At 43.7% G+C, this 143,627-nt stretch overlaps 3 protein-coding genes across 3 annotated transcripts in view; all 3 read right to left on the reverse strand.

Annotated features, from left to right (window-relative positions):
- Positions 1 to 16,195: 16,195 nt before the first annotated feature.
- LOC138083623 (myosin-13) lies at positions 16,196 to 63,815 on the reverse strand. The gene is made up of 38 exons (XM_068977456.1): positions 63,612 to 63,815; positions 61,566 to 61,709; positions 61,304 to 61,460; positions 60,367 to 60,394; positions 59,769 to 59,880; positions 58,688 to 58,780; positions 56,758 to 56,821; positions 56,575 to 56,673; positions 56,367 to 56,470; positions 50,315 to 50,453; positions 48,560 to 48,678; positions 47,736 to 47,885; positions 47,447 to 47,617; positions 45,195 to 45,504; positions 44,171 to 44,244; positions 43,988 to 44,075; positions 41,543 to 41,660; positions 40,274 to 40,397; positions 38,693 to 38,829; positions 37,249 to 37,504; positions 35,293 to 35,535; positions 33,501 to 33,677; positions 32,080 to 32,225; positions 31,885 to 31,975; positions 30,035 to 30,424; positions 29,113 to 29,239; positions 28,908 to 29,026; positions 26,678 to 26,874; positions 26,126 to 26,309; positions 25,577 to 25,742; positions 24,954 to 25,078; positions 23,841 to 24,149; positions 23,556 to 23,759; positions 21,437 to 21,562; positions 21,008 to 21,178; positions 18,193 to 18,297; positions 18,000 to 18,095; positions 16,196 to 16,363 (listed from the first exon to the last, which is right to left on the reverse strand). Exons 1-38 carry the CDS (start codon positions 63,813 to 63,815, stop codon positions 16,196 to 16,198), a joined length of 5,835 nt encoding a protein of 1,944 aa, XP_068833557.1.
- Positions 63,816 to 89,791: 25,976 nt separating this feature from the next.
- On the reverse strand, positions 89,792 to 116,695 carry LOC138084410 (myosin-8). Its single transcript, XM_068978692.1, has 38 exons — positions 116,486 to 116,695; positions 115,664 to 115,807; positions 115,422 to 115,578; positions 113,302 to 113,329; positions 113,094 to 113,202; positions 112,909 to 113,001; positions 112,715 to 112,778; positions 111,702 to 111,800; positions 111,508 to 111,611; positions 111,213 to 111,351; positions 109,986 to 110,104; positions 109,759 to 109,908; positions 108,245 to 108,415; positions 107,064 to 107,373; positions 106,889 to 106,956; positions 105,216 to 105,303; positions 105,012 to 105,129; positions 104,535 to 104,658; positions 104,301 to 104,437; positions 102,165 to 102,420; positions 100,204 to 100,446; positions 99,937 to 100,113; positions 99,714 to 99,859; positions 99,540 to 99,630; positions 99,067 to 99,456; positions 98,277 to 98,403; positions 97,830 to 97,948; positions 97,509 to 97,705; positions 96,196 to 96,379; positions 95,944 to 96,109; positions 95,732 to 95,856; positions 94,536 to 94,844; positions 93,705 to 93,908; positions 92,422 to 92,547; positions 92,168 to 92,338; positions 91,881 to 91,985; positions 91,264 to 91,359; positions 89,792 to 89,941 (listed from the first exon to the last, which is right to left on the reverse strand). The coding sequence occupies exons 1-38, from the start codon at positions 116,693 to 116,695 to the stop codon at positions 89,792 to 89,794; spliced, it is 5,814 nt and encodes a 1,937-aa protein (XP_068834793.1).
- Positions 116,696 to 137,327: 20,632 nt separating this feature from the next.
- LOC138084711 (myosin-4-like) overlaps positions 137,328 to 143,627 on the reverse strand; it is a 21,983-nt gene continuing 15,683 nt past the window's right edge. Inside the window, 10 exon segments of the mRNA XM_068979074.1 lie at positions 137,328 to 137,480; positions 138,476 to 138,571; positions 138,676 to 138,780; positions 138,856 to 139,026; positions 139,107 to 139,232; positions 140,453 to 140,656; positions 141,291 to 141,599; positions 141,865 to 141,989; positions 142,091 to 142,256; positions 142,343 to 142,526. Of these exon segments, the coding sequence (XP_068835175.1) occupies positions 137,328 to 137,480; positions 138,476 to 138,571; positions 138,676 to 138,780; positions 138,856 to 139,026; positions 139,107 to 139,232; positions 140,453 to 140,656; positions 141,291 to 141,599; positions 141,865 to 141,989; positions 142,091 to 142,256; positions 142,343 to 142,526 (1,639 nt within the window).

The raw sequence follows: 143,627 nt of genomic DNA on the forward strand, positions 1-143,627 counted from the left end.
ATAAATGAGACACTTGGACCCATAATAACGGTGGTAGCAAGTGTTTACATAACTTGGGTAAAGGATAGAGTTCAGCTTGTTTGGGAAAAGGATATTCTTGATGGGAAGGTAGACTGGGTCCCTTAGTTCTATCCTTACTCCTGGTGTAATCACATCCAAGGTTGATGGGCTTATGTGATTAACTTGAGAGGAGAATTGCCCCCTAGCTTTTGATCCCTAACTACTGATGAAGCCACATTATTAGCATAATGTGGCCACATTTCTGCCTGCTCCACAGTCTAACCCATCATCTGGGTTCCTGGTATGGAATTTCTGGCTGCACACCAGAGCCAAGGGCCATGCATTTGAACACGGGGGCTTTTCCTCCAGCAGAGGTGCTTTCCAGCCGGGGGTTTTTCCTAGGAGAGGTCTAGCTCCAGTCTAAGTCAGAATGTTTGGACTCAGTCTGAAGTGTGCCTTTCTTCTCAGTTTTAAAAAATTTCCCAGCCTGAGATGGCTTGAGCAGCCTTCATTCAGATGTCTTGTGGTTTCTCTGTGAAGGCTTTTCTGGAAGACACTGTTGTTTAACCACACAAGTCATTTCTGGTGCCTTTTTTTCCCTCCAGCTGCCTGCAATTACAGAAGCTGGAAAACCAAGTACAGAATTTCCCACATGTGGCCATGTAATCTGATTTGGGCCAGTGAGAAGAAGAGGAAGTCTAGCTGGGGCTCCTGGGAAAATTTTTCTTCCTTATAGGAGAGACAAGCTGAGATGCTCTGGGATGTCACCTTTCCCTCCTTTTCCCCATCTCGAATGCATTTATGTTGAGATATGACTTGCACAGTTAAGGAGGTTGGATTGGTGGGCTGAACAAGTTTTGCAGATACTTACTGAACCTCCACTGTGTGCCTGACTGGTGGCTCAGTGGTAAAGAATCTGCTTGCCAATGCAGGAGACACAGGTTTGATCCCTGGGTCAGGAAGATCCCTTGGAGAAGGGAATGGCTACCCACTCCAGTATTCTTGCCTGGAGAATCCCATGGACAGAGGAGCCTGGTGGGCTACAGTCCATGGGGTCTTAAAAGAGTTCAACACGACTGATTGACTGAGCACCGTTTGCCTGATGCTATCCCAGGTCCCAGGGATGTAGTTTCAAACATGAAACGGTGGGTGCCTGTCCTTACAAGCTTGACAGCCTGGTCCCAGGGAGGGTAAAATCAACAAAGAAGAACAGAAATGGAGGGGCCAGTATTGACGGAAAATGAGCAGGCCCAGCGAATCAGAAAAGAACTTTCCATGTCTGAGGAGGGAGAAGGGGTAGGTCCTCCTATAGGTGCTCTTGTTAAAATACCGCAGACGAGGCAGGCTGAAGATGAAAGAGCTGTAGCATGGAGCTTCACAGCACCTACAGGGCAGAGATCAATCTTCACCATGAAAGGGGGAACGAAAGAGGGAGAGCAAAGCGGAGAAACCATGGGGGTCTGAGGGGCACGCATCCAGCTGCAGGCAGAGAAGAGTGTGGTTAAAGAAAACCCTTGAAACTGTCAGGGCAGACAGAGGAGTAATGAAAGGGATTCTCATAAGCGCCCGGAAATAGGCTGACGAGGATTGTACAGATGACGGCTTAAAAAGGTTTTGTTCTTCTGTGGGACAAGGAATACTATTGTGGTTCATAGGAAGTGAGGTGCTCTGGTGTGTGTGTGGCTGAGATGGGGGGTTGAGGGGCAATCTCTAACCCCAAATGCACAGTGACTGTCAGTGTCTATTTGGTATCTTACACCTGCCTGAGCAGAGGGCTAGAACGGTCCCCATGGAGATGCAGTGAAGTCAGGCCCTGGGGTAGGAAGACAGAGATGTCGCTGTGTGTCCGAGTCAGAGCACATGACTTTCTACGAATCAGCATGACTCTGCTGCGTGAGCATCGGAGGGAGTGGCTGCAGCCGGGAGAGTTGGGGACTGACTGCAGCCCCGAGAACCTGCCCCAAGGGCCTCTAGAGAACCCGTGAATGCAGGATCACAGCTGCCCTCGAAGGAGCCCCCACTGTGACCCCAAGGGTTAGGTGGGTCCTATCGTCTGGCTCAGAGTCTGCCTCACACTGAATCTGGAGAGTGACCAGAGGCCTGCAGAGGACACCAGGCTGGAATTTCCTGCCTTCCTTATATCAGAGGAGCCATGCACTGAGATGTAGGAGCGGGTGGGCTCCGGGGTCACCCTCAGGATTAAATCCCGGCTCCAGAGTGGCTTTGGGCAAATTTTAACCTGTTCTTGCATCTACAAAATGGGCACAGTGGTTCCTCCCTCTTGGGGCTAAAGGGGAGTGAAAGCTTAGAAAGTGTGTAGGACATAGTAGGCACTCACACTGTGCTCAGTCCCTCAGTCGTGTCCGACTCTTTGTGACCCATGGACTGTAGCCCGCCAGGCTCCTCTGTCCACGGGATTTCCTGGGCAAGAATACTGGAGTGGGTTTCCACTTCCTTCTCCAGGGGCTCTTCCTACCTCAGGAACTGAACACCTCCTGCCTTGGCAGGTGGATTCTTTACCACTGCGCCACCTGGAAAGCCCCTAGTAGGCACTCTATAAATAATTGCTGCTGTTGTTGTTATTATTACCTTTGGGAGTTTGGCAAGGGAAAGGCACATACTTTTTGGAATATACCATTTCTCCTTGGTTCTTAGCTTCAAGGGCAACCAACATTTTTCAGTCCAGGGTGGAGTCTAAAGACAAACTTTAAACGAAGTCCCAGACCCCTTAGCAGTTACTTCTCTCCTTTGCCCAGAGCAGTAGGCAGAGGTGACGAAGGCTTTCAGGGTGGTGTAACCTTGGCTTAAGAACAGCCGGAAAGCCAGCCTGGAAACACACACACAAGCCCAGTCATCACTCCTCCCCAGAAGTTCTGATAGCTGATGATAGGAGCCGAACGATCTGAACCTCAGCTTCCCCCTGCCACCCAAGGTTGTACTTTCTTAAGGAGACATTGTGATTGTTCTGGGGCCCCTGCCCCCACCACACGGCCTTCTATTAATAGATGGCCCTGCCAGGGCAGCCCTCACCTCTTTTTCTGGCTCTCTGCTTAAGTTTCTCCTTGACCCTGGGGGAGGATGATTTGCATAACATTTGAAAACAGAATTGTGGCAGCTTTTGTTAGATGCCAGGGGTCCTGTGAAGGGCACAGAGGCTAAAGAGGAAAAAACAAAAGGAAACATTCTGGGAATTCCCAGTTAGTTCTTGGCATCAGTAGGAATCTTAGTTCTCCGGGAAGTATTTCTGGCACCTTAGTACCCCCTCCCCCTCTTCCTCCTAACACTTTCAGGAGCTTTGTGAGTAAGTGCCAGGGGGCTGATTGAAGGCTGAAATGTCTTTTTTTGAGAGGTCCCAGGTGGTACCTGTGGGTTCACCACAGGTGAACACTGGAGATACCATGTGTTGGGCAGATGTGCTCAGATGGGCAGCTCGGTGTGTGTCCAGATCTCTTGGAGCTGTGTTGGTAGCCAGAGCCCTCTGGGGACCAGGGCGTTCGTTAAGGTCCCCTGCTGTGGCCTTGTCCTCATTGGTATTCCTAATGATGGTACTTGGGGTAAGGACAGTAATCACCTCTTTGAACTATTGTGTGTATTGAGTGTGTATATATACAAAAAAGGCCTAGAATAGCGCCTGGCACAGAGGAGTCCTCAAATCTTCAGCTATTTTCTGTAGCATGCATGCATGCTATGCTGTCTCTTCAGTCGTGTCTGACTCTGTGCGACTCCATAGGGCAGCCCACCAGGCTCCTCTGTCCACAGGATTCTCTAGGCAAGAATACTGGAGTGGGTTGCCATTTCCTTCTCCAACAGTCAAGCTGGCTACCTTTAAAGGTGCGGCCTCACACACGCAAGCCCACACGTGCACACACGCACACATATGCTCGCTCACCGCCAAGGCTGGGGGAGAGCCCCCCATGGTGGCTTCTCCGGCTCAAGGCCAGAGTTCTTGCTAAGCTCCTGGAAGAAGAGCAGCAGCTGGAGGCTGTGCAGGCTCTTCAGGCCCTGGGGGGACAAAGGCTGCCCCCTATCCTCCTCCCCAACCCCCTCCCTGTCATCGTTGTCATTGTTGTTAGGGGGCTGCGGGGAGTTCCTGGAGATGTAGCCCCGGTCCGACTGCACAGACCGCTGCTGCTCCTTCTTGGGAGGCGTGAGCACGCCCTGGAGGCTCCGGCTCTGCTGCGGGGGCTGCAGCCACCCCACGGGGAGGAAGAGGATGCTGCTCCACGGGGGACCCTGGCCACCCAGCAGCGGGTAGGCCTCTTCTCCCTCCACCAGGGCCAGCCGGCCAGTTCCTCTCCCCACCTCCTGTGGGACGGGCTCCACTACCTGAGTCCGAGGGGCCCTGTCCACCAGGACCACCACGGTCTGGAGCGTTGGGGCTGCCAGCTGCCCCGGTATTTGTTAAAAGCAAATTGATTCTTTTAAAAATAAGCCACCCTTTTCTTTTTAATTTTTTCTATTTTTTGAATTATGAATGTATGATATTAACATTTACAGGAGACTTGGAAAATACAGAACAAAGTTAAATATAGTTCTACTCTATATTACAGTTATTTTTAAGTAGCTAAATTAAGATTTTAAACTGGAGTTTTAATACCAAGCTCTCAAACATTAATAGAATGAATAGACAGGAAATACTAATCCATCCTTTTCTATGCCCCAGGGGTCCTTTTTGGTAGAGCAAGCAAGTCTTTGGGGCTTCCGAGGTGGCGCTAGTGGTAAAGAATCCACCTGCCAGTGGAGGTAGACGTAAGAGACGCAGGCTCGATCCCTGGGTTGGGAAGATCCCTTGCAGTAGGAAATGGCAACCCACTCCAGTATTCTTGCCTGGAAAACTGCATGGACAGAGAAGCCTAGCTGGCTATAGTACATGACACCACAGAGGGCTGGACATGACCGAGCGACTGAACACACAAGCAAATCTTTCCACCTTGTTTTTCTTTTTTAAAACCACTTTTTTTTCTCTCTCCTTCTTCCCACCTTGTTTTTCTTCTTCAAGAATGCTGTAGTGACGCTTCATCTTTTGCATTTTCTTATAAAATGTGGGATTAACTTGTTAACTTTTGCCAAAAGAAAGAAAGAGAGAAAAAGGGAGAGAGGGGAGGGGTGTGAAGGGGAAGGAAGATAGGAGACTACAGAAATGTTTGATCTGGATTGTACTGAGTCTGTAAACAGATTTGGGAAGAAACCATGCCTTTATTTTGCAAAGTCGTCTAGCAATTCACATGCTGTATCTTTGTTTTATGAAAATTTTTTTTAGTAGTTCTTAAGGATCTAAAATTTAATAGTTCTGTAATTTTCTCTAGAGGTCTTGTATATGCTTTATTCGCTGTTAGGAAATTGATTTTAAAAAATTCAATTATAAGCAGCATAATTTAAAAAATCATTTTCTACCTGTTCGGTGCTGGAATAAACAAGTATAGTTTATTTTTGCATTCTGATTTTTAAATTTTTATAAATAAACTTTAAATTTAGGATTGATTTTAGATTTATAGGAAGGTTGCAAAGAGAGTACAGAGTTCCAGTACACCCCTCATGCAGTTTTCCCTAAAGTTGTTTTTTATTTTTGGCCATGCCACAGAGCTTGTGGGATCTTAATTCCCTGACCAAGGATCCAACTCAGGTCCCGGCAGGAAGAACAGCAAATCCTAGGCACTGGACCACCAGGGAATTCCCCAGTTCTCCCTAATGTTTATGTCTTACATAACCATGGCACGCTTATCAAAACTAAAACCAACATTGTGCATTACTAGTTAAACTCCACACTGTATTTACATCTAATAGTGTCCTTTTTTGGTTCCAGAATCCAATCCAGGATGTTTGCTGTGGTCGTTTAGTCACTAAGTTGCATCCAACTCTTTGTGACCCCATGGATTGTAGCCTGCCAGCCTTCTCTGTCCATGGGATTCTTCAGGCAAGAATACTGGAGTGGGGTGCCAGGCCCTTATCCAGGGGATCTTCCTGACCCAGGGATCGAACCCACATCTCTTGAATCTTATGCACTGGCAGACGGATTCTTTACCACTGCACCGTATGGCTGTAAAAGCTTCCAAACACTCTCAGTGTCTGTACTTATCTGCGGGAGACCATTAACAAGCCATTCAGAGATGGGCACTGGCCTCTGAACCACAGTGTGAGTAGCGTCACTCCAGATCTGTGCTTCTTGAACTGGATGTGCTCACAGATGGCCTGGAGATCAGGTTCAGGGCCATGTTTGAATTCGCTGTGTCTGGGAGGGGCCTGGTGTCTGTGTTTCTAAGCACCCGGGGATGCTGCTGTTGCTGCGTCACACTTCAGAGTAGCAAGCCTCTGGACTACAGCATGTTCTGTCTCTTTTGTCATGAGCAGCTACCCAAATATTTGAAACTGACAACTATGCTTCCAGCCCTCAAGCTTCTTCTCTGGACTACAGAGGACCAGTTCCCCCAACTGCCCTTCAGGCAGCAGTTGCCACACCCCTGTACCCCTACCCCTATTCGGGCTGCCCCTGTGGATGGCATCCATCCCCCCGACCCCCACCCCCAGCCCCTGCCTCCTCTTTCCTCTCCCTGTCCTCCTGACATCTTGTGTAGAGCACCTTGTGTTAGTCATTCAGTCGTGTCTGACTTCCTGTGACTCCATGGACTGTAGCCCGCCAGGCTCCTCTGTCCATGGAATTCTCCAGGCAAGAATACTGGAGTGGATAGCCATTCCCTTCTCCAGGAGATCTTCCCAACCCAGGGATCTGACCTGGGTCCCCTGCATTGCAGGCGGATTCTTTACTGTCTGAGCCACCAGGGAAGCTATTTGCTTCAGTCATTCCTAGGTTGGCTCCAGGCCTGGGGGGATTTTTGGATCTCTCATGCTTCTGGGAAGCTCTTCAGGCTGGAGGAAGGAAGTTGCATTAGAGCTGGAAAGTGCAGTGTCCCTCTGCCCCCCTGATTGATGCCCTGGTGAGCCTCCTGACCCCCGGCCTCTCCAGGGTCTCCTGTCTGCCTTCCAGGGTCACTTCAATTCAACACTGGTGACCTGGGCTTTCCTGTCTGCTTTGCCCCTTGAAGCACCCGGTTCACTTAAAGGGCTGAGAGGAGATAACGGGGGGCCTTCCTTTTGCTGGGGACAGGGGGCTCTCTGACCACGCCGAGACACAGGAGCTTCTATGACTACTTTGACACTTTTGTGACCCTCTTTACAAGGATCCCCTATCCCCACCACCCTGAAGCCCCCTCCTCCATTTCTCAGGACTCTCCCAAAGCCAGGCTTCCGTCAAGGCTTTGTTCTGGAAGATCCCTGTAAAATGTGTTTGCTGAGAAGGAGCAGAATTGAGTCAGCCTCAAGTCCTAACATCTCAGCCAGGATTCTTCTATCAAATTAGGAAGTCGTTTACCCAGCCCCCAGGGCATAAATCTTATCTTAAAGTTTAAAGATAACTTTAGAAAATTATGCACAGCTTTATAGAGAAATGAAACCTCAAAGAGATGAGAAACTGTATTTCATCATCCTGATTGTGGGCTTGTCTGACACAGGGCTGTCATCGGCATGTATGTATTAACTTAAGCTTCTTTCATTTAACTTCTTTTAGTAAGTATGTATTGGAGAAGGAAATGGCAACCCACTCCAGTGTTCTTGCCTGGAAAATCCCAGGGACGGCGGAGCCTGGTGGGCTGCCATCTATGGGGTCGCACAGAGTCGGACACGACTGAAGCAACTTAGCAGCAGCAGCAGCAGTAAGTATGTTAATATCTGCATCTTGATGGACTCAAATGTTTTGTGTGCTGTTCTCTCTTAAAAGATACATAACCCTCCGAGTAATCCTAGACTATCATGGTGCTTACAAGCTCGAGCCCTACCATTCACTAGCTGTGTGACATTAAGCAAATGCTTAACCTCTCTGAACCGCACTTGTAAAATGAGGAGAAAATAGGAGCCTACAGTAGAGACGTTTTGTGAATATTAAATGAGATGATGCATGTTACGTTCTTAAAACAGCAGCTAGCACATGAAGAGTGCTCTGTTAACATCAGCTGCTGCTATAACTATGACCTAAGGTATTCAGATAGCCCTCAATTACTAAGCATTTTAGGTTATTTGTGATTGTTTAATTTTAAAAATAGTCATGCAAAAAGATTTTTTAAATTTATTTATTTTATTTTTGGCTGTGCTGGGTCTTTGCTGCTGTGCAGGCTTTTTTCTCCAGTTGTGAGTGGGGGCTACTCTCGAGTTGTAGTGTTCGGGCTTCTCACTGTGGTGGCTTCTCTTGTTGCACAGCACAGGCCCCAGGGTGTGTGGGCTTCAGTAGTTGCGGTTCCTGGGCTCTAGAGCGCAGGCTGTGGCCTGTGGGCTTAGATGCTCTGTGGCATGTGGGATCTTTCTGGATCAGGGTTCAAACCCATGGTTCCTGCATTGGCCGGTGGATTCTTCATCACTGAACCACCAGGGAAGGCCTGCAAATTTTTTTTTTTTTGAGGTATAATGAAAATTAATTTAATAAAGCTTTTATCAGAGAAGACCATAAAAGAACACACGTAATAAAGACAGCAAGAGAATTCTGACAAGCCCTGCAAGTATTTTATTGTTATGAAAATGCTGTTATGAACATTGATCCATTCCGGCAACCTCTGTGGACTGCCTCATCTGCCCTGGAGGATTCTAAGATGATGAAGAGGGTGCTGGCTCTTGAAGAGGTGGCAGTTTAGTGATGGATAGAGACAGGAAATGGGTGATTATGAAAACCCAAGGGCCCTGGAGAGGAACGGGTGAGGGCCGTGAGGCTGCAAACGTTGGGAGGCGCTCAGTGGAGCGGTTGAGGTCTGAGATGAACTTGTATTTCCTCAGAGGGAAAGGCACTTGTAAGCCTTATTATTTATTATCCTAATTTACTCCCGGACCTTATAACAGCTCCCAGTATGTGAGAGTCCCTCCATCCGTCTGTCCAAGGCTGGCTGGAAGCCTCGTCTGCTTGCTCTCTAGAAGGAGTCACGCCCCGGCAGGGCCACCAGCCTGGTCCAGATCCCAGCCGGGTCCTGATCGGGGTCCAGATGTTTTGTCTGGCCCCACCCAGACCTCTCCCTCCTGACTCATGGGACAGGAAGCCCCAGGCCACGGGGCAGTGCCTCTGAGCTACAGTCTCTTCCTCCTCCCAATGGTGGTGAGAGGCCCACCGTGGAATTCAGGTCACTGGCGGGGGAGGAAATGATGTGATGTTATGAGAAGTTACACTCTAAGCAGGAGTGTTGAAGGACGAGGGATGTCTGCTGGGTCTGTGTGCCGGCTGGGTCCAAGAGAGAGCGCCTGTTTAGACTCTGCTGTAGAGAACCTTGTGTCGGCCATGGTGCCTCTTTCGTGGGGACAAGCAAAGAAGAGGCGGACATGCCAACTGGCATTCCAGAAGCCCACTTTGTGCCAGGGGGTTGACCACCGCGTATGGATTTGTCCCCACAGTGACCTTGTGGGAAGGCAGTCCAATTCCAAAATGGACAATCAGACTCAGCAAAGCCCCACGGCCCCTTGCTTGTGAGCCCTGGGCATGAGCAGTAAATTGAGGTGATCTATACTGCTTCTTCTGGGAGTAGGAACTTAACCTTGTAGGAGGAACTTAACCTTGACTTTGGATTTGGGTGTGGCTGTACCATCATGACTTAGGACTGACCAGTCAAAACCCTCCATCCCCCTGTCACCTCCTGACGTCAGGCCTGACCATCCAGGCCAATGAGAGCCAGCCCTTCAGCTTAAAAAAAAGTTATTTGTTTGCTTGCTTTTATTTTTCGGCTGAGCTGTGTCTTCATTGCTGGGCTGGCTTTTTCTCTGGTTGCAGTGAGCGGGCACTATTCTCTAGCTGCGGGGCACTGCTTCTCGTTGCGGTGGCTTCTCCTGTCGTGGAGCACAGGCTGTAGGGCATGAGGGCTTCAGTGGCTGTGGGATGTGGGATCACTAGTTTCGGCTCCCAGGCTCTGGAACACAGACTCAATGGCTGTGGCACACGCGTTTAGTTGCTCCGAGGCATGTCGGATCTTCCGGAGAAGGGATCGAGCCCGTGGCTCTTGCACTGATAGGCGGATTCTTTACCACTGAGCAACCAGGGAAGCCCAGCCCTCCGGCTTTTGCAGGAAAAAAAGATGCTCCTAGGCCACTAGCATAAGATGGGAAGATACAGGATGCAAGCCTGGCCATGCCGTAATCACAAAGGAGCAGGCTTCTGGGGAATGGAGTTAATTTTGAGGAAAGCAGAATGGAGAGATGGAAAGAAAAGGGAAAAGTAAGAAACTGTCTGACACGTCTGAGGGCCCCGTCAGCCTGAAGACTGACTACCCTCGAAACGTTCATTTAGGTGAACCAGTAAATCTCCCTTCTTGCCTAGACGTTGCAGCTGACTCTCCATCACAGATGAATGAGTTCCTACGCCCAGGGGATAGCTGTGGAATTGGGACCAGGATGGCCTGGCCCACATTTCCTGCCTGTCTTGCCCACCTTCCCATACTCTGAAGGAGGAAATCCTTGGCTCTGAGAAGTCCTCTCAATCTGCTGCCTTGAATCAGCTGGCCTGGTAGGACTGGTGGAAACGGGGGGTCGGCTTGACCCACCCAGTACATCCTCCAGTATCTATATACAAATTCCAGGTTTGTCTTTACTTGGGTTCATTGGTTCCACATAGTGGTATGCTGGTAGCCGTTTAACCAGCAAAGAGATAAAAAGTCCTGCACTAAAGTGTTTGCCAGTTTCTGTGGTGTAAATATTTCCACCTCAGCCAGGTTCAGCATCCCCCATGACATTCCTAACTGTGGAGATAGAAAGAGATGTAAGTAGCAAACTGCTGGAGAGTATGTCTATCACGCAGATCTGTTAGTTGTAAATCACAGATCGTAATAAAATGCGATAGGTTAGTTATGTTGTTGTTCAGGCGCTAAACCGTGTCCGACTCTTTGTAACCTCATACACTGCACCACACCAGGCTTCCCTGTCCTTCACTGTCTCCTGGAGTTTGCTCATATTCAGGCCCATTGAGTCAGTGATGAGCATCTCATCCTCTGCCATCCTCTCCTCCTTCAATCTTTCGCAGTTTTATGCATTGATTTTTAATTTTTTTTTTTTGGCTACACTGAGCTTCATGCAGGATCTTAGTTCCCCTACCAGGGATCGAACTCATGCCTCCTACATTGGAAGCACAGAGTCATAACCACTGGACTGCAAGGGAAGTCCCCGTATTGATATTTTATTACCTTTTTTTTTTTTTAATATACAGATACTCCTGGACTTTTGATGGTTCGATTCACAATTTTTCAACTTTAGAAAAGCAATATGCATTTAGTAGAAACAGTGCTCTGAATTTTGCATTTGGATCTTTTCCCTGGCCTAGAGATATGCAGTCTGATCCTCTGTTGATGCTGGGCAGGGCAGCCAGCCACAGCTCCCGTCAGCAATGCAGTCATGAGGGGAAACAACTGATATACTTACAGCCTTTCTGCACCCAGACAGTCATTCTGTTTTTCACTTTCAGTAGCGTATTCAATACATTACACGAGATAGCCAACACTTTACTCTCAAACGGGCTCGGTGTTAGATGATTTTGCCTAGCTGTAGACTAATTTAAGTGTTCTGAGCACATTCAAGGTAGGCTGAACTAAACGATAATGGTTTGGTAGGTTTGATGTATCAAATGCATTTCCAAATAAATGGTATTTTCAATTTATGATGAAAGTCAAGGAAGAGCTGTAATTTATCTCATTGTAAAATTATAAAATTTAAGTTTAATAATAAGTAAATTATAAAATTTAAATTTTAAGAACTGGCTCATAAAATTCCTAAAAGTTTCATAACTGGCTCTTGTGAGCTGGTACGAGCTGTTTCCAGGATACCACTGATGCCACTTAGATCTCAGCAGGAAATGACTGCTTCTTCCTGGGTTCAAGAGCTATTGGTGTGAGCCCAGGTTTAAGTGAAAACAGAGACCTGGATGAGATCCTAAAAGCTTGATCTGGCAGGAGGCCTGTGCCAGAGTTGAAGCGTGCACTGGAACTGAATGGGTCATTAGCGATCAGAATGGGATTTATGGCCTGGAGATGTACACATGGCGCAGCGAAGCAGCCGTGCTCTGTGTGGTCAGCTGACCCCACTGCATTAGGAGGGCCGTGGAGCAGGGAGATAGATGTGCAGGGCAGGGTGTGTACCAGCTGGGCTCTGGCTGGAAGCAGATGCCACACCCAGATCAGCACAACGTGCGGGGTGTTTGAGGAAGAGACTCTGCACGGAGATGTAGGCAGGTTCAGGGAGGCCACGGGGATAAGGCAGAGCTCCAGGTACAAACAGGGTGAGGGGACTGCTCAGTGGAGATGGCGACAGAGCAGACTGGGGAGTGGGAGGGTGCAGGGAATAAATGCCCTCTCCCTCCTCTTCCCTCTGCTTTCCTATCTCAGCTCCCTGTTGGCTGGACCCACCCGAAGTCCAGAGGGCAAGGAAAAGCACTGTTTCTTCCACCTCTTTTGGGACAAGATAAAAGTGGGAGGGGTCTGAAGGGTCAGATGGCAAAGGTCTTGACCTGACCATCTCACTGTGGACCTGGGTGTTCCCTTTGTCTGGGGCCTGGGAGAAGGGCCAACAGACTTACCTTTGGAACCCCCACAGGCCACCTTCATCTCAGAGACACCCAGGGTCTGGTCACCCACCCTGTTAAGGGCAGGAGGCTGTTTGTGGAGGCCCACTGCCTTCTACGCTGGGGACCAACCCTTTTTTTCCAGTCTGGCAGTGATTTCTGGGACAAGGGGAGTAAAGTCTGGGAGAAGACCCTTGGCCATGGTTCCACCCTCTGCTGCCAGGGCCATCACTGGGGCCTACTCACAGCCCGGCCAGTCCCAGGCCTCCATCTCAGATTCTGCAGGGTCCTCTTCTGAGGACACTCAGTTGGGGGAGCCCTGGTCTGGGAGCCCTGAGAGTTGGGTGTTTGGCTCTGACACTTCATCTTGTGGGGGTCACCAGATCCCATCACGAATCTGAATTTCTCATCTGCAAAACCAGGGGCCTGGATGGGATGATCCTGTTTCCCAAGGACACCTCTGACTCTGTATGTCTATTGTTAAGACTTGAGGGGTAAGACCTCTGGGTCATTTGCATTATGAAAAGCCTGTCTTTCCACCGCCAGGAGGTGGCAGCAGAGCTCTGCTTTGAAGAGGCCTGTAGGTCAGGGTAGGCTCTGTTGTCCAAAGCCCCCAGAACTTGAAGCCCAGGTTTGGTGGCTAGGTTTCAAACTAATAACAGCATCAGCATCAGCCAACAATGTCATTATTATTATCATTCTTGTTAGTAAAACATCTCCAATTTGGGTGATGCTAGGAAAATCTCTTGTATGCCTCGGGTGTGAATCTTTCAACAGTTCCATCCTGACGTAGGAAATTCCAGGACTTCCTGCTCCACGTTGAGGCTCAGAGACACTCCCTGACTTTCCCAAGGCCTTCGGGAAAGTGTGACGTGCTAGAGATCTGGGGGACCAGGGTGAGGTGAATGCAGAGATGATAGGCAGCTCTAGGTGAACTGGGGAGTGTTGGAGCAGATGGAATTCATATCTGCTTTTTTTGGAATGTCAGAAAGAAGTGATTCCACAGGAAATTTTCTTGATGCCCCTCAAGTGCATGGTATATTAGCTCCTTAAACCAGAGGAACCCCCATGGAGACACAGCCAAATCCCAGCCCCCTCTGAACCCCTGTCTTACATTCCACCTGCACTCTGAGGCCATGTGTCACCCCTGCCCACTGTGAAGACACATTACCAGAGTACAAACTATGTGTCTGGCTCCAGACTAAGGGCATTTCTTGCATATTCTTAGTTACTTCATAGAATAACCCTCTAAAGCACATCATTACATCCCATCTTACACGTGAGGCAGCAAAGCCTCAAAGTCATGAAGTAACTTGTTCCAAATCGCACAGCTGTGAGTGGTAGGGTGGGACTGGGACCCAGAAGGTCAGCCCCAGGGCTTTCACCACATACACAGGGAAAGGCCACTGTGTGAGACTCTGCTGTATGGTGAGTCTGAAGGGCTTCCAGCTCAGCTCCGTCTCAACATCAGAAAAGCCACAGCCCATCTGCTAGAAAATGGGGGTGTTAATACCTGCCTGAGCTCCCGACAGGATTGTTGGGAGACCCTTGTGGAAAAGACGAAAACGGGGCACGTGGATCCTCAGCATCTGATAGAATAGTTCTGCGTAGCTGAAATTGTATTATCACTCTAATTGGGAGGGTGGTGCGGTGGGGTGGCAGGACTGTAGGACGAGCATCTGGTGTCTGGGGACTTTGAGAATGACCTTGGTTTCCTTGTGCATGAAATTGAGAAGATTGAAGGAGATCATTTTTTTTATGGAGCTTTTCAGTCCTTAAGTTTAGGCATTATGGTGCCAAGGATGGTGATGATAGTGATGATGATGGTGATGATGGTAAGGATGGTGAGGATGGTGATGGTGGGGATGGTGATGTCAGACATCTGAGCTCACCTGACCTCAGAATCATTTCCTGCCACCACCACTGCTGCCAATCCCTGTGTCAAAGGCACGAGGGGTGAGCTGGTGATGAGATGCAAAGAGGGATCTAGAGGCCAGAGAGAAGGGACTGTCTAAGATGTCGGAGGAGAGTGCACTGTAGTGCCTGGTACATAGTAAGCCAGAAACTCTGCACCCCTTGCCACCATCCCAACCCTCCATCTGTCCCAGAGAAGCTATGATTTTTATTGTTAGCTCTGCCTTACAGAGGAAAATGAGGTCTAGGGAGTTAGTCTTAAGTTGCTCAAGGCAACACAGTTGGTATGTGATAATATTGGGATTCCATCCAGGTTTTGATGGAACCCAAAGTCCATGCCCCTGATCACACAACTCAGTCTGACCATTGAGGCAACTCAGGTTCAGAGAATGTACATGGCCAGCCCGGGCCACACAGCTATTGCTACTAAGTGCTCCGTCTGAGGCTCGGATTTAGTCTTGCCTCCTGATCCTGTCCTTGTTCATGCTGTTGCATTTCTACCCTTTCAGGGCAAGAAATCCAGCTTAATCAGAGTCAGGGGGCTCTGGGAGCGACCATAAGACTAGTCACACTCTTAAACCTTGGCCAGAGCACCGTGGAGAGGACCCGTGCACATGGAGGAAAATGGGAAGGAGGAACAAGCAGGGCTTGCAGACCAGCTTATGAGCAGTCCTTCGCGAAGGAACTGTCCTGCTAGGAAGGAATCCTGTGTTCAGGAGCGCCTACTACCTCTGAAGATGTTCTGGGAGCTGCGGGTGGTGTGAGAGGAGTGGAGACACTGCCCCAGGAGAGATGGGATGGAAAAGCAGAGGTGCTTGGGAGAAGAGCCCTGGGATCTTGCGGGGGGGGTCTAGCCAGGGGGGTCTGGGATCTTGGGGGTCTGGGCTCCTCCAACCTGGATAGCTACAGAGTGCTTAATCCATCTGGGTCCAGTTTCCCTGTGGTAAGTTCAGGGGAACTGAGCTGGAAAAAATAATGAATTCCTAGTAGAGAATGGCCCACAGGTATCTGAAAGTTATTTTTAACTGCTGGGGAGCTGGTGGTCTATCTTGCAGTGAGCTGATTTTCCTTCTTTCCTACTCAGGGCCAGGAGGGTCCACTTTCACATCTCTTTCTTTATGGTTTATACAATAGACCTGGCAAGAATCTGAGAACCACCCCACGGAGGAAGAACGGACAGTGATAATAAACATAGCAGAGCTGGAGATCTGAGTTGCCAGGAGAATTTATTTCTCAGGACACCTTCCCTCTGCTTTCCCAAGGTGTCCCATGGCAACAGGCATCGGGAGGGGCTCATTCTTCCATCTTCTGGGGGAGAAAAAGAATCGTACACAGGAAATGAGTCAGAAAATGAGTCAAAGCAAAGGTGAGGCCAGGCCTCGTGTTCAAGTGGGGCAACTGGAGAGGCTGGAGTCTCAGGAAAACATTAAGACGTGGCTTTGTCTCCGTTTGTACATTGTAAAAGCAGACCAGTTGAGCCCCTGGAGATGGGGAGAATCCCCCCCAAAGCAGGGGGTTCTTGGGCACCGCCTTTTGCAACAGGAGGGAGGGGCAGGGATAGTAGGGCATCTGGCTCCTGGCCCCTCACTGCTCCTGTGAGCCTGGAACACCGGGGACCTGGCTAAAGCAGTACATCAGTGAAGGCACGGCCGGCAGCCAGACAGGGACACGGACAAGCACCCTCTGAGCTCTGCAGCTGCTGCCTGGTCCTGAGTCTCAGGGTGTCTGGAGCGGGGAGTCTGCTCTCACCTGGGCTCCCACATCTCGGCTCTTGGCCCGCAGCTTGTTGACCTGGGACTCGGCGATGTCGGCGCGTTCCTCGGCCTCCTCCAGCTCATGCTGGACCCTCCGGCACCTGGACAGCTGCGTGTTGGCCTGCTCCTCCTGAAGGGAAGGCCGAGGGGGCAGGAGGCTGAGGAAGGCCCTCCCTCTGGCTCTGAGGCCCTGGGTCCCTGACAGCCTCGGTGGGAACGGGGGTACCAGGAGAGCTTGGGCCCCAAGTCCCTGAGGTCAGAGGAGGGAGAGCTGAGCTCTCCAGCAGTGAGGACGATGCCCACGGCTCCTGACCTTGTGCACCGCCCAGTCACCTGGGAGGTCCGCTGCCCCCAGGATAGGGCTTCCTGGGCTTCCCCAGTGGATCAGATGACAAAGAATCCGCCTGCAATGCAGGAGATCCAGGCTCAATCTCTGGGTGGGGAAGATCCCCCGGAGAAGGGAAAGGCAACCCACTCCAGTATTGTTGCCTGGAGAATCCCATGGACAGAGGAGTGGGCTACAGTCCATGGGGTTGCAAAGAGCTGGGCATGACAGAGTGATTAACACGTCACTTTTCCCCTAGGATGCTTGTCTGTTCCCCTGTGCCCCTCCTGTATGCCATCCCCACCCCTCAGAGCTCTTTAGAGGAGACCAAGTCTTCCAAGGCACATGGAGGTGTCAGAGACCCACGGTTCACGGCCCCCTGCCCCGTGCCTGCTCCTGCCCTGTGCCTGCTCCCAATGCCGGCTGCCCGTGGCCAGGCTGGGTCTGGTTGAGGACCATCCAAGGGTTTCTGATGAAGGTGGCCTGCTGGGCCCTGGCCAGTCCTGCTGCAGCTGTGGTAATCCTCCCCCTATTTAACCAGTCCAGACCTGCTTCCCAGAGGTCAGGACGGAAGCCCCAGTCTCTTGAGCAGAGAAGACAAAGGGCAGGGAGAGAAGCCTCATCTTCAGTCATTTATCTGGAGCAGGCTCCCCCAGATTTTGTCTCAGGATGCAAGTCCTGTGAGATGCTCTGTTTACTAAAAAGAGATGCCATGTTCCATCAAGGGTGAGAAATGCTACAATTCAGAACACCTCTTCCACTATGAGGTCCATCCCACGTCATCTGCAAAATCTGAGAAACCCTTAAAGTAAAGCAACCCTCCAACTTTGTGGAACCCAGAGTTTTTCCTAAAGGATTTCTCATCTATCAAAGAGAAAGACCCCACCCTTCTCCTCCCCGCCACCCCCCACCCCAGCTTCCTGCTATTAAAGTCCTTCAGACCTTGGGTCCCCAGAGGGTATTTGGGAAGTGCTCATTTCAGCCCAAACCATTTCCTCCCTGTTGATTCCACTGTTTGCTCAAGGGTAGATCCGAAAGCATGAACTGGGGATGGGAGTTAGGGAGGCCGATGAAGGATGGAGGTGGTGGGGGCCAGGGCTAGGGCTAAGATGGGATGACATGAATTAAGACCAGGTATTTGAGGTCAGCTCACAGGGGCAGGGAGTTCTGAGTGAGTCAGGGGCAGTGCAGTGAGTCAGGGTGGGTGGGATAAAGCCAGGTGGGTCGAGGCAGAGTGGAGGGATGGAGGGGTATGGGCCAGGACTGGTGGGGCCTGGGGGAGGGGGAGGAGACTAGGGAGAGGTGGAGGAGAATACGGGAGGGAGAGGAGATTAGGGGAGGGAGAGGGCAGGTGTCCTGAGCTTGTGTTTATAGCCTGCAAATGAAAACTCCGGCCTCAGCTGCCGTGGACCCTATGAGACCGGATGGACCCCATACTCACAGCCTCCTCTGCCTGCCTCTTGTAAGCCTTCACTTTGGCCTGCAGCTTGTCCACCAAGTCCTGGAGCCTGAGGATGTTCTTGCGGTCCTCCTCTGCCTGCAAACACAAGGTCCATGCCAGACCCATTCTCCGCTGCTTCTGCAGGTGGGATCCAGGGGGTGCCCGTTGGGGTTTCAGGAGGGTTACTGCCTACCTGGTAAGTCATCTCCTTGACCTTTCGCTCGTATCTGTGGGCGCCCTTCAGAGCCTCGGCCCCCCTCTTCTGCTCAGCATCCAGCTCACTTTCTAACTCCCGTACCTGCACCCAGCAGAGAGCACAGGGGTCAGGCCACATCTCCCGGGCTTTTCTCAACACTTGCGTGCTGGTTGTTTTTAGGGTGAACTCAAGATCCTCTAAGTTCATTTTTGCAAAGCTGTCTCCTCCTCAGGCTCAGAACACATTTTATTCTCAAGGCCGTTGCTAGTCCATGCTGTGCTTTTGTGCAAATGACAAGATGCCCTCTTTGGGCAGAAGCAGCCTCAGGTGCACGTGGCTTGGCTAGTGGACAGAGCTTTGCAAAAGATGCCCCTTCCTTGGGGGCCATGCAGCTGGGTGAGGGCTGTCATGGGAGCCTGGATTCCTGATTGAGGAAGGCAGTTGCAGGGGTCACAGAGAGAAAGTGGGCCCGGGAGAACTGAAGGTGTGTTTAAGCCCCAGGTCCAGCTGATGAATCCAAAGGAAGTCAGCTGTCATCACTGAGTATGAGTTTCTGTTTATCTATTTATTTAAAAAAATTTTTTGTCTGCACTGCATGACCTGTGAGATCTTAGTTCCCTATCAAGGATTGAATGCATGCCCCTTACATGGGAAGTGTGGAGTCCTAACCACTGAACTGCTAGGGAAAGTTTTGAATTTCTGTGTATTTAGAATAGCGATAATTCCTGTCAACCTATCTCGAATGTGGGGATCGAACAAGACAAAGTCTATCTTTTGATGATATAGCACTGCTGCTGCTGCTGCTGCTAAGTCGCTTCAGTCGTGTCCGACTCTGTGCGACCCCATAGATGGCAGCCCACCAGGCTCCATCATCCCTGGGATTCTCAAGGCAAGAACACTGGAGTGGGTTGCCATTTCCTTCTCCAGTGCATGAAAGTGAAAAGTGAAAGTGAAGTCACTCAGTCGTGTCCAACTCCTGGCGACCCCATGGACTGCAGCCTCCCAGGCTCCTCTGCCCATGAGATTACACAGGTATTATTGATTTCATAGCTGTGTCTGCCTTTCCTGAAGCTGTGAGGGAGTAGGATAGCCACTGAGAGCGCAGGTCACCACTGTGGCCTGATTCCTCAATCCAGAGGGGGCCCCGTGGTGGTGGTGGCAGCCAGTCCTTGGGAATCCCAGTGGCCACAGAGAGGGCAGCTTTGTGCCTGCAGGCTCCCTGAATCAACCTTGAAATCCACCAGTGGAACCGGCAATTCTGAACACTGGAGAAGAAAAGACCCGCCCCCTCTCCCCACCAGCCCCAGGAAGCTGTCCCCCATCAGGTTCTATGAAACATTTGCTTCCCTAGGAATTCGCTCTGGGTGGCTATAAGCATTGGATTGGAGAACAGGCTAGGTGGCTTACCACGCCATGGGGGGCTGGTGGAGGGTTCCCTGCCAACCCAGAATCAAAGAACCAGGGAGGGTGGCATGGGATCTAATTCCTCCCACCAGGGAGGGGTCCATGGGAAGGCCGAGCCCAAGTTTGTTTTAATAGAAGAAGACTGGGAATACTTAAAAACAAGCATTTCAGAATCCTGGGGGGAACTCTAACTTCCCTGGTGTTTACTTTTGATACTCGTTGTCTGTGTCCTTGTAGTTTTTAGCTAAACTGTGGCTTCACATTTAAACCCTACAAGTGTAGTGACCACATCTTTGGGAGGCTGGCATCAAGAATGCGTTTGGGTCTTTCCTGTGGGAGAAGGGGTTTTCTTCTCTTTGCCACCTCTTCATCCTGTCTGCCTCTTTCATGTCCCTTTTCTCAGGGACAACAGAGACAGTTCCACATTCTTCTCCAAGGCCTCCTCCAAGGCCTCCTCCAAACTGCCAACAGGTAATGCAGCCCGGTTTAAAAAGCAAGTAGAATGAACTATCCCAGGTCGAAAGGGAAAAGGAAACAAAGGGAATCATCAGGAAAGAAACGGAAAACTACAAAATATGCTCCCAGATCAAGACAAAGCAATACTGTTCTGCGTGTGGCTTGCAAGCTGCTGGAGAGTTAGCCTGCGGGAAGCGCCAATCGCCCTGCATTTTGGATGGAGTGAGAAAGATACCAGAATCGCAAGATGTATTTTGACAGTAGGAAATTGACATTAGGAAATCCAGGAAGGGAATGAGACCTGGGAATGGAAGCCAAAGCGGCAGATTTTACGTAGGATGGGCCGTTGTTTATAAAAGTGCTTCTTTTTGTTTAGTCACCAAATCATGTCCAACTCTTTGCGACTCCACGGACTGTAGTCTGCCAGGCTCCTCCGTCCGTGGCATTCTCCAGGCAAGAATACTGGAGTGGGTTGCCATTTCCTTCTGCAGGGGATCTTCCCTACCCAGGGATCTAACCTGAGTCTCCTGCACTGGCAGTTGGATTCTTTACCACTGAGCCACCAGAGAAGCCCCTTATCAAAGTACAGCTTGATGAATTACACCCAAATGTGTAATCTTACAACTGCAAAGTATTTTTCCCCCACCCCCAGTTAATATAGATCTGAATCTAAATAAAGATAGAATGTGAACATGTGGCATGTCGTTACACTATGGGTACTGAGGGATACCCTTTCTGAAGTGGCTCTGTATATGTCTTGGGGGGTAGAGCAGAGAGGGAGGAGAGGGAGGGACATCTGGCTCGCAGGGAGCTTCACACGCGGTCCTCAAACCGTACCTGCAATTGACTCAGTGCCCACTTCCCTGCCATCGAAGTTTCGGGACTGTGGTTCTGCCAGAGGCAGCTGAACCTCTGTCACTCTGGGAATGAGAGTCCCCTCTGGCCCCCCTACCCGATTCTCCAGCTTCTGGATCTGCTTCTTCCCGCCCTTCAGGGCCAGCTGCTCAGCCTCGTCCAGGCGGTGCTGCAGGTCCTTCACCGTCTGCTCCAGGTTCTTCTTCATCCGCTCCAGGTGGGCGCTGGTGTCCTGCTCCTTCTTCAGCTCCTCGGCCATCATGGCCGCCTGTGGTTCACAGGAAGCGTCTGTGGGCCACCCGCCCTCCTCCCCGGGCACATGGAGGATGCTGCGAGGCTGGTCCTCCCTCCCTCAGCTCCCCTCCCACTCGGCCTCTGCTGAGCCTCCCATCTCCTCCATCTCTCCAGGAAACCACCACTGAGTGACTGCAGGGCTGAGGAGAGGAGACCTACTCGCCAGGCCCTGGCTTAGAAGCCCCATTCTTGTCTCCAGACAGCATCTCTGAGAGGAAAGAACGCAGCTCACATCTGTGATGGCTTTCTTGGCCTTCTCCTCCGCATTTTTGGACTCCTGGAGAGAGTTCTCCACCTCTGCCTGGATTTGGGCTATATCAGCTTCCAGTTTTTTCTTGGTATTTATCAGGCTTGTGTTCTACAAGAAAAATTAGATACCAGAGGTTCAGGCTGCATATGGACACTTACAGTGATTGGAAGGGAGAGAGTTGGGTGGGGAAGGAAGTCTAATGCTGAGGATGTTCCGGTTCTGCTTTTTCACGTGGGTGAAAAATATTAAAAAAGATTCTCATTCTTGATCAGACAGAAAGTCCCAAATCAGATTCAAGAATTGTAGGTAAAATAACTGAATAAACAATGAAGGTAGGTTTTCAAATATTTGAGGAAGGATAGATTATTTAATTAATGGTGTTGGAACAAGGAAATGGTTGATTTCACTATATGAAATGAAAAATAATTCTGATGATCCAAACATTATACATAGGGTTGTAAATGTGATGACAAATGAGAAAGCATTTGCAGTGTGCATTGCTGAAAAAATATTTCCTTCCTTAATATGTAAAAAAGGTAAACCATTAAGAAAAAAGGGGCAAAAGTACAAATAGCTAAGACACACCAGACGAAATACAAATAACCAATAAATATGACAAAATGTTCTACCTCATTAGTAATCAAAGAAATATGAAATTTTAAAGTGAGGCATTTTCAAGCATAAATGTTAGTGAAGATTAAAACAAATAATTGCTAAGCACTCTCACATATTTTCCCAATGGGAATAAAAATTGGGACAACTTTGTTAAAGAGCAGTTTATAGCATATAAATGCTTTTACTGTTTTGACCGTGAAATTGGGCTTCCAGGAGTTTATTTACTTCTAGGAATATTAAGGAAATAGTAATCATGGATGTATATGAAGAAGTTTGTCATAGCAATCTTCTAATCATAAACATTTTTATTGAGAGCAATCTAAAAATACCAAAGCATAGAAGATGATTATATAAAAGTGTCACAATACACAACTAAAATGGACTACTTTTCTGCCATTAAAAAACTGTATCATGGAAAATTATTTTAAAATATAAAAATGTGCTTATGACATTGTTAAATGAAAAAAAGTTGCAAAAAGACTGATGACATTTACTAAAAAAATCATATTTATGTATAGAAACAAGAGTCTAGAATAAAGGATCCCCAAATGCTAACAATATGGTTGGTAGTTTTCTGTTTTTTTGGCTTGTATTCTCTAGTTTTTAAAGCAAGGAATTTCTTTTGGAATTCCCTGATGGTCCAATGATTAGGGCTTTGAGCTTCCACTGCAGGGGGCAAGCGTTTGATCCCTGGTTGGGGTTTCTCTGGTGGCTTAACTGGTAAAGAATCTGCCTGCCATGTGTGAGACCTGGGTTCCATCCCTGGGTTGGGAAGATCCCCTGGAGAAGGGAACGGCTACCCACTCCAGTATTATGGCCTGGAGAATTCCATGGACTGCACAGTCCATTGGGTGGCGAAGAGTCGGAGACAACCGAGTGACTTTCACTTTCACTTTCTTGGGGAACTAAGAACCCACATGCCATGTGGGATGGCCAAAAATAAATAAATAAAACAAGGAATTTTGTAACTTTCTTAAAAATAATCATTTCAAAAGACGATCCTAATTATCTAAGTGTGTGTATGTGTTAGTTGCTTAGTCATGTCCGACTCTTTGTAATTCCATGAACTGTAGCCCACCAGGCTCCCCTGTCCATTGACTTCTCCAGGCAAGAATACTGGAGTGGGTTGCCATTCTCTTCTCCGGGGGATCTTCCTGACCGAGGGATGGAACCCAGGTCTCCTGCATTGCAGGCAGATATTTTACTGTCTGAGCCACACGGAAGCCCTAATTATGTAAGCTTGCAGCTGAAATGTTACTGCATCCGTGCAGCCTTCTCCAGCCCCTTTATGCAATAATTTGTCCTTCTTTATCTTCGGATAAAAGAAAGCTCAGCCATCTTCCATCTTGAGGCAATGTTCTCCCAAGAACTAAGCCAAATGAAAGTTGGTCTTGATCACTAGCCTGGGAGGAGTGGTGGAAACTCCATTCCACAGAGCCTGGATCCCCCCTAGGGTGGACCCCGAGTGCAGCAAGAACGGACTCACCTGGGAGTGAAGAAGCTGCACGCGGTCACTGGCGTCCAGCAGCTCCTGCTCCGACAGCTTGCGGGTCCGCTCTGTCTGCTCCAAGGCCACCTTCATCTCCTCCAGCTCCTCCTGCAAGAGGCCATTCCTGCGCTCCACTATGGCCAGCTGCTCCTTGAGATCCTTGTTGCTCCTCAGGGCATCATCCAGGTGCAGCTGGGAGTCCTTCACAGGGAAGCCAGGGGTGAGACGGGAGCCCAGGGCAGGCTGAGGTCCCGCCAGTTCCCCCATGGGCCGCCCACTCACCTTGAGCTGGCCCTGGACTAACCGCAGGTGTTTCTGGGTCTCGGCCATCTGGCGGTTGGAATGGCCCAGCTGAATCTCCATCTCATTGAGGTCTCCCTCCATCTTCTTCTTCAGCCTCAGAGCATCATTCCTGCTCCGGATCTCAGCATCCAGTATGCTCTGCGTGGCCTCTGCTGCCCGCTGACTGCTTCTTTTCAGCTGCTCGATTTCTTCGTCCTTCTCAGTGAGCCTGCGGTCGAGTTCAGATTTCACCTGGTTCAGCTCTAGCTGGACACGCAAAATCTTGCTCTCTTCATGCTCCAAGGAACCCTGATAAAAGCAAAAGACAGACTGGGAGTGCTGGGGCAGCCACCTTCTGGAATGAGGTTTTTCATCCCCATCGTGATAAAATGGGTGCTGTTACACTCGTTTTACAAATGACTAGAACAATGCTCAAAGAGGTCAAACGGTTCGCTCCCAAATTGTGACTAGTGCTGAAACTAGAACTGAAACTTTGTTATAAACAAACAGCCTTATGTCTTGAGGACAGAGCATCGCTTTGAATTAGTAAAAATTTGATTACTGTGTCTTTGTAAAAAAAAAATAGTGACCATAAATCAGGAGCCTACCTCCTCTCTTAAAAGACAGAGAAAGAGAAATTGCTCTCCTGTTAACCCTGAGTCGTGGAAATTTCCCTGGAAACGTCTCAACCGTCTGGTCTGCACTGGCCACTGTGGATGATTAAATCAGGACATTGCACTCTTTGGGCCACATGGAATTCCCAGTGGCCAAATATGACTGTGCATAGCTCTTTGCTGAAGCTAAGGCATTCGGACCTGGCTTTCAGGATATTTGGTGATGGAGTTCTTGCTTTCTGAGATGTTGAGGGCATAAAGACAGGTTTATTTATGCAATAGGGAAAATATTATACGATGGACTGGAGGACTTGGAGGAGACGAAGCAGCAGGACACAGCTGCCCTCCCTACCCCCACTGTGGGGTGCGGGCAGCTGAATGTTCTTTCCAGCAAAGCTTCCTGACAGGTGGGCTCCTGGCAGGAAGGGCACCCAGGGAGCATGGTCTAGTTCCCCTTCCGCGGTGCTCTGTGCTTCTCCATCACATCCCAGGCACTTACCTCCACCTCTTCCAGGGCAGCCTGGAGGTCTGACTTCTCTTGCTCCACCTGCTTCTTGGTCTTCTCCACTTCCTGAAGATTCTTGTTTGTTTCCACAATCTGCATGGTTAAGTCGGAAATCTCTTCTGCAAAGGACAGGCTTGATTTAGGCTATTTCCACAGGTTCTATTTGATCGATGGAGAGGACCAGGGAGGAAATCATGGAGAGTGTGCATAGAATCACAGTCTTGGAAATAGAAGGGGCATTTGGGGGCACTGGGTCTGGTCTAGTTTTGTAGATCAGGAGTCTGAGACCCTAAGGGATTTAGTGTCAGAACCGAGGACACAAAGCCACGCAGAGACAGAATCCACAGAAGATCTGTTCTCTAGCAGTGTAGGGAGTTTGGCAGCCCACAGGCCATCTGTTCTTGAGAACGAGGCTTGGCTGCCACTATGCCTTCCATTGGTGGAGTTTGGGTCTTGGGGTCACTGAGTAGACGTGAGGATTTTGTGGGGCAGTGAGAAGGAAGCAGCTGTGGCTAAATGGGGGAGAGGTGGCTGGAAGAGAAGGGGGGACTGTCACACCCCTGTGAGTTGGGGGAGAGAGCTGGGGGCTTCTTACCCCTGCAATGGGCAGTGCCCACCTTGCAGGTTTTTATTCTCCCGTCTCAGTGTCTCTAACTGATCCACCACCTCCTCGTAGGCATTGCGCATCTTGAAGACTTCAGTGCTATGAGACCTGGACTCTTTCTGAGCTGCTTCCAACTCAGCTTGACTCTCATCCAGTTTTTGTTTCCACTCTGAGAAGACCTAGGAGGTGACAGCGGGACCCGTGAGGAGCCGAGAAGGCTAGAAGCTGAGTCATGTTAACAGTGAGTCATATCAGCAATGCCAAAGTGGGACCCTCCCACCTTTAGAGACCAAAGAAACAGGAGGATTCCCCAAACTCAGGGGTTCCAAACTCTGATATCTCTACAGAAATCTGCTGTATCCTGAAAGATATGGTGGTCTCAAAGTAATCTGAATTAACTTTGATGAAAAATAAAATTCCTTTCAGAGGGACTGTCACAAAAATCAAGAGACAGTGCAAAGCCCCAAAGTCTCCACTCCGGACTTGATGCTCTGTGCACCTCCCCCTACCCCAAAGGATGTATGCATTCACACATCTCTTGCATCGAGTCATGGGGAAGGACCTTATCGAAGTTCCTCTGCTTCTTGTCCAGGCAGGCGCAGGCAGCGTTGGCCCGCTCCAAATCCAGCATCAGATCATCCACCTCTCCCTGGAGTCTCTGCTTGGTTTTCTCCAAGGACGCGCACTTGGAGCTCACAGCCTCTGTGTTTTCCTCTGCTTCCTGGAGCCTCTGGGCCAGTTTCTTCCTAAGAGGATCAGACCTACTGTTGCTGGGAAAGGTGGACTCTTTCAGAAGTAACTGTCAGATCAGGAGGGAATGGAGCCATCTAAAAAGGACTGGAATTTGATAAGACCAAGGCCTTAGAGTTTGATGATTGGATAGGATCTAAGTATCACCTGAAGAATCCCAAAATGTGTGGTGGCAAAGCAGTCGCCTAGGAGTTGCCAAGGGGACCAGGTGGAATGAATGGACAGGACCCAGGGGGAAGGGCATGGAGACCCAGTCTGTGTGCTTAGGAAAACTTGAAGGCCTAGGGAGGAAGACAGGGCCTGTCCCCTGTCTCTTCCTTGTGTCTTAAGGTCATCTCTCCTAGCGTAACCTGGGAGCCCCTACTTGGCCTCCTCCAGCTCCTCCGTGCGCTGGATGGCGTCCGTCTCGTACTTGGTCCTCCACTGGGCCACCTCGCTGTTGGCCTTGGACAGCGCCCTCTGCAGCTCGGCCTTGCCCTCCTGCTCCTCCTCGTACTGTTCCCGCAGCAGGTCGCAGTCGTGGCGGGCGGACTGCAGGGCGTGGGCCAGGGCGCTCTTGGCCTGCGGCATCACCGTGGTGACAAATTGCAAAACCGTTTGGTCATTTTCCAGGGTAAGAAATTTTGTTTCAACCAGTGTTTCCCAACTTGAGTCATTCACTTGCTGCCTTCACAAACTTAGCTGGGGCAGTATAGCTCCTGTTTTATTTACTTCACTTTTTAAAAAGTAGACTATCATATTTAAGTGGAAAATCACTAACGCTTGCCGTAAACAGAAGGTAACCGAATAAATGCAATGGAGGTAAGACAATGTTACCTCCTTCTAGCTAAGTGATTTGCAGCTGTGACCCTGTGTCCTAGTCCTATTCTCTTGTGTTTTGATGAGGAGGATGCGGCAGTGTTAGAGAGATGGTATTCAAATTGAGGGGCTTCCCTTGTAGTTCAGTGGTAAAGAACCCGCCTGCCAATGCAGGAGACTTGGGTTTGATCCCTGAGTTGGGAAGGTTCCCTGGAAGAGGAAATGGCAACCCCCTCCAGTATTCTTGCCTGGGAAATCCCACGGACTAAGCAGCCTGGTGGGGTCACATGAGGTCACAAAATAGTCAGACACGACTCGGTGACTAAACAACAACATCCAAATTGAGACCTTTTACTTATTTAATCAGAATAATTGGAAGAGAATCAGAAAGGGATTAATCTTCTCACTACTTAAGGCAGTGTTTCGGAATACTGTGACCATGAAAACCCCAAACGTATATTCTGGTGTCATCAGGGGGCTGTGTCCCCACCCGGGAATTCTGACATGAGCTGTGCAGTTTCCATGGCTCTGCCACCGCTTCCCAAGCAGAAGGGGGACATGTCTGAGGCCTCCATCACTCACTTCCGCCTGGTCGGGAGGACATTGGTGCTCTCATCATGACGGTCACAGACCACTTTCTGGTTGGCCCAGTGCAGTAACTCATGTATTTGCATCCTTTTAAAGGCACAGATTGGAGAAGGAAATGGCAACCACTCCAGTATTCTTGCCAGGAGAACCCCATGGACAGTGGAGCCTGATGGACTACAGTCCATGGGGTCTCAGAGAGTAAACATGACTTAGCAGCTGAACAACAACAAAGACACAAATAAACAACAAACTTTTCCCAGGAAGGAAAGCTTAGCTCCTTCTGTATCCTGCCAAAGGACAGCTTTGCTCCAGGAAGGGGCCTGCTCAGGCTCTGATTCTCTCCACTCCCTCTGCCCTGCAAGTCTCCCAGCAACCCCAGCCATATGCCAGAAAGATGGGAGACAAATACAGCACTTTTCCTGTGTTTTAGGCGAGGCAGATGGAGTTTGCTGGAATTCCAGAAGAGTGCCCTGTAAGTTTTAGCTGGCACAGGGCAACCCCAGAACTACATATATGCAGTTTTGGGCACACTTGCTTTTCTGTTTTAGTTCTCGAACACACATCAACAACATTTACTAAGCACCTACTGTGTGCACTGTTCTACTGTGTGCTGTAACTACTCTTAACTACTACAGTGGGGAAAAATAATTCTTGCCCTCTAGGAGTTGACAGATTAGTTGAGGGATGTGAATTATAAATATCTTGATATTGACATCAAGCACATGATAATGGTGTTTGCATTTATGCAAATGTCCCAAGGGTGCCCCCAAACCACCCAGCCCTTTGGAGGAGGGGGTTCTTAAATGTAGGTGTTGTAGCTGCTGATACACAAAGAGTGATGGAGGAGAGAGAGGAGGGCGTTTCAAGGGGGTGGAATGATTGCTGGGCAGAGTGGGAAGATGCACGGAGGCAGAGATGGCCCAGCTAGTACAGTGGTGGGGGAGGGGATGCCCCTGCCCGGGGAGGGGAGTTTATCAGCCCCTCCACTGCGGGGCTCCGAGGATGGAGCACCCTGGTAGAATTTTCTAGCTCTGAAGAAGGAGAGCCAATGCCAAGGTTCTGGAACCTCCAAGAACTTGTTCCTGTCCTACTGCAAGGAAGAGAGGAGCAGCGCCAGACTTCATGACACAGCACTGCCCTCAACCAGCTCCGCGGCTTCTCAGGTCCCACCTGACTCTACCTTTCTAGACGGAGGCATCCATCCGTACCTTGGTTTCTTCCTCCAGCTGCCTCTTAAGATCCTCCAGCTGCTGGGTGAGGACCTGCTTGCCTTTGGTTAGCTGTGAGATCAGAGCGGCCTTCTCTTCCACTTGGTGGCTCAGCTCCCCTGGCAAATAGATGTGGGCCCACGTCAGGGTTTGGACCACCCTCTTCCACCGTGCAGCGGGACCCCAGGGCCCTGCCCATCCTCACCATTTTGGGTCTGCAGCCTTGCCTTCTGCATGTTCAGGTCATGGATTAGCTGTGTCTGTTGGTCACCCTTGGCCTTGAGCTCATTAAACTGGTCTTCCACAGTCCGGCACATCCTTTCCACATTACTCTTGAAAAAAAAAAAAAAAAGCCAACATGAATGGGAAAAATGAATCCTGGGTTCCTAGTATCAAATCACTTGATAGTTTAGCTTCAAAGTGGGGTTGCCACTTTGAAGAATCTGCCTTGCAGTGGAGGGGACTCGGGTTTGATCCCTGGTCTAGGAACTAAGCTCTTTTGTGCTGTGGAGGAATTGAATTAAACCCATGTGCTACAACTAGAGAGTCTGAGCATCACAACAAAAGACTTTGTGTGTCACAGCTAAGACTTGACACAGCCAAATAAATAATAAGCAAATAAATGGGCTTCCCAGGTGGTGCTAGTAGTAAAAAAAAAACAACCCATCTACAGGAGATGTAAGAGACCTGGGTTCGATGCCTGGGCTGAGAAGATCCCCTGGAGGAGGACGTGGCAACCCACTCCAGTATTCTTGCCTGGAGAATCCCATGGACAGAGGAGCCTGGCGGACTACAGTCCATAGGGTCACAAGAGTTAGATGCAACTGAAGCGACTTAGCAGGCATGTACACACAAAGAAAGAAAGAAAGAAAGAAAGAAAGAAAGAAAATGGGAGATGGATTGGAAGCATTTGGGAAAGACTGGATGAATGATGAGATCTTGAGTTATAGCAGATCTTTGGATCAGGGCTCTGGTGACCTGAATGAGTTTGGGGAGCCAGGAGCAGATGGAAGTGGAGAGAGTGTTACTGTTCAGAACATGCAGTGAGTTGCAGGCATGGAACTGTACCCGCTCACCCAGCAGGTGGATGCTGCCTCGCCTTTGCAGAGAGCAAAAGCATCAGGTACCTTTGACTTGGAGACAGTCTCCATGTTGCTGGCCAGGTCGTCGATCTCCATCTTCAGCTCGCTCTTCTCCTTCTCCAGCTTCTGCTTGACCCTCTGCAGGTTGTCGATCTGCTCCCCCAGCTCAGCCACGCTGTCCGCGTGCTTCTTCCTCAGTGTGGCCGCTGTGGCCTCGTGCTGCAGAGTGGCCTCCTCCAGGTCCCTGCGCAGTTTCTGGAACTCAGCCTCCTGCTTCTTGTTCATCTCGATCTGGACCGAAGTGGCCCCACTGGCTTCTTCCAGCCGCTCGCTGATCTCTTCCAGTTCCCGGGAGAGGTCCGCGCGCTGCTTCTCAATCTTGCCTCTGAGCATGTGTTCTGCTTCCACCTCCTCCTCCAGTTCTTCAGTGCGGGCCTGGAAGGGTCACTGGGTCAGCAAGGTCATGGAGGGTTGGGCAACAGCCCCACTTTGGGGAGGACATGGTGGGGAGGATTGGGGGTGGGCTTCATAAGGTCAAGAATACATTCTAACATTAAATCCTTGGAAGAAAACTTGGCCACAATCTAAGTGCCCATCAGTAGGGGAATGGTCAGATCAGCCTGTGGTCCATAGTAAGATGTCCACTCAGGTCTACCATGGACAGCTCTGCAGGATGCATTGCTACATGAAGAGAGCAACTCGCATAATGATAGTCTCTATATAATATTTTAAGTGCGTATATATATATTTGGCCATGCTGCATGGCTTGGATAATCTTAGTTCCCTGACCAGGCATCACACATGGGCCCACAGCAGTAGAAGCACTGACTTCTAACCACTGGACTGCTAGGGAAGTCCCCGTATACATATGTATTATGTAGAAGTTTATATATATACATATTTATTCAATATTCTTGTTCCTTTTAGGAAGATCTCCTGGAGGAGGGCATGGCAATCCATTGCAGATCCATTCCAGTATTCTGCCTGGAGAATCCCATGGATATAGGAACCTGGCAGGCTACAGTCTATGTGGTTGCAAAGAGTCGACATGACTGAAGTGACTTAGCGTGCATGCATGCATCTCCTATATATATATTTTTGTGTCTATGTACATAGATCCATGTGTACAAAAGATCCAGAGGATGCCGTGGATTTCTGAGAAGGTGGAAGGACCCTGGAGTTAGGGGTGGTGCTTAGAGCACCCTTATCAATAACATTTAGTTTATGCTGTTGCTGCTGCTGCTAAGTCGCTTCAGTCCTGTCCGACTCTGTGCAACCCCATAGACGGCAGCCCACCAGGCTCCTCAGTCCCTGGGATTCTCCAGGCAAGAACACTGGAGTGGGTTGCCATTTCCTTCTCCAATGCATGAAAGTGAAAAGTGAAAGTGAAGTCGCTCAGTCTGACTCTTCACGACCCCCTGGACTGCAGCCTGCCAGGCTCCTCTGATCATGGGATTTTCAAGCAAGAGTATTGGAGTGGGTTGCCACTATGGGTAATTTTAATTATCTTCAAGAAAATCTATTTATATGCAACTTAGACAATTTGAATATTAACTTCAAAAAAAGGGAAGGAGATTCTCTCAAGCTCCAACAGGACTAAGACAAAAAAGCAGCAAAAGAAACCTGGGGATGAGACTTCCTTGGTGGTCCAATGGTTAAGAATGTGCCTTGCAATGCAGAGGACTCAGGTTCAATCCCTGGTCCTGGAACTAAGATCCCACATGCTGTGGGGCAACTAAGCCCACACGATGCAATGCAAGATTTCATTTGCTGCAACTAATACCCAGTGCAGCCAAATATATAAATATTTTAAAAAGAGAAACCTAGGGGAAAGAGCAAGGAGGGGTCCCTGATATAGGGATTTCCAGTTGGTGGGAAAGGTGTCCACAGGTTACCTGCAGTTCTTTAATCTTCTTTTGTAACTGCAGACTGTGAACTTGTTCGTCTTCAATTTTGGTCTGTAGCTGACTGATTTCAAACTCCTTCCTGCAAATAGATACATATATATATTTTAAATACCTGAATTATGAGCCCTTCAAAGGCAGAAGTTAGCTTTCGGGCTCAAACACAGGTGAACATGAAAGAGCTACTTCTTCAGTTTCTCCTCCACTTGCTGCTTGTCGTTTTCTAGGTCCATGATCGACTCCTGGCACATCTTCAGGTCTCCTTCCAGCTTCCTCTTTGCTCGCTCCAGGTCAGCCCGCAGTTTCTTCTCCTGCTCTAAGCAGCCCTCCAGCTGGGAAGACACAGTGGGGCAGGGTTGAGAATTGCTGGGGACTGAGCTTGCCTCTTAGCCAAGGGCAGTGTCCCGGGGATCCCGCAGGTGTGACCCCTCACCTCTGCCCCGGGAGGGAGCATGGCCCCCTGCCTCCTCCCTCTTCTCTCCTCTGGCAAAGGCTGGATTCCCCCCGAGGCCTCCCAGTGCCTCTTTCAGCTGATGCCCATTTGGCCTATCCCATGCCCCACGATGCAAACATGGTGCTGGGGGATGCATACTCTTACCCAGACAGAACGGGGCACCTGTGGGAGGGCACTGCCCCAGCTGTGCCTGGGAAGGCCTAGATTATATGCTACCAACCTTCTCCCCTACCTGCACCATGCAGCTGTGGGGAGATTTAGGCAAAGAATGTGTGTGTATGGGGAGGGGAGGTGGGCAGTGAGGGAAAGGAGTTGTTGGGGAGGAGAACACCTGCTTTGGCCTCAGGACGACTGCGGCAATCTGGAAACATTCTAGCCATGATTGGGAGTGAAACCTTAAGCTTCAAACCTGGCTCTTATATCAAGAACAAAAGTGTAACATGACACGGGGGTAGGGAGGGGATGGATGGTAATTTTTCAGGCCACCAAGGGAACTCATTTTTAACAAAGTTAGAACAGGATTGGAGCTGTTGGAACCCAAGGACCTACAAGTGGATGCTAATAATGGATGATAGTGATGCTGCTGCTGATGGTGATGATGCTGGTGATGATGCTGGTGATGACGGTGATGGTGATGGGATAATAGTGGTGATGATGCTGGTGGTGATGGTGATGATGCTGATGGTGGTGATGACAGTGATGGTGATGGTGATGGGATAATAGTGGTGATGGTGGTGATGGTGATGATTGTGGTGATGGTGGTAGCAATGATGGTAGTGATGGTGGCTGGTGATGATGATGGTGATGGTGATGATGCTGGTGATGCTGAGGGTGAGGATGACAGTGATGACGATGGTGGCGGTGATATTTGCAGCTAACATTTTACTGAACACGCTGTGTGTGCTATGCTTTCCATGAAAACTCTTGCAGCTAAAGCTAATTGAATCCCCATTTCACAAGGTGGAAACTGGGGCTTCACGAGTTTCAGTGGCTCACTCAGCATTCCACATTTATTTGGAAGGGGCTGAGATCTGAACTCAAGAGGTTCTGACCCCAGAGTCGGAAGCCTCAACCCTGCGTCCTGTGTAGACCTCATCTTGTCTTTGCTTCTGCAAGTCATCAATGTTAGGGCGTAGTAATGAAATCTCCTCACGTCATCTGTTTGCTGCTCCAGCTTGGTATTTATTTTGATCAGACCATTGACTTTGTCTTCTTCAACCTGCAGATCATCCAGTGTTTGCTGGTGGGCTTCCTGCAGAGATTTCTTCTCTCTGGTCAGTTTGGAAATGTTTTCTTCAAGTGCTGTCATTTCTTCTGAAAGATTCTTTACCTAAGAGAGTATATCACCAGTTGAAACCAGTTCAAACAATTAAGAAGCTTCCAGCAAAGGCTATTGATTTTTTTTTCTTTGACTTTCTCTTTTTTGGTTACTACTTCTTTGCCTCTCCAGCAGGTGCCCATGGTGTTGGCTACATCATCCTGAAATTGACAGCCTCTGGTGTTTTTCAGTCCTCACTGGCCTATCACAGGGCCCTTTAGGATAATTTTTTTTTTAAAGAGGACATCATATGGTACACAGAAGGACATTATTCATGCAAATATGCTGCCTCCAAAAAACAACATATCAACCTGTACTCATCAGATTATATCCATGGGAATTTGTTTATTAGCTGGCCAGGGTTTACAATGAGGCAGGAAGGGGAAGAGGAATAGGCAGGAGGTGCTATGCAAGAAAATCCAGAACGGGGAGTCCCCTGTGTCAGGAAGCAGGGCAAGGGCACCAACCGTGGAGTTTTAAAGCATTAAATTGAGCTTTTCCCATGTGCAACACTCTTCCAGATCAGAGGTCGTTAATTCCTGACCTATGGGGCAAATCTGGCCACATAATAGTTTACAACTTTTGAATAAGTTGTAAACATTGGTGGAAAAAATGAGATTTCACCTAAAATCTGGATGTCTGATTTCTCGAGGAAAATCATAAGCTCTGGCCATGCAGCGTTCACATCCCCCCCGCTGGCAACCACTGGCTGGCACTGGGCCCTGGATGCCACCTGGGGGCAGGACAAGTGCTCTCCAGTTTGCCACAGTCCCCGCCCCTTCTCTGTCACCTCCCTGTCGACACCCAGTTGCCCATTCGACGTTGCCTTGAGCCATCTCCACCTCCCTGGCAGCAAAGATGATGTGAATCACGGACTGTATTTTCCATGCATTTTTGTCAAGTGTTATTTTGTGTGCATGTAATTTTAGTCTGCATAAACGCTTTCATGTTATATGTTTCATTTTCCTCCTTTGTCCCCACACTCAGCACTAGGCCTTTCACACCCATCTCGTTGTCCTGGTGGCTGTGTGTACAGCCTGTTGTGTGTCCTCCACATCTCACTTCTCCATCCCCCCAGGTGGACCCTGATCCTGCCTCCAGCATCCATCCCCCCCCCCACAAGAAATGCTGCCGTGAGCCTCCTCATACATGTCCCCTTATGGACCTGGCAGGAGAACTCCTTGGTCTGTATACCCAGAAGCAGAACCACTGGGTTGAAGGATGCATGGATTCTTAACTCAGCTAAGAATTTCCAGATGGCTTTCCCATAGGCTGCATTAGTCTACCTTTTACCAGTAATGCATGAGGGTCCCTGATCCTCTAACCTCCCTGCCAGTCCTTGGTGTGGTCCAGTTTTCTGCCTCCTTCACCACCTGCCTCCCCGATCATCTGCCTGGCTCTGTGGGCACGTTTCTTGGCTTCCCTGTGCCAAGGGCTTCTCCTGAAGCATCTCTTGCATTGTGGAGGAAGGGTTGGGGCTAGAAGCTTGTGGTGTGACCAGGCAGGTAGCAGGAGCGAGGGAAGAGCCCACGGGTTTAAGAACAGGGCGGAGGTGGTTCATTCCCCTCCCACTTCCGGGCAGTTCCTTCCCCACCTGTCTCCTGGGAGGAGGAGTGGGGATGCCCACCTTGTTCTCCGTGGCATGCTTCTCTTTCTCCACTTTGGTCAGGGTCAGCTCCAGGTCATCGATGTCTCTTTTGAGGGAGGAGCATTTGTCTTCCAGGTTCCTCTTCTTGGCAACCAGTTCAGAATTCATCTCCTCCTCCTCTTCCAGCCTCTCGTTCAGCTCCTTCACTTTGGCCTCCAGCTGAATCTTGCTTTTGATGAGTCCCTCACACCGCTCCTCGGCATCCATCAGGTTTTCTGTTTCCTAAAAACCAGACAGATCATTGTTTTTTCTAATTTATTTTTTGAAGGATGGTTGATTTACAGTGTTGTGTTAGTTCTGCTGTGCAGCCAAGTGATTCATTTATGCACAGACTCACATTCTTTTCCATGTTCTTTTCCGCTATAGTTCATCACAGGGTGTTGAATACAGTTCCTTGTACTATACAATAGGACCGTGTTATTTACAGACTGTTGTCTTTTAATCAGCCTCTTGACCAACCCCAGAGGGAAGGGCTTTACCCTCCAAAAGCCCATTATCTGGACTCAAGTCAAGGAATGGATCATCGCCACACACACACATATACACATGCATATGTGCACATGTGTGCCCACATGCATGCACGTACTCATGTATATCATCCAAATACTTTTTTTTAGCCACTAATGGTGTCATCTACTTAATAGAAATTCTCAAGCAAAGGCACACGTAGCATTCATAAACCCTCTGCAAATTTGTCACATTTGGATGCCCGGCCATCTCCCTCTTCCTCCTACACGAGTTGAAGATCAACTCATCCACTCTGTGCTTTCACACGCTAACTAATATTTCCCAAACTTGATCACCTTTTAAAACTCTCCATAGCAAAGTGCTTCTTATGACTCCTGAGGCCTGCTTCCTTAAGCCACAGAAAAGAAAAACCCCAAATAGAAACAAGTGATTAAATATGTACATTCCCCGGAAGGCTCTACAATGAGTCTCTTGGAGTGACCACGATTAGCTGATTATGTTGTTAAATGTAAACAGATTATATCCTCTCGTACTTCTCAGTGTTGTGAGAACTGGACATGCATTTCAAGGTAATGGATGAAAAGAGTCTGGCAAGAATAGCCTTCTGTGTTTACTGAACATGTCCTGTGTTACATGCATGAACTCATCTGAGCCTCCCAGCTACCCTAAGAGGTGAGAGGCTATTCCTGTGCCCATTTCACAGTTGAGAAAACTAAGGCACAAAGAAGATAAGTCACCTGCCTGAGGTCACACAGCTGCCAAGTGGAGGATCTGGGATGCAAACCCAGATATCTGGTTCCAAAACTTGTTCTTGTGCTCACCGTGCTTGGGAAAGTGAAAGGGGAGGAGGAGGCGCTGTGCACTTAAGCAAAAGGTAAATGTATTGGGAGTTTATTAAAACGAGCAAACACTAAACGTCTTGACTCTGTGAAATGAGACCATTATGCTGCCAGAGTGTTATGGATTAGATATACAGCTTCATTTTCCCTATATCTTTGAAAATATGCATATCTTTAATTTTTTAAAAATGTTTTTTATCTTTAAATTTTTTGGCTGAACCACTCAGCCTACAGGATCTTAGTTCCCTGACCAGGAATTGAACCTAGGGCACGGTAGTGAAAACCTGGAATCCTAACCACTAGGCCACCAGGGAACTGCCAGTAATTTAGTTACATGATTTTTAAAAAGACTTGGTACATCACTGACAGATTTTTTATTATGACAAACACATCCCCCTCATGCCCACAGCAAAAATACATCTGACTCCGCTGTAGAAGACAGGGAGAAATAAAGTCAGCAGAAATTCACTTTGCAGATGTATTTTGCGGTGTATTAAGTCCACAAGCCCGGGCTGGCCTCCTTTTACTGGCAGGGTAGTGATGTAATACCCCACAAGCCCACTGGGTGGCACCACTATCTCTTGCATAAACTCTGACGGATCCTCCTGGCCTCGGGGAGATAACTTACAGACTGGACCTGCAACTGGAGGTCATTCTTTTCCTGCAGCAGGGACACCATTTTCTCCTCCAGCTCCTTTCGGCGAGCCTCAGATCTGGCCAGTTCTTCCTTGGCTCTCTCAAAGTCTTCCTTCATGGTGGCTATCTCCTTCTCAGCCTCCGCACTCTTCAGCAGGGGCTTGATCTTGAAGAACAGGTTCATCCAGGGCCAGTGCTGGACGTTCATAAAAGATCGGATGTTGTACTGGATGCAGAAGATGGAGTCCCTGTGTATTGTTAGGACTGGGGTTAATGGGCCACAGCAAGGTGCAGTCTCCACCCCCCTGCCCTGTGGGCCCCAAGACCTTCACGCTTATCGGTCAGGTGGGAAGGGGGTGCAGCCCCAGAGTCTGTTCTGCAAACGAAGAGGAGAGGAAACAGCATGTGCAAATTTGGGAGGTGAGAGAGGTTCCATCCACCTGGCTTCCACCTCCACCACCCTACTGAAAATGCTCACCCTAAGGTTGTCAGTCTGAGCAAACTCCAGGAGGTAGTGAAGGACGGGGAATACAGGGTATCAGGGGGAAGGGGTCCCAGTGAACCCCCACACAGGACTGGCCCACGGTGCTGCTGCTCCTCCTGTTGAATTACTGAAGGACGAAGGCCCTTCCAGCTTCATCCAGCCCCTTCCGTCCTCTCTCCCCCATCATCTGTGTCCTAATCGGGTCCTGTCATCTTCTGTTTGGACTTCTCTACAGCCTGGCCTTGGCCCCTCTTGTGCCTTCAGGCCTGCTCTTCTTGCGGCTGCCAGTGACCTCTTTGAGCATGTGTGCGTTTTGTTTTATGGCCACGCCGTGCGGCAAGTGGGATCTTACTTCCTGGAACAGGGATCAAACCTGTGCCTCCTGCAGTGGAAGCGTGGAGTCTTAACCACTGGCTTGCCAGGAAAGTCCCCCAGGTGACCTGTCTGAGCTATTGAAACAAATCCGATCCTCTCACTCGCCTCCTCCATGGCTCCCCATCAAGTGGGAGATTTAACCTGGGCTCTTCAAGATGGCAGGTGGGGACCTCCACTGCCAGCCTCTCCTCGCTCCAGTCAAGTGACCTGCTTTTGCTCCCCACAACCTGCAGGCCACCCTTCCTCCAGCCATGCAAAGCCTCCTTTGGAAAGCTCTTTCTTTTTTGCTGCCCTTTCATGCCAACCCCAGCCCCCAATCTGTCCACCTGGCCCTGAATACAACTGACACTACGCTTGTCACAGGCGTGAAAACTAGCTGAGCAGGTGTCTGCTTCCCACTCCTCTGTGGGCTCCTGGAGGCCAGGGCTCATTTCTGCATCCCCAGTGTCAAGCAGAGGCCCCAGCACAGAACCGTGGCTCAGTAAATGTGGGACAAATAAGTGAACATCTTAAGACTAAAGCACGAAGTGAAGGTCAGCTCCAGGGAGGAGGGCAGGGAGGCGACGCCTTGCATCACCTTCTCTCCATCATCTTCTTGAACTCCACCCGCATCAGGTAGCCCCGGCATAAGGCCTGCGTGCGTGTCATCAGGGTCACCAGCTTCTCATCCCTCATCTCCTCCAAGAGGCCCAGGAGCCCAGCTTTGAAGAATACCTGTGTGAAAGGAGAGACAGGCCCTACTTCATCCTCAGCCTGTGCGCCCAAGGCGGGCTATCTCTGTCTAGCCCCCGCCCTCGCCTTTGGAGCCCTGACTTGGGACCAGCAGCCGTCTGGCTCGCTGGACTCAGTTTTTGGAGGCTGTGTTCTCTGCAGGAGCCCCTCTGTGTCCTGTTCCAAGGTACATTCCAGGCCCCGCTGGCCCAGGCAGACAGATTCTGCTGGAGTTCACATGCAGGAAGCAAGGATAGGGCAGAAATGTAATCACACATGCCGACCAGGAGGGACTCACAGATGCCTCTGCCTCCCCATCCTCATCCTCCAATCTCTCCGCCCAGCTGAGGAGGTGGGTCCCACCCTTGGGGCCCCTCCCTGCACTGCCCACACATGTAGGGCTTCCTCTGCCCCTGTGATGTTCCCGGGAAGCAGGGCACCCGTGGGGGCTCCAGGCTTTTCCCTAATGGGGTTGATGGTCCCCTGGCCCCTTTTAGGACACGGAGCTTTGGAGTCAGGCCAGGATTTGCAGCTGGCCTTTGTCACCCACTCTCCATGCGACCTTGAACAAGTCTCTTGTCCTCTGGGAGCCTCCCAATAACCCCATGAGTTAAGTACCACCCTTATCACCATCAGATGATCTGAAAGATTCGGTAAAATGTGTATAGAAGGTATGTCACAGGTCTCAGTGCACACGTGCTCAATAATGGTGATCATTTTTATTGGTGATAATTCTTCTCAGGACCTCACGGTCCCTGGAATTCTGTGTTCTCTGATCTCTTGGGCTCCCTTTCCCCTTTAGGGGCACTCACTCTCTGCTCCTGTTGATTTCTTCTAGGGCTGGGGCTGGAATTTCCAATTAAGCCTCTAGACACTTAAAGTCAGCATAGAGATAGCTACCTATTCCTGGACAGAGTTCTCTTGGCCTGGGCTTCTGGGCAAGGGACCGTCAGGCTTCCCGGAACAGGAAAGAGACACCTTTCCTCCCATCAGCTCACAAGCAGCCCAGTTCAGTTCAGCTGCTCAGTTGTGTCTGATTCTTTGCAATTCCATGGACTGCAGGACGCCAGGCCTTCCTGTCCATCACCAACTCCTGGAGCTTGCTCAAACTCATGTCCATCGAGTCGGTGATGCCAACTAACCATCTCATCCTCTGTCATCCCCTTCTCCTCCTGCCTTCAATCTTTCCCAGCATCAGGGTCTCTTCCAATGAGTTAGTTCTTTGCATCGAGTGCCAAAGTATTGGAGCTTCAGCTTTAGCATCAGTCCTTCCAATGAATATTTAGGACTGATTTCTTTTATAATTGACTGGTAGGATCTCCTTGCAGTCCAAGGCACTCTCAAGAGTCTTCTCTAACACCACAGTTCAAAAGAGGGTTTGGGGGTTAACCCCACTGACCTGGGGGTTACCTGGGGTGGGGGTCGTCCCTGCCCCACCTGTGCTCACCTTGGTGTGGCCGAACCTATACTGCTCCCGGTCCACGTCGATGGAGTTCAGAAGCTTCTCGGAAGCATTTTTGCTGTCAATGAACTGCCCCTCTGGGATGGCACTGGCATTGAGGATCCGGTACCTGACGAGGGAGGGGGAGGGGTCAGCCTGGGGCCTGGGTGTGAGTGGTCTGGAGAAGAGCCTCTGGTGACACAGCCCTGGGTGCAGCCAGGAGGGTGCTGGGCCCGCTGCTTCCTGAGGGCTGCTGTTTCCTGCTCCGCCCCGCTGAGGTCCTGGGGCCACAGAGCCCAGCAGGGTCCCAGCCCGGTTTCTCTGGGACAGAAGGAGGTGGTGTCCCTTGTACCCAGGGTGGAATCTGGGAGGTAGAATCCAGGGAGCCACTGCGGCTGAGGGGACAAGGCCATCAGCAGCGGGCCCAGCACATGGGAGCCGAGGAGACGCCTCACCTGCACTGCAGGCCAGGTCAGGACTGGCACCTACCTACATCCCCCCACCAACTGGGCAGTTCTGGGGAGGGTGGAGCTTTCAGTCGAGGGGCAAAATTTCCCAATGGAATCAACCCCTGCGAAAGGATCTGTGCCTGAGACTAGGCCTTCCAGAACCTTCTCCTGCTCCAGCCATGGAAATGGAATATTATACAGTGACTAGTCTGTTAGAGGGGAATCTAGGAGTTGATTTTAGGCAAGCGGGTTGTGGCAGGAGGGAGAGAAACATATGGAAGCAAGGCCAGCTGAGTGCATGGCTGGGATGGTGCTTTCAGAGGAGATGACTCTTATCTGACTTAAAAGAGCCTTGAAATCAGCTGTGACCTGCAGGCTAGTGGTCATTCTAGAGTGTCCTCTTCTCACCTGTCCCCATGGGTAAGGCCGGGACTTGTGGGCCCAGATGGCAGTCGGGAGGAGAGTGTTGGTCTAGGGCAGGGAATCTCAACTGGGGAACATTGGGCGATATCTGAGATTGAAGCGGTGTGGGTCGAGGCCAGGGGTGCTGCTAAAATCATCTAACACACAGGACAGTCCTCACGATAAAGGATTGTCTAGCCCCAAATGTCCACAGTGCAGGGGTTGAGAAACTCTGTTCTGGAGTCCTAGTCAGTCTTGAGTGGTCTGGGCTCTGATTTTGGGATTACTTTGGGCTGGTTCAGCCCTTGCTCTGTGCAAAGGCTCGTCGCCTCAGCAGAAACCTTGGGAGCTCATGCAACACCCAGCTGCAGGGATGCAGAACGGTACCCTCCAAAGGAGAGAGCAGCAAAGGCAGGCGACATACCGCTGTTTGAAGTCGGCATAGAGGATCCGGCTGGGGAACCCCTTCCTGCAGATGCGGATGCCCTCCAGGACCCCGTTACAGCGCAGCTGGTGCAGGACCAGGTGGTGGTCCATCACGCCTGGGGAGACAGGAGCCCAGGGCCTGTTAGAGGCTTTTACACTGTTTTCTCTGATGGTCTGGATACCATGAGACCCCTGGATACCCAGACTCAAATGGGAAGGTTTGGTGCCAGTAGAAATAATCTCAACATCCTGGGGAGACTCTAGCACCCCACAACCATGGGACTAAAAGCCAAAATATTAATCTTGGCCCTGTTCATTGCTCTTGACTCTGGTGAGGACAGAATGGTTGTCTTGATCTAGAAATGTCTCTCATCATTATTATTCTCATAATAACAACAGTTTTTATTTTTACTAAAATTGACAGCCAGTATTTGCAGTGTTCATAATGTGTTTTGCCCTATATTGTTTTGTTTTTGTTATTTTCCTTGGGGGCCTAATGAATAATCAGGTGTAAGGGTTTCATGAGAATATGCAAAGAAGCCTCCTCTGTCATTACTGTGTTTGATATTTTGGCGAGGTCGACCATATAATTTATTATATTGCATACACTCTTGCATATTTTTGTCTGCCTCATCAATCACAAACTGACAGAGTTTATTTAAATTCACCTACAACTACTGCTGTAGTGCTATCTACTAGCATTTTTTAAAAATTGAGGTATCACTGACACATAACGTTTTATTAGTTCCACGTGTACAACCATATTTGTATATAATTATGAAATGATTGCTGCAAGAAGTCCAGCTAGTCCCCATCACCATACACAGTTACGATTTTTTCTCTTATGACTGGTCCTGTTTTAAGTGCTGTACATGTACTGGCTTATTTAATTCTCACAACAACCCTCTAAGGAGGGTGAAGGGGGTTCATATTTACAAAATAAGTCAACATTTATAAGTGCTCACTAATAGGGTTTCCTGGGTGGCTCATAGAGTAAAGAATTTGCCTGCAATGCAGGAGACCTGGATTTGATCCCTGGATTGGGAAGATCCCCTGGAGAAGGGAATGGCTACCTACTCCAGTATTCTTGAATGGAGAATTCCATGGACGGAGGAGCCTGGCAGGCTATAATAGTCCATGGGACTGTAAAGAGTTGGACACGACTGAGTGACTATCACTTTCACTCGGTAAATAAATGAGTAAATAACCAAGTGAATGAGTCAATAAAATGCCATTCAAGCCTCCTTTTATAGACCAGAAAGTGAAAGGACTTGGCTGCGGGCCCCTGAGCAGTCACAGGTGGAGCTGGGCTGCTTTCCTGCATCATCTGCTTTCCTGTAATGTTGCTGAAGCAGGACTTGATGCCGAAGCCCAGCCTTTGGGATGGAACAGCTTAGCTGATCAGTGGGGCTGCCCCATAGCCACAGTGTATGTGACGGTCTGGTCTTTTCTTTGTGACAAAGAGCCCTGAAACTCAGCCCTACTCCAGGAATATTTGTGAATCCAAGATTGGGGATGGTTAAAGGTCTCCTGTACTGCACGGTATGCTATGTCTATATATCTGGTCTCTGATTCTCGATTTTCTCACTTATGAAATGGAGATAAGCACATTACCTTGCAGTGAACTGTTATAAGCAGTAACATAATAATGTTATAATACATAACATAATAATGAGACTGTAGTGGGCTCAGAAAACAGTTGTTATTGATTCTGCTTTTATTATGGAAGACCTAAGTTGATTATTTGGCAAATATAGTGGCTCTTCATTTTGGGGGGGAGGGAGGAGTTTTTAAGAACCTTATGAGAGTTATGAATATAATGTACCTATCTATGTGCTGCGGTTGATGTTCAGTCACCCAGTCATGTCCAACTCCTTGTGACCCCACAGATTGCAGCACGCCAGACTTCTCTGTCCTTCACTGTCTCCCAGAGTTTACTCAAATTTATGTCCTTTGAGTTGATGATGGGTTGGCCAAAGAGTTCGTATGTAACATCTTATGGAATCCTTGAACAAACTTTCTGGCCAACCCAATACATAATATTTTGGAAATAATTTCTTAGTAGGAATATAGGTGAAATAAATGATACCAAGTTGAACTTGAATTTCAGAGAAACAGTAAAATAATTATTTCAGTGTAAGTATATCCCAAATATTGCATGGGTCATATTTATACTAAGAAACTTTTCACTGTCTCATCTGAAATTTGAATTTAATGGGGAGGGGGTCTCATATTTTTAATTTGTTAAATCTGGGAGCCCTATTTCATAGACCGGAAAGAGATAAAGGCTATCATGACCCCATCCTCAGGGAGGCACACACGCACGTGCACACAGACTCACCGACACACACACACACACACACACACACACACATATGTGCACACCCCCCATGGGATTTTGCTTATGTTTCAGGGAGTCCTGTTCTGGCGGATTCTCACTCACCAGGTGTCTTAGTCTCATTGGGAATCAGACATCGCACAAAGTGAGGGTGAGTGCTCCTTAAATTGGTCATCAATTTGTTTAAATTTTCCTGGGACACAAACCAGAAGAAGCACATTTACCTTTCCAAACGCTGTTTCACTGGGCAGAAAAACAACTGAATGTGGAAGGTGTGAAAAAACCAACCCTGAACACAGCGGACACGGTCTGGAAAGAGGAACCCTTCTTCTTCCCGCCCTTCTTGCTTGCCCCGGAGTCGCCTGGAGACAGACAGACACAGAGGGTGTGTCTGGTGAGTCCTGAGGACACAGTGGTGGCCTTCCTACCCACCCCCCACCCATTTTATTGAGCTGTAACTGACATATAACATTGTATAAATTTAAGGCGTGAATCAAAAGGAATGATTTGATATTCGTATATACTGCAAAATGGTCACTGCTGCTTAACGTCTATCACCTCCATAATTAGTTTTTTTCTTGTGTTAAGTGCTTTTAAAATCTACTCTCTTAGCAGCTTTCAAATATACAATACAGCGTTATTAACTATCGTTGCCACACTGTACATTGCAACCACAGAACTTATTTATGTTATAATTGTAAGTATGCACCTTTTAACCCTCTTCACCCAATTTTTCCCCAGCTCTCACCTCCCACCTCTGGCAACCACAAATCCGACCTCTGTTTCTATGATTTTGGTTTTTTAAGATTCCACAGATCAGTGATATCATACAGTATTTGTCTTTCTCTGTCTGACTTATTTCTCTTAGCATAAGGCCCTCCGACTCCATCCTTGTTGCTGCAATGGCAACGTTTCATTCTTTTCTACGGCTGAGTAATATTCCATTATGTGTGTATGTATACACACACACACAAGACATTCCTATGTCTTCTTTATCTATTTATCTGGTGGTAGACAGAGGTTGCTTCCATACCTTGGCAATTGTAATAATGCTGCTATAAACATTGGGGTGCATATATCTTTTCAAATTAGTGGGGGTTTTTTGGGGGGGATGTATACCCAGGAGTAGAATTGTGGGTCGTATGATTAGAACTAAATCTCTTAAGGAAGAGGAAGAATAGAAGTAGGAGAAAGAAAAACAGGAACAGGCAAATCAAAGTCATCCTGGAGCTCATGTCCAATTATTGGTTCTTCATGAGCTGTGAGTGATTACATAGTTTCCACCAAGGGGGATTTTAAAACAGGATGTCACCTGCTTCTGCACCAGCATAGTTGGAAAAAAGAAAGGACAGCAGCTTCAGCGAAGACTTCTGGTACAGCCCGACCACCGTCTCATTCAGGGGGTCCTTGTTCTTGTCCAGCCAGCCGGCAATGTTGTAGTCCACAGTGCCCGCGTAGTGCACCAGGGAGAAGTGGGCCTCAGCCTTGCCCTTGGCAGGTTTGGGCTTCTGGAAGTTGTTGGACTTGCCCAGGTGCTGGTCATACAGCTTGTTCTTGAAGGAGGTGTCCGTGGCCTTGGGGAACATGCACTCCTCTTCCAGGATGGAGAAGATGCCCATAGGCTGGAGGGAGGATAACAGACGATCCTCAGTGTCCACTAGTACATCCCCAGTGACTCCATCTTCGGTAGGAGCCAAGGGCGACTTCTTTGGTGCTGTCACTGTTACTAGGAACACTGGGATGTCCGTGCTGCGAGAACAAGGCTGTCGGTCTGCTTGGTGCTGTGACAGAATAGTGCTCGACATTGAGCACAGCAGCATAGTAGGTGCTTATTTAATGTTTGCTGAACAAAAAAGCATGGAATGAAATTGCACGTATGTAAGTACAGCTCTTTGTGAGATAATAGAAAATATATATACTGGTCTCTGTCCCTGCTTCCTGGCAAAGAGCTTCTAAAGGCTTTGTAAAATGTCCTAGTGATAAGAGTACTGGAGCATCTATCGTTTTCTCGAGGTGACTCTGGGGTGGGGGCCCCTGGCTGAGGGCTGGTCACCAGAAAGGCCAAGCCATGATGAGAAGCTTGGGATTTTCATCCCCTCCCCCATCCACCAGAGAGGGGAGAGGGGCTGGAAATGCAGCTAATGACTGATTGTGCCCACATGAGGAGGCCTCCATAAAATTCTAGTTGTAGGTGATTCTGAGAACTTCCAGGTTGGCAAACATGTCCACACTGGGAGGGTGACACAATCCAACCTTTGGGGACAGAAGCACTTGCATCCCTCCCAGATCCCGTCCCATATGTCTCTTCATCTGGCTGTTCATCTGAATCCTTTAAAAATTTTTTAAAATTATTTACTTTTAATTTTATTCTTTTTGGCCACAATATGTGGCATGTGGGATCTTGGTTCCCCAACCAGGGATCAAACCCGGGTACCCAGGCTTGGAAGCACAGAGTCTTAACCTCTGGGCCACCAGGGAAGTCCCTCATCTGTTTTTTTTTTTTGTCAAATCCTTTAATAAGCTGGTAAATGTAGCTGTTTTCCGGAGCTCTGTGAACCCCTCTAGTAAATTAATTAAACCTGAGGACAGGGTTGTGAGAAACTTTGATTTATAGCCAACGAGGTGAGACGTTATAGGACACCTGGGGATCTACTGCTTGAACTTGGCGTCTCTGGGTAGAGAGTGCCAGAACTGAGTTAAACTGTAGGATGCCCGGTTAATGTTGCAGAGGATTGCTTGCTGTCATGAGGGAGAACCTCCATATGTTTGGTGGCCAGAAATATAAAGAACGAAGTGCTCTGTGCGAGGAGTAAAGCAAATTCATAGAAGAGAAACACACAGTAGGGAAGAACCAAGTTTTTCCCTATATAGGAAGGGGGGAAAAAAGCTATATTTCCCCAACTTACTCCCTTTCGTGAACAAATTTACAAAAAATGTAAAGTTGCATGAGTGAGTGAGTGACAGTCGCTGAGTTGTGTCCGACTCTTTGCGACCCCATGGACTGTAGCCTGCCAGGTTCCTTTGTCCATGGACTTCTCCAGGCAAGACTATTGGAGTGGGTTGCCATTTCCTTCCATACATAGACATAAAAATCATAAGAGTAATATTTTAAGCAATAAAATCTGGGTTTTTCAGTAGCCACCTTAGGAAGACAAGCTTCCAGCACAACCAGTGCTCAAAATGTGATGGGAATTCCTTTTTAAAAAGTTGATATCATCCTGTTTTCATAGTAACATTCCTCCAGGAAGCCCACTGCTTCATGGTCCCTCCTCCTTGGACAATTCAAGTATGTGTGAAATGCCGAGTCACCTATGGGCTTCATTCACATTCTTGGGGATCACTGAGCCCTTGGATCTTGGTCACTCACATACCTCTTTAATTGTCTGAACAGATTCTGGGAGCTTTCCAAACATTTACCCTTTCTGCACTGGGAATTTGGCTCTCGGAAGGTTCAGAGCCTGGGGACATAGGTTTAGGGAGCCAGTCTGTTAGCAGAGAAGAGTTAGAGCAAAGAAGGGGTGGCCCAGCTGATGAGGAGCTGCCCTGGGGAGCAGTGTTTCTTACCTTCTCGATGAGCTCGATGCAGGCGGCCAGGTCCATCCCGAAGTCGATGAACGTCCACTCGATGCCTTCCTTCTTGTACTCCTCCTGCTCCAGCACGAACATGTGGTGGTTGAAAAACTGTTGCAGTTTCTCGTTGGTGAAGTTGATGCACAGCTGCTCCAGGCTGTTGAACTGGATGTTTTAGATGCCAAATAATTTAAGTGAGTCTGGAAAGTCCAGGGGTGATTCAACAGAGCAGACACAAAGCAGAAGGGCCCTTTGAGGTCTATCATTTATCCAAACAACTCACATCAAAGATCTCAAAGCCAGCGATGTCCAAGACCCCGATGAAGTACTGCCTGGGCTGCTTGGTGTCCAGCTGCTGGTTGATGCGGGTGACCATCCACAGGAACAACCTCTCATAGACGGCTTTGGCCAGAGCACCCACCGAATTGGTCACCTTGAAAAAGGGTCATCCACTCAACCCTCAAATTAGTATTTTTATGAAACCTACAAAGTGGATGCCTTGAAAGTCAAAGGCAGCAGGATACTGGCTATTTCATACAGTTTAACCTAACACTAAATCTATCTCAAGACATTTTCTCAGTTCGTGAGGTCAATTCCATTTACAAAGCTTGTTTTCTACCAAGCATGGGTATAACATATGACTCTAGCCCTGGCCACACATAATTGAACCAGATGTGGTCATTTGCTCCAAGTTGGGTTAAACAGAGTGTCTCTCCTGAGAATTTGGAACTGGGATCAAAAAGATGCTGGTCTCAGGATGAGGATGGAACCACGAAGATATAAACTTGGGAGCTCTGGGGTGGTCACGGGTAGGGGAGGAAAGGAAGCTCATCCGCCTAGTGAGAACACAAAGCAGGAGAGAGAGGACAGTCTAGAGTCCCTGAGAAGGAGGCTGCCTGGCTCCAGAGGGCTCTTCACTCCCTGGTCCCAGGCCCTCATAGCACCAAGGCTCTCCTTGAGTTACCCTGAGCCTGAAGAATGAATTCCTTTTCCATGCTGTAGCCAGTTGCGTATGTTTTTCTGATCCCTGCAACTGAAAGAACTTCAGGATGAGATTGAAAATAGAAAAACACTCGAGTTGATTGGACTCAGAGCATTTCCACTTACCTGCTGGACGTTTTGCCCTTTCGTGACATATTCGTTCCCAACTTTCACCCTTGGACAGCACAGGCCTTTCAGCATTTCTGCGGAATTCAGACCCATCAGGTACCCAGCCTTGTCAGCCACTGAAGGGAAAGAAGAAGCGGTGTCACACAGCCAGCAGCTGCTAAAACATCCAGTCGGGCCTTGGGTCCTCCAAGAAATATTGTCTATAATCCTTTTGGATGTTTCTATGTTTTCCTACAAGTCCCATAATTCGGGGTCCTGGGTTTTCAAGAACTTTCATTTTGCTTTCTATAATAGATAGTCTTTAGTAATAGGTCAATTTTGACAAACTTGAAATTTAAATTTCAACAAAAAGCATATAGCTACTCAGTACTGTTGGAATCTGATAATACAACATGGTGTATAGGTAAAGGAAGCACCATTTGGACAATTAATATAAGTTGAACATGTTCCTAATTTTTAATAATAGTTAAATAAATAAAAGTGTTACTAATCATCAGTCGTGTCTAACCCTTTACAGCCCCATAGACTATAGCCCATCAGGCTCCTCTGTCCATGGAATTCTCCAGACAAGAATACTGGAGTGGGTTGCCATTCTCTTCTCCAGGGAGTCTTCCTGACCCAGGGATCAAACCCGGGTCTCCTGCATTGCAGGCAGATTCTTCACTGTTTGAGGCACCAGGGAAGCTCAAGGTGCCATGCAAATGCTTGAGAGAGAAGTACGAAACGTTGCCTGCAAGTATTTGGAGATGGTCAAGTTCAGTTGAATACTGGCAGTTTCACAAAGTTCACTAGTTCGGTGGACTTTGGAATGAGCCTAGGCTCTTGCTTTGAGCTCATTGAGAAGTAGAAGCATGCTGGTTCCCAAGCTCCTCCTTGGTTGGGACCATCACCTCATTGCTAGCTGGGGAGTCAAGTTAATAAAAACTCAGGGCAGTGTTTGTTACTAAGAGACCAACTGTGTTTTACTCTTTGCTCAAATTATCCCTTCTTCTATTGCTCATTTACATGGATCCTACCATTATTTTGATTGCTGCTGCTGCTGCTGCTAATTCATGTCAGTCGTGTCCGACTCTGTGCGACCCCATAGACAGCAGCCCACCAGGCTCCGCCGTCCCTGGGATTTTCCAGGCAAAAACACTGGAGTGGGTTGCCATTGCCTTCTCTGATTCTTCTGATTACTTAAACTTAAAAGCTTGGGGTGATACATTATTTTTCTCACTCCTGACATGCTGTGTTGAGACAGGCACCAAGTCCTGCTTGTTTTAACCTTCAAAATGGTTCACATGTCTCATTTCCAAGAGTTGTGGAATAGTTTGGTGGCAAAGAGCCTGGGTTCAAATTTGGGCTTTGCTCCTTCGTGTGCTCATGCTCAGTTGTGTCCGACTCTGAGACTCCATGAACTCTAGCTCTCCAGGCTCCTCCATCCATTGAATTTTCCAGGCAAGAATACTGGAGTGGGTTGCCATGTCCTTCTGCAGGGGATCTCCCCACCCAGGGGTCAAACCTGTGTCTCTTTTGTCTCCTGCGTGGGCAGGTGGATTTTTTTTTTAACCACTGCACCACCTGGGAATCCCCCTTTATGCCTCGTCCTGTCATTTGTCAAGTGGGGGACAGTGACAGTAACCATATGGACAACCCAAACTCAGTTTGTACAGTTTTCCAAGAGCAGCTCTTGACATGAACACCACGTTTATCTCCCATGACCCGGTCCACATGTGAACCAGGTGGAGACTTGAACCTCATGTGTGATACCTTCTGTGCCGTCCGGCTCTGCCTGCTCCTCCCGCTGCTTCTGCTTGAACTTCATGTTCCCGTAGTGCATCACGGCACCCGTCAGCTTGTAGATCCCGACCTTCTCCTCTGAGCTGAAGCCCAAGATGTCGATGGCGTTCTGGGAATTAGAGACAAGGACAGCCATCACAGCAGGCCTCAGGGATCCCAGTGCAGCTCTTTCCTGGCATTTTGTAGAGCACATGAGATGGCATTACCCAAATAAGTGGATGACAGGTGGCGTATGGTAAATTAGGGGCTAAAAACCATTTCTTTCATTGACCGTGTTTGTGTCTGTGGGTGGAGATTATGGGAAGAAAATGTGAATTATCTGTTTGCTTCCATCCAGTGAGCACTGATTTGAGTCCTGTCCCATTGTGCATAGCTTTGGGGCTGTTTTCTGGATGAGGCCATTGGGAACGATTGTGTGATTCTGGGAGGAGGCATGCTCATGGATGCTATCCAAGAGCTTGTGAGCTTGGCGTTGCCATCTAGGAATTCCACTGTTGTTCAGAATAGCAATGACATGGCATCATAGAATATTAGAACTGGAAGGGAAAATGCAATTTTTCAAATGTGAAAGGAGCTAGGGAGGGCACTAGGCACTGATAAATGGAATGTTTCCTGTGGTATCAGTAAGCAAAAGATATCACAGCCCTGATATCAGCGACGGCAGCCCTCCTTCACGAGCCAGTAAGCTCTAAGGAAACTCAGGATGTGAAAATACAGGATACTGGCTCCAGAGAGCTGAGGTGCATATGAAAGGAATGATTTCAGTCCAGACTCTTGCATCTTCCCATACATAGAAAAGCCCTACATTCCTTAAGTTTGGATATCTGCTTTTTAAAAATTAACAATCGTCTTTTCATATTCAGATTACCTGATCTTTGTTGCAAAGCTTCTCTATAACCTGACTTCCCCCCTCAATCTCCCCCATCACCCCTCCCCCCACCATCCACCCTACCCCACCCCCCAGCCTCCTTCGAGCAGTTGTCTCAGGTTATTTGAGATGCTGGCTCCTGGGCTTGAAGTCCTAAAAATTCCTGCCGAATAACTCTCAACATTTTAGACTGTGACTATTTTTTAAAGTGAACAACACCATCCCTATGTTATCTCATTAAGTCCCTATGAAAACCTTATAGATGCACAGATTTTTCCAGATTTCTAGGTGAAGACCCAGTTTCCCCCTGTCTCTCCCATCAGGAAGCTTCCACAAGCCTCTTTTCCTTCTCCATCAGAGGACAGACAGAATGAAAACCACAATCACAGAAAACTAACCAATCTGATCACATGGACCACAGCCTTGTCTAACTCAATGAAACTATGAGCCATGCCATGTATGGGCCACCCAAGACGGACAGGTCATGGTGGGGAGTTTTGACAAAACATGGTCCATTGGAGAAGGGAATGGCAAACCACTTCAGTATTCTTGCCTTGAGAACTCCATGAATAGTAGCCCAATATGCTACTGGAGATCAGCTGAGAAATAACTCCAGAAAGAATGAAGAGATGGACCCAAAGCAAAAACAACACTCATTTGTGGATGTGACTGGTGATGGAAATACAGTCTGATGGTATAAAGAGCAATATTGCAGGAACCTGGAATGTTAGGTCCATGAATCAAGGCAAATTGGAAGTGGTCAAACAGGAGATGGCAAGAGTGAACATCGACATTTTAGGAATCAGCGAATTAAAACAGACTGGAATGGGTGAACTTAACTCAGATGACCATTATATGTACTACTGTGGGCAAGAATCCCTTATAAGAAATGAAGCAGCCCTCATAGTCAACAAAAGAGCCCAAAATGCAGTACTTGGACACAATCTCAAAAATAATAGAATGATCTCTGTTCATTTTCAAGGCAAACCATTCAATATCACAGTAATCTAAGGCTATGCCCTGACCAATAATGCTGAAGAACCTGAAGCTGAATGGTTCTATGAAGACCTACAAGACCTTCTAGAACTAACACTCCAAAAAGATGTCCTTTTCATTATAGGGGACTGGAATGCAAAAGTAGGAAGTCAAGAGATACCTGGAGTAACGGGCAAATTTGGCCTTGGAATACAGAATGAAGCAGGGCAAAGGCTAATAGAGTTTTGCCAACAGAACACACTGGTCATAGTAAACACCCTCTTCCAACAAACTCTACACATGGACATCAACAGATGGTCAACACCAAAATCAGATGGATTATATTCTTTGCAGCCAAAGATGGAGAAACTCTATAGACTCAGCAAAAACAAGACTGGGAGCTGACTGTGGCTCAGATCATGAACTCCTTATTGCCAAATTCAGACTTAAATTGAAGAAAGTAGGGAAAACCATTAGACCACTCAGGTATGACCTAAATCAAATCCCTTATGATTATACAGCAGAAGAGACAAATAGATTAAAGGGATTAGATTTGCTAGACAGAGGGCCTGAATAACTATGGATGGAGATTCGTGACATTGTACAGGAGGCAGTGATCAAGACCATCCCCAAGAAAAAGAAATCCAAAAAGGCAAAATGTTGTCTGAGGAGGCCTTACAAATAGCTGTGAAAAGAAGAGAAGCTAAAGGCAAAGGAGGAAAGGAAAGATATACCCTTTTGAATGCAGAGTTCCAAAGAATAGCAAGATAAGAAAGCCTTCCTCAGGGATCAATGCAAAGAAATAGGGGAAAACAATAGAAAGGGAAAGACTAGAGATCTTTCCAAGAAAATTAGAGATAGCAGGGAACATTTCATGCAAAGATGGGCACAATAAAGGACAGAAATGGTATGGACCTAATAGAAGCAGAAGATATTAAGAAGAGGTGCCAAGAATACACAGAAGAACTATACAAAAAAGATCTGCATGACCCAGATAATCATGATGGTGTGATCACTCACCTAGAGCCAGACATCCTGGAATGTGAAGTCAAGTGGGCCTTAGGAAGCATCACTATGAACAAAGCTAGTGGAGGTGATAGAATTCCAGTTGAGCTATTCCAAATCCTAAAAGATGATGCTGTGAAAGAGCTACACTCAATATGCCAGCAAATTTGGAAAACTCATCAGTGGCTGAGAACAGGACTGGAAAAGGTCAGTTTTCATTCCAATCCCAAAGAAAGGCAATGCCAAAGAATGCTCAAACTACCACACAATTACATTCATCTCACATGCTAGTAAAGTAATGCTCAAAATTCTCCAAGCCAGGCTTCAACAGTATGTGAACCATGAACTTACAAATGTTCAAGCTTGTTTTAGAAAAGGCAGAGGAACCAGAGATCAAATTGCCAACATCCATTGTATCATCAAAAAAGTAAGAGAGTTTCAGAAAACATCTACTTCTGCTTTATTGACTATGCCAAAGCCTTTGACTGTGTGGATCACAACAAACTGTGGAAAATTCTTCAAGAGATGGATATACCAAACCACCTGACCTGCCTCCTGAGAAAACTGTATGCAGGTCAGGAAGCAAGAGTTAGAACTGGACATGGAACAACAGACTGGTTCCAAATAGGGAAAGCAGTACGTCAAGGCTGTATATTGTCACCCTGCTTATTTAACTTATTTGCAGAGTACATCATGAGAAACACTGGGCTGGGTGAAGCACCAGCTGGAATCAAGATTACTGGGAGAAATATCAATAACCTCGGATATGCAAATAACACCACACTTGTGGCAGAAAGTGAAGAAGAACTAAAGAGCCTCTTGAAGAACATGAAAGAGGAGAGTGAAAAAGTTGGCTTAAAGCTCAACATTCAGAAAACTAAGATCATGGCATCTGGTCCCATCACTTTATGGCAAATAGATGGGGAAACGGGAAACAATGACAGACTTATTTTTGGGCACCAAAATCACTGCAGATGGTGAGTGCAGCCATGAAATTAAAAGACAGTTACTCCCTGGAAGAAAAGTTATGACCAACCTAGACAGCATATTAAAAATCAGAGACATTACTTTGCCAACAAAGGTTCATTTAGTCAAAGCTATGGTTTTTCCAGTAGTCATGTATAGATGTGAGAGTTGGACTACAAAGATAGCTGGGTGCTGAAGAATTGATGCTTTTGAACTGTGATGTTGGAGAAGACCCTTGAGAGCCCCTTGGACTACAAGGAGATCCAACCGGTCAATACTAAAGGAAATCAGTTCTGAATGTTCATTGGAAGGACTGATGTTGAAGCTGAAACTCCAATATTGGCCACCTGATGTGAAGAACTGACTCATTTGAAAAGACCCTGATGCTGGGAAAGATTGAAGGCAGGAGGCGAAGGGGACAACAGAGGATGAGATAGCTAGATGGCATCACCGACTCAATGGACATGGGTTTGGGTGGACTCCGGGAGTTGGTGATGGAGTTTGCAGCAATGTGCAGGGATGGATTTGAAACAGGTCTGGATGTGTCTGGGGAGCTGATGGTACAGACCAGGTCTGTGTCAGTAGGATGGTATTGCAGAGGGAGGCGCTCCGGGGTGGCAGCCCCTTGTGAGGGAGGGAGAGCCTGCATCAGAAACGGAGGGAGGGGAGATTCTGAGGCCCTGGAATCCATATCCCACCCCAACTGGTGCATGTCTGTGTCCTAGGAGCGGGTGGCTACAGATAAAGAGAGAAAGAACTCTCGCAAAATGCTAAAAGGGCACCGGTGAAAGCATTACTGGAGAATGCAGTCTTTTGGAGACACCCGTCCCTCTCCATTCTGGCCATAGGTAAACCACTGCCCAGAAGGCTCTCCTTGGGAGGGGGGAGCAACAGGCTGGGGTCGCCTGTGAGGACCTGAGATATTACTTTGGGAATTTTTAGAATTCCTTAGGAGGGCCTTGGCTTCTCTGGTGGCTCAGACGGTAAAGAATCCATCTGCAATGCAGGAGCCCTGGGTTTGATCCCTGGGTCGGGAAGATCACCTGGAAAAGGGAATGGCCAACCACTGCAGGATTCTTGCCTGAAAAATCGTATGGGTAGAAGAGGCTGGCGGGCTACAGTCCATGGAATCACAGAGAGGAGGACATGACTGAGTGGCCAGCACAACAGGAGGGACTTTCGGGAGGTGGCGGGGTGCTGAGAAGCCTTGTGTCAGTCACTAGGCTTCCTCCCCAGGTGCCAAAGGCTGGAGAAACCTGGTGAGGAAACCTGGTTAAAAATGTACAATAGCCAGACTGACGGTGACTGAAGTTTATTTGATCGTGAGCATTTTCTCCTTGCCTTGAAACAATCAGCATCACCTGGAAATGGCAGAAAATGAAGCCCAGGGAGCTGGGCCCTGGACAGGGCCCCTGGGGCATTGGATGAGACCCTTCTCCAAAAGCTCTTACAGCTTCTGAGAAGGTGGAGCCACTCAGGGGTAGAGATGTACTGCACTGAGATGTATTTATTTAAAAATGTAAGTTCAGGGTTGGGCAGATCTGGGTTCAGACTGTTGTTTACAAATTGTCTCTAGGCAAATTGTGAGTTTTTTCCCCCAAGACTCAGTTTCTACCTTTATGAAGTGGGGGCAACAGTGGGGCCAATCCTAGAGGTTTTGTTGATGCTTAAAGGAGATGATGCAGGCAAAGCTCTTTTTTCAGTTCCTAGCACATCTAAGTGCTCAATGCACTTAGTTATATTTGACTCTGGAGGTGTTCCCCAAGGCTAAAGGCCAGAGGCCTGACAGGTGTGCTTCCTGTGAACCCGAGGGCAGGTAGATGGGGGAATGGGGCAGCTACTGCAGAGTGGGGCTGAATTTTCCTGCTTTAGACTTTTCTGTATTTTCTAGATTTTCTTAAAGAACCATGTAGATGGTCTTGTGTCCTGAAGACTTTGATCAATATCTTATCCATTATCCATGCAAACGTTATACTCTGAAAGGCTGCAGAATGGAACTGAAGGCCTGTTTTGGAGAACTTTCTGTTATTCCCATTTCTGGAGTTTTCTGGAGTGGGGGCGGGGTGCCATCTGTACAAATTCTCCAAGATCTTGCGTCTAATCACTGAGCATCCTCCTGTCCCAGCTTCTTTGTGAGACCATGGATACCTCCCAGTTCATAAATTCAACAGTTCCTCACTTAAGTAAATAAACACACAGAATACTTACATCAGTGGCCAACAGCTCCTCACTGTCATCAATACTGGCCACGGTGACCTCTCCCTGGCTCACGAAGGGGAAGTCAAAGGGGTTGGTTGAAATGAGAAGCAGGTCTGTGGAGCAGGAAGATCCCTTTAGCATCTTATGCACAACTGACTCTGGGGTTTTTCCAATAAGACTCATTTGGAAGATGAGAATGGTAACCAAGGAAACTTACCGATGAGTTCTGGCTTCTTGTTGGACATGATTTGGTAAAAAATATGATAGCTTCTCTCACTAGATAATTGAAATGTCACCCTGGATTTTTCTAAGAGATCTAAGGTAACAAAAAGCAATGTGATTTTTATGTTCCCCAGGAGATGACCCTGGGGCCAAATTCAAGGTGTGTGTTCAGACTCACAGGTTTCAATGTCTGCTGACGCCAGCTTTCCTGTAGCTCCAAAGTGAATCCGAATGAACTTGCCCTGTCCAACGACAGATTGACAAACACCATGGTTATTCTGGGCTTCCTTGGTGGCTCAGACAGTGAAGAATCTGAATCTCCCGCAATGAGGGAGACCTGGGTTCGATCCCTGGGTCGGGAAGATCCCTTGTAGAAGGGAAGGGCCACCCACTCCAGTATTCTTGCCTGGAGAATTCCATGGACAGAGAAGCCTGATGGGCTATAGTCCAAGGGGTCGCAAAGAGAACGACTGAGAGACTGACACGTGGATATTCTATTTGCATGGTACTGTTGCAGCCTCTGTTAGGTGTGACTGTGGATACTGGGACATGTAGGCTCAGCAAGGGTGATGCCAGAAGCCCAAGCACTTCCTTCTTTCCATTTGCTTGGCATCTGGTCCCCGCACCAGCTCAGCCGAGCCTCAGATAGCTCTGCCCAAAGCCCATGGCTCTGTCCCTTTAGCTCTGGGGATGCCCGTGAGCTCCCTCTCAACTCTCTCTTGGGACCACCTCTCACCTGACTGCCTCCTTGGTCTCTGTCTTGCTCAAACTCTCCATAACATCTTTGCATTGATAACCTGGTTGGAATAACTGACTTCTTTTTTGCCTCTGGGTGCTACTTCTGAGATTTCTTGCCTCATATCCCCTTACTGTTTACTACAGGCAAACCTGGCTCCAAGGAGGAGCTGGCTCCCTAAAGACCCACTCAGCACCTGGGTTCACTCAGTTTGGGGTAGTCAGAGGTGAAATTACATATAGTATATATATGTGTGTGTGTGCATGTTTGTGTGTGTATGTGCGTGTATATTCCCTCCTTACATTGTTCTTTTAATTGGTCTCTACCATTCCGTGAGTAGATTTGAGGGCAAAATTACTGCCTTGCTTGTTTATCCACAGACGCTGGAATCTACTGTAGTTAGTGACATTCTCAGTATTTTCTGAATGAAGCCTAAAGCAGAGCTAATGAAGGATCAGCCAAGTTTTATGTGAATTATGTGTTGGGTTCTCAGGAGTTTTAGCTCCTTGATGGAAGTGCCTCTGGGCACTTGCTCCTCTGGCCAGTGAAATTCGATAGAAGCCTGGATATCTGTTTATTTGCCAATGTCGGAGGCAAATGCCTCTTCGGTTGAGCTAATCCTAAGTGAAATGTTGAAGGATGGGACACAGCCTTCGATTTAAACTTTTCCGCAATTTTTGAGCTCTGCTGCCTTCACCAGCTTTTTCCTCCTGCTGACTTGGAGGAGGTCAATTCTGCTAACTAACTTCACACTAAGGTTTTCATGGCTAGTAAGTCAGTGGATGTTGCTCAACGGACTTACACATTTTAAAATAATTCCACTCCAAAAGACCAATGTTTGCATAGAGAAATTGCTCTGTACTTGTGGAATTTGAGTCATTGTGACTTCAGGATGTTCTTGTGCGTGTATGTGCGTGCTAAGTAGCTTCAGCTGTGTCTGACTCTTTGTGACCCCCATGGACTGTAGACTGCCATGCTCCTCTGTTCATGGGATTCTCCAGGAAAGCATACTGAAGTGGGCTGCTGTGCCTTCCTCCAGGGGATCTTGCCAATCCAGGGATCGAACCCACTTCTCTTATGTCTCCTGCATTGTCAGGTGGATTCTTTACCACTAGTGCCACCTGGGAAGCCCCGGGATGCTCTAAGGTGATGTTGATTAGTTAGGGAAGGATAGCTAAATCCTCCCTGTGCTGGGAACAAGCCAGCATGTTCTTGGAAGTATATCAGAATATCCCAGTTGGGCAACTTGATCTGAATCACTTGGGGGTAGAAGGCCAAGAATATCCTAGTTTGTGTGGCTATTTTTTCACATCCAGCACTGGAGGATAGGGTTTGGTTTCTGGGGGCTGTTGACAGTTGGAATGAATCTTACAAATCTCGAGGAGTTGTCATTCCTCACAGTCTTGGCATTTCCAAAAGCCTCCAGAAGGGGATTGGCCTGGATGATCTGATCTTCCAGGGTTCCCTAAAAATAAGAGAAGAGGAAAAGGGAGGACTTTGGACATCTTCTGAAGTAATTTCTTGGTGACTCAAAAGTATGCTTGCTCTGGGAAGGGATTAGGGAGAGATGTCACACAGTCCAGGTTGGTGGCCGGTGCAGAATGTGGAAGTACCCAGAAGCCCATCGCTACTCTGCTGAAGGAGGCTTCAAGGTCTCATCCCAGAGAGGGTTTCAGCACAGCATCACAGTGACTCTGGCCACACCAGATTCCTGTTTGGAGTACTATCCACTCCATCTCGATTTCCCAGACTGCCTTTTTTCTCTGACAACATTTCACTGTAAAATACAGATTTTTAGAGTACAGACCTGTGTTGCTGCTTGCACCAGGATCCACTTATATAGATATTTGGGTTCAGAAGTAGAATTTAGACTGTGAGCAACGAAAGTGACCCATAGATAGAAACAGTGGTTCTTGAAAATATTTTTAAGTTGCATAAAATATTTCATGAGAATTATTATTTAAAAGCCCTCTTATGGAAAGCAGAATTTTCACCCTCCCCCTTCCACGCATGATTGCTTATCTTTCTGGCTCTCTGGAAACTATTGCCCAGCCCAGTGGTTCTCAAAGTGTGGTCCCTAGACGAGTGGCATGAACAGTGGGGACGTGAGAGAAATGCAACCTGCCAGGACTGTGAAGGTGAGATAGGATTTTCAAGCAGAAATTCTGGGCCGGGAGCCTAGCAATCCTCTGAGAACCTCTGGCTTAAACCGCTCCTTCTCCAGAGGAGGATGTGGAGATGGTCAAGGTCATTGGGCTGTTGCTGATGGGGCCTGTGCTAGAGCCTGAGTCCACGAGGTGGAGCCATTTCTTATCTTGTCCCCTAAGTACTCCCAGGCAAGACCTCTTACTGTGCATCTCTGCTGAGCACAGAGCCCTGCAAACACCTAGTACTCACCCAAGAGTTAAGTTGTACCTATTCCAGAAGCCTTCCAGGGGCAGGAGGCTGCTCACCTGCATCTTGCCTGGCTGCTGCTCCTTCTTCTTGTCTCCAGTGACTGCAATTGTTGCAAAGTACTGGATGACACGCTTGGTATTCACCGTCTTCCCAGCTCCAGATTCTCCACTGTTGATTTAAAGGTGAGATACGCAGACATAGAGAACAGACCCATGGGTGGAAAGAGGCCCAACAGGAGAGGGGAGATGAAAGATGGATGGACTGGAAGTTCTGGATTAGAAGATGCAAACTATTATATGTGGATGGATAAGCACCTGAGTCCTACTGTATAGCACAGGGAACAATATTCAATATCCTGTGATAAAGCATGATGGAAAAATAAGAAAATATATTGTAGATATACAATTGCATATATAAGAATTGTATATATAAGACTATATACACATATATAGTATACATTCTTACTGTATATATAAGAATATATACACATATATACCTGAACCATTTTGCTGTACAGGAGAAGTTAATACAAGATTGTAAATCAACTATTCTTGAATAAAATATATTTTTTAAAAAAGTAAGTGAGATAAAGGAGAGTGGAAGGGATGGATGGCTCTCTTCCAAGTCATCCTAGAGCAGATATGGGTTACTCACGTGATGAGGATGGACTGGTTGTCTCGATCTAGAAATACAGAGGGAAGCAGAACAGAATCATTGACCAACCAATAGGCAGGATATACAAATAAGGCAACACTGGGTAGGGGTGGGTAGAGCCCCTGAGTTCCAGTTCTGAGTTTGCCATAACTAGTGGTGTGATGATTTGGGTATATCTAATCTTTAGCGCTTCCCTAGAGGCTCAGCAGTAAAGAATCCACCTGCCAAGCAGGAGATGTAGGTTTGACCCTTGGGTTGGCAACCCACTCCAGTATTCTTGCCAGGGAAATCCCATGGACAGAGGAGCCTGGCAAGCCACAGTCCATGGGGTCACAAAAAGTCAGACATCTCTGAGCAACTAAACGTACACAATCTTCTTTGAGACAATTTGTGCAGATTTCCCAAACGTAGGATGTGTAATGTGGGCAGCGTGGGACGTGAACAGTGAGTCCCACGGTGTGAAAGTTCTTCACGTTCACAGATCTTTATCTCCTCACTAGCACTTTCTTATCTCCCTTTTTAACAACAGCAGCAACAAAAACGCAAGTCTCAGACTCAGAACTTGTAAGAAGCCATAGCGTCTATTAATAATTAGACTTATGGATGCTTATTTCTTGTCACTGCATTTTTCTTTTACCTTTCCCTTTTACTTGTGGGCAGTGACAATGGTTTTCCATTTACAATAGGTTGAACTGCGAAATTCACAGGTTGAGGTCCCAACCCTTAATACTTCAAAATGTGACCTTATTTGGAAATGGGGTCATTGCTGATGTCTTTAAAGATGCAATCATACTGGAGTAGGTGAGAAGCCTCCGTCATGAGAAGCCTGAGCACCACAACTAGAGAATGACCCCTGCTCGCAGCAACCAGAAAAGCCAGGGTGCAGCAAGGAAGGCCAGCACAGCCCAAAATAAGTACATAATAAAAAAGAAATTACCAGTCAGCATGAACTGATAGGCATTGTCAGAGATGGAGAAGATGTGGGGCGGGGCCTCCTGGCGCTTTTTGCCCCTGTAGGCCGCCACCACCTCGGGGTTGTACACCGGCAGCCACTTGTAGGGGTTGACGGTGACACAGAAGAGGCCTGAGTAAGTCTGCACCATAAAAAAAAAGGAATGTAATTGTTTCGTGAGGACATTAATACTGGTTTTCAAAATGTTAACCGCCTGCATGAACAGGGGCCACAAGAACAAACTCACGTAGATCATCCAGGCTGCATAGCGCTCTTTGAGGTTGTACAGCACAGCGGGCTCGTGCAGGTGGGTCATCATGGCCATGTCCTCGATCTTGTCAAACTTGGGAGGGTTCATGGGGAACACCTGTTCGCTGTTGAGAGTGAGTGTCTGCATATTGAGAGGAAAGGCAGGTGGTGAGTGGGAGAGCCGATGTTCAGTACCCATGCTGCCAGTGTGGAGAAAGTGGTGAGGTATTGTGGTGTGATGACCCCATTACCATGGATAGCATCATGGACCATATCTGTGCCCAGAGATGGTCGATAAATACTTGTTCTTGTTGAATCTCTCTCTGGTCAAACTGTGTAACCAGCTCTGGTCTGATGCCCCCAAGTCAGTGTGCCATTCTGCTCCAGGAGTGGGTTACACCTGTGCAAAGCTGTAGAGCCCTTAAACCTCAGGGTGGCCAGGGTACTCAGGATGGCCAAGCCCAGAGCAGCTTGTCTCTATGTACCCCATTTGCTGTGAGTGCTACGGTGAGCTCAAGCTTGGAATACTGGAAAGAACTCTTCCAGAATATTTCATAAATCTCCACCTCCATATCTCTATTCACATGGGTCCCTTTGTCTGGAATATCTACACTGAAATTATGTCTAGCTACCTTCAAAGCTCTTCTTAGGTGCTACCTCATCCATGACCTGTCTTCTGCTTTCCCCTGTCTTTTCAAGGCTTTCAGAATTCCTTGCACCTCTGCTCTAATAGTTCAAACATTTGGACTTGGAATATGGTCCATGGCCAAACAATATTTTGAGACTAATACCTAATTTTCCCTTCTCTGTTTTTCCCTCCTTTTAAGCATACAGCTGGCACTCCATTACTCAGGAAAGGTAGAAACTAGTGTGTAAAAGAGAAACAGCCAGTAAGCCTTTCTAGTCTTTGCCATAAGCCTATATCCTTAGAAGAGCTTTGAGGGTTTTACTGAAAAAAGGAGATTTGCTGGTAAAGACCACATCTCTGGAGGAAATTAGGCCCTTCTGCCCCACTGCCCTACACTAAAGAGAGAGACACCCAAAGTAGCACAAGGGAGATGGAAAAATCTGTGAGTCTTGAAGATTCAGGGCTTACTTCTTAGCAGATCCTTTAGGGGGACAGTGAGACCCAATATGGTATTACTGAAAATGTGGCACAACTCTTGGGAGTGTACCCCAATAGTAACTCAAGAAAATTTATTTCTGGCCCTTTTAAAAGAGACTAACATCAGAGGTTAAGTCAAACAACAACAGTAATGACCTGTTTTGTATGCTTGGATTTGTGAACTGCGATTTGTACCCATCATGTACTCTTGATACCTATCCTGGATGATAAACTTTGGGGAAATGGTTACTGAGATTTTCTCATCTTTGCAAAGTGATGGACACTGTGACCTAGATGTGGTAGTTGTCCAGTAAGTACTGAACTGAATAGTGAAAGTGTTAGTCACTCAGTCATGTCTGACTCTGTGTAATCCCATGGACACATGTGCTTGCCAGGCTCCTCTTTATGGAATTCTCCAGGCAAGAAAACTGAGAAGGTAGCCATTCCCTTCTCCAGGGGATCTTCTTAATCCAGGGATCGAACCTGGGTCTCCTGTATTGCAGGCAGACTCTTTACCATTTCAGCCACCTTGAACGGTGCTCTGTAATTCTCTGCAGTAAACTGGGCATTGCCTCCGGAGCTCCCTCTCTAAGTCACACTGCAGCCTAGAGAGTTCTGTGCGGAATATTCACCCATCCAGCAGCAGTCTTCATCCATCTCTCCCTTCAATAGTCCAACCTGTTTCACCACCACCTTCCCCTTTCCCCAGAGCAAACATCACAAAAACTCTCAAAGTTCAAGTCCTTGGAGAAAGGAAGAGACAGGGGCAAAGCTGTGTGTCAAGGCAGTTTTCACCTGCCATGTCACCATAAAGTAGATCAGTGGGAGTCTTGTTCTGTTATCAGGTTGCTGTGGATCAGCATGCAATTTCTCATATTCTACTCCAGAGGATGAAGGAGGATGCCCACGCTAGCAAGAACGTCTGAGATCAGCACTTACCCGGTCATCGAGGGTCTTGACTATGACCTTGTCGTTTTCCCTGGCCTGGATCATACCCTTCACATACAATTCCTTATCATCCACTGCAAAGCAGGCTTTCTTGGAGTCGAAAGGGCGGTTCTGAGCTTCGATTCTTTCCTTCTCCGATTTCCTCAGGTAGGGAGCTGCTTCTCCGAAAATGGCCATCTCCGCATCAGAACTCATGGCTGCAGGGGCTGGGGAGACCAGGGCTGCTGAGGCCGGGGCTGAGGGGCTCTTGACTCAGAGGGGCCCAGCCTATTATCTCTATTCAAACAGGGGCCAGATTCAAAAGCTCCTGGGATTAACCCAGTTCCTGCGGAATCTAGGCCCAGGTTTAGGGACCTAGAGCAGGCAAGTGGGGGTAAGCTAAAGGGGATATTTTACTCCAAGAAAAAATTTTGAGGGGTTGCTTTCAACTCTGAGTGTTGATTTTGGAACAGCTCTAAGTCCAGCTCCAGATGTGGAAGTCTGAACCAATTAGAGGAATCTAAGCTGATCCCAGTAAAAGAGAACTCAGAAAATGCTTCCTTAATTCCATATCATATTTGAGCCTCATGATCTCTGTGTCATTCCCAAATCTTAAAGGTGTCTGAGAAGAATGACTGAATGTTGATAATTCCTAGCAGAAATTATCACAATTATGTAATTTGGAAGAGGAAAGATTATTTTAATGGTCCTTTCAAATGATTGTGGATATTCTGTTTAGATACTGTACCAAAACTTACACATGATAATTTCTGTGGTAGTTCCTTAAAGGCTAGTTGCAGCATAGAATCTGAAACCACATCAACAAACATTTGGTACCTGTTACCTTATAATCTGTTGGTCTGTGTTGAACTTTGAATGAAACTTTTACCTATGTATAAACATCATACATTGATCATTTGAGAAATCTTGTCCACTGAATTCTACAACACTTCCAAATATCAACATATTTCATTACACAATATAAAAAGTCACAGTCATTAATATCAGCACTGATCTTATGAGGAAATTCAAATATTAGGATGTTGTCAAGCTAATGGTGGTAGACACAAGTCTTCCAAAATTTTAATTTTTGCTTGAAAGCTAAACTCTATCATTAGTAACAAATACTGTCACTTGTTTTCCTTGAACTTGGATAAGCACACTTCATTGTGTTTTGAGAAAATGTCTGCCAAATATCCAAGTCTGGGAAACCATAGCTTGTCCACTAGTCATTCTGTCTAGTAAAAACGATGCTTCATGAATCAAGTGGCTGGTTCATCTTGCAACTGAGACAACTGCACATGTGCTTTTCCTCAAGACAACCCTCAGAGTCCAGTGTGCAGCAGGAGAGCCTTTCACGCGGACTTCCCATTCCATTACATAGACTATTATAAAGACGTGGATAAAGTTGAGATGTAACAAAACCAGTGATTTCCACTGCTGCAAAATTTGTCATTTTTTCAGTGAAATTGGCTTTTGAAATAAAAAAATTTTTTTTCAGTGTCGGTATATGGCAGTGAAGATTTCTGTGACTACTAGCCCAGCTTGGTGCCATGTCTTGATTTGTAATAAAGCACTAGAACTTTTATCCATCGTTTCTTTTGCATCATTAAGTCCACACAGTGAAGAAGGCAAATGGTGTCTGGGTATTATATTAAATTTTTTTTGACCTCATGTACCTCTTGAAAAGTTCTTAGGGATCTCTAAGGATCCATGGGTCAATTTTTTTCTTTTTTAAAAATTAATTAATTAATTAACTGGCCATGACGTGTCTTTGCTGCTGTGCAAGTGCTTTTCCCCAGTTGCCACGAGTGGGAGGCTACTCTCCGGTTGTGGAGTACGGGTTTCTCATCGCGGTAGCTTCCCTTGTTGTGGAGCACAGGCTCTGGGCGCTTGGGCTTCAGTAGTTGCAGTGCATGGACCCTAGAGCTTGACTGGGTAGTTGCGGTGCATGGGTTTAGTTGTTCTGCGGTTGTGGGAGTTTCCTGGACCAGGGATCTAACCCCTGTCCACTACATTGGCAGGCAGACTCTTAACCACTGGGCCACCAGGGAAGTCCCCATGGGTAACATTTTGAGAATAGTTGCACCAGAGCATGAAGAAATCTCATAAGGCTGCTTGACTTCAGCCTAGCACCCAAAGTGTTGAAAGTTGATCCATATCAAAATCACCTGCCACAGAATCTCTGTGGTTGAGACTGAGGAAACCGAATTTCTCCCAGGGGCCTCAAACACAGTGATGTTTGGAAACATTATTTTGCTTTTCTAAAACCATGGCATAGTCCTAATCAATGGTCATACACAAAGTGATTTAGGCAACTATTTCTTAATTTTAATAGTGATGTTTATTTTAAAGTTTATTACCTTATTCTATCAAAATCTACAATGCCATGAAAAATTTTACATCCCATAAATATAGGATAAAACCTTGTCTATTATGATACCTTTTTCATTGCTTCTAAGATACATCCCAAGTGTAGAGGTAATATTCTGTGAAAAATGTGAAGAAAATTAGAACTTATAAAATAGGGTCAATCAGTTAGTCAGTCAGCTCAGTCGTGTCTGACTCTTTGCGAACACATGGATTGCAGCTTGCCAGGCTTCCCTGTCCATCACTAACTCCCAGAGCTTGCTCAGACTCATGTCTATCAAGTCAGTGATGCCATCCAACCATCTCACCCTCTGCTGCCCCCTTCTCCCCGCTGCCTTTAATCTTTCCCAGCATCAGGGTCTTTTCCAATGAGTCAGTTCTTTGCATCAGAAGAACTGACTCATTACACGGACCACAGCCTTGTCTAACTCAATGAAACTGTGAGCCATGCTGTGTAGGGCCACCCAAGATGGATGGGTCATGGTGGAGAGTTCTGACAAAATGTGGTCCACTGGAGAAGGGAATGGCAAACCACTTCAGTATTCTTGTCTTGAGAACCCCATGAACAGTATGAAAAGGGAAAAAGATACGACACTGAAGAAAAAACATAGGGTAATATGACTGTGAAGTATCTGCTTATACAGTGATAGAAAGCAGTGTTTCTCTTCTTTGGTGTGTAGGGATCCAACTGGGGAGTCTTGTTGAAATGGATATTGTGATTCAGCAGGTATGGAGTACAGTTTGAGACTGTGAATATCTAAATATCTCAGCTGACACTCATATAGATGGTTCACACTTTCATAGCAAGCATATAAGGTAGCTTTGAAAAACACACCTCAGAAAAAAAAGGAAACGAGTCAAAATACTAAATGAATTGATAGTACTGGTATTGCGTGAATATAGCAAACTTCGTGATGATTGTATAAGAATAAAGTCTGAAGGTGGGTGGTCAAGCTTAGCGTGTGGTCAAGCTGTCTTTAGGCCTCCTAGAAAAACAGGACTTTCCATCTGGGATTCAGGTCATGACCAGTGCTGAGATGGAGATTTCTCTTTTTCCACCCACAACTCCAACTGTGACTGAAAATCCAGTATCTTTTCATTTCACTGCGTAGATGATGCATGAGTTGTCTCAGGGATATTCTAGCAAATGTGTTGTCCAGGCTACTCAAACACCTTCCAGGATGACTGTTTTCCATTTTGGAAAAATTTTGAAAACTTTTGAAAGTCATTTGGGAAAGGTTTCTCAGGTCAAAGATTTTTCTTGCTTTAAACTAAAATCTGGGTTTCTGTGACTTCAGGATGTTCCATCCTCATTCCTGTTCTTGGTAACAACAAAAAGAATTCAAATCGTCTTCCTAGAAGACAACTCTACACCAATTTGCTGGCTGCTCTGGGTTCCCCTTAGCTTTTTCTTTTCCAGGCTAAATAAGCTATCTCCATCTTCTTCTGCTGCTTTGGCACCTCCTTTACAGTCACGGTGAACTCACTCCTGTTAATCTCTTGAGGTGTGGCATCCAGATCACATGTCATTCTCCGTCAGCATGTGCCCTCACCTCTCCTGACCTAGGTGTTATGCCCGAGGTGGTGACTGCCTTCTGGCAGTCTCATCACACTGCTGACTCACTAGTCACTGTCCAGCAAAGCCCCTCAATCCGCTGCCTACGTGTGGTTGCTAAGTCAGATCTTGTCCCCATATTTATACAACTGTACTCTGGGGCCCAGGGCTAAAACCATTTATGCTTGGCTGATAAACTTAGCCTTGTTAGGTCTGATCTGACTCCCTTGGCATGACTTGTGGTGTCCCTGGAGGCTCTACCCCCAGAAAGTTCCCTAATTAGCTTCTCCTCGGTTTTAAGAGCTTGACCTACTTCCAAGCCTACACAGCTGTGTCCCTTCAACCATCCACTCTGTTCCAGCCTTCAGGGTCTTCCAATGGAGATAGTCATTCCGGTCTACCTAACCTCTATCATCACCTTTTTACTGCTCCCCACCCCCTCTTTCTGCTGTCAGTGTACATGACACTGATCTCAACTTACATCCTTCTCCTGGGGATTTCTCGGCTACTGTATCTTGTCAACAGCGGTGTGGTCATGACTTAATTACCCTTTGCTTCCCTTGGTCCTGATTCATCTAGCGTTACCTCCGAAAAAATGCAGATTTTGAAGGGGGAAGTGTTTTTATTACTATAGTGGACATAAGGGTAGCTGAGTGGACTCAGGAGTGTGGACCCTGCTCAAAAAACAGCAAAGTTAGACTTGGGTGAAGACTGAATCTTGAGCCTGTGAACATCATGCTCATGGCCAACTAAGTATATTGGCCTGGAGCTTACATGTCAGAGTTCTGCAGTGTATTTTATTATTCTCAGTGTGATGGGCAAATTTGGGAAGCCATTCGTCCTTAGATACAATTTGCACATTTGTAATCTGCCTTTAGAAATACCTAAGCAACTGATTTTAATTTCACCATTTTTATCTTCTTATGAGTGCGACAAGGATGACAATGTATAAAATGTTTGCTAATTTCAATCAATTACTGTATTCCCAATCGAGATAGTAACTCTTACCTTTTTGGTTCCCAAAGCAACGGTCAGTGTCCTTCAGAAATGAAGTATCTTCTTGGGTGGTGGTTCCAGAAATCAAAACCAAACAAAAACAAAGAAAAATGAACTACAAAGAGTTTAAATAAATCTAGAAACTGTGCTTGTTCTAAGTTTAGCTGCTTTTAAATGGGTACACAGTAGATGGTGTGGGATGGAAATACATTTTCCATTTTCCTTTTGGTTAAGTTCTTTAAATAATTGGTTAAATACAATATCGATTAATAATTCTTTCTGAGTATCTTCTGTGTGTGCCAAGTACCGTGTTAGCTCCTTGGTGGTTTAGTCGCTAAGTCATGTCTGACTCTTGCAAGTCCATGGACTGTAGCCCACCCAGGCTCCTCTGTCCATGGAATTTCCTAGGCAAGAATACTGGAGTAGGTTGCCTTTTCCTTCTCCAGGAGTTAGCGCCTTAAGCAGGTATAAAAAAGGATAAAGACAGTCTCGTCTCTAAAAGAATGCAAAATATAGCAAGGGGTAAGAGAAGTGCTCAAATAAATCCTTAAACAAGGAAGAATAATGCAAATTCTGTAAGAGTCTAAATGAAATGTTAGGGGACTTACAGGGATGATGCTTCTGGCTGAGTGTAGGGGGCTGTGAGGGGTCAGGGAAGAAAGGAAGAGGAAGAATCTTCCAGACTGTTACCTGAATCTTTACATCAGTTAGTTGAGTTCTTTGGCAATGGGAGAAAAGTTGTGAATTATAGATAAGACTTCTTTAAGAGGTCTAGGAAGGGCACTCTCTTAAATATCCTATATTCCGTTGGAGAAGATGAAGGTACGTCAGCTGATAACTTATTTGGGACTAACCTCAGTTCACAAGTTTATAACCTGCATGAAGATTTCGAGGTATCATAAGAGTCTGAATAATTTTCCATATAAAATCTGACTTCAACTTCCCATTTACCATAGAGTATTTCTATAGAATCAGGGAATCATGTCATGAAATACCATTTAGGTAGAAAAAGACATTTCAACACTTGCTTTACGACTTTGGTTGCCTCCTTTTATCTTTTATGAGTCTTTAAAAGATTTCTAGCTATATCCTAGAATTCTCCCACATTTTTCCAGAAACAATTAAATGATTAAGTATTTTATTTTGAACCCTCAGTTCAAAAGAAACCAGACTTGGAGGCCGAACCTTAGGTTTCTAATGCCGGTTATGTAAAGTAGGTGTTGTAATTTCTTTGGGCTTTGGTTCCCTTCTGTCAAATGAGACAGACCAGAAAATCTCAAGATTCCTCTTAGCTCTGTGAATGTATGACAGGAGGCTTTCTGGTGAAGATGGTGGCCAGAAATCAAAGCCTCACAAGTCTCTTCTGAGAGATGCTCCTGCAGGGTCAGACATGACCCAGCCCAAAGTCCACCGGCCACACCATGCAAGAGCAATCTGGAAACCGGTCATTCATAAGCAGACTGAAGATGCATTCTGAGATGGATAAAATGCATGAGAGGATTTCTTCCCACAATTATCTTCCAGAAATCCTGACATAAGAAAAGTGTTTAAATGATCACAAAAATTTCAAATAATAGTTCAAGGCAATTGCAGAAGAGATATCACAAATTAGCAGGTTCATTTGCTGACTGCATGTTATAATATTGACCTAAACAATTAGAGGGGTAAGTATGCATTGTATTCAGCTTCATATCCTGCAAGGTAATTTTTTTGGTCTCATAATTGCTCATATTCTTGTTTTTTTACTCCTTGTAGAAGCTTCTTGAAAGGCTTTGTCATCTTGTCTTCTGTACTGCCCTTAACACATTTCCTTGCACTAGGTCCTCAGCAAAGGCTACTGTATTGCTTTCTCTTCTTCTTTCCACATAACCTAACCAGGAATAGTCAGAGTGACATGGAGCAAAAAACTGGGCACTTGTGAGTACTTACCTCACGATGCTGCGGTCAAAGCGGTTTCAGAAACGTGACCCCTGGGGCTCCCTTTATACCCCCAAATCTGCAAGCCCAGCGCTCTAGCTTGGCTATATTTGGGGATCACCATTTACTTGTTAGATGTAAATGCGTCGTAGCACTGATCTCTCACTCTTGTTAAGTTACTTGGATAAATGACCAGCGGAGGCTGTGTAATGCCAAGTCAGCTGCGTAGGGATTTTGACGTTGGACACAGATCTTTGAGACTTAGAGAGTACTAGGGACTGAGTGGAACTGGGGCAGAGTGTGTTGAGAAGGTCAGTGAAGGGCAGAGACACAGGATGAATTGTCAAGCAATGGGTGATCAATAGCGTGGATACTGACTACGTCTCCTTTACCAAGGACTGTAAACATGAGACAGTGTGTGCCTCTTCTCAGAAATTTCCAGAAAACATAATATTGGCCATTTAACACACCCATTCTTTTTTTTTAACATTAAAAAAATTGAGGTATAGTTGATTTACAATATTGTGTTAGTTTCAGGTATATAACAAAGTGTTTCAGTTATATATATGTATATACACACGTGTATTTATATTTCGGATTTGTTTCCCTTATATTACAAAATACTGAGCATAGCTCCTTGCGCTGTGTACTAGGTCCTTGTTGTTTATCTATTTTCTATATAGTAGTGTGTAGCTGTTAATCCCAGATTCCTAATTTATTCTTTTCTCCCTCCATTTCCCCCTTTGGTAACCATAAATTTGTTTCCTATGTTTGTGGGTCTATTTCTGTTTTGTATATAAGTTCATATGTATCAATTTTTTTTTTTTAGGTTTCATATATATGCCATATCACATGATATTTGTCTGGCTTACTTCAACTTAATATGATGATTTCTGCTGTGTTGTGCTTAGTCTCTCAGTTACATCCAACTTTTTGTGACCCCATGGACGATAGCCCATCAGACTCCTCTGTCCATAGGATTTCCCAGGCAAGCACTCTGGAGTGAGTTGCCATTTCCTTCTTAAGGGGATCTTCCCGACCTAGGAATTGAACCTGCATCTCCTGTGTGTCCCGCATTGGCAGGCGGATTCTTCACCACTGAGCCATCTGGGAAGCCCCATTATAAAATTAAAAGCAGGCTTAAAAAAAAAATGTTGTAAAGTTCTAGAAGTTCTAATGAAAATACATAGTCTGTGTGACAACTCTTATGTTTGCATAGGTTTTGTTTTGGCTGAGACAGAAGTGATGCTTGAATATGTAGGAATAACCATACATATTAGAAGTTAGAGCCATTTACAGTAATACAGTCTGACTTGTTTATGTTGTATATGATCAATGTGTACTGAATTATATTCAATATTTTGTAATAACCTATAATGGAATGTAATCTGAAAAAAAATAACTGAATCACTTTGCCATATAGCCCATACTGACACAAAATTGTAAATTAACTATGCGTGCCTGTGTGCTAAGTTGTGTCTGACTCTTTGCAACCCTGTGAACTGTAGCCCGCCACTCTCCTCTGTCCAGGGGATTCTCCAGGCATGAATATTGGAGTGAATTGCCATGCCCTCCTCCAACCCAGGGATAGAACCTGCATCTCCTGCGACTTCTGCATTGCAGGTGGATTCTTTACTCCTGAGCCACTGGGGAAGCCCAAATCAACTATTCTTGAATTAAAAAAAAAAACCAAAAAACCAAGATTCTCTAGTTTTCCAGTGGGTAGTCTCATGTAAACAAGGCATTTCCAAATGACAGCGTGCATTAGTGAAAATGAAACTGTAGGCAGAGGAAGAAGCAGATAGAAATAAAGCTTCCACAACAGCATTTTCTAAAGCAGATTTGACAGAATGCTGATTCTGAGAGAAACTGTGAAATAAAACGTTCTGTGGTTAAATGAGTTCGGGAAATGTGGCCAACTCTATTCCCTGCTATTGGAAATTCACCATAAATATTAGCATGGTAAGGAATCTGAGAAGCCTACCAGTAAAGAACCATGAAGAACTTTCTTGTAACTAGTGATGTGCTGTTGGAACACCATCTTACTCCCTGCTCAAGAAAACGAGAACAGAAGGCTGAAGACTGCAGTCCATAGACTTGTCTCTGTTTCTTAGCAACATTTGGCCCAGAACAAAGCAACAGAGAGCGATCAGGCAAACACACAGCTGCTGTAATTCAAGGGACAGCCTCTTTTGTATGTAGCAGATGCTCAGTAAATGTTGTTCCTGTGAATAAACCAATCAAGACAATTCATGGGGAATCTGTGTTGAAAGAGGTTTGGAGTGATAAAGTGGAAAAGAATGGAATCAGACTGAGTCTCACTTAAGAGTAAGAGTTTATACTTATTAAGAACTCACCAGGCACCCAGGCTTTATCCATATTGGCTCACTTAGGCTTTGTAATAGTTTTGGGAGGTAGGTGCTAACATCATCCCCATTTTATGGCTGAAGAAATTGGGCCATTGAGAGTTTCAGAAACCTGCCTGAGGCCACGCAACCAGCAAGTGGCAGAAATGGGATTCAAATCCTCTCTGGCTTTAGAGCCAATGCCTATAACCTTTCACTTTTGCAAGCCCAGCACTTTTGAGTGCTGGCATACTGAGGAATGGAGACATGAAATAGGGACTCTGCCTCACAGGAGGTGGTTGGTAATGGACATGGGAAGAGAGTACAGAGACACAAAAAGTACAATTTATTTTTCCAAGGTAAACTTTAGTGCCAAGATGAGTGGGATGCCCAGTGGATTAGGTGATTGGACAAGGTGTTTGAAACCCGTAAGGTGCGTTGTGTATGTAAAATATTATCAGAGTTCTTACTAATGATATGATACCACTTTGGAAGAGAGGAGAGCTCTGAAGGGGCCGATGACTGTGGAGATGATGATAATAATGCTTTTTATAATTCTTTCCAATTTACAGGGGCTTCCCTGGTAACTCAGATGGTAAAGAATCTACCTGTAATGCTGGAGACCCAGGTTCAGTCCTTGGGTCAGGAAGATCTCCTGGAGAAGGGAATGGCTACCCACTCCAGTATTCTTGCCTGGAGAATCCCATGGACAGAGGAACTTGGTGGGCTACAGTCCATAGGGTCACAAATTTTGTATGTTTTATTATGTTTATTTTTCTCTGCAAGCCTTAGGGGGTTATATTACTTATATTATTAAGTACTAATAATAATCATTATTATTTCCGTTGTCCACATGGAAAACTGAGGCCTAAGGGGGTTAAGTGATTGACCAAAGGCCCCACAGCTTGTACACAATGGAGCCAGAAGTGGCATCCCTGGTGTCTGGTTCCAAAGCCTGACTTTTCTTTTCTATCCTCTACTCTCTCTTAGAGGAGGGGGATTTTGAGAGCACAGGGAGGAGGTTTCAGGCTTAGGGACTGTGGGGGATCGCAGGGACTGTGGTTAGAAACAAGATTTCAGGAAGGTGTTTCAGGAAAGTGGACTGGGCAAGCCTAGAGGGAAGGGTTGGGGGCAACACGGAAGTGAGGCTGGAGAAGTGGGCTGGGCTTGTCTCTGGTGGGCTCCTGATGCCCCTGGAAGGAATCAGGACGTTATTCTGAGATGACTGGAGAACGTTTCAAGGTTTTTAAGCAGAAATGTAAATACATACACACACACGTACATACACACACTTAGGCCTGGCAAAAAAAAAAAAAAAAGAGAGAGAGAGAACCCTAGGAGGTGAAAGGAATATGTTTGCCAATATAAGATCTCTCTGAGCTCAAGACTTATTTTTTGAGGCCCTACCCCACATTATATTAATATCTTAAAATCCACTCAATATATTTATTAAATATACATGTGTGTTAAGCCATTTCAGTTGTGTCTGACTCTTTGTGATCCTATGGACAGTAGCCTGCCAGGTTCCCCTGTCCATGGGATTCTCCAGGCAAGAATACTGGAGTGGGTTGCCATTATCTTCTTTAGGGGATCTTCCTGACCCAGGGATTGAACCCATGCCCCTTACGTCTCCTGCATTGGCAGGTGGGTTTTTTATCACTAGTGCCACCTGGGAGGTCCATATTAAACATAAAAGTAATATCTATTTGCCTTGAGAAGGAAATGGCAAACCACTCCAGTATTCTTGCCTGGAGAATCTCATGGACACAGGAGCCTGCGGGGCTACAGTCTATAGGGTTGCAAAGAGTCGAACACAACTGAAGTGGCTTAGCAAGCAAGCAATATCTATTTCCACTGAATATAAAAAAATAATCGTAGTGGAAAAGAAAGAAGGCCTTGATTCAGTAGGACAGAAATGAAATGTAAAAGGAAAGAAAAAACCCAAGGGATACCCTGAAGGAAGGACCAACAGGACTTCGATGACGCTGGGTTTGAGGCGGGAAATGGAATCAGAGAATCCTGCCTTTCATCCAGCCTGCACAGCAGCCTAGAAATCTAGGGGCATGACACCAGCCCAGGGGCAATACTGAAGGGGGAAATATGAATTTATTTTTTAAATTGGAGTAGTCGTCCGTAGCTCACACCCACGGCATCGTTCCATCTCTCCCAACTTCAAGACTCTTCTGTTCATGAGGGTTTTCTCCAGTCTTGTTACAAAATCATTTTGTCAACTCTAAAGTGACGGGGACTTTATTTGTGTCAAAATAACTCAAGGGAAGTGGTGTTTTCAAGAGAGAGGATGTAATAAAAGGCTCTACAGGCAAGAGGGAGAAAAGGAGGGCCATGAAAAGGGCATTGGGTCAGTCACAGAGGTGATCCTGACATGAATGTCAGCAGGATGGCGGGGGTGGAAGCACTGAAGGCGAGGATTAAGGGGTGACAGGTGTCAAGGAGGAGGAAAAAGTTTTCCTGATTTCCCTGGGAGCAGATCTCTCCACCAGTCACTATAGGAGGTGCATTCAGAGGAGATGATTTGGATGGAGAAAGTGGTAGCAGGACCAACTAGACAGGCCCGGAAAGCAAGTGTAATCAAGGTCATTGCTTGGAGGGCTACTTGAGAAGAAAGGGCAATTAATTGTCCTAATAGGAGGATCACCCTCACCCCTCACAACCATCTAAAAGCTTATGTAACAGATGAAATTTCACAAAGCAGTGAGAAGTTCCCCTGCCGCCAGGAACCAAAATTTCTGGGCAAAAGTCACAGGACAGGTACATTGTGAAGGATACAAATTTATATTTAATCACCTAATTAAAAACACTGAGTGAGAATATTAGCTTGCAGAACTAGAATATTGCCTTGAATATTATTGCCTAATTGAACCCTGACATTACAGAATCAGAAATTGAGGTTCCGGACAGGTTACCTAATTAATCTTAGTTAATTAAACAGAACCTTTCCCATTTAACTCTCAGATCCAAGAGTGCCAGTTCAGAACACTTTCAAGTGCAACTCATAATCTTCTGCACTGCTAGCATTTATGCACTTCAATTTTGCAAAGAAAAAGCTGATAGATTATCCAGTGTGTGTGTGTGTGCTCAGTTGTGCCCAACTCTTTGCGACCCCAAGGACTGTAGCCCACCAGGCTCCTCTGTCCATGGAATTTTCCAGGCAAGAATACTCTAGTGGGTTGCCATTTCCTTCTCCAGGGGATCTTCCTGACCCGGGGATCAAGCTCACATCTCTCGAGTCTGCTGCATTGGCAGACAGGTTCTTTACCACTGGTGCCACCTGGGAAGCCCAGTGCAAAAATAACCTTCTGCACTGCTAGCATTTATGCACTTCAATTTTGCAAAACAAAAAGTTGATAGAAGATTATCCAGAGAATTGTTTAAATTGATTTTCCTTTAGTCAATGAGAACATAGATTTATCAGTTCTACAGGTGGGAAAACTGAAGCTTGGCAAGATTAAGTAACTAGTCCTACAGCTAGTAAGTGGCAGAGTGGGAACTAGAACAAGTCCAGTTTGTGTTTTCACTACAAGACAGCTGCTTCTGGCTTTGCAAGATCCTGTAAGGCACTAACGTTCTCAGAATTATACTCACTTCTCAGAATTACACACAAACCAGGCATCCTTCTCCGAAAACATCCTGGAGAGCATGTGTTCATAACCTGGGAACGTTGTGTCCAGAGAAGAAATTCTACCAATGAGTCTGCTCAGTAAACTGAAGACCTCCCTCAATCTGGCCTCAACTTTGACTGATGGCTGTGAAAGTTAAGGTCTCCATCATTTGACCTTTTATGTTGTGCTTTGATTACTTCGGTTGCTTAAAGCCTCATTAGAACAAAGGAAAGCGTGATTGATTACTTTTTAAAGTTTTTATTTAATCGAAATTATACTTGATTTACAGTGTGTTAATTTATGCTGTACAGCAACAGAATTCAGTTATACATACGTTCTTTTTCATGTTCTTTTCTGTTATTTTTATCACAGGATTGAATATAGTTCCCTGTGCTATACAGTAGAACCTTGTTGTTCATGATTAATAACTTATTTCTTAAAATTTCATACCATTTTATTCTATAATAAAAACATTTTTCTAAACCATGATCAAAAACTTTGCTGGGCACAGCCCAAATGTATATTTACATTGTTAAAATCTGCATAATAATTTAGTCACTTAGAGCGGACTTTGAGAATCAGAATGCTGGGGTTCACATCCTGACGTCACCTTTTAAACTATGTGAATTTGGGCAAATTTGGGCAAATAAGACAAAACTTATTCTACTCTTCTGGGCCTCAGTTTCTTTGTCTGTAAAATGGGGCTAATAATAATACCTAACTCATGGGCTTCTTGTGACAGCTGAGTTAATGAATGCATCATAGGCTAGTTTTTAAAAGTGACACAGAGTGGGTGAGACCATGTCAACAGGAAAGCCTGAGACTCAGAAGCCAGGAGCTTTCTCTAGAGAATGTACCAACCACTGCCAGTGCCAGTGGGCTCTGGAAGTCAAGACAACATCTTCTATGTTGTTCTTTCATGTCTTTTTTGTTGTTGTTTGGTAAGGCTCACCAGCTGACCACAGCCTGACTGTTATTCATCCGGTCCTGCCATCCCACCCAATTTCTTGTTCAGATGGCACAAAACATCTTTTTCTTTTTTTTGCTCTTCTGTGCAGCATATAGGATCTTAGTTACCCAAACAAGAATCAAACCCACATCCCCTTCAGTGGAAGTGCAGAATCCTAGCCACTGGACCACCAAGGAATCCCCTCAGAACATTCAAGTTACCCCTTGCCCCTCAACACCACACACAACAATAAATCAAAAGAAGGAAGATGAAGCCTGGATACCTCCAAGCAGGGTGACCCTCTTCCTAATTTGCTTGGATTTGAAGAGATTCCTGAGACTTTCAGTTTTAAAATCAGGACAGTCCTTGGCAAACTCAGATAAATTTATCACCCTACCCAAAAGGTTGTTGAGGGTATGATAGTAAAGATGAGGTTGAATGGAACCAGCTGAGATCTGTCACCAAGCCAGGCTAGTGATAAAAATCACACGTGGAACTGCTAATTTTAAAACTATAGGAGATTCCTTAAAAGACTGGAACTAGAACTGCCTTATGACCCAGCAATCCCACTGCTGGGCAAACACACCGAGGAAACCAGAATTGAAAGAAACACGTGTACCCCAATGTCCATCGCAGCACTATTTATAGTAGCCTGGACATGGAAGCAACCTAGATGTCCACCAGCAGATGAATGGATAAGAAAGCTGTGGTACATATACACAATGGAGTATTACTCAGCCATTAAAAAGAATACATTTGAATCAGTTCTAACGAGGTGGATGAAACTGGAGCCTATTATACACAGTGAAGTAAGCCAGAAAGAAAAACACCAATACAGTATACTAATGCATATATATGGAATTTAGAAAGATGGTAATAATAACCCTGTATGCGAGACAGCAAAAGAGACACAGATGTATAGAATGGACTTTTGGACTCTGTCGGAGAGGGCGAGGGTGGGATGATTTGGGAGAATGGCATTGAAACATGTATAATATCATATATGAAAGGAATTGCCAGTCCAGGTTCAATGCATGGAAAAGGATGCTTGGGGCTGGTGCACTGGGATGACCCAGAGGGATAGTATGGGGAGGAAGATGGGAGGGTGGTTCAGGATGAGGAACACGTGTACACCCGTGGTGGATTCATGTTGATGTATGGCAAAACCAATACAATGTTGTAAAGTAATTAGCCTCCAATTAAAATAAATAAATTTATATTAAAAAATAAAACTATAACACTCATTCAATTGTTTATTCATCAAACAATCACTGAGGACTTACTGCATGCTGAGAAGATTTTAAGTACTAGAGAACAGAACAGGCAAAGTTTGCCTTCCTGGAAATTTTATTCCAGTGTGCGTATGTGGGGACAACAGATATCAAGTGTCAATTAGTGATAAATTCTCTGAAGGAAAGAAAAAGTAGGATAAGGAAACAGTGGCTGTGTGGTGTCTAAATAGATCAATCAGGGAAGGTTTCTCTGAAGATGTGATATTTGAGCAGACATTTATTGAAGGAGCAAGCCAGGAGAATATCAACCAGGCACAGTATTTCAGGCAGAGGAAACAAACTCAAGCTCTTTGGGAGGGGAGCTTGGCTGCACAGGAATAGAATAAAGGCCAGTGGGTAAGGAATGAAAGGAGCCAGAAATACTGTAGTAAGGAATGAAGTGGAAGAAGTGGCCATGGGCCAGATAGAGTCTTGCAAATGCAGCTAAGGATATAGGGTTTTACATGCCAGCTGTTACTATAAAGCTAGCTTTACTCTTCCTATAGGGCTTCCCAAGTGCCTCAGTGGTAAAGAATCCACCTGCCAATGCAGGAGATGTGGGTTCAATCCCTGGGTGGGGAAGACCCCCTGGAGGGGGAAATGGCATCACTCAGGTTTCTTGCCTGGAAGATCCCATGGATCTGTAGCATGGAACTGTAGCATGGAGGGCTACAGTTCATGCAGTGGTAAAGAATGGCACACACTGAGTGATTAAGCATGCACCCATGCGTTCTTCCTTATTCTCTGTTGAGGGCTGGCCCTCTCAGTTCTGTTCAGTTCAGTTGCTCATTTATGTCTGACTCTTTGCGACCCCATGGACTGCAGCACGCCAGGCCTCCCTGTCCATAACCAGCTCCCAGAGTCCACCCAAACCCATGCCCATTGAGTCGGTGATGCCATCCAGCCATCTCATCCTCTGTCGTCCCCTTCCTCTCCTCGCCTCAATCTTTCCCAGCATGAGTCTTTTCTAATGAGTCAGCTCTTTGCATTAGGTGGCCAAAGGATTGGAGTTTCAGCTTCAGCATCAGTCCTTCCAGTGAACATTCAGGACTGATTTCCTTTAGGATGGAGTGGTTGGATCTCCTTGCAGTCCAAGGGACTCTCAAGAGTCTTCTCCAACACCACAGTTCAAAAGCATCAATTCTTCTGCACTCAGCTTTCTTTATAGTCCAACCTACATCCATACATGACTACTGGAAAAATCAGAGCTTTGACTAGATGGAGCTTTGCTGGCAAAGTAATGTCTCTGCTTTATAATAAGCTGTCTAGGTTGGTCACAACTTTTCTTCCAAGAAGCAAGCGTCTTTTAATTTCATGGCTGCAATCACCATCTGCAGTGGTTTTGGAGCCCCCCAAAATAGTCTGTCAGGGTTGCTGTGTCTATTTTCCATGAAGTGATGGAACCAGATGCCATCATCTTAGTTTTCTGAATGTTGAATTTTAAGTCAACTTTTTCACTCTCCTCTTTCACTTTCATCAAGAGGCTCTTTAGTTCTTCTTTGCTTTCTGCCACAAGGGTGCTTTATCTACACATCTGAGGTTATTGATGTTTCTCCCGACAATTTTGATTCCATCTTGTGCTTTATCCAGCCCAGCATTTCTCATGATGTGCTCTGCATATAAGTTAAATAAGCAGGGTGACAACATACAGCCTTGATATACTCCTGTCCCTATTTGGAATCAGTCTGTCGTTCCATGTCCAGTTCTAACTGTTGCTTCCTGACCTGCATATAGGTTTCTCAAGAGGCAGGTTAAGTGGTCTGGTATTCCCATCACTCAGAATTGACCACAGTTTGTTGTGATCCACACAGTCAAAGGCTTTGGCACAGTCAAGAAAGCAGAAATAGATGTTTTTCTGGAAATCTCTTGCTTTTTCCATGATCCAGTGGATGTTGGCAAATTGATCTCTGGTTCCTCTGCCTTTTCGAAAACCAGCTTGAACATCTGGAAGGTCATGGTTCACGTACTGTTGAAGCCTGGCTTGGACAATTTTGAGCATTACTTTGCTAGCATGTGGTGAGATGAGTGCAACTGTGAGGTAGTTTGAGCATTCTTTGGCATTGCCTTTCTTTGGGATTGCCTTTCTTTGGGATTGGAATGAAAACTGACCTTTTCCAGTCCTGTGGCCACTGATGTGTTTTCCAAATTTGCTGGCATATTGAGTGCAGCACTTTCACAGCATCATCTTTTAGGATTTGGAATAGCTCAACTGGAATTCTGTCACCTCCACTAGCTTTGTTTGTAGTGATGCTTCCTAAGGCCCACTTGACTTCACATTCCAGGGTGTCTGGCTCTAGTTGAGTGATCAAACCATCGTGATTATCGGTCATGAAGATCTTTTTTGTATAGTTCTTCTGTGTATTCTTGCCACCTCTTCTTAATATCTTCTGCTTCTGTTAGGTCCATACCATTTCTGTCCTTTATTGAGCCCATTTTTGCATGAAATGTTCCGTTGCTATCTCTAATTTTCTTGGAGAAATCTCTAGTCTTTTCCATTCTGTTGTTTTCCTCTATTTCTTTGCATTGATCACCCAGGAAGGCTTTCCTGTCTCTCCTTGCTATTCTTTGGAACTTTGCATTCAAATGGGTATATCTTTCCTTTTCTTCTTTGCCTTTAGCTTCTCTTCTTTTCACAGCTATTTGTAAGGCCTCCTCAGACAGCCATTTTTGTTTTTTTTGCATTTCTTTTTCTTGGGGATCGTCTTGATCCCTGTCTCCTATACAGTGTCATGAACCTCCATCCATAGTTCATCAGGCACTCTGTCTATCAGATCTAGTCCCTTAAGTCTATTTCTCACTTCCACTGTAAAATCGTAAGGGATTTGATTTAGATCATACCTGAATGATCTAATGGTTTTTCATACTTTCTTCAATTTAGGTCTGAATTTGGCAATAAGGAGTTCATGATCTGAGCCACAGTCAGCTCCCAGTCTTGTTTTTGAGGACTGTATAGAGCTTCTCCATCTTTGGCTGCAAAGAATATAATCAATCTGATTTCGGTGTTGACCGTCTGTTGATGTCCATGTGTAGGGTCTTCTCTTGCGTTGTTGGAAGAGGGTGTTTGCTATGACCAGTGTGTTCTGTTGGCAAAACTCTATTAGCCTTTGCCCTGCTTCATTCTGTATTCCAAGGCCAAATTTGCCTGTTACACCAGGTGTTTCTTGACTTCCTACTTTTGCATTCCAGTCCCCTATAATGAAAAGGACATCCTTTTGGAGTGTTAGTTCTGGAAGGTCTTATAGGTTTTCATAGAACCATTCAGATTCAGCTTCTTCAGCTTCTTCAGCATTACTGGTTGGGGCACAGACTTGGATTACAGTGATATTGAATGGTTTGCCTTGGAAACTAACAGAGATCATTCTGTCACTTTTGAGATTGCATCCAAGTACTGCATTTCAGACTCTTTTGTTGAGTGTGATGGATACTCCATTTCTTCTAAGGGATTCTTGCCACAGTAGTAGATATAATGGTCATCTGAGTTAAATTCCAGCCCATTTTAGTTCGCCGATTCCTAAAATGTTGATGTTCACTCCATTTGCTTTGATTCATGGACCTAATATTCCAGGTTCCTATGCAATATTGCTCTTTACAGCATCGGACCTTGCTGCCATCACCAGTTTCATCCACAGCTGGGTGTTGTTTTTGCTTTGGCTCTGTCTCTTCATTGTTTCTAATCTGCTCTTTTTCTACTCAGCTTTGCTTCATTCTTTCAAACCAATTTAACATCTGCTCTTCATTTAACAAATGGCTTATAAAGACACTGCTCCAGGCATCGGGGATTAGCAGTTGGTTCTCTCAGAAAGCTTAAGAGCTAGTTAGGGATAGGTGAGTGGAACACAACATTTAAAACACATGAAAAAATCAGTAGCCCTGGACTTGGAGAGAAGCTCCCAATAACAAGGGAATAAATCAGGTTTCAATTTCCCAGAGAAGTGAGGAGTTCATTTCCAGCGTGCAAGGGCATTTTGGGAGGAGTGTGCCCAGGGCATCCTGGGAGGAAGGAAAGGCCGAAGTTCAGTTCAGTCGATCATTCGTGTCTGACTCTTTGGGACCCCATGGACTGCATGCCAGGCCTCTCTGTCCATCACCAACTCCCGGAGTTTACTCAAACTCATGTCCATTGAGTTGGTGATGCCATCCAACCATCTTTTAGGATTTGAAATAGCTCAACTAGAATTCCATCACCTCCTCTAGTTTTGTGCGTAGTGATGCTTCCTCAGGCCCACTTGACTTCTTTGCATTCCGTGACGTCTTTTGGAAAGCCCAAAGCAATGCCGCCATTGTTGGAACCAGCCTGGAACCTGTGGTGGAGCTTGGCTGGTGAGTGTTGTGTTTGCGAGTATGTGAGAGAGGAAGGCCTTCATCATTCTCTCTGAGATTCCAGAGAGTAACTGTGTGTGGTAAGAGGAGGGTGTGAAACCAGACGTGTGGAGGGAATTCGAACTCCTGGACCTTGGTGACTGGGCCTCAAGGAAATTTTTGAAAAATTTCAAGTCGTCAAATTCCATTTGAAGCTTTTCAGTGCATTTATAGGCATGTTATTACATTGCTTATCCATATACTTAGGATAAGCTAAATCCATTTTGGGGTATTAAATATTGTGGGTATCAATTGAATTACTTTTCTGAATATGCTAGAAAAAAATTTTTGAGTCTGTTTCTCAGAAGGTACCACCTTTCCCATCCATGCTCTTAATGATATTTTTTATAATTTGATGGCTCCCACTGTGTTGTGCCTCAGTTTCCCTGAGCGAGAGCCGTAAGCCATAGATTCTGTTGAGGAGCTGAGAAAGTAGCCTGGCCTCTTGTGAAGGTCAGGCTACTGTAATTTAAGAAAAGTCACATTTGGGGTGTGTTCCCCAAGGGGGATATTTTTCTTCTTCATCAGCGAAGAGGTTTTCTTTTTCTCTCTGTGGGCTCCGGAAGCAGCATCTTGGTGGGGCTTGGAGCCAGGAGGGAGGAATCAGGCTGGTAAATTCCACCCTTAAGTAAGGTTCTTTCCATCTGCCCACAGCTGATTCTTCTGCTTCCTACTTAGGAAAATGTGACCCACTTAAGTGCGCAGTGAAGGTGCCTGGGGACACTGGTGTGTGTAACATGCACCCAAACCTCTGTCACAGCCAGGAGGTAGAATTTAAGTTTGCTCACTGACAGCTGTTGTGTTAACCCTGGAATGTTAATCCTTAGCGAGAGTGTGGATGAAAGGCAGCAGCTTTTAGCAGTTGTGTTAATGGTCCCATCCATCAAATGACCCACTCCTCTTCACCTTTCTCTTGTCAGTTATACCCATGTCTTTGATGAGAAGTGGATATGAAGACCTCTTGAGAAGCAAGTTCCTTTTATTTACTGTTTTTTTTTAAAGGAACCTTTAAAACAATTTCAAAACTAAGGTACACATTGTAGAAAGATGGAAAAATATAATCAAAGATACGGAAAGAAAAATTTAAATCACTCCTAGATTTTAACATAGAGGTAATCTCTACCTAAATTGGGTGTACATCCTTTTACACATTTTCCCCCTATGTTTGTAAACACATAAACACCTTTTTAATTAAAAAAACATGTTTTTAAACAAATACACAGTTGGGAAATCAGCCTGTAAGCATGGTTTTGTGTTACGCTTTTACAGCTTATTAGATTATGGAAATTCTTATGATATTAACTCTTGCTCTGCATCATAGTATTCTAGTAAACTTGTGCACATGTATTTATGTATATCTTTATGAAATTCATATAATAGGCTTCCGGAGCAAAGGCTATGGATGTTTTCAGGTTTGTTATAGTGCAGTGCCTGTCATTACTGTCTCCACCATAATGATATTGCATAAAAAAACAAAAAGTATTCACTAAAGATTGTCCCAAGTCCAAGCTCATATTACTTGCCACATGACAGGCCCATAAATTGAGAGACAGTTGTTGGGGCAACAAATAGTGACTTTATTCAGAAAGTTAGCAAACTGAGAAGGTGGTGGACTAGTACTGCCAAGAACAATCTTACCTGAGTTAGAATTCAGGCTTCTTTTATACTAAAAGGGAAGGGAGTGTGGTTGGTTGTTGCAAACTTCTTGGTGTTGGACTCCCTTGTTCTTGCAGCTGTCCATGTAGGTCAGGTCATGATGTTCCTGTGAACCTCCAAAAGATAAATGCTACTCTCTGTTTTGCAACTTTTTATCTCTATACAAATGGAAAAGTGTTATACCCTTAAAGGTCAGAGCCTTGAGAGTGGGCTGTCTTATATATTTCAAGCTATAGGAAACATTCTTATCTTGTAGCAAAAGCTATAGAATACACAATGTTAAAGTAAAGAAACAGATTTAATATAGAGTCAGCTTTGTTATTCATTTCTGTGGTATGGGATCATGGTGATCATCAGCTGTTAGAAACATACAATAGTCAATGCGGCATGGTTGCAAAATAAAATGACAAATACTGCAAAACTTACAGAATTTCCTGAAGTTGATGAAAGTGGTATTAGAAATCTGCTTGAATTTTGCAAAACAGTTCCACTGTGTTGCAGCAGCATTGAACTAGTTAATGATTAAAGATCTGAAAATGGACAAAGGTGATGATCCAATAAGTGTTTCAGGAGAGAGTAAGTTTAGGATCAAAGGATTAGGAAGGCAATGAAGGCCTCACAGTTTTCTTCGTTGTTGTTGTTGCTGCACAAGATGTTCTTTATGATGGATTTTGAAAATCAAACATAAAGGGTGCCATATCATGCAAGGTTGTGGGAACTATGTCCCTTTCCTCTCGACTCCAACACCGATTCATTCTTTGTTCTAAGAGTTAGCAGAGATGCAGTTACAGCATATATCCTGTGAAGTACAAGAGCAAATAAATTTATTTCAATCCTTCTGACTTGATTTTTATTATTTATTTTTGGTCTCACTGGGCCTCCATTGCTTTGCTTGGCCTTCTCACCACGATGGCTTTTCTTGTCGTGCTTCAGTAGTTGCGGCGTACAGGCTTAGTTGCTGCGAGGCATGTGTAATCTTCCCAGACCATAGAAGGAACCCATGTCCCCTGCAGTGTCAGGCAGATTCTTATCCTTTGCGCCACCAATGAAGTCTTGTCTTGATTTTAAGATAAAACCCCCTGGAGAAGGAAATGGCAACCCACTCCAGTATTCTTGCCTGGAAAAGTCCATGGACAGAGGAGGCTGGCGGGCTGCAGTCCATGGGGTTACATGACTGAGCATGTGTGCATGAGGGTGGAGGGTGATGGTTTGGTAGCAATAAACTGGTAGAACTGAAAAAAAAAGATAAAACCCCTATCAGACTTTTTCCTCATAATTTACTGTGTAATTTTGGACTTAGTTTTAATTTAGATTCACTTTAAGTGATTGTTTTCTGCGGCACGTGATTGTCTATGTAGAAAATCCCAAAGAACTTCCTTCCTCCCGAACTCAGAACTGTTAAGTGAGTTCAGTAGGGTTTCCAGATATAAGATACACACACAAATATCAGTTTTATTTCTTTAAGCTACCAATAAGCATGTGCACCCCCAAACTGGAAGTACAATACCATTTACAATTGCTTAAAAACAAAAAGTAAAAGAAAAATTTAGAGGTAAATCTAACAAAACATGTACAGGACTTGTATACTGGAAACTATAAAACAAGAAAGAAAAAGAAAGAAATCAAAGAATAAATAAATGGAAAAACATAACTTATTCATGAATTGGCAGAATCAACATAGTAAATAAGTCAGTTTTCCCCAAACTGGTAAATACATGTGATTCCTATCCAAAATTTTAACTCTGGCTTTAAAGTTAGACATACAGTGTCCTAATTATTATTTTTGCAAAGGACTGTAATTGCAGTATTTCCCCAATGAATTTCCTTCTTTTGCTCCCCTCCACCCCTACTCCACATGTTATGGGAGTTTAGTTCCCTGACTAGGGATTAAACCGGAGCCCTCGGCAGTGAGAGAGTGGAGTTCTAACCACTGGATTGCCAGGGAATTCCCCCACAGTGAAAAATTCTAAACACCTTATGGGTATATAACTGATGAATGACAAAGTATATGTATTTAAAGAGTCTTGACATATGTGTACACTGTGACACCATCATATGAATCAAGATGATGGACGTGTGCCTTATCCTCCAAAGTTTTCTCCTGGGCCTTTGCAGCATGTCCTACTGTCCTTCTGTACCTCCCATACCACTTCCCTATCCCTGTCTCTGTACTGGTCAGCTTTCAGCCACTATAGTTTCATTTTTAGCTTCTAGAATTTTGTACGAATGGAGCCTACACTTTGTGCTCTGACTACTTTCACTCACAAAAATTATTTTGAAATCCATCCATGTGTGTGTGGTGTGGTGTGTGCGTGTGTGTGTGTGTTTGTTAATAGTTTATTTTAATATTCCCTGGTAGCTCAGTGGTCAAGAACCCCACCTGTTCTTTAGAACAGGAAGGAAATGGCAACCCACTTCGGTATTTTTGCCTAGGAAATCCCATGGAGAGAAGAGTCTAGCATGCTACAGTCCATGGGAGTCACAGAGTCAGACACAACTTAGCTCCTAAACAAGTATTACATTATATGAATTTACCATGATGTGTTTGCCCATTCACCTGTTGATGCTCATTTGGATTGTTTTCAGTTTGGGGCTGTTACAGATAAATATGCTGTGAATATTTGTGTTCAGGTTTTTGTGTGGACATAGGTCTTCATTTCTTTTGAGTAAATATATCAAAGTGGAATGATTGGAACAAATGGATAATTTCTTAACTTTTTAAGAGACTGGCAAACTCTTTTCCAAAGTGATTGTGCTGTTTTACGTGATCACTAGCAGGTGTGAGAGATCCAGTTCCTCCACCTCTTGGTTAACACTTGGATTTTTATCCATTGTAATAGGTGTGTCAGTGATATCTCATTATGTTATAATTATTATTCTCCTGATGACTGATGATGTTGGGCATTTTTCATATGCCTGTTTGCTCTCTGTATATTTTCTTTGGTGAAATGTTTGTCTTATATTGGTTCTTTAAAAATTGGGTGATTTCTTTTTAGTGAAGATAGATTTCTTTATGTATTCTGGACACAAGTCCTTTATCAGGAATATGATTTTCAGATACTTTTTCTCAGTTGGTGGCTTTCTTTTCATTCTCCTTAATAGAGATTTTCAAGGTGCAGAAACTTTGATGAAATCCAGAGTATCATTTTTTTTCTTTCATGGCTTGTGTTTTTGTGTTGTTATCTAAGAAATCTTTGTGTAAACCAAGGTCACAAAGATTTACTCTTATGTTTAATTCAAAGTTTTTATGATTCTACTTTTGGTTCCTTCTTTGATCCAAAGAGATTTAGGAGAGTATTTAGAAATTTTTTTTCTTTTAAATTGTATTAATTTTAGACATTTATAAAATTGTGGCCTGTTCCTTTTATACTGTAAAGGTGTGGGCTGATAGGGTTGGGAGGCAGGGGAGAGTGGATCGTAGAAGATGAAGAAGAACAGGCATGCATAGGTACAATTTTTGTCTAGATTGCATTTTTGTTTTATTTCCTCCTTATTTTCTAGAGACCAAACACCTCATGTTTATCCTGGACTAAATCTTTTTTGTCTTCAGTTCAGTCTCTCAGTCATGTCCAAATCTTTGCAACCCCACAGACTGCAGCACGCCAGGCTTCCCTGTCCATCACCAACTCCCGGAGCTTACTCAAACTCATGTCCATCGAGTCGGTGATGCCATCCAACCATCTCATCCTCTGTCATCCCCTTCTCCTCTGGCCTTCAGTCTTTCCCAGCATCAGGGTCTTTTCCATGGAGTCAGTTCTTCGCATCAGGTGGCCAAAGAATTGGAGTTTCTGCTTTCTTTCCAATGAATATTCAGGACTGATTTCCTTTAGGATTGACTGATTGGATCTCCTTGTAGTCCAAGGGACTCTCAAGAGCCTTCTCCAAAACCACAGTTCTAAAGCATCAATTCTTTGGCTCTCAGCTTTCTTTATATAGTCTAACTCTCACATCCATACATGACTACTGGAAAAACCTTTATTCAGAAGTTCTCTCTCGTTCTTTCTGACCCATTCATTTTTCCAATCTGTCAGGAAATCCTATGTACACTACACAGTACATCTAGAATCATGTGCTTCGCATCATCTCCTGGTGCTATCTTTCTAGTCTGAGCCACTGTCATTTTTTAATATTTTATTTTGCAGTAGGCTCCTAACTAGTCTCCCCAGTTTCTGCCTCTGCCCCCTTCAGTCTACTCTCAACACAGCAGTCAGAGTGATTCTTTCAAAGGCATGATAATATCACTCCTCTGCTCAAAACCCTCCCAAAATTTCCCATCTCACTCTGAGTAAAGACACATGTCCTCAGGGGGCCCTCAGGCCCTGCATTATCTCTGGGCTCCCAGGTTTCCTCTCTTATGCAGTACCTGTCTTGCTGATTCTCCTCTAGCCCTGCTGGCCGCCTTCCTGTCCCTGGAACCTGCCAAACTGCCTCTGCTTCAGACTTTTGCATATTCTTTTGTTCCTCTGCTGGGAATACTCTTGCTTCCCTTAGGTCTCTGCTCAAATGTGTTCTTATTAAAGAGGCCTTCCTCAACTCCTCTTTACAAAACACTAACTGCCTCCTTATTTTTTTTTTTATTTCTTATCAGCACTTATCTGACACATTACACAGCTTCCTATTTGTTCATCACCTTTCTCTCCTTATAGAATATAAGCTCCTAGAGGGCAAGAACTATGCTTTGTTCATGGCAGGTACCAGAGAACTGAGAGCAAGGCCCTGCACACAGGAGATGTACGGAGTGGGTGCATGAATGGGTCCTGTCTGAAGGAGTAACCTCAGGGAGTGTTTTACATAGTAATTTGGAACAATCTTGAGAGATTTAATAGAATCAAGTCCAGTAGAAGATAATTTTGTGTGTGTGTGTGTCGTGGAGGTGGAGATGGGAAAGGAGATGCTGGGTGGTGAGAAGGGTACAAACACTTAATGTTTCGCAAAGCCTTATATACTGTTTAAAAGATAACAGCTAGGTGAGAACTGTGTTTGAGAATAAGTAATTCTGGAAATAAAAAAATGACACTCTGGTTCAATTTATCAGTTCATTATGGTTTTTATTTATTCAACATTAAGAGAAAAAAACATCACAAAGCAAGTGACCCAGAATAGCACATTTTGTGCATTTCTTCAGGCCCTTGGCAGCACCAGGCAGGTGTGTGTTCACTCCGCACTGACTTTTGTGTGAATCTCCCGGCTCTTCACCCTCAGCTTGTTGACCTGGGACTCGGCAATGTCAGCCCGTTCCTCGGCCTCCTCCAGCTCGTGTTGGAGCTTGCGGAGTTTGGCGAGATTAGTGTTGGATTGTTCCTCCTAAGAATAAAGTTGTGAGAATTAGACTTCGTGGTTCTTATTGCACTTGTCTCGAAACAGGACTATTTCCTCAACACAGATACTTCTTTCTTATGGTCTGTTTGTCATATTTGACTTCAAATCCAGACCGAACTTGTAGCTTCAATTACTTTTTTTATTCTAAAGAATGAAAGAAGGAACAGTTTTGAAACGGAAGAGACAGGCTCATTGTGCCCAACCCATGTATATGTGAAATCAGTTTACCAGGTATGGGTTGTGTGGAAAGGAGGAAGAGACTCCGCTATGGTCACAGAGGTTAGAAAGTAAATGTGAGATCAAATTATTAACTTTGGGAAAATTCCACTTAATTTGTTTTGCCCTATGTTTTGACTCTGGTATACGGAGATGGGAGAAAAATTGGGCTAGGAAGAAAGTAATGCCCTCCGTTGGTTGGACTTATTTCTGTCCTGTCACTCCATTTTGTGTTCGCTTTTCTTATCTCCTACCTACTACGTTGTGTCTGGAAGAACAGGAAACAAACAACCAGGAAAGATGAAGCTGGAGACACTTCCAACACAGCCCAATTTGCTATAGCAACTGTGCAGGGATAAGCCTCTGCTGATGACACTGGTTAGTGAGTGAAGGAGTCAGTTGGGGTAAAAGACTTCTATTTGGCTTTTGGGAATACTTGATTTTGCCCATTTCTAGAGGGAGAGGAATATTTATCATGGTGTTAGATTTTCTACTGGGGATTCTTTGCAGCTGTCAAGTAAGGCGGGTTATTTGGAATTTTCTTTTTCTCCCCCAACCCCTACAAATTGCTTAATAATAAAAATATCTCCTCTTGAAATCTTATTCCATAATTAGAATTTGGGAGTAAATTCAAATTTATATCATCTCTTAAGAATGATATATTCTTACTTGTCTCTTTTTTTTGTCATAAATCCTGGGTTTTTAAAAATTAATTAATTAATTTTAATTTGGAGGCTAATTACTTTACAATATTGTGGTTTTTGCCATATATTCACAAGAATTAGCAATGGGTGTACATGTGTTCCCCATCCTGAACCCCCCCTCCCGCCTCCCTCCCCATTCCATCTCTCAGCGTCATCCCAGTGCACCAGCCCTGAGCACCCTGTCTCATGCATCAAACCTGGACTGGCAATCTATCTCACATATGATTATATACATGTTTCAGTGCTATTCTCTCAAATCATTCCACCCTTGCCTTCTCCCACAGAGTCCAAAAGTCTGTTCTTTACATCTGTGTCTCTTTCTAATTAACACATTCTCTTAATACCACAGAAGTTTTCCTCTTCCCTCAAGGGCTTAAAGATACTTACAGCCTCCTCAGCTTGTCTCTTGTAGGATTTCACCTTCGCTTGTAATTTATCTACCAGGTCCTGCAACCTGAGTACATTCTTGCGGTCTTCCTCAGTCTGGAAGTTTAAAAAAAAAAAAAAAAGGTCTGCATTCAATCCAATAAAATAAACCTACTATAGGTGGTGACATAAATCACTCTGATACGATGGCAGGTGGGCCTGCGGTAAATGTGGTCGACCCTGAGGCTTCCTTCATAGTATTAACAGTAACCACTCTTGATAAGTGTCTACCATGTGCAGGCACTATGTTAGAGAGTTATACAGTTCTTTAATTTACCTCCCTGCTCTGGTGAGTAGAATTTACAGGTGATTAGTGTTAGGTAACCTATCAGAGTTTAAAAAATAAGAGAGGCCAATACCAGTTGACCTGGCCTTGAAACCTACATTCTTTCCTCACTTATGCTATTTTTAAAGGTATTCCTGATTTTTGTGGCTTAGAAGAGTGCCTGTGATAGGTGATTGTGTCATTTCCCCCTTGAATATATCAAGCTAATGTGTAGCTATTTTTGAGTATCACACAGTCAGTAGGTTTTCTTTGGGCAGGAAATCTGGATATTTTAGAAAGCTATTCTCCTTACCTGGTAGGTGAGTTCCTTTACTCTTCTCTCATGTTTCCGTAAACCTTTAATAGCCTCAGCATTACGTTTCTGCTCACTTTCAACCTCTCCTTCGAGTTCCCGTACCTACAATCAAGAAAGATACTTATATAGTCAGTCTTGGGGGATATTAATTGACTCATGACCTACTGATGATACTGGGTGGATGTCCTCAGCCCCAGGGTAAGGATGGGAATCAATATACAAGAAGAGAGAAGGGTGGGGGAGTGACGTTTTCCCTTCCCAGGTGCAGAGATTGAGAGCCCCACCCTGGCCTCCAGCTTCTGGATCTGCTTCTTCCCGCCCTTCAGGGCCAGCTGCTCAGCCTCGTCCAGGCGGTGCTGCAGGTCCTTCACCGTCTGCTCCAGGTTCTTCTTCATCCGCTCCAGGTGGGCGCTGGTGTCCTGCTCCTTCTTCAGCTCCTCGGCCATCATGGCCGCCTAATTAGTAAATAAACCAATACAATAATCCTGGTAATAGCAGGTAACACACAGTGTCATTAAACAAATGCTCATTTGCTCACATCAGTGATTGCCTTCTTGGCCTTCTCTTCCGCATTGCGTGATTCTTGAATTACTTCTTCCACTTCACTCTGGAGTTGTGAAACATCGTTTTCCAGTTTCTTCTTCGTGTTGATCAGGCTGGTGTTCTGTTAAAAGTAGTGGAAATTTATAAGACTAGTAGTTTGAACACTTGGGATTTTATTGATGTCTTACTTGTTGGCTCAAGCAGGGGACCTAATAGTAAGATTTCACTAAAAAAATGTTTGTTCCATGCAATATGGTAATCATTTGCAAGGTTTGTCCCGTCCCCCTGATTGCCCATCTGATTTGTGTGTGAGGATGTGTGAGGTTCAAAAATGCCTATATTAATTAATTTCTCTTTCAATTATATGTCAAACAGACATCACTAGTATTCTATCCTTGAAACGTTTGAAAATAATTGCTTCTTTTTGTGAGAGCCTGGCACTGACAGTTCTTCTATTAGAAGGAATCTATTTTCTGTTAAACTTGAATGTTTTTCTCCCTTTGGGAATATTGAATAGTAATTCAGAAGAGTACATCTGAAAACATTTTCTTAAAATTTCGCCCGGTGGTTCCCTAAGGGAAGCAATACCACCTCAGTGGGTATTTAGAAACTTTTAGAGGTGGATATTTTTGGCTGTCAAAATGACTAGGGTATTTAATGCCTGGGCAGGTCAGCGATGCTGAATGGTGTGCAAGGCAAAGGGATCGTAAGCACTGTAGTGCTGAATGCTGACGTGCTTCTGACGAGAAACATTAAATGGAGCATTTTCAGATTGTGTGGTCAGTGGATAATCTTTATTTAAGCTTATTCCACATCATGGTTTTCAAAATAATCTAAGGACTCAAGCCCTAATTTTAAATGAAAAAAGTAACACCCCTGTCCCTTTTTTGGTAGAAAATCTAAAAAAGAAAAACAGACACTAAAAAATCACCTATAATCTCAACATTCAAGATAACTGCAATTAATATTTTAAAGCATCTCCTCCATCCTCCTGAATATACACATATTTATAAAAATGGAGTGGGGCTTCCCTGGTGGCTCAGTGGTGAAGAATCCACAGGCCAAAGCAGGAGATGTGGGTTCGATCCCTGGGTCGGGAAAATCCCCTGGAGAAGGGAATGGCAACCCACTCCAGTATTCTTGCCTGGAGAATCCCATGGACAGAGGGACCTGGTGGGCTACAGTCCATGGGGTCACAAAGAGTTGGACATGACTTAGCGACTAAACAGAAGCAGCAGCATCAGGGTATACAGCATTTGTTTGATATGAGGGTGTCACCTGGGTGTGCAGGAGCTGGACACGCTCACTGGCATCCAGGAGCTCCTGCTCTGCGATCTTCCTGCTCCTCTCCGTCTGCTCCAGGGTGGCCCGCAGCTCCTCGATCTCAGCCTGCAGCAGGTTGGCTCTGCGCTCCACGATTGCCAGCTGCTCCTTCAGGTCCTCCTGGCCCCGGAGAGCATCATCCAGGTGGAGCTGGGTATCCTGTTAGGTTAATAAAGAGGCCTTAGACACTCTAAAGAAGGTGTGAACATCCTAGGAGATGAACTGGAAGACTGGGCTGGTACCAGGCACAGGCCTGTCATTTGAATGAGCATGAAAATGGTGATGTTACCAGCTAGGGATTCTTGTTGTGTTTTATGCCATCAACTGGTTATTTTTCACGTGCTAGGATCCTTTATGGCACATTTTTTGTATGCTCTACCCATCACTTGACATCTCTTTTCTCACTTGATCCTCAAAAGTAACCCTACGAGGTGGTAGTTTCATTCTTATTTTGTGGAAGAAATAGAAGTTCTGAAAGGTTAAATAATAACTTGCCTAAAATTAGGCAGTTAGTAAGTGACAAAACTAAGACTCAATCCCAGGCCTATTGGTGCCAAACTCTTCTAATTTCTCTCATATCATATCTCTGGGCTTCTGGGTTTTTTCCTTTTTTACATAATATTTCTTTAAAAATATATTCTATGTGTACTTAATTTAGCTCCCTCATACTATGAATTGCTATAATTTGTTAAGGGGAAAAAAATGGGTGGTTTAACAAGCTGTTGTGATGAATGGGAGACAGGTCACATCCCTCACTTATCCAGGCTGTACAGTGGACCCAGCTACCTTCAGGATCCCTTGGGTGTTCCTGTAGTTCCTCAAGCTCTCTGCAGCCAAGCGATTGGCATGGTTCAGCTGGATTTCCATTTCATTGAGGTCTCCTTCCATCTTCTTCTTGACTCTCAGGGCATCATTCCTGCTCCTGATCTCAGCATCCAGTGTGCTCTGCATGGTCTCCACAACTCTGATATGGTTCCTCTTCAGCTGTTCGATTTCCTCATCTTTTTCAGCAATTTTCCTGTCCACTTCAGACTTGACCTGGTTCAACTCCAGCTGGATACGCAGGATCTTTCCCTCTTCATGTTCAAGAGATGCCTTAACAAAACAATGATCCACTAATAATGGGAAATGACTATTTGGAGGATATTCCCTTGTGAGCAAAATCCTTACTAATATCAGTTTGTCTAATTTTACAAAGTACAATACAACAGCTCTAGGACTCTGCTAGGTAAATCATCCTTCTGTTTATTTAGTCGTGGATTTTAGAGGGAAGCCCTGTAATAAGGGTGCTTTGTAAAGTATAAAGTGCTATACTAATTCCTATTGTAGGAATTCTCAGTTTTAAAACATATATATATTTCTGATTACAAAATATATGTTCACTGCATCATGTGGGCACAATTTATAAAAACAGAAAACCTTCCTATCGTGCCTCCACTCAAGAGGCACTATTTTAATGTGGTTCATTTTCTTCTAGTTTTTTTTCCCTGTATATATATACATATTTCAGTTCAGTTCAGTCGCTCAGTTGTGTTCGACTCTTTGAGACTCCATGAACTGCAGCACGCCAGGCCTCCCTGTCCATAACCAATTCCCAGAGTCCACCCAAACCCATGTCCATTTACACATGATAAAATTGTATATGCAGATATATGTCTTGCTTTAAAAATTATCCTCTACCATAAACATTCCCCTGTATTAATTACATTTAAAAGCTGTATAAAATTTCATCATATGGATGTTCCATAGCTTGCATCACTTTAGTTTTGGATTGGATATCTTGTGTTGAAACTTTGCCTCTATTTAGGACAGTCTTAGGGGATAGATTCTTAGAACCGATAGGTCACAGTATTCCATTTTTAAGAATTGTGATAACTGTCATCAAATTGCCCTTCATCAAGGTTATATGAGTTCAAATTTCCACCAGCTCTGTAGTAATGGATCCCTTTCATGGTACCATTGCCCAACATCATAATATGTACCTCTGCTTCCTCTAAAGCAGCCTGAATCTCACATTTCTCTTGTTCCACTTGCTTCTTTATTTTTTCCAGTTCATGGATTTGCTTCCCTCCCTCAGCAATCTGCTCAGTGAGGTCGGAAATCTCCTCTGTGGGTGAACAGAAAGGACAAGAGGTCAGAACATGGACAGGTCCTGCCAAGGCCACATAGGGTAGAGAAGTTCAAGTGCACTCACGCTGCAAGTTCTTGTTTTCTCTCTTTAGGGTTTCAAGTTGGTCCAGGGACTCCTCATAGGCATTCTTGACTTTGAACAGCTCAGTGCTGAGAGAGCGGGACTCCTTCTGGGAGGCCTCAAGCTCAGCCTGAGTTTCCTCATACTTCTGTTTCCATTCTGATAGGACCTGAAAAGCAGTAAATTGTCAGCTGATGGAGAAAGGGAGACTAAGTATTAATAAAACATGGGTGGAGTTTGTATAGGCTGAGCCACCTTGTCAAAGTTCCTCTGCTTCTTATCGAGAGCCGCGCAGGCAGCATTGGACCTCTCCACGTCGAGCATGAGGTCCTCAACCTCATTCTGGAGCCTCTGCTTGGTCTTCTCAAGGGAGGCGCATTTGGCGTTCACCGCTTCTACGTGTTCCTCAGCATCCTGGAGACGCTGGGCCAGCTTCTTCCTGAGAAGTTAGCCAGGCAGTTAAGGGGAGAGGTCGGGAACAGGGGCAAGTGCTGAGCTCTCAGTCCCCTTTCATAATCCTAATTCTGAACTATGGAATAGATGTCAAGTTGCATGGCTTTCAAAACTGTGTTGGCCAGAACTGCTTTCTAGATGGATAAACTATGAAAAGGTCCAAAGTGGTGAACGGTTGAACTCAAGTTTTTTGTTGTTGAATTCTTAGAGGCCATTGTTGGAGCTGATGTTGTATGTATCTTACTGCATACGGTTTGAGGACTTGCAGGCTTCTGATTGAGTATGGTAGGGAGAATGATTAGCAAGGGTAATTCTATTGACTGATGTATATCTCGCCTCATTCCAAAAAGGATTTGAGACTAACTGTTGGGCACAGATATACTGGGCATATTCTTTTGCTTTCTCAAACTTTCCATTTTATTTTATGTACTTTTTCCCTAGAAAAACAGCCGGTTTCTTTTAATCATATATATTTGGAGAGTCTCACCAGGAAAAGAAAGAAATAAATCAGGATAATTCATGCAGTCTAAGAAAAGGGAGGGCTTCCCCCCTACCCTCACTTCTGAATTGTCTACATTCTTGCTTTATTCCCAATTGTGTGCCAAATATACAAGCCTAACGTATGCAAAAACCCTTATCCCTGATGCTCTAGAAGATTTACTGAAGGTCTCCTTTAGTCTGTACACAGACTAAGGCTTTACTTTATTCAGACTAACCCTGGACATTATGCAGTTTGGGTGGCCCCCATTGTGAGTTTTAAGAGATCTGTCTTTGTGCCTCAGTACTTAAAAAGGTGGTCTCTGTCATCAGAATGTCTGATTCTAATCCCAGCTGTACTATTTATTAATCATATGCTCTTGTGTTAGTTGGTTAACTCTCACAGTCTCAATTTCCTCATCTGTAAAATAGGGATACAGATAACAATGCGATGTAATATTGCTATGAAAGCATTTAAATGTTAATATGTAATATATATTAGTATTGGAGACGTGGTATACACTCAGTAAATGTTAGCCTGTGCTATTATTATGTTATTATCATCATCACAGATCTTTCTGGGAGTTGCTCAGCTGGGAAACCAGTCATTTTCCTCTTCTGGAGTTCACAGTACACACTTGGCCTCCTCCAGCTCCTCCGTGCGCTGGATGGCGTCCGTCTCATACTTGGTCCTCCACTGGGCCACCTCACTGTTGGCTTTGGACAGCGCCCTCTGCAGCTCGGCCTTGCCCTCCTGCTCCTCCTCGTACTGTTCCCGCAGCAGGTCGCAGTCGTGCCGGGAGGATTGCAGGGCGTGGGCCAGGGCATTCTTGGCCTGCGGAAGTATGAGTTCACTGACTTGAATTCATTTCTTCAGTGATATTTAATTTATACACTTAAAGTAGACTCTAACTGAACATGTTTAGATTTGATTAACCAAGATCTTTGGTGAAACTCACTTTAGTTTCTTCCTCTAGCTGACGTTTCAGTTCCTCAATCTGCTGAGTAGATGCTTGCTTGGTCCTTGAAAGCTGAGAGACCAAAGCATCTTTCTCATCCAGTTGTCGGGAATATTCACCTAAGAATTATAGAAGTAAAGGAATTTGCTAATGGCATAAAAAAATAAGCCTAAAGGTTTGTATATATATTATACATATAACTGACAGATATATGCTTTAAATATTGTTACAGAATTGGCTAGAAGTAGAGATTAAAAAGCAGCATTGCTATTGGAGTGTAACAAATAAACTAGTCTGCTGATTATTTCTTGCTTTTTTTCCTGACCTTGTCGGCAAATTCTGGTAGTTTGTTTACCCCCCTGTAATATGGGAGTATTGCTATTAACTCAGAATCCCCAGAACTGCTTTTCTCTAGGACATAGTTGTGGGACTGAGGGAAATCTCTACCGGCTTCCGTCTGCAGACGCGCTCTCTGAGCCGTCAGGTCATTGATCAGCCGCTGCTGCTCCTCCTCTTTTGTCTTAAGTTCACTCACTTGATCTTCTAGAGTGCGGCACATCTTTTCAAGGTTTCCCTGCGGGACACGTAGCCACAAAAGATGAGATACTGAATGCAGTAAAAAATAAAATTAATACTTGATTCTTAAAATATTTTTAGAGTGAAGCTATGTCGACATAAAGCTATGTCGAGTGTGAGCAGAAACTTATGGCCAACTCTACGGAACATGTTAGGTTTCAAGCACGATGGGTGCATGACGTCCCTCAAGTGGTCACTGTTGGAGCTCATTCATTTAGCCCAGTGGTACTGGATGCTGACACTTAAAGAAGGTTGTGAAACAATCTCAATCATTTGTTGCTTTAGTCGATCAGTTGTGTCTGATTCTTTTATGACCGTGTAGACTTTAGCCCACCAGGCTCCTCTGTCCGTTGGATTTTTCAGGCAAGAATACTGGGGTGGGTTGCCATTTTCTTCTTCAGGAGATCTTCCTGACCCAGGGATCGAACCCGCATCTCTTGCATTGGCAGGTGGATTCTTTACCACTGAGCCACCAGGGCAGCATATCCAACATTTTAAAAAACGAAATAGAATGGAACGTATCAGAATAGAAAATTTAGATCAGTGCCATAAACAATGTTTAATGCCAGACAGCAGTGAGGGTTCTTACAGATCATCATTAATAATTATCCTCATTTAAAGATAGTTTTGGGAAAATAAAAATAAAGGGAGTATCAGGTACCTTGGCTTTGGCAACGGTCTCTGCGTTACTGCTGAGGTCGTCGATCTCCATCTTCATCTCGCTCTTCTCCTTCTCCAGCTTCTGCTTGACCCTCTGCAGGTTGTCGATCTGCTCCCCCAGCTCGGCCACACTGTCCGCGTGCTTCTTGCGAAGAGCGGCCGCCGTGGCCTCGTGCTGCAGGGTGGCCTCCTCCAGGTCCCTGCGCATCTTCTGGAACTCGGCCTCCCGCTTCTTGTTCATCTCAATCTGGGCGGAAGTGGCCCCGCCGGCTTCTTCCAGCCGCTCGCTGATCTCCTCCAGTTCCCGGGAGAGGTCTGAGCGCTGCTTCTCTGCTTTGGCGCGGGAGGCGCGCTCGGCCTCGATCTCCTCCTCCAGCTCCTCGATGCGGGCCTGGCGGTGACACAGCACGTTAACGATCTCATCTCAATTTCAGGTTTTTGGCTGAAGACACAAACGGAGGTGAGATGACTCACCTGCAACTCTTTGATCTTTTTCTGTAGTTGAATTTCTACTGCCTGCTCATCTTCAATTTTGCTTAGCAGATTGCTGATTTCAAATTCTTTCCTTTAGACAGAAGAACAAGACATATTAGTACTCCTACAAACTGAAAGATGGTGTTGCACAGAATTGTTTTCGGGATTTCCTACTTTTTAAGTTTCTCGTCAAGTTGCTGTTTGTCGTTTTCTATGTCTACTGTGGATTCTTGGGCCAGTTTCAGGTCACCCTCCAGTTTTCTCTTGGCTCTTTCTAGATCCATTCGAAGTTTCTTTTCTTGTTCCAGAGACCCTTCAAGCTAATGCGAAAGTAAATTTCATTAAAAATTAAAGGAAATTAAAAAAACTTCCAAGTGGATATTAAAAACACGCTTACATCATCCACTTGCTGCTCTAGTTTGGCTTTAGCTTTGTTCAGGATGTTGACTTTGTCCTCTTCTGCCTGCAGGTCATCCAGGGTCTGCTGGTGGGCCTCCTGGAGGGCCTTCTTCTCCTTGGTCAGCTTAGCTATGACTTCGTCCAGGCCGGCCATCTCTTCTGTGAGGTTTTTCACCTAGAAGAGTTAAAAGAGAAGTGACCTCTGCAGTGGAGCAGCTTAGATGGATGGCAGTTTCTGCATGGTATAGGGCAATGTGATTCATACCTTATTCTCTGTGGCGTGTTTCTCCTTCTCAACCTTGGCCAGTGTCAGCTCAAGGTCGTCTATGTCTTTCTTCAGTTCCGAACATTCGTCCTCCAGTTTCCTCTTCTTGGCCGTCAGCTCAGCATTCATCTCTTCCTCATCCTCGGCTCTCTCAGTCGCCTCCTTGATCTTAGCCTCCAGCTGGATTTTGTTCTTAATCAGTTGCTCACACCTTTCCTCTGCATCAGCCAAGGCATCAGCTTCCTGAGGGGAGATTTGTTGAACTAATTAGAGAATTTGTTACTTATTTTGAACTTGTTCTTTGCATGAAATAGAAGTGTTTACTGAATGCTAATGAATTTTTCAGTGTAAGTTAGTTGAACATTATTCCATTGTTTGGAGAAATGTAGCTAATTAGATCCTGGACTATAGATTTAGAAACAAATTAGTCTGAAAAATGGCTGAATTGAAGTAACTGACTGTTTTAAAAAGTAGTGTTTAGAAGAGTGAGAGGACCAAAGCCTGAGTTTTTGTCTCAAATTTCCCTTATTCCTCTTATACTGTTATCTCATGTAATTAAGAGGGTTGGAATAGATGATTGTTAAGAGCATTTCAGCTATAATATTCAAAGATTTTGACTTAGTCAAATTGGTTCATTTTGGCTTTGGTCATTCCCCAGTTACTAGATTGAATTCAAAAAAGAAAAAGAACATAATTTTTATGCCTATGAATATATTTCCATGAAACATTTTTATACACTCAAAATCTCCCTGATAGGCCATAACAGTTCTATAATGGTCCAAGGTTTCCTTTTCCATTTTAAGAATTAGTCTCAAAAGTAGTTTAGAGTATATGAGAACTTGTAATTTTGAGAAACTGTATTACTCAATAAGGTTTTTATAAATGACTAAAGGACTCAAAAAAATCAGTTCAGCCACCAACTTATTAGATTACTCTGATCTGGGGAATTTCTTTAACTTCTCAGTGTTTGTTTACATCTTAGGTTTTTAAAATGCTTGAATGAATGATAATGGGGACTTTTCAGGGTTCCTTTGCTTTTAAGTGATACACTCAGTAAATATTTACTCACTAACTAATGATAATACCTATGAACAGAGGTTAAGATGAAGAGGCTGTGATACTGTGCTTTAAGGAAAATGTAACTCTCATATAAGTTAATTTATCAATAGGAAAAGTTGAAAATAGCTTAAAAATTTTAAAGAAAGCTATCCTTTTTATGGATTTCTTCATGACATTGTTGGGCTTGCTTGACTTGGACTAAGGAAATGGGAGATTGTAATTGGCCAGAGTGTTGATGCCAAGCCTGTCCCACTTTGATTTCTGCTTCTTCTTGAATCAATAAACAGAGGAGAGACCTTAAGAACTTGGGATCTGTATCAAAGGAAGAATCACAGGGTTCATTAGCTCTGCCCTTTACCCTGGTAGTTCAGTTCAAATAACTGCTAGTCAGTTTGTTGGGCTAAATCCTTGGGGTTGGGAAAAAGAGTTACAGAGAGAAATAAGAATGACTGTCTTTTTTGAGTTTAAATGCAATCTTATACATGTGTATTCAGAAAATAGGGCTCCACTTTTAAGGCTGGGTTGAAGCAGTTAAAGCAGTCATTTTCTCAGAAAAATGACTGAGATTTGAGGGCTTGCCTTTAAACTGCTTCCTTCATGGCTGTTAAATTTGTGACATTGTTAAATAAATTCTTAAATTTCCCATTTTTAATTTGGAAGTAGTTCTTGCCTTCTTCATAGGAATGTTCAAAGTTAAGTGAAATACTGAAAAAAGCGATTGGAAATATTCTTTTTCAAGAAAAGGCCATTTATAAATCCAAAGTGTTTGTGAAGTCAAGAAAATGGTGCACTGACATGATTTATCATGTATTCCTTGAAGCCGCTCCTCTTATTTAATCACCCCTGAATTACCTGCTCTGTGAAGTCACTGACATGGTGGATTCAGCACAGAGGGTACTCACAGACTGAACCTGGAGCTGTAGGTCATTTTTCTCTTTCAAGAGAGTCACCATTTTTTCCTCCAGTTCCTTCCTTTTGGCCTCTGATTTGGCCAGTTCATCCTTGGTTTTCTGAAACTCTTCCTTTATTGTGGCCATCTCCTTCTCTGTCTCCGCACTCTTGAGGAGGGGCTTGATCTTGAAAAAGAGTTTCATCCAAGGCCAGTGCTTGACGTTCATGAAGGCTCGTACGTTATACTGGATGCAGAAAAGGGCTTCTCTGAAATGACGGGAAAGGATCAGTGTAGGTTGATCCATTAGAGACAACGTTGTTGTTGCTGTTATTTTTTTTAAACATATAAACTCTCCTTTTAATGACCACCCCACATATAAATGATTTGCCAAATTCTGTATATTTTATATGCAGGGGACATAAACACACACTCCCACCGACTCCTACTTAGAGTGGTCCTCAGTATGACCACTTGGCTAATGTGCACTGCTCATACTTAACAATTCTGTGTTCCCACGACCCTGTCACACTAGCAAAGAAGCTGACTTTAGAGGAGGGATACTTTGTATATATGAGCAACACGCACCATTTTAAGAACATCTGAGAAATCACAGTGTTAGTGATTTGGGAGTGGGTATGACTCGATGGACGTGAATCTGAGTGAACTCTGGGAGTTGGTGATGGACAGGGAGGCCTGGCGTGCTGCAGTTCATGGGGTCGCAAAGAGTCGGACACGACTGAGCGACTGAACTGAACTGAACTGATGGCAGTTGTAAGCTGATCATGCAGCTTGGCTGTGGGCACACTGATGAGAACTGTGAAAGGGCATGGCTTGCTTTTCGAATTGCTCCACATTGGAAGGACTGATGCTGAAGCTGAACTCCAATACTTTGGCCACCTCATGCAAAGAGCTGACTCATTGGAAAAGACCCTGATGCTGGGAAAGATTGAGGGAAGGAGGAGAAGGGGTCAACAGAGGATGAGATGGTTGGATGGCTTCACCAACTCAATGGACATGGGTTTCGGTGGACTCTGGGAGTTGGTGATGGACAGGGAGGCCTGGCATGCTGTGATTCATGGGGTCACAAAGAGTCGGATACGATTGAGAGACTGAATTGAACCTACACTGAGCTTATGATTTATCATGTATTTCTTGAAGCCTCTCCTCTTATTTAATCACCCCTGAATTATCTGCTCTGTGAACTTCTTTTGTTAGCTTCTTCACATGATATACTGGCTTTTCTCAAATCCTTTCAAATGCCTCATTCTTACCTGCTCAACTAGATTGTTAATGTCTACAGGGCATTTAGCTTGTATTGAGCTCCAAAATTTGTTTTATTTAAATAACATTTTAAAAATAGTAATAAAAGATATCCCTTCTGCACACTGTAGCAGTAAACTGGCAAAGTTTGACTGCCTTTGAACAGTGTGTTTGCCTCTTCAAGCTTGTTAAAATGGAAATTCTATTTCTATAGGTCCAATTTATAAGAACCGTAACCAAGAAGGCATAAACCATAATGTTGACACATGGAAAGCCTTGGGAAGACTTATGATACAGAAATAAATAAGTGTGCATGAACAGACTGAGTGCAAAACGTGTGTGTAAGGACAGGGAACGCAGTAGCACTAGGTCAGTGGAGTTGGATGAGGTTCATTAGGGGAAGAGGAAATGGAAGTTGTGAGCTGGTGAATCAATAAATTAGGCCAAGAGGAGAGGGCTTGTGCAAACATGAGAATATAAGAGACAGGCAAACTGTTTGCGCTGGCTGGAAAAGACAAGGCAGTTGGAGATGATAGATGAGGTGGGGAATAGAGAGGGCCTTGACAGACACAGAGGCAACGAGGATTTGACAGGGGAGACCGTGGGGAACTGCAACTGAGATATGGCGTGATGAGAACAGTGCTTACTGCACATGATTCCTGCAGCTGTGTGTGAGAGGAATAGAAGGGAGACAGTGAGAGAGAGAGTTTTGATGGGAGTCCAAATGTGAGGGCTTGGGCAAAGTCTGATGTGTTGTAGGAGTGGGTTCTGAACTGGGTGAGAGGTGCATATGAACTGGAAAATGGAAGAGTTAATGAATGAGCAAGACTGATGTACTAAAGTCCCTGAGGGACCTTACAGTCCTGACACTCTGCATAGTCGTTACCTCCTTTGCAGCATTTTCTGATATTCTACCCTCATCAGGAATCCCCTACAGACAGCTTGAGTTCTTGTTATAATCTGGGCCAACTTTTCATCTCTCATTTCTTCCAGAAGACCCAGCAGGCCAGCTTTGAAGAAAACCTGGAAAGAGAGAAAGTCACAAATCATCCCCAGACTACAGGAGAGACAGACACGGCAGATGGTGCTTGGATCAGCTGTAAGTAAATAGTGGCTGTACCTTTGTGTGTCCAAACTTGTACTGGGTGTGATCAATATCAATGGAGGCAAGAAGTTTCTCAGAAGCCTTCTTGCTGTCAATGAACTGACCATCTGGAATAGCACTCGCATTTAAAACTTTGTATCTGTTTCATTGAAGAAAGAATGAATGATTAGGATGGTGTGAACATATATGAAAATCAAACGACACCAAAAAGAAACATCAGTAAAAAGAGAGAAAGCAAAATAGAAAATCCAGTTGTCCATATTGGTGAATCCAATATGATTTTTCCATGAGCTAATGCATGCTTCCTTCCTATTTGTAAGAAATGCCACCTCCTCTAGCCTGTATTCTGTTCTACCACCACAAGACTATATTATTTGACTTACTTCGTAATACCCACTAAACAGGGTACATGGAACACAATGAACAGAGGACAACAGTAAAAATGATTAAACAAGCACAGCATTTAGTGAAATACAACAAAGAGTGACTGGCCTTTGTTTAAAGTCCCCATAGAGGATTCTGCTGGGGAAGCCCTTCCTGCAGATGCGAATGCCCTCCAGCACCCCATTACACCTCAGCTGGTGCAGGACCAGCTCATGCTCCATGGCCCCTAGAAAGAGATCAAAGTGCATACTGCTGGGCAGTTCAGCTGTCACACTTGCGCCTGTTTGATTATTTCGTGCTCTTAGATCTTACCGGGAGTTTTGGTTTCATTGGGAATGATACACCGTACGAAGTGGGGGTGTGTGCTCCTCAGATTGGTCATCAATTTATTTAAATTTTCCTAGGAAACCAGGGAGAAGGGACTTGATGAGAAAGTTCTATTTCAGGTTGCTTTTTTGGGCAATTATATGAAATGAACCTAGGCACTGTCTTAACTATTAAGTCTATGAGGCTTCAGTTGCTCTGTGTTTTAAGGGTCTCAAGAGTTGTAGCCTGCCAAATAACTGAAAGGCCAGAGTGCTAGGTAGAAATATAGCTCTCTGTGGTATTCATTTATGACACCTAGGATCTGTCCTGTAAACAAACTGCCAATTCAAGTAGCATTGAGGCACATGAAGTGTTCTTGAGGAAGAATCAGAAAATAAAAGACTACCGTCTTGCTTTGTCACTAACGAGGTGCTTAAAATCCCTTTTGTCTCTCTGGGTCTCATCTGAAAATGGTTGAGATTACCTCGAAGGTCTCTTTGGCCTCTCTCAGTGCTAATAATTTTCACAGTACTAGTTTACAGTGGTGACCTATGTCAGTCACTGTCCCAGTGCTTGACATTCCTTTCTTGAGTATATTATTCCCTGGGACCTGTAACCTTTTGGGTTTTCTGAAGAGTCTAAAATCATGAGACTATATGACCTTCTATAGGTGGATCTCAGATACCTGAGGATGATCCACAGTCTGAAGCATATGGGGCAGTTATTCCAGAAACAGAATAACTGATTATGATAGACAGTGATTTACACAACTGTAGAAAACTAGCATGTAGATATTTTTCAATATTTCTTAGGTATATTCTTTGAGAAGGCAGAGTTGCTTTATTTTTTTATATCTCAGTTAACTACTAGCATATAAAAAAAGTAATGTGAGTTTCTAATCCTGAAAATATGTGTAAGAGTTTGTTTGGGGAGATAGTGCAAATTGGTAGTGAGAAAAGAACAGGGCCATTTTCTTGTTTAGGTTATATGTTGTATCTGCATTTTAGTTTTAGAAGGAATGAGACTTAGCTATAGAAGTTGATAGAAATCCTGACAAAGCAGCCATTAGATCAGATGCTCCATATGTCCCCTTTTAGAAGAGCCCGTTTTTAAGCCATCCAAGAGAATCACATTATTTGTAGTAATGTTATTATTACTGTTATTTAATTCTTTACAGGTATTTTTCTATCTTAATCATCCATTTAAACCACTAGGTTTGGCTTTAGGTAATTTTCAGCTATCACAAAAAATTAAATCTACCTCAAAAGACAAAGATGCATTTTGGTGGAAAGATGTCCTAAAGCATGTGTCTCAGGCTTATTCTCAAAGAGGGACTCAGGAACGTTCTCAAAGGGCAATATTAGTGGAATAAAGATATGGCTTTCCACAGGGAGATCTTTGAAGTTCAGCTGTGCTTCCTCAAAAATCAGCCTTATTATAGAACCAGAAAACTTCTAAAGGCATTTTGGAATTCCTGAATACATGAGATGAGCATAATAAGGAGTAGTGGGTAAAACATTCAGCCCTACAGAAGTATTGCTTTTGCTGTGCCCTGAACAAGAGGAAATATTTGAAGTAATTCCTATTAACATTCCATTCCCTCCTAATTTATTCTAAATTCTATAATTATGATAAGTCATAGAGACCGCATAGATTTTTGAATTAAATTTGTACTTTACCCTGAAAAGGGCTGACACAGTCTGGAAAGAAGAGCCCTTCTTCTTAGCACTTTTCTTTGCGCTGCTGTCTAAGATTAAAAAGAAAACCCATTAATGAACGTATCCCAGAGGCTAGAATGGTATGTAAACTTTCTGTGGGGATAGGTTAATTTAAATCAGGGGTTACAGAAAGTACCAGCTTCAGCACTAGCATATGTGGAAAAGAGACTGGCCAGAGTCTTCATGGAGGACTTCTGGTACAGCCCAACCACTGTGTCGTTCAGGGGGTCCTTGTTCTTGTCCAGCCAGCCGGCAATGTTGTAGTCCACGGTGCCCGCGTAGTGGATCAGGGAGAAGTGGGCCTCGGCTCTGCCCTTGACCACCTTGGGCTTCTGGAAGTTGGCAGACTTGCCCAGGTGCTGGTCATACAGCTTGTTCTTGAAGGAGGTATCTGTGGCCTTGGGGAACATGCATTCCTCTTCCAGGATGGAGAAGATGCCCAGTGGCTGAATTCAGAAAAGCAGACGTTGGTGTCAGTCTGTCTTGTCTCAAAAGGTATAGTGGCTGTCATTTGATTGAATTATGAGCACTCCTAATTAAATATACTTATAAAGTAAACCAGGATCAAGCTCAAAGTCCTTTTGTTACCACTAGAATGACTTTCCACCATTCCTTCTCACATTCGATCCATAGCATTATTTTTAAGTAAAAGAATAGCTAGATACAAACTCTAGATGTCAGCACAGCATGTGGAGGCAACATTAAAATGTCTGTATCCATCACATTTATCACGTTAACTCACCTACTTGGTGAATTAATGTATGGTCAAAGTTTTATTTTTCTACGAAAAGGACTTAGTGACTTAGAATGTTTACTTTATAGGCAATAGTATAAATAACCCAAACTTTATATAGGACATTTTGTGCACTTAATCTCCTTAAAGATAGATTATGAACAAGCATAAGCAATTTGACTTCTTGACTTCCAAACAGGTTAGCTTTCATATAAGCTCTAGCTGTGTTACCTCGGCATTAATTTTGACTTAGAAAATAGTTATTTCTATTGCTGACGTCTCGGATCATATGGAGATTTAAAACAAATGAGGCAGTTTCTCTGGTGAAGTAGACCATCTCAGTGGAGGTGCTGCTTTCAAATTGGATTTGAGTCAGTGTTAGAACAAAACTGCTCAGGACAAAATGAAACTAAACTCTCTGGTCCTTCTGTAAAAGCTGAAAAGAGGAAATAATTTCTAAAGTAAGTCTCTAACTTGTTCTGATATCAGTCTATTTAAGATTACTGTAATACTTTCTGAAGTTGCTTAAGACACTTGGGAAAGTTATCCTTACAGTTCAGATTTCCTTTAGAAGTCAAACAGACCTTCTCGATGAGCTCGATGCAGGCGGCCAGGTCCATCCCGAAGTCGATGAACTCCCACTCGATGCCTTCCTTCTTGTACTCCTCCTGCTCCAGCACGAACATGTGGTGGTTGAAAAACTGTTGCAGTTTCTCATTGGTGAAATTGATGCACAGCTGCTCCAGGCTGTTGAACTGCACAAAAGCAAATTTCCAATGTTAAATGGATTTTTAAAGTGGTAGAATTCATTACTGAAAAATCTTTTATTGAAAATATGTGAAATTCAGTAATGAAATAAAATTATGAACTAATTATTGTTTATTCAGAAATCTCAGGAAAGAAAGGATCATTTTTGACATGAACTCTTTTTGTGATTTCTGGGCATTGTTTAAAGCTGTCAGCCACACAGGAAGAGTTCTGGTAGAATCGACCTCCTTTCCCTTCTAAGATTGCCTGGGCAATAATGTGTATTAAAAGTACAACACAAGTACAAACCAGTGAGTAATGGGTTCAGATTTAAGGGTGAAAGTAATTTATTGCAAAGCCTCACCTTTTTACCACCCCCACTCTCTAATTCAAGGTGAAGTTCACATTTTCACTTTTGGCTGTCACTTTATTAAGGAAAGCTTTTCTTAAGACCTTTAATTGATGTACAAAGTGAAATTAATAGGTTAATTTATCTTCATATCAAACATTTGGTAAATTCTCATTGTCATATCTGTGAAAGTAGGGACCTCGTGTGGTCTAGCATTGACGATCTGATGAAGTCTTTGTTACTTTATAGACACCTTCATTTTTATAGATGATGAAGCTAATGACCCAGAGGGGAAATGGTGGCTGTCAGATGAACCTGGAAGAGGAAAGACTATGAACTGTCACTGGGCGTCTCCTTTTAGCTCCTTTTTCCTCAGTGGGATGGAAGGAGCCTTGTGTATGGACCAAACACTGCAGATCCAGGTTCCTATCTTGGCTTTGCCTTATGTGGCTGGAGGATCTTTAGCAAGTGTGCTGATTTTTTTGCATCTGTTCCTCCACATTTAATTAGAAGTATGTTAGTTACTCCTTCTTGGGTTATTGTGAAGATTAAATGAGGTAACAATTTGAAGTACTTAGTAGAGTGCCAGAAATATAGACTTCTCAATAGAGTTTGGCCATTATTATTACTACTGCTATTATCCTGTTACTTCCTAGATATTTTGTCCTAGGTACTATGTTGGAGAAAGCGATGTAGACACTACAAACGTAAATGAATAATACCCAGCATGCTGCTGCTGCTCAGTCACTTCACTTATGTCCAACTCTTTGTGACCTCATGGACAATAACCCGCCAGGCTCCTCTGTGCATGGGATTTTCCAAGCAAGAATACTGGAGTGGGTTGCCATGCCCTCCTCCAGGGGATCTTCCTGACCCATGGATTGAACCCACATCTCCTGCATTTCAGGTGAATTCTTTATCGCTGAGCCACTGGGGAATACCTAATATATCAAAACCCAGATTGTCTTTCTCCCACTTTTTATTAATCTGAAGACAACTCACATCAAAGATCTCAAAGCCAGCGATGTCTAAGACCCCGATGAAGTACTGCCTGGGCTGCTTGGTGTCCAGCTGCTGGTTTATGCGGGTGACCATCCACAGGAACATCTTCTCGTAGACGGCTTTGGCCAGAGCGCCCACTGCATTGTACACCTTCATGGACAAAGTAATGTTTGTTGGCACTATTAAAGGCCTGGGAAGTGTGTGACTCATTCAGGTTGTGCACTTACCTGCTGTACCGTCTGGCCTTTGGTGACATACTCATTGCCAACCTTGACCCTGGGGTAGCAGAGAGCTTTGAGCAGGTCAGCAGAGTTAAGACTTTGGAGATAAGCAGCCTTGTCAGCCACTGCAGAGACACAGTTCAAGAAATGTTGTTTAATGGCAGATGTTTCTTTAAGATAGTCTTTCCATTTTCCTCCAATCCATTTTCATTATTATTTAAATGAAAAACTTTAAACAATTCTATAGAAGGTCAGGCAAGGCTTCCTGTACATTAGAGCATGTACTTGCTAATAAATGATCAGTCAGTTACACTGGCCTTTGGTGATTTGTTGCAAGCAGCTTTTGAGTCATTTAGCAAAATCAAATGTAAGTCCAATGTTTGTGGAAATACTTTATGTAAGACAAAAGCCAGAGTCCCTGCTCTTAGGTATGGTTGAAAGGTGACATGAATACACCTTATCTCAATTTTGCTCTTCCCAACTTACTATCAATGACCAGTTTCTTTATCTGAAAATGTGGGAACTAAGTCTCAATGGATGATTCCTACCTCGTCCCCTTCTGAAATGTTGCCAATGACTCTGATGTAAATGAGGGAGAGAGAATGTCAAACTGGGGTGGTCAGGAAAGGCTTCAAAGGAGCAGATAACTGTAGCTTCCATGGTGGTTTCTGTGATTTCCATATTCCTTCCGTAGAGTATAAGACTTTTCTTTCTCAGTTTCTGTTTATCTTACTTGATGCCTAGATTGTCTGCAGGTTTACATGTAGACAACACACACACACACACACACACACTCGTGCACAGATGTCTAGGGATATCCTCCACCCCCAGCTCTGTGTTTGGGCAGACATTGTATCTCCCTGCCAGGTTTACCCAGTTGGCGCTGAAACACACTGAAATGCCAAGTTATCCTGTATACCTTCTTGTCATTTCTAAGGCAAAGTAAGCATATGGTTCTGTCTTATTCTCTCTCTGATCTGGCCCCAGGTTGTGCTTTTTAAATGCATACTTATAAGTGGCTATTAGGGTTCGTTTTCTCTTTTTGGTGTGTGTAGAAATGACGGAGATGTAGAGATGCTAAAAGGGAAAGGGGGCGAGGACAGAGTGCAGTATGTGTACGGTGTGCGTGCCCTTCAGAAATTTAGTTGCAAAGAAGATGTGAGTTTAGAAGAACTTTTCATTGTTTCTTGGTGTATTTTCTGTCTTAAACCCAGTTGGGGGTTCATTTGGTACCTTCAGTGCCATCTGGCTCTGCTTGCTCCTCACGCTGCTTTTGCTTGAATTTCATGTTCCCATAATGCATTACTGCCCCCGTGAGCTTGTAGATGGACACTTTCTCCTCGGGAGTAAAGCCCAGGATGTCTATGGCGCTCTGTCAGGAGAAATGACAGGACAAAGGTTAGGGCAGAAGATATTAACGTATTTTGGTGAATTTACACTATATTCTAAGGTAACCACACTTACAGTATGGTTGCTATTATCATTCCCATGCATAATAGATTTTTTTTAAAGTGAGTGTTTGTCTTACATCAGTGGCCATCAGCTCTTCTTGGTCATCAATGCTAGGGACTGTGATCTCCCCTTGACTGACAAAGGCGTAATCATATGGGTTGGTGGTGATCAGGAGCATTTCTGGGTACACAGAGTTCAGGGTGTATGTTTCACATTAAAAGTAGTTAACAAAAATATTTACTTTGTCTGTGAATTTAGGTTCATTCTTACCAATCAGATCTGGCTTCTTATTGGAAGTGATCTGATAAAAAATATGGTAGCTTCTTTCTGCCTTCAACTGGAAAGTAACTCTCGACTTTTCTAGAAGATCTGGAAAGAGGGGGAAATAGACATTGAATTAGAAAAAATATCAATGTTCCTGAGATAGTAAATGAACCACAATGTCTTTGGCTAAAATTGGGGATATTACAATAGGCTTCATTGAGATTTCAACTTGATGATTGATCCTGTTGGTACTGTATGTAAGAATTCCAAATACATATGGCAATTACCCAAGGTTCTCACCGTTTAAAAGCAAAGAGTGAAGTATGCATGCTCTAGTAACAAATCAGCTTTTCATATGGATGACTTGTGACCTTTGTCTTATAATTGATCTTTAATATCCCCTCCTTCCTCAGCTCAGCTTAGATTCTTTGGCGAGTGATTACCTTGGAAACATCTGCCAAAACTCAGATCAAGAGCAAATCACAGAATGCCTGCCAACCTGGCTCCATCAGTCCTGCACGACCAAATGATGGTTGGCAGGCTCTGCTACCCTGGCCCTCTGCTACCTCTCACCCTGCCATCTGCCAAGGGGTGGGCCCTTTTCTGAGAATTTGACTACCTGTGGAAATGTGACCAGTTAGTGTGAAATGCATGTTTAGCAAATGTTAGATACTCTGTTTGAACCAGTATGTGTGAATCCTTCTGCAAAAAAAAAAAAAAGAGCAAATCACAGAAATGTATTGTAAACCTGTAGATAACATATAGGAACCCGTGAACAGTCCTACTGTTGGTCCTGGAAAAAATGCCATAGTTGCTTCTGAGACTGGAATTCCAAAATGTGCTGCAGAGCCATCAGTCTGACACTGAGGTAAGCAGAGCACACAGACATCGTGGAGAATTACGGCCTTAGGTTGCGAGCGGCACTGGCAGCAGGCTCAGTGCTCACCACGTGTTGACAGTATTCCTGCAAATGACATCCCTGGTTTATCTGTTTGAGTTTCAGTGGTTGTGTTACTCACATGTTTCAATATCAGCAGAAGCCAGTTTCCCTGTGGTCCCGAAGTGGATCCTGATGAATTTACCCTTGCAAGTGAAAAAGACGATGTTATGTACAAAACAGCACATGAGTAAGAAGAGATTGAAATAACGACTGAGAGATGCCTTTGTGGGCATTTAAGACCTGAGAAAACCCTTCTGTGACCCAGAAACTCACAAAGCGAGAGGAATTGTCATTCCTCACGGTCTTGGCGTTGCCAAAGGCCTCCAGCAGGGGATTGGCACTGATGATCTGATCCTCCAGAGTCCCCTGCAGAGAAACACAAGAGCAGAAACACAAGGAAGTCTGTGGCTTCCTGAGTGCCCTGCCCATCATGATTCTCACATGCCCATCAGGCCCACCTGCATTTTGCCAGGTTCCTCCTTCTTCTTCTCCCCAGTGACTGCAATTGTTGCAAAGTACTGGATGACACGCTTCGTGTTCACAGTCTTTCCTGCCCCAGATTCTCCACTGTCAAATAAAAACCAGAGAAGAGATCAGAACTACAGCTCACATTGTCAACATCTAAGACAATCACCACCAATCAGAGAAGAAGGAAAAATCACATACGTGATCAGGATGGACTGGTTCTCACGATCTGTGAAAGAGAAATCAAGACCATCATTTTTTAAAATAGTGCACATTCCCTATGAAGATTATTGACTCCGTTCAGATTAAATACAGTTTATTCTTTTTAACAATTTGAAGATATTGCCTGTGATTTTGGCTTTGTGTGTAGCTCCCAGACAGTACTTGCCTCTTGGAGTAAAATTTGTGAAAATGAGAGGCAAAGAATCATCTGTTTCTTCTGGTATTTTATTAATTTAAAAATGTATGGGCAATTTCAAACCTATACAAAGGTAGAGACAATACTGTTAAAAGCTCCTATGTACCTGTGTATACAGCGTTTCAGTAGTTACTATCTGGCCAACTTTATATAATCTATATTCCCATCCCAAGCTCGGTTATTTTAAAGAAAATTCCAGGCATCACATAATTTCATCTGTAGCTGTTTCAGTAAGAATCAGAAATCTGAAGTTTCATTTAACAGATAAAGGAGGAATAAGTGATTTTTCTGATAGTTACATCACTTGTTAAGATATTTTGGTCTTCTTGACTTCTGGTTTATATACTTTTTGGCTGTCTGGCCTCCTCCCAGTTCTTGATATTAACTTGACTGCTGGTAATACTAAAAAAGGAAGAGATCTGGAATAGTATTAATAACTGTCGCTGTTCATTTCCTTTTATTTCTCTCTTTTATACACATTTTCTAAGTAATGCAAAAACTGTCACTCTATATGACTGATATGTTGGATTTATACCAATTTTCTGATTTGTTAAATTTTTAATTCTGTACTGATTCTAGAGCATTCTCAAATCTAAAAAAAACTATTCAGAGAAATAGATACAAGATGGATGCTATTTAGATGTGCATACAGACTTCAGAGAACTTTAAAGCTCTGTTTAGGGACATAGAGACAGATTTTGAAACATATTCAGATTGATTTCTTTTTCCAATAGAAGAAAAATCATGAAAGATCATGTTGCAGCTAGTGGGAACATAGATAAGAAAACAGTGTTTTAGTCTCTAACCTGGTCAGATGCTACAGTTTTGCATGGTTTTATATCAAAATCATGTTTGGAGATAAGTAATCTTGAATTTGGAGCAGGCCCGAAACCTGGGGAAGTGGGGACCTTGGTACAGGTGGTGGTATACATACCAATATAAATGCAACTGCTGTGTGTTAAAACCTCTGGAATGAGCCTGAATTTGGATAATTTCTGCAAGGTAGCTAGGTTTTGTTGACAACCAAAGAACGGTTTACTAGCATGAAATCCTTATAGAATTGCTGGCCAGTTTGTAATGCAAGATTTGTATTTTATCCCTTTCTCTTCTCCTTTAAAAGACAGTTTAAAAACAGCACAACAAAACAAACAAAAAAGAAACCAAAATGGAACAAAAAATCGTCTCCAGTTTCTAATATCTCATGGAACAACAGGAAACTCAGGAATTCAGGATATTTCCAAAGGCAATACATTTGGTGTATGCCGATAAAAGATTTTAATGCTATATTTGGGCTTGTAATTTGTATCAAAGCTGTTTGTTTATGTTTTGATAAGACAAAACATAAACATTTTAAAACATTTTTAAAACATGTTTTCAAAAAAAGATGGATTTCTATTTTCTTCCATTCTAGTAGGAAAATGCTTCAAAATCTTTGGGAGGGAAGTCACAGTTCTTTCTTTACTCATGTTCTATCTCAAACGCTGGCAGTGTTAGCTGTATCTATTCAAGATAAAGGAATTCACAACGCTTCCCAGCTATGGCTGGTAAGTATTTTCCTTGAATATACTAAAAAATATATTTGAACTTTTTTCCCTCTCCAAATCATAAATTAAAAAATATGGAAAAGAAACATATATGTAGGTCTGCTGATTGTTTCAACTAGGCATCCAGTTTGTAGCTGGGTTAGCTTGGGCAGGTCAGTGAACTCAGTGACTAGCTTCATTTTACTCATCTGTAGAGTGGCTGTGGGGAAGATTATGTGATGTTACAGCACTGAAAGTTTCTTCAAAACAGTGAAGCCCTGTGTGGCTACAATGTATTATTGTAATCAAAGCCCAAAGTCTACTTGTTCATTCAAGATTCCGTTTCCACATTTCTGTAAATAGATGCATCACTCACTCACCAGTCAGCATGAACTGATAGGCGTTGTCAGAGATGGAGAAGATGTGGGGCGGGGCCTCCTGGCGCTTTTTGCCCCTGTAGGCTGCCACCACCTCGGGGTTGTACACCGGCAGCCACTTGTAGGGGTTGACGGTGACACAGAAGAGGCCTGAGTAGGTCTGAGAAAATCAGAACACTCAACATGTGGGATTTGATTCTACTTGGAGAGATAGATGAAATAAAGAGAGGTTGAAGGGTGCTCACGTAGATCATCCAGGCTGCATAGCGCTCTTTGAGGTTGTACAGCACTCCGGGCTCGTGCAGGTGGGTCATCATGGCCATGTCCTCGATCTTGTCATATTTGGGAGGGTTCATGGGGAAGACTTGGTCTTCTCTGACAGTGAGAGTCTGGCAAGTAAAGTGAGAGTCAGGTTTGTATTAATGGTTGGAGGTAGGATTTATGTGTATCTGCTTTGGTTATAAGACTACGATTGTGGGCACTTTCCATTATATTATTCAGTGTCCTTTAAATAAAAGCACAAAAATGTATTCATCTTAGAGTTTGATGGTAAACAAAAAAAATCTGTTTCCTGTGATGAGCTAGAACACATCCTACTCTTTAAAATATACTTTTTTCCTCCCACATTTTCATGTCCCAGGTGTATCAGTTTATATCATTTTACTTCAATGGGTTTAATTTTTTATTTCTCTTTGCCATTTATTATATGAAACTTCAATTTGGGAGGAAGTAATGGGAAGATTAATACATTATTTACCTAAGCAGATAATAATTCTTTTGATAGAAACTAGTTTTTTTTTTTCTCCCAGGTTTGGAGATTTAGACTGGGAAGTGAGCAATTGAAGGGAAATGCTAGAGGCTGACTAGTGGCTTAAAGTTCTTTTGGTGGTTGGGAAAGGGAGAAGTGAGAATTTCTTTTACCTTCCAAATCTGATGTCTGTTAATGGACTGGAAGGGTGTCTGGATTGGCAATAGACTTGGAAATTGTGAGCAAGGAAGGCTTCAACTTGAAGTGAGGAGATGGAGAAATAAAACGGGAAGGGTTTTCTCCTTATGTTTTTACTTACTGCTCCACGTTCTGTCTTTACAGTTACTTTCCCCCCTTCCTTGCTTTGTATGATGCTCTTCACATAGGATTCCTTGGGCTCTGCCACAAAGACTGATGTTTTAGCATCAAAGGGCTTGTTTTGGGCTTCAATCCGCTCCTTTTCTGATTTTCGAAGGTAGGGAGCGGCTTCGCCGAAAACAGCCATCTCAGCGTCCGAACTCGCACTCATGGTTGCGTTTTATTGAGAGAGAATTCTGCCTTGGGGAAAGAATGGGAGAGAGGGAAAAGAGAAACCAGAAGTTATGTACATGTGAGAAAACGATTTGAAATGACAGAAATATTGAGGTTCCATCCCCAGCCTGGACTGTAATTGTTCTTCCACCCTGTGTTGACCAGCGTTCTATTAAGTATTAATAACACTAGCACAGGGCTGGTTTGGAATGAGACTGCAATCTGAGGCTTCATTTTTAGGGCTTTGAAAATTTCCTTCCCAGATGGCATGTCTTGATCCTCAGGGCTAGGGCACCTACAGCTGAGTGAGAATGGAATCTTTGCCTGTTTTAATCTCTAAACTCTAATAATATCTATAGCTAAGACTGTTGTTGATGGATTGTTTTATAGCAACTGTCATTCTTGAATCCTCAGATGCATAATGTTTGCATCTGCCATTTGCTGGGACGATTATAGAGTTAGGAGGGAAAGTTAGTCTTGTGCAAATGAAAGTTGATATCTTCCAAGCTAACCAAAACATTTTTGCCTTTTAGATGGCCCTTTTTTTTTTTTCTCTCTTATAAGCCAAATAATTCTTTTTAACATCCACTTTATGTTAAACATCTCTTGGTGGGTCATTAACCTCATAAGAAATCGTTATCACTCTAGGGTTTGTTTTTTTTTTTTAAATATATCATTTGGCTTGTTACCAAGAAACAGCATTGCCTTAATTTCAAAATCTCTTTTAACGTTCTCCTTTTGGCATGAAGGATTTGAACTGTCAGTTAACAGATCTAAACACAGGGGAATGAGAGCTTCAGCCTGAAGGTGTTTCATCCTGCATAAATTCCACAGGCTTCTTTTCTCTTCATCCAGAAAAAGACAAGACAGAAATGTAAGAGCTTATCACATGCATATGAGCCATTGTCTTCTGTTGATAGATATGTGTCTCAGCATTGGCTCATTACTTTGATTGGGTCTTTTCTTTACTCTCAGGCAGTGAATTACTTGGGGGAAGGACCAGAATCTCTCCTTCTATTTTAAAGTGTGATAGATAGCACTCTGGGGTGTAATTCTTGTGATTTTTTTTAAACAAACAGTAACAAATCTTTCTAAAAACTACAGTGAATCATGAAAAAATAGCTAAAATATTATGGTTTTAAGAAGATGTTCATTTCTGTTCACATATTTTAGATTAAGAATGTTTACAGGTATTTAAAAAATACTGGTAAAACACCCAAGTATTCAGCACTTGTCAGTAGAAGGAGGTTGGCACGGAGTAATCCATTGCCCCTGACAGTTGTTAAGTGCCGCTGAGAACTCACTGTCAAAATTCATTCTTTCCCAAATGGTCCTTTAATCCTAGAACTCAGATGAGGGTGGTCTCTGAGAATAAGACATTTGGAAGAAGTGATTTCCCAGCGTTTATAAGCAGACATTTGGAAGGACAACATATTTACATAACTGCAAAATATAAGGAAATGGTGTACAGTGAAGAGCTGTCCCCAGCTTTGTTAGGCTACATCCCTTCTGTCATCAATAAATGAATAAAGTGGAGTCTTACCTCTGGATTCCAGATGAAGATGCAGGTTCAGGAGCATCTAAAACTGTAAAGCAACGAGTTTCTTTTTAATGAAGGTCTGAAATTCCAGTAAGATAGTTACAGAATTAAAACCTGCCATGGCTTTATGAAAATAAAAGTCAGAGCTGGGAGGAACAATTTCATGCTCAGAGATGGGCTGCAGGGTAAGCTGTTTCTGTCCCCTGGAGCCCTGCAGGTCCCAAGGCCCCCATTCACTTACCTCTGGGTCCTTGGTGGAGATGTAGCAGGAGGGCTCATCGTGCTTATATAGGAGCTGGTGTGCTGATCCTGCAGCTTGCTCCTCTTTGTTAGGGCAAGACATTTGGCAGCGTGAACCCTCAGAATAATTTGTTCTGACATTTGTCATGTTTGGATATAATTAGAAGTATTCATATCATTTTGAGTATGTGGACCAATCTCCTATAAATAATGTGACAGGGACCAGTCTGCTGGCAGAGAATGCTTTCTAGTGTGCTGGGAAGGTAATCTTTGACAGTGCCTGGTGGGGCCTCAAAGTAAGTTCCTAAGAGCTATATTTGATTTGGCAAACTCTCACACATGCCTGTGGTAACCCAATGATCACAGCCTCAGTGAGCATTGCTTTTAGGGCTCTAACCACGTTTTCCTTCTTTGTTACCATAGGAACCCCCACCATCTTCACTACCTTGTGTCACTGCCAAGGCTCACCCTTGGAGTCTGGGCTTGGGCAGCAAGGCCAAGGTGAGAGAAGATTCTATACTGAGTCCCTACCATTAAGTCAGTGCTCATCCATCCAACATTGAAAAAAATATTATTTATTAGAAAATAATATGTATTCTTTGTAGTAAAAATACAGATAAGCAAAGAGAAAAAAATGTCTGTAATCTTATTATGCAGAAGTAAGATAAGTTATAGACATCTAAGTTTGATCATACTATATACACATATATAGCACATATTTGCTTTACAATCTACTTAAAAAATTCTATCATAGATAATTTTCATACCACCAATGAAATTTACACTCTTATTCTTTAAAAAAATTATATTAACATTCTTTTAAAATTAGAATCTTCTTTTTTTAATGGTTAGGGATATTGAAGTATACTTTATATATAGCAAAATTCACTCTTTCTACGTGACAGTTATATGAGGTTTTTCTGCTACTATTTAAAAAAATTTTTTAAACTTTACAATAAAATTCACTTCTTTTGTTCTATGAGTTTTTCATGTGCACTGTTTCTGGTAACCACTACCATAGACAGGATACAGTTTCTACCTTTTTTTCCCCCCAGTTGGAAGATTTATATTTTCCTAGAAGATTGCCCATTCCATGTGAGTTTTTATAGATTTTTTGGACTTTTTTTTGGTGCATATCTTTTTATGGTAAAAAAAACTCTTGTGTAGTCATCTATTCCTTTTTATTTATTTTTTAACATATTTTGATTTTGTTCTTTTTATTTTAAATCATATTTGCCAAAGTTTTGTCTTTGTGTTTGCTCTTTTTCATTTAGATTTACCAAATAAGTTTTCTTCTACTGTATTATTTTCTGCTTTTAATCTTCATTCTTTTAGTTCTTCAGGTTTACTTTGTTTGTGTGTATCTAGCATCTTGAACTGAAAGCTTGCTTCATTTATTTTCATTCTTTCTTGTGATCTTGCTTGTTATTTATGGTTGTAAAATTTTCTTTGGTTACTACTTTGGCTGAATCCCAGGGGTTGATATGTATTATAGTACCCTTGTACAAGTGTAATTTTAAAGTTTCTGTTTCCATTTCAGCTCTCAATTTATCTTAAGTGTGGTTTTCTTTTTTTTTTTTTTTAATTTCCAGATGTATAAATTTGGGCTTTGCGGGGGAGGATTCTCTTTTAGCTGCTGGTTCTTTCTCTTGTGTGCGTACACATGCAGTTTACTTCTTAGTGGATCCAATAGGAATGAGGGACCTTGTGTATCTGTATTTGTGTTTGTGTGTATATGTAATAAAACAGTTCATGTAGCATCCAGATCAGAAATTGTAGGCAAAAACTGATATGCCTTTTGTCTCTATAGTTTTGCCTTTTCTAGAAACTTCATACAAATGGAACCCTCTATTGTGCAGCCTTTCACGTCTGGCTTCTTTTCCTTAGTAAGCTTTTTGAGTTCCTCCAGGTTGTTGCATGTATCAACAGTTTATTCCTTTTTGTTGCTAAGTAGTAGTCTATGGTATAGTGCCACATTTTGTTTATCCATTCAAATTGATGGATATTTGAATTGTTTCTAGTTTTGGCTGTTATGCAAAGAGTTGCTGATAATATTCCATACAAGTCATCATGTGGACATTTGTTTTCATTTCTCTAGGGTAGATAACTAGGAGTTGAGTTGCTAGATTGTATATGGCTAACTTCTTAAGAAATTGCCAAATTCTTTCTGACAGTGGCTGTGCCATTGTATATTTCCACCAATAAGATGAGGCTTCCAGTTTTTTTATATTCTCACCTACACTTGTATTGTCCTTTTTTGCTAAAGCCATCCTAGCGAGTAAAGAATCTCCCTGCAACGCGGGAAACCTGGATTCGATCCCTGAGTTGCTAAGATCCCCTGGAGAAGGAAATGGCTACCTATTCCAGTATTTTTGTGTGGAGAAGTCCATGGACAGAGGAGCCTGACAGCTTATAGTCCTGCGGTTGCAAAGAGTCGGACATAACTGAGTGACGAGCCCTTGCTATATATCCTAGTGAGTGTAGAGTGGTATCTTAATGTGGTTTTAATTTGTATTTCCTTAATGAATTAATGATTTTGGTTACTTTTTATATACTTATTTGCCATTTGTATATTTTCTCTAGGTGAAGAGTCTATCCAATTGTTTAGTTGATTTAAAAAATTGGATAATTTTCATATAATTTGTTAGAGGTCTTTATACCCACATATATAGATATAGATATATGTTTTGATATAAGTCCTTTATCAGATATATGATTAACAAATATTTTCTTGCAGTCTGTGGCTTGTCTTTTCATTTTCTTAATGGTGCCTTTTGAATAGCAAAAGTTTTAAATTTTGATGCAGTCCAGTTCATCAGTATTTTCTTTTATAGATCATGTTTTTACGATTTTTCTTGTTTTAAAATTGAGACTATAATAGTGTGAGAAAGCTGTTGCATTTCCCTCCCAGAGTCAACAACAGTTATCAGATTCCTGTGTGTCCTTAAGAGGTATTTTATGTATGTATAAGCAAATTTAGATATATTTTTTTCCCCCATATGACTCAGTTCTTATGAATTTTTTAGATCAGTGTATTTTAACCTTTTTTTCAATAACTTGCCCACTGAAGAGAGACATTAATCAAATTTAATTCATTAAGTTTAATTTCTTTTTAAGAAATGAATACTCAGCATAAGATTTTAATTAAATGGATTTAAATTTAAACTTGAATTAATTTCTCCATAACAAAAGAGATTAAGCAATAAGGTTTTTTCAGATAAGGTTGAGCTTTTTTTTTTCCCTGGGGGCCATACAGAGGCACAAACTATTATAATGCCTAAGATTTTTTTGCTCTCCTAAGTACTAATTTTTACTTCTTAAGGACTGATGTCACCTCCATTGAAAATGTATGTGTTAGATATTTGAAAAGCATTTATGTTCTCTCATTGTTGGCTACAAAATTTTTTAAAATTTTATCATTCAACTTATTATTTGTGTTTTTCAAATCATCTGTTTTCAGTTTTGTCTATTTGATTTGTGATTTTTCTAATAGATGTAAGTTAAGAGTTCACACTTGTTATTCTCAGATTGTCCAGATTTTTGTTTATGCAATTCAAAGTTAGTTGCTAACTCCATAGAAATTTATGATAGTTTTATCTTTTTTGGTAGATTGTATCTTTTTGAAATGAAATATGAACTATCCCTGCTGCTTTTAGTAGTATTTTGCTTCGAGTTCTTTTTTTGCTAATATTTTGCTATACTGTGTTGCTTTCACTTTTCACTTTTCACTTTCATGCATTGGAGAAGGAAATGGCAACCCACTCCAGTGTTCTTGCCTGGAGAATCCCAGGGACGGGGGAGCCTGGTGGGCTGCCGTATCTGGGGTTGCACAGAGTCGGACATGACTGAAGCGACTTAGCAGCAGCAGCAGCATGTATATGGACTATCTTTTTCCATATCTTTATTTTCATACTTTCTGAGTATTTTATTTTATATCTAGCTTAAAAAATCAATCAAGTAGCTACTTTAAAAATTCATTATATGGACTTCTTTGAATAGGTAAGTTTTAGAGGCTGCAAACTGGCCTGTATTTTATGGTGAACACAGTATAAGGCTTCCCTTGTGGCTCAGCTGGTAAAGAATTCGCCTTCAATGTGGGAGACCTGGGTTTGATCCCTGGGTTGGGAAGAGCCTCTGGAGAAGGAATGGCTACCCACTCCAGTATTCTGGCCTGGAGAACTCCATGGATTGTATTGTCCATGGGGTTGCAAAGAGTTGGACACGACTGAGTGACTTTCACTCACTCACTCACTCACTCAGTGTCTTAAATATCCATGTAACTAGCCAGATGTTATTTTGTATGGTTTTACGCAAGTCACCTAACATCCGTAGGCTTCAGTTTGTTCATCTGTTAAAGGACAATTATAACAATTTTCCACCACCTCACAGGTTTAATGAGAAATAAAATTAATCCTCACAGGATCAGTGAGAAATATGTGTGAAGCAGCTACCATAGTAACTGGCAGTGTAGAAAGTATTTGATAAATATTGGCTATTATCACTCTGTTGAAAACCATGTAAAAGATAGGACTCTATTACCATAGGTCACAGGATATCACTGGAGTCTTTTAAACAAGGAACTGACGTTTTAAGATTTGCATTTTAAACACAGTTATGGTAGCATCATGGAAGATGGATTGGAGAAGTGCAACAGAGATAACCTACTTAAGCAGTTGTTGTGCTATTTTAGGGAAGAGTTGAGAACCTAAACTAATCCAGTAGCTCTTGGAAAAGAAAAGAGGCGGGGGTGTGTGTGGGGTGTGTGGGGGATTGTAGACTTGACTGTGCTTGCTGCTGGTGAAGTATAAATAACTGTAGATGTTTAGGAATCACTTAATTTATTCTACCCCAAGACAATGAAAACTAAATTTCCTGAGATTACGGTAATATTTCTCTATGGAAAGGGAACAGATTTGGAAGTAATAGACAAAAGATAGAGCTGTAATTCAACATCAAATTGCAATATTCAGTTCAGTTCAGTTGCTCAGTCATGTCTGACTCTTTGTGACCCCATGAACCACAGTACACCAGGCCTCCCTGTCCATCACCAACTCTCGAAGTCTAGCCAAACCCATTTCCATCGAGTTGATGATGCCATCCAACCATCTCATCCTCTGTCGTCCCCTTCTCCTCCTTCCCTCAATCTTTCCCAGCATCAGGGTCTTTTCAAATGAGTCAGCTCTTCGCATCAGGTGGCCAAAGTATTGGAGTTTCACCTTCAGCATCAGTCCTTCCAATGAACACCCAGGACTGATCTCCTTTAGGATGGATTGGTTGGATCTCCTTGCAGTCCAAGTGACTCTCAAGAGTCTTCTCCAACACTACTGTTTGTAGTGAAAGAATGCAAGTTTCCAGCAATAATAAATTTTTACTGGCAACAAAGTAACAAGCCCACCCTTGAGTTCAGTTCAGTCACTCAGTTGTGTCCAACTCTTTGCAACCCCGTGGACTGCAGCATGCCAGGCTTCCCTGTCCATCACCAACTCCTGGAGCTTATTCAAACTCATGTCCATTGAGCCAGTCATGCCATTCAACCATCTCATCCTCTGTCGTCCCCTTCTCCCACCTTCAACCTTTCCCGGTGTCAGAGTCTTTTCTAATAAGTCAGTTCTTTGCATCAGGTGGCCAAAGTATTGGAGTTTCAGCATCTGTCCTTCCAATGAATATTCAGGACTGATTTCCTTTAGGATTGACTGGTTGGATCTCCTTGCTGTCCAAGGGACTCTCAAGAGTCTTCTCCAGCATCACAGTTCAAAAGCATCAATTCTTTGGCATTCAGCTTTCCTTATGGTCCAACTCTCACATCCTACATGACTACTGAGAAAACCATAACTTTGAATATACTAACCTTTGTCAGCAAAGTGATATCTCTGCTTTTTAATATGCTCTATGTAGGTCAAGCCCACCCTACCTGACATCAAACATATTTTAGAAATGTAGTGATGGAAATAGTGTGAAGTTAATGTAGGTGAAGGTGAGTAGATTAGTAGAACTACTATTAGTAGTCTAAAAATGGTTTCTGGCATGTACAGATATTTAGTATATCAAAAGATAGCACTTCAGATCACCTGGGGGTGGGGGTGGAGGGAAAGGACAATTAGGTCATTGCCTGACACCATTTATAAAAATAAATGCTAGATGAATTGAAATCTTAAGCATTAAAACAAAGGAAAACTGTAAAAAAAAAAATCAAGAAGAAATGGAGATATGAGTAAATAGAAAAAGTAGCCAAAAGATACAGACAGTTAATGGAAGAGGCAATGCAAGTGGCCAATAAACTTGAAAATACTCAAAGTTCAGGATATTCAAGACCAAATAACAACAGGTATATTTCACCCATCAGGTTGAACAAAACCAAAACCAAAACCTGAACTAAAATTTCAGAAATGAAGACTTGATTGGAATTAAGAGGCATTTATTTTGGCTTTATTCTTTATTAGGACAAGAAGCACTTGAATTGTGTTCTGCTAGACCATCACTTCATGGCAAATAGATGGGGAAACAGTGGAAACAGTGGCTAAGTTTATTTTTCTGGGCTCCAAAATCACTGCAGATGGTGATTGCAGCCATGAAATTAAAAGATGCTTACTCCTTGGAAGGAAAGTTATGACCAATCTAGACAGCATATTAAAAAGCAGAGACTACTTTGTCAACAAAGGTCCATCTAGTCAAGGCTATGGTTTTTCCAGTGGTCATGTATGGATGTGAGAGTTGGATTATAAAGAAAGCTGAGCACAGAAGAATTGATGCTTTTGGACTGTGGTATTGGAGAAGACTCTTGAGAGTCCCTTGGACTGCAAGGAGATCCAACCAGTCAATCCTAAAGGAGATCAGTCCTGGGTGTTCATTGGAAGGACTGATGCTGAAGCTGAAACTCCAGTACTTTGGCCACCTGATGGGAAGAGCTGACTCATTTGAAAAGACTCTGATGCTTGGAAAGGTTGAGGGCACAAAGAGAAGGGGACAACAGAGGATGAGATGGTTGTGTTAGGGGAAGCACACTTATTGAAACTGCCCACCCTGGCCAGGCACCATAGTAACCATTTGCATGAGTTGTTTTATGACAGGAGATCCTGATAAGGAATACGGAACTAATAAGCCACCACCAACTGGAAGAGTTCAGCAAAGGTCTAAAGGAGACACCATGTGTCCATCCACTTCCCAGAATCCCTCTCGCTAGCACCCATCTTGGCTGAGCGATGTGTGCGCCACCAGGAAAGACTCTGAATTAGAATGATTGGCCAAAGACCACCCGGAAACTAATCCCATCACCATAAAACCCAAGACTGTGAGCCACGTGGCAGAGCAGTTCTCCTGGGTTCCCTTACCCTACTGCTCTCCACCCGGGTGCCCTTTCCCAATAAAATCTCTTGCTTTGTCAGCACATATGTCTCCTCGGACAATTCATTTCCAAGTGTTAGACAAGAACCCAGTTTTGGGCCCTGGAAGGGGTCTCTCTTCCTGCAACAGTTGGATGGCATCACCGACTCAATGGACATGGGTTTGGGTGGACTCTGGGATTTGGTGATGGACAGGGAGGCCTGGCATGCTGAAGTTCATGGGGTCCCAAAGAGTCGGACATGACTGAGCAACTGAACTGAACTGAGACTACAAAATGGGAGAGATTTATATAGACAAAACCCCACAAGGTTGCATAAACTGTCAGGAAGTAGGATAGGAACAGGTAAAAAGTGAAGGTGCTTGTTAAGCAAAGATTTGTTGGGGGTCTGTAATGATTATATGGTGGGGAGAGTACTTTAAAACTAAGTTTGTAGAGTTGTAATGTTTTGAAAATGGTTGTTAGAGTCCTTGAGTTTGATACATTTCAGAGAAAATTCAAGTTTTCATGTAGGAATATGTCTTAAACCACATGTAAAATGTCCATCTAGCTCCATTTTGGATGTCTGAACCATAGTTACTCCATTTTGATTTTTTAAATGATCGTAAATATGTCATCAAAATTGATAGTAGCAAATGGTGATGTGGGGGAGTGGATGCTCTCATATGCTATGAATAAGGGTGTAAAATTCCAGGGCAATTTGTTCCATTTTTTGAAATTTAAAATTGCAATAATTGCCCTCTTACTCTTTTCCTATAGAAACATGGGGTGGGGGTGGGGGGGACAAGAGGTGTGCTTAGGCTGTGCATCTAACATTTCTTCTAATAGCCAAACTTTAGAAACAAATGTCCCTTCAGTTACTTTATCTGTGATTAATTAAGTGGCCACCTGTTAAGTAGTGATGCTCTGATTATGTGGTGAGTAGTTGAAACATAACACTCACTTTAATCTGAGATAGGGATCAACATAATGCATTTTCCACTTGTTTTGTTTGAGATGCAACCCTGGAAATGGAAAACCTTATTTAAAATGACAGTAAACAAGCATGTAAAGAGTTTTGATGGCAATGTATAAGAAAACTAAGCTGTGAGCTGTGTTTTGCTAAAACTTATTTATTGGTGTATTCCAACCCTTCTCCAATGCAGATATCTCTTACACAGTTCTTGTGTGACAACTCCTTTCTTTTAACATGGAGCAAAAGTTCTTCCAAGGTCTGGCTTACATCCATTGTCCTTGCTCTTCTCACTGGTATCTGCTTACAATTAAGCCCAGAGCCAGCATTAAGTTACTGTATCTAATGGTCCTTCTACTCTGAGTCCTTGCCAAGAATTAGCTTACAATTCCCAAGGTTCTCTTTGCCCTGAGGATTTTTCTATTTTTTCTCTTGATTGAAGAGAAGCAGAGGAATTACAGCCACTTGAGGCACTTCTATCTTTTCTGATATGAGACTCTAGTTATCTCATCTTCAAGAAAACGAAGTAACTCCTGTCTTTTCATGACTTATGCCAAAGAGGAATGCTGTTTAGATTCATCTATGCTCTTCCATTTCCTTTTATTGGTGAGTAGTAGTCTGTTGTGAGGATATACCATATTTTTTCATCTATTCTCTTGCCAAACCATATTCTTCCCTTTTGTGGGCATATCTTTTATTTCATTTGTTAAAGCTAAGGAGTAGAATAGCTATATCAAAAGGTGTAAAGGTATGTACTTAATTTTTAAGAAATGGTCAGACAGTTAAAACACAATTGAACCATTTTACGTCCTTACTAGTATACATGAAAAATGTAGTTGTCCAGCATCCTTGCCAACACTTGTCATTGTCAGTCTTTATAATTTTAGCCATTCTTATGGACGAATAGTGGAAGCGTCTTGTGATTTTAATCAGTATCCTCTAGACCAGTGATATTGAACATCTTTAAATCGGATTATTGGACCTTCACATATCTTCATTTTGAAAGTGTATGGTAAGTTTTATGTGTACATTTCATGTTTTCATTTCAGTTCCTGTATGCACTGCAATGTGCTCATCACCAGAAGTTTAGTTTCTACCTAATCACCATATAGTTGATCCCCCTTTACCCATTTTTCCCTCCCCCAACTCCCTTTTCCTCTGGTAACCACTGTTCTGCTTTGTTCTCTATCTATGTGTTTGCCTCTGTTTGTTTATTTATCCCACATATGAGTGAAATCATACAGTATTTGTCTTTTTCCATCTGATTTATTTCATTTAGCATAATACCCTCAAGGTCCATCCATGTTGTTGTTTATGACAAGAATTCACCTTTTTATGGCCAAGTAGTATTCTATTCTGTATACATCTTCTTTATCCATTCATCCATCAGTGGGCACTTAGGTTGCTTTTATATCTTGACTGTTGTAATAATGCTGAGAATGAACATAGGAGCGCATATATCTTTTTAATGTTTTCATACTCTCTGAATAAATATCCAGAAGTGGGATAGTTGGATCAAATGGGAGTTCTAGTCTTAATTTTCTGAGGAATCTATGTACTGTTTTCCACAGAGGCTATAACCAATTTACATTCCCATTAGCAGTTCATGATGGTTCTCTTTTCTTCACATCTTTGCCAACACTTGTTATTTCTTTCTTTCTTTTTTTTTTTGATAAAGCTGTTTTAACAGGCTTGAGGTGATGTCTCATTGTGGTTTTGATTTGCATTTTCCTGTAATCAGTAATATTGAACATCTTTTCATGTGCCTCTTGGCCATCTATACCTCTTCTTTGGAAAAATGTTTAACTAACTCCTCTGCCTAGTTTTTAATCAGGTGGTTGTTTTTTGTTTTGTTTTTGGTTGTTGAGTAAATGGTATGCCTGACTGCTTCCAAGATATTTTTCTTTCCCTTTAGGATTCAGACATTTATGATAGAAGTTGTTGTGGATTTAAGTTTATCCTACTTGAATAAACTCCTTATTGAATCTGTAGGTTATGTCTCTTGACAAATTTAGAACTTTTCAGACATTATTTCTTTGAGTACTTTTTCACTCTGTTCCTTCTCTTCATTTCAGGACTCTGACAACATGAATGTTAGATTTGTTTGTTATGGAGCCATGGAGCCCTTAGGCTCTGTACAGTTTCCTGTTCATTTTCTTTCACTTGTTCAGGTTGGGTCATTTCTGTTCCATATTCCAGTTCACTGATTCTCTCCTCTGTCCCCTCCATTTTTCCATCGAGCCTGTTCATTGCATTTTTAAAATTTGTTATTGTATTTTTCACTTCTAAAATTTCCATTTTAGACTTTGAGATCTTCTGTTTCTTTGCTAAGGCTTTATAGTTTTACATTTGTTTCAAGCATGTTCATAATTGCTCCTTGAGGCATTTTTATTGTAGATGCTTTAAAATCTTTGTCAGGTAATTGTAACATCTCTTATCATCTTGATTTTGACTTTTCCCAGCCATTTATCCTTTTTTAATCCAGTATGAGATCTTCTTGAATAATGATTGATCTTCAACTGAAGCCTAGACATTTTTGTATTATGTTCTGTAATTCTGGATCTTATTTAAAGCTTTCATCTAACTTTCTGTGACATTGTTCTGTTAAGGTAAGGGAGTGGTACCACTTTGTTACTGCCAGGTGGAGGTACAAATCCAGGTTTCTTTCTGTTAACACTGGAGAGGGAGGTCTCCTTATTAATTCTGGGTGCAGATGGATGTCTTCCAAGTGGTTGTCTCTGCCCCCACAGTTGGGGGACAGTAGCCTCATTACCATTGTGCAGTTGTGAAAATGCTGACTTCCCATTAGGCCTCCTTTGACAGTGAGAAGAACAAGAGTTATTAGTGGGAGGAGTAGGAGAAAGCAAGTCCACTTCATCTTCCTGGAAACAGAAGTATCTTTACTGATTTTTTTGTTTAATTTCTATTGAATACTGAGAAAGTGGAATTAAAATATCATCTGGCTTGAGATTTATTTTGGGATAATGCATGTAAAATCCCTAACACTGTGCATGGCACACATGAAATTATTACTGGATTATTATTCATCCCACAAATGTTTCTTGAGTACTTGTTACATGCCAGGCCGTGTTCAAGTCATCAGACATTCAACAGTGAACAAAACAAGTCCTACCCTTGTGGCGCTTTTATTTTAGCTGAGGGAGAGAGATATTAATGAGTAAGTTAAAAATCAAGGGGTGATTTATTCCTAAGTATTTTATTTTTTTCATTGCAATGGTGAATGGAATCGTTTCCTTAATTTCTCATTGTTAATGTATAGGAGTGCAAGTGATTTCTGTGTATTAATTTTATATGCTGCAACTTTACTATGTTCATTGATTAGCTCTAATAATTTTCTGGTGGTGTCTTTAGGGTTTTCTATGTAGAGAATCATGTCATCTGCAAACAATGAGAGTTTTAGTTCTTCTTTTACAATCTGGATTCCTTTTATTTCTTTTTCTTCTCTGATTGATGTAGCTAAAACGTCCAAAACTATGTTGAATAGCAGTGGTGAGAGTGGGCACCCTTGTCTTGTTCCTGACTTTAGGGGAAGTGCTTTCAATATTTCACCATTGAGGATAATGTTTACTGTGGGTTTATCATATATGGCTTTTATTATGTTGAGGTATGTTCCTTCTATGCCTGCTTTCTGGAGGGTTTTTTTAAAATCATAAATGGATTTTGAATTTTGTAAAAGTGTATCTCTGCATCTATTGAGATAATCATGTGGTTTTTACTTTCAACTTGTTAATGTGGTGTATCACTTTGATTGACTTGCAAAGATTGAAGAATTCTTGCAACCCTGGGATAAAGCCCACTTGGTCATGATGTATGATCTTTTTAATATGTTGCTGGATTCTGTTTGCTAGAATTTTGTTGAGGATTTTTGCGTCTGTGTTCATCAGTGATATTGGCCTGTAGTTTTTATTTTTTTGTGGCATCTTTGGTTTTGGTATTAAGGTGATAGTGGCCTCATAGAATGAGTTTGGCAGTTTACCTTCCTCTGCTATTTTCTGGAAGAGTTTGAGTAGGATAGGTGCTAGCTCTTCTCTAAATTTTTGGTAGAATTCACCTGTAAAGAAACAAAAGACATATATATAGAAAACTATAAAACACTGATGAAAGAAATCAAAGATAACACAAATAGATGGAGAAATACACCATGTTCATGGATCAGAAGAATCAATATAGTGAAAATGAGTATACTACCCAAAGCAATCTATAGATTCAATGCAATCCTTATCAAGCTACCAACAGTATTTTTCACAGAGCTAGAACAAAAAATTTCACAATTTGTGTGGAAATGAAAAAAACCTCGAATAGCCAAAGCAATCTTGAGAAAGAAGAATGGAACTGGAGGGATTAACCTGTCTGACTTCAGACTATACTACAAAGCTGCAGTCATCAAGACAGTATGGTACTGGTGCAGAGACAGAAATATAGATCAGTGGAACAAAGTAGAAAGCTCAGAGATAAATCCACACACCTATGGACACCTTATCTTTGACAAAGGAGGCAAGAATATACAATGGAGAAAAGACAATCTCTTTAACAAGTGGTTCTGGGAAAACTGGTCAATCACCTGTAAAAGAATGAAACTAGAACACTTTCTAACACCATACACAAAAACAAGCTCAAAATGGATTAAAGATCTAAATGTAAGACCAGAAACTATAAAACTCCTAGAGGAGAACATAGGCAAAACACTATCTGACATAAATCACAGCAAGACCCTCTAAGACCCACCTCCCAGAGTAATGGAAATAAATAAAAAATAAACAAATGGGACCTAATTAAACTTAAAAGCTTTTTCACAATGAAAGAAGCTATAATCAAGGTGAAAAGACAGCCTTCAGAATGGGAGAAAATAATAGCAAACAGTGCAACTGACAAAGAATTAATCTCAAAAATATACAAGCAGCTCATGCAGCTCAATACCAGAAAAATAAATGACCCAATCAAAAAATGGGCCAAAGAGCTAAGCAGACATTTCTCCAAAGAAGACATACAGATGGCTAACAAACACATGAAAAGATGCTCAACATCACTCACTCTCAGAGAAATGCAAATCAAAACCACAATGAGGTACTGTCTCATGCTGGTCAGAATCAGTTCAATTCAGTTCAGTTGCTCAGTCGTGTCCGACTCTTTGTGACCCCATGAATCGCAGCATGCCAGGCCTCCCTGAGGCCAACTCCCGGAGTTCACTCAGACTCGCGTCCATCAAGTCAGTGATGCCATCCAGCCATCTCATCCTCTGTCTTCCCCTTCTCCTCCTGCCCCCAATCCCTCCCAGCATCAAGGTCTTTTCCAATGAGTCAACTCTTCGCATGAGGTGGCCAAAGTACTGGAGTTTCAGCTTCAGCATCATTACTTCCAAAGAAATCCCAGGGCTGATCTCCTTCAGAATGGACTGGTTGGATCTCCTTGCAGTCCAAGGGACTCTCAAGAGTCTTCTCCAACACCACAGTTCAAATGCATCAATTCTTCGGTGCTCAGCCTTCTTCACAGTTCAACTCTCACATCCATACATGGCTACTGGAAAAACCATAGCCTTGACTAGATGGACCTTAGTCGGCAAAGTAATGTCTCTGCTTTTGAATATGCTATCTAGGTTGGTCATAACTTTTCTTCCTAGGAGTAAGCGTCTTTTAATTTCATGGCTGCAGTCAACATCTGCAGTGATTTTGGAGCCCCCAAAAATAAAATCTGACACTGTTTCCACTGTTTCCCATGGAGTGATGGGACCAGATGCCATGATCTTCGTTTTCTGAATGTTGAGCTTTAAGCCAACTTTTTCACTCTCCTCTCTCACTTTCATCAAGAGGCGTTTTAGTTCTTCTTCACTTTCTGCCATAAGGGTGGTGTCATCTGCATATCTGAGGTTATTGATGTTTCTCCCGGCAATCTTGATTCCAGCTTGTGTTTCTTCCAGTCCAGCATTTCTCATGATGTACTCTGCAATGGCTGCTATCAAAAAGTCTACAAGCAATAAATGCTGGAGAGGGTGTGGAGAAAAGGGAACCCTCTTACACTGTTGGTGGGAATGCAAACTAGCACAGCCACTATGGAGAACAGTGTGGAGATTCCTTAAAAAACTGGAAATAGAACTGCCATACAACCCAGCAATCCCACTACTGGGCATACACACCAAGGAAACCAGAATTGAAAGAGACACATGTACCCCAATGTTCATCGCAGCACTGTTTACAATAGCTAGGACATGGAAGCAACCTAGATGTCCATCAGCAGACAAATGGATAAGAAAGCTGTGGTATATATACACATTGGAATATTACTCAGCTATTAAAAAGGATGCATTTGAATGAGTTCTAATGAGGTAGATGAGCCTGGAGCCGATTATACAGAGTGAAATAAGTCAGAAAGAAAAATACCAATATAGTATATTAATGCATATATATGGAATTTAGAAAGCTGGTAACGATGACCCTATATGCGAGACAGCAAAAGATACACAGATATAAAGAACAGACTTTTGCACTCTGTGGGAGAAGGTGAGGGTGAGATGATTTGAGAGAATAGCTTTGAAACATGTATATTACCATATGTGAAACAGATCACCAGTCCAAGTTCAATGTGTGAAATAGGGCACTCAAAGCTGATGCACTGGGACAACCCTGAAAGATGGGATGGGGAGGGAGATGGGAGGGGGATTTAGGAAGGGGGACACATGTAAACCCATGGCTGATTCATGTCAATGTATGGCAAAAACCACTACAATATTGTAAAGTAATTAGCCTCCAATTAAAATAAATAAATAAATTTAAAAAAATCAAGGGGTGATGAGGTAAATGAAGACATTTAAAGTGAATCCAAGGAGTTAGAAGTATAATTGGTAGGGCAGGGAGAAGGGGTTGTCTTTTGATACTGAGTAGCTGGGGAAGGCCTCTCTGTGAAGGTGTAATAGATCTGAATCCTGCAGCTATGAAGGTGTGAGCTATATGGATGTCCAGGTGAAGAGCACTCGCTCTTCCTTTCCTCTCATGAAATGCAGATTACTGACCTTGTTTCTAGGGGAAGATTGTCATCAGCACCTCTCACTGATCAGGCTAGGCTGGGTTCCTCAGTTCTTCCAGGATTGAATTAGAAGATACTGGTCTAGGTCTCACTCTATTACCTGAATTATGCAACTATGGCAACCATTGTCCTCATTGTATCTCAGTTTCCAAAAGGATTCTGTCTGTCTCACATCATTGTGAATGTTTAGTGACTGAAAAATTGTAAGTGAAATGTTTTGCAAATAAGAGAGTCTATAGATGTAAGATATTATAATTATTTCATATAATTATAATGACAGTGCTTTCCAACATGAACTCAAAGGCATTTACATGGTATCTTAGTGATTGTTTTAGCCCAGCCTTTTCATTTTATAGATGAAGAAACTGAGGCCCAGAGAAGTTGGGCTGAATTGATAAGCGTATATGTGGGGCAATAGTACATCATATGTAATTTCTTTGTGAAATATTTGGTCATAATTTAGAGCCATGGTTTTCAGAATGTAGTCACTGAACTAACAGCAGCATTAACATCACTTGGGGCATTGTTAAAAGTAGAAATTTTGGGGTCCCAACATAGACCTACTGAATTAGGAACTCTGGAAGTGAGACCCCAAAACCTGTATTTTATAACAGGACCTCTAGATGACTCTGATGCATGCTACATTTGAGCAGTACTAAAGAAGAGGTTCAAGCAACCTCTTGGCTCTTGAGGAAGGATGCTTGCAGTCTAAATGCTCCAAGGCAGCCCTCAGCAAAATTGTTAGTAAATGGCCTCTGTCGACACATTTTCTTACTGCCTTTCCCTCTTTCCAGCTTTCCTTCCTTCAGGCACATCTCAAGAGACCTCTTTCTATGCTTTTTTAGTTGGTTAGCCAATAATTCTAGCTAGAGTATTAGTTGAGATTAGTATATTCTCAATTTAATTAGAGATTAAAGTGAACATCCTTGAAGAAGCTAAGGGTTAAGTCTCTAAGAGTAGGATATGTAGAAAGAAGATTGAGAGAAGGGGAAGTACTGTTTTGGAGCAGAGGAATCTTGAGATTTCTTCTGATTTTGGTGTCACTTATGTGAAGACTTATGAATTGAGTTGAGGGAAAAACATTCATGATCTTTTCAAGTATCAGTATGTTAATGGTCCCAGATTTTGCTTTCAGTTGTCATGGTCCTAAGAGCATAGAGAGTAAAGAAACTGGCCTTTGTACAAATTTTTAGGAGATGTTTTAGTATAAAGGTGCCTGGCTAGATACACAAGCACTAGGGCATGGCCATCTCTGCTTAGTTCTGCTTGCATACATTTTAAATAGATTAATCTGTAAGTCAGAGAAAAAGTCCCTTGCTCTTTGTAACATTTCACAGTCTTCTTCCAGTCTCAGGTTCTTTCCATCCTAGTTAGTCTAAGCGATACTTGTCAGGAAGGAATTGGACTTAAACTGCCTCCATTTTTCCTGATTTAACATTAATCATGGAGACAATCTTCTGCTTTCTCCTTGCTGGCATCCTGTTTGGATTCTTGTATCTGGTATCAATAATTTAGAAACAGTTCCCAAATCTCAATGATCCCTCATATCAGTTAAAGAAAATACAAAGAGCATTATTAAGTATTTATATATGATCATCACGGGCTCAATGGACGTGAGTCTGAGTGAACTCCAGGAGATGGTGATGGACAGGGAGGCCTGGCATGCTGCGATTCATGGGGTCACAAAGAGTCGGACACGACTGAGCAACTGAACTGAACTGAATGTGTGGTTTTATTGTAAGACATAAGGATATACATCTATAAATCACTTAATCTATGAAGAAGATGAAGAAGAATATTAACTATCATAGCTGTGACTCTAAATCCTTGCTGCCTTATTTAATCAAGGACCCCAGAGTAATTGACCCTTAGATAATGAAATCCACTCTCAACTCTCTACATAAGCAATTATTTAAATAGTTAGGAGACAGGATAATAAAGCAATTGCCCAGTGCTTTTGAGGTCAATAGGTTCACTCTACAGAGTTTAATTAAAATTTGATAATAAATGCCTACTCCAGGCAGAATATTTCATTAGTCTTCATCATGACCTAGGTAAAATATTCCTTATAATTGTGTTCTACTGCTTTTAAATTCTCTTCTCATGAAGCAAGTTCCTTATTGCTAATTAGGACTCCCACACTGGGGAAAGGAGACTTCCCACAGGAGCTTTCTTACAAGAGAGGGATGCACTGTAAAAGAGTAAATTGGGGTTCGACTAGCTTGTTTTTAAATGTTTACAGAGTGAAACCAAATTGTAAGCTTTAAAAAGTATTTTAAAAAAGCACTCTGGCAATGGCTGTGATAAAATTTCAGTCACATTCTTTTTGATATTAAGAAATTATTTTTTCTAGGTCCTGCTTGAAATATGTATGGTACTGAGAAAATTTAGGTTTCTTGGTAAGCAGAAGTGTGTGTAGAAATTAGGTCAAAAGGAAGATTTATCTTTAAAGTTCTATCCTTTTTCTTGGAGAGTAGGTGGTTCCGAGGAAAAGCTTTTCCCTTGGAGGGAAATAAAATCTGTAACTACAAAGTGACTGCGAGGTTTGAGCGGTGTGAAACTGTCTAACTTTCTCATGCTCTCTCCCAGGCCTTTCTCATAGCAGTGTTGGAGCCCTGCTTTCATGCTGCATTCTTGTTCATTTCTTTCGCTCTCATCTGCAGTCTATCTCATGTAAAAAGCTCCACAGTCTTTCCAGGCTCTGTTCTTTCCTATTCTCCTCCATCCTCCACGCTACTACCAGAATTACATCAACTCTCCTCCACATGAAATGTGACCAGTTAGATGTTTGTCCTAATTCCTCAGGCCTGCGTGTGGGGCTGTGCCCCTCACAGTCAGGTCTCAGCTTCCGTCTCTGGCCTTCTCAGATGCTCTTTGCTCATGGAGCCTCTGCTTCAACTATTCTGAGATCTCATGCTGTTTTCTCTTCTTAGAATGCTCATTTCCTTTTCTCTTTCACATGATAGCTATCTACTCATCTTTTAGGAGCTAACTCCGTCTCCTCTGAGATGCCTTCCTGGATTCCCCAGGTTCGCATCTCATTCTCTGTTGTGACCACACTTTGTTTTCATGCTTCTCTCAGAGTATGCATACTGTACCAGAATCTGAATTGCCATGACTTGCTGGTTTGAGGTCTTCAAGAGCAAGGACACAGTGGTCATATCCATGGTGCCCATTTCTGTACAGACACATTCTTGGTACTCAGTAAAAATGGTTGAATGGAATTGAGGGTCCATTAAACACCTTTGCTTCATTTCACTTGCCGTCTATGAAAATTGGTTCAATGACCACATTCGTTTTTTGTCATTGTCTCTGACTGCACACAGTAGGAGCATAACAAATGTTGAACAAATGACTTAGTTCTAATAGCACTGTTGAGCTTGTAATCAAGAGACACATGTATTTTTAGATTGCAAAATTCTCTGGTGATTTATTTCCTTGATATTAAAATTACATTTGACAGTGACAAAGAATTTCACATTTTGTGCATTTCTTTGGTCACCTTTTCACATTAGAATGAATTACTCTTCACTTATGACTTTTGTGTGAACCTCCCGGCTCTTCATCCGCAGCTTGTTGACCTGGGACTCGGCAATGTCAGCCCGTTCCTCAGCCTCCTCCAGCTCGTGCTGGAGTTTGCGGAATTTGGAAAGATTGACATTGGCTTGTTCCTCCTGAGAAAAGAAATGCATTTGAGAGAACAAGGTGTGATATTTCCTGATTCTTACTGCCTTTGTTACTAGGAGCAGCTACAGGATTTGCTTCATAAGTGAGAAGCAGAAGGTTCTGTTCTTTGGTAATATACCTGTTAGGGACAGGGCATCCCACACATTTGCCTCTGTGTTGTTTGGGCTTACAACTCCCTGTTCATTATCTCTTATTTAACTCTCTTCTTGGTAAACTTAAGATGCTACAGTGACAACAGGGAGATCAAAGTAGCAGGAATTTGAATCAACCTTGTTTCTGTAAAACAAACTCTTAAAAGTAGGTACCGTGGTAGTATTGGATGCAGAGAATCTTAAGAAAGGATTTTAGAATTAACAGTATGAGAAAGTGTGCATAAGTGCTTAGTCGCTAAGTTGTGTCCGACTCTTTGTGACCCCATGGACTGTAGCCCACCGGGCTTCTCTGTCCATGGGATTTCCCAGGCAAGAATAGTGGAGTAAGTTGCCATTTCCTTTTCCAGGGTATCTTTCTGACCCAGGGATTGAACCAGAAACTGCTGCATTGGCAGGCGGTTTCTTTACTACTGAGCCACCTGGGAAGCCCATGAGAAAGAGAACTGCAACCAAATGAAAAAAGAAATGTTCTAGGTGGATTCATCATAAACTTAAATAAGGCTTAGATTCAGAGCTCTCATTTGCACACCTCTGCGAGTACTCATTGCTGAGTGTTTTAGATAGGGAGGGAAGTGAGTTATAACCAAGAAACATTTCTATACTACCATGTCTGGAAAACTGCTTATGGAGATCTCAGAAGAGATGAACCTGAATCTTCAAGCCTCCGGTAATTGATGTTATGATTTTTTTCCTTCTAAATATTCATTTTTCAAACCCAATTTCATATTCCCAATTCTGTGTTCTTTGCCTTAAAAAAAGCCTCTTAAATTCTGTCTCCACAAAACCTGGCCTGCTCCTGAATGTTTTTCTCTCGCTGTAGAGGTACTCACAGCCTCTTCAGCTTGTCTCTTGTAGGCTTTAACTTTGCTTTGTAACTTGTCCACCAAGTCCTGCAGCCTGAGAACATTCTTGCGGTCCTCCTCAGTCTGCAATGAAAGAGGTAGCAAATAGATAGTGTCATAATTTGAAAACATTTTATTTTTATTTTCTTGAAAGCAGTAGGCCTGAATTACATGGAAAAGCTTGTCACCTGGTAAGTGAGTTCCTTCACTCTTCTCTCATGTTTCCGAAGACCTTTGACAGCCTCAGCATTGTGCTTCTGTTCATTTTCAACCTCATTTTCGAGCTCCCTCACCTGTAAGAGTACAAAGATGGTTAGCCACTTGGCTTTAACTAGCAGCATGGGAGCTGAACAGGTTGGGAGCCCCACCCTGGCCTCCAGCTTCTGGATCTGCTTCTTCCCGCCCTTCAGGGCCAGCTGCTCAGCCTCATCCAGACGGTGCTGCAGGTCCTTCACCGTCTGCTCCAGGTTCTTCTTCATCCGCTCCAGGTGGGCGCTAGTGTCCTGCTCCTTCTTTAGCTCCTCAGCCATCACGGCCGCCTAATTAGCAGTAAAATAAAACTAGTTGAGACAGCCCATCAAGATTCTAGCTTGAGCACCCAGGGTGGCCCTCTGCTCACATCAGTGATGGCCTTCTTGGCTTTCTCTTCTGCGTTGCGAGCTTCCTGGACAATGTCCTCCATCTCTCCCTGGATTTGCGTGATGTCTGTCTCTAGCTTCTTCTTGGTGTTGATCAGGCTAGTGTTCTGTTCAAGTCATTTAATTGTATTATACCTATTTACATTGTTATTTTTACTAGGCATAAAATTATTGATCATAAGAAATATTCAGAATAAAAACCAAATCAAAGGTAGACTCTATGTTTCACTTCCCTTCTTTCTACCTACTATGTCTATTAATAAAAATTCTTTTAAATTCTTCCAGATGAAAATTAATTTTGGATACCAAGCATATTCAACTATTATCAGTGGCTGCTGTAAGTATAAAGCATGACCACTGCCCCAGGAAAAAATGTGAAGTGCTGCAGGTAGCATCGCATAGCTCATGATGAATGGATTATTAATTTTTAGTCGTTTATTCACATTTGTTGGCTCTATATGGATAAATAGCATCATTATTGGTACAAAAATGAACCAAGGATCTCTTACATTTTTAGAAAGTTGACAGTGTTTGAAATATGCAGTCAATTTAGGGATACTAATGATGAGTAACAAAAATATTGCATTTTAACTTGATTTTAAAATTATTTTGTAGTATGTGATTTTAGCTTTTCATGATGGCTATTTCCATATATTGCAACTTTAAGAAAGTCTACAATAATATATGCTTATTGTAAAAAAAATAGTTGACATATAAATTAGCAAAAAAGAGACAAAGAATAATTACTATATTCTTACTACCCAGAGATAACTGTTGATAAAACCTTTGCTTACACTTCTGGATGTTTTCTGGGTATTTTTAAAAGAAAGGATAATGCTTTCTATATGATTAAATTGCTTTTTTAACTTATTATATTGTGAATATCTTTCCATGACATTTATTACATGAATATTAAGTGCTGCTTATTAGCCATTGTGAGGATATAACCACCACTGATTTCACAAATCCATTATAAACAACAAATGCTGACTAGAGGTACTGTGGCCTTCTTGCATTTGATTTATCTGTTTGTAGCTTAGACTTACAAGATAAGATGGGTTACTGATGTTGTAAATATTATTAATTGAGGGTCTTTTGTGCTTTTTTTAAACAGAAGTTTCTAGAACAGTAAATTATTTCAAATCAACATGATTAAGCCAGCCTATAAATGTATTTGTGAATCTGCTGGACCCCAGTGCATATTTACTGCTGTACATTTTCCTGAACTCCTTGCCAAGGTTCCTCCTTACTGTTGAACAAGCTTATCCTCTGCAATGGTCTTCAGCTTCAGGGAGTGCATTTGCTCAACCATAGTCCCAAACCTCACCTGTGTGTGCAAGAGCTGCACACGCTCACTGGCGTCCAAAAGCTCTTGCTCTGCTACTCGCCTGCTCCTCTCTGTCTGTTCCAGCGATGCCCTCAGTTCTTCAGTCTCAGCCTGCATCAGGTTGGCTCTGCGCTCAACCATGGCCAGCTGCTCCTTAAGGTCATCCTGGCCCCTGATGGCATCATCCAAGTGGAGCTGAGTGTCCTGCGCAGATGGAGCAAAGGGCTCTTACTGATGCTCCAGTTAAAGCAAATACTACTTAAGGGTCACGTACACACATTGATCTTGACAACTGAGTGCATGATTGGACAGGAAAAATCCTCAAGTCTCTTTAAAGACAAATTCTTTGTAGCTTGGGTGGCAGTTCTACCCAAGCACGTGATGTTATATTATTTTAGATCCTGAGTCATTAAAGAAAATGCTACGAATAAAGCTATACAATTTTGGATTAGGAAAGTATCCTTAGAGATGAGCTAATAAAATGGTCTTATTTTATAAATGTTAAATAAATAGAGATATACATATTATGTTTCTATTTATACATTAAACACATGCAGTCCACGTAAGTGAAGTGATTTGTGCAGTGATATGTAGCTAAAATCATTCATCACTCTGTCTTGTCACCCCTCATCACTTTGTCTTCTTTTCAGATGACAAAGTAAATTCTGCCCTGGGCTTTTAAGAATTAAGCTGTTTTTCAACTGTGTGCAGCAAAATTTCAATTAACTACTGTACTATTCAGATGACTTATGGCATATAGTCCTCCTGAAATATTAAAATTTGACTCACACAATTACTCCCAGACTGTATAACACCATGTTTATTTATCCCAATGTACCTTCAGTACTCGTTGTGTGTTTCTAAGATTCTTTATTGCCTCAGTAGCTTGGCGGTTGGCATGGTTCAGCTGGATTTCCATTTCATTGAGGTCTCCCTCCATCTTCTTCTTGATCCTCAGGGCATCATTCCTGCTCCTGATCTCAGCATCTAGGGTGCTCTGCATGGACTCCACAACTCTGAGATGGTTCCTCTTTAGCTGATCAATTTCTTCATCTTTTTCAGCAATTTTCCGGTCGATCTCTGATTTCACCTGATTTAACTCAAGTTGGATGCGAAGGATTTTGCCTTCTTCATGCTCGAGAGATGCCTTTAGAAAAAGAAACATTTAAATTATCTAAGGAGTGCCTTTGGGGAGTACATTATGATGATTTCTTCAAGAAGGCATTAGAAAAACTCACAAACTCTAATACAACTTAGTTTAGCCTTTTAGTTCTATATTCCTAAGGTTCAATTCAATATTTCTTGCTGAATAACATGAGTTATCCCCTGAAAGTTTGCAACGTGATAGATCTCAGTGGCTATTAATTTTTCAATTTATGTATAATGCATAGGTGAGCAAACAAAGCATGTACCTCTGCTTCCTCTAGAGCAGCCTGAAGTTCACCCTTCTCTTGTTCTATCTGTTTCTTTACTTTCTCCAGTTCATGGATATGCTTTCCTCCCTCTGCAATTTGCTCGGTCAGGTCAGAAATCTCCTCTGTAGTTTAATAATAAAATACAAAGTTCAGTTGAGAAAGATGAAAAATTGAAAAGATACTTGTCTACCATTTTTGAAATTGAAAGATTACAAAGACTCACGCTGTAAGTTCTTGTTTTCTCTCTTTAGGGTTTCAAGTTGGTCCAGGGACTCCTCATAGGCATTCTTGACTTTGAACAGCTCAGTGCTGAGAGAGCGGGACTCCTTCTGGGAGGCCTCAAGCTCAGCCTGCGTTTCCTCATACTTCTGTTTCCATTCTGATAGGACCTGAAAAACAATAAATTGTCAGCTGATGGAGAAAGGGAGACTAAGTATTAATAAAACATGGGTGGAGTTTGTATAGGCTGAGCCACCTTGTCAAAGTTCCTCTGCCTCTTATCGAGAGCCGCGCAGGCAGCATTGGACCTCTCCACGTCGAGCACGAGGTCCTCAACCTCATTCTGGAGCCTCTGCTTGGTCTTCTCAAGGGAGGCGCATTTGGCGTTCACCGCTTCTACGTGTTCCTCAGCATCCTGCAGACGCTGGGCCAGCTTCTTCCTGAGAAGTTGGTCAGTGTGAATGACCAAGAGCAGAGTCAGAGTTACCGCCATGAACATTATCAAGCTGCTGACTAGCATATTTTCCCCAAGGCTTTTTTGCTCCTTTGCCCATGAGTTGTTACAGTTTTCTAAAATACCTTCTCAGCATCTGTTTTATCTCTTCTGCAATTCTGTTTTCCCTAGTGAATTCTTTTTTATCTTGGAGATATTCAACAATGTATGAGGTCATTTTGGTGTGTTTGCTGGTGGTAATGGTGGAGGGGGTATGGAGATTCTGAGTAAGCACTTTAATGGAGCAAGCAATGTGAGGATGTGAGGGTGAGGAAGAAGGGACAGCCATGAACAGGAAGCCTGGCACTAAAGACTTTTAACTTTGAATAGGATCCTCAACCATTTTCTAGTATTGTCTTCTTTACAAATGAGGAAACTGTGGCCCAGAGTGACACTGTCAATGTCATACAATTAATCAATAGTTTTCTAGGTTTGGTCCCTTAAGAGAATAAATGTTATTCCCTTATTACATTTCTCCAAAGTCTTATTGCTCTCTTTCAGCCCACACTCATAACCAGGATGCTTCCTCTGCAAAAGCTCATCAGACTCTCTCATTCTGTTTAATTCGAACAACTGCTGAGATAAATCAAACTTTAGAAAACTTCCTTCACTAGAATATAATGGTTATTTTCCTTCCATGTCTACCTCCCATGAGTTTTATTCCACAGCATGTGTAATTAGTAAGTTCATTGGTACTGGTTTTAGTTAAATGATGGGAAAGGATGCTAGTCTTATTCTGAACTAATAGTACTCCAGGTAAGGATAAACGGATTGCTGTTAATTATAATATTCATAGTAATGTACTAGGTAGTCTCAGTGCCTCTGTTTTTCCTTATATTAAAGAAAATGAATTTTCTTAATTCATAAAGGATATGCTGATAGTTACTAATTCATTTTGGTGGAAAGAAATAGGGTGAGGGCTCTGGTCTTGGCCCATTCTCTAGTGGACATACACTGGGCTGACAGAAGGAGAATATGCTGAAGTCCACCACTCTACATAAATAGGCTGAAATTCTTCCCCTATCTCCATGGAATAGTCTCTTTCTTT

Source organism: Capricornis sumatraensis, chromosome 8 (genome assembly GCF_032405125.1).
Source record: "Capricornis sumatraensis isolate serow.1 chromosome 8, serow.2, whole genome shotgun sequence".
Lineage (NCBI taxonomy): Eukaryota > Metazoa > Chordata > Mammalia > Artiodactyla > Bovidae > Capricornis > Capricornis sumatraensis.

What these genes read in the sequence shown, in the direction of transcription:
- LOC138083623 (XM_068977456.1), bottom strand. Translation starts at nt 63,815, where the DNA reads ATGAGTTCTGATGCGGAGATGGCCATTTTCGGAGAAGCAGCTCCCTAC. An exon ending in CCGTGTCCGCTGTGTTCAGG is followed by an intron (nt 44,076 to 44,170) that starts GTTGGTTTTTTC and finishes TTTGTGTCCCAG; the next exon opens with GAAAATTTAAACAAATTGAT. An exon ending in AGACTGTCTCCAAGTCAAAG is followed by an intron (nt 29,240 to 30,034) that starts GTACCTGATGCT and finishes TTTTTTTTCAAG; the next exon opens with AGTAATGTGGAAAGGATGTG.
- LOC138084410 (XM_068978692.1), bottom strand. Translation starts at nt 116,695, where the DNA reads ATGAGTGCGAGTTCGGACGCTGAGATGGCTGTTTTCGGCGAAGCCGCT. An exon ending in AGGAACCTGGCAAAATGCAG is followed by an intron (nt 113,002 to 113,093) that starts GTGGGCCTGATG and finishes GTTTCTCTGCAG; the next exon opens with GGGACTCTGGAGGATCAGAT. An exon ending in TCCAGCTCCTGCACACCCAG is followed by an intron (nt 92,548 to 93,704) that starts GTGACACCCTCA and finishes TACTTTTAACAG; the next exon opens with AACACCAGCCTGATCAACAC.